Here is a 144,179-nt window from a genome sequence, read left to right as displayed (position 1 = left end):
GTCTGGTTAGTTTTGGGTTCTAATCTCGATGGAGGCAGATAGCCTAGTAGTAAAGCAATTTTAAGAAATTCTCGCGCACCCAGTACGTTTTATTGCTACCTTTATTCTGTACCGGCGTCCTGTGGATGTAAATATGAAAATATTGTAGAATTTCATACTTGTTACTGCCTACTTTTTCCGCTTTTGTGAATAATTGGATTGACTTACGTGTGACACTGAATGATTTTTAACTGAATTTCGTTATGAATCGTCACGCATTGCTAAATTTGCACACTTTCATGGTAGGTCAGCAACGGTAATCCAGAGTGACTGGTCTGAACGCTGACACAGACCGTTTCGCGGTGGAACGCGCATAATATTTTGCAAATTCTTAACGATCTGGGGTACTTTGTCTTTCTAAAACAGTTATGTTATCTCGATAAGCTGAAATTCATTTTTATTAGTACAGTTCATACTAATTAGCGTTTCCTCATTCATTTATATCTTATATTTAGGTTTTGTGTTGAACACACTAATCAGCATTAATATAGTCTTACACATGACTGAAAACAGTCTGACAAAGTTCGGATAGTTTTCCAATTTCACACCTGTGCATAGAATGTTGATAGCACTTCGTCGCCTCGCCTGTTATGCTTTGTAGCAGACTTTAAAGATGTGTGATCAGCATAACGAAAGGCGAGGGGTCTCGCTCGTTTTGTCCACGACTGTATATCACATCTACCGATTTTCGTCTCTTCGGATAATTTCTTCGTGGTGCGTCGTTTTCTTTTGTTAGAGTGTGTTAGTGTGGAAATATGGATTAAGTACGTTGACAGAGAGGATTCGTTTCGTAATTTCATATATATACACCTACTTTGACTGGATTGTGTTCTTTGTTTTTTTGAATTGTGTTAGTTTTAAACTGAACATCAGCAACGCAGATTTTGAATGAATTTGGTCTGATGTTAATTACTTTCCAAGTACATCAGTTTTCAAAATTTCATAAACAATTATGAAAGCAGAGATATATAAATATTAAGGGAATAAAATCCTTTTAAACACTTGAGGCACAGGTAAAACACTGTGCAGGTTTATTTCATGATGTCAGTTCCCAAAGTATAGTATTACTAACATATCCCAAATTTACAGCGCTTGGTATTGCTGCTGACATGTTTTTAGCCGGCCGGAGTGGCCGTGCGGTTCTAGTCGCTGCAGTTTGGAGCCGAGCGACCGCTACGGTCGCAGGTTCGAATCCTGCCTCGGGCATGGATGTGTGTGATATCCTTAGGTTAGTTAGGTTTAATTAGTTCTATGTTCTAGGTGACTGATGACCTCAGAAGTTATGTCGCATAGTGCTCAGAGCCATTTGAACCATTTGACATGTTTTTAACTTTCCAAGTAATTAATGTGAGCGTGAAATTTGTCGTAACAAACTTTAAAAGATGGAGAAAGGTCCTAGCTGTTCTATTTCACACATCGCCAAAAGTTTCGTACAGCCAAAGGCTGGAGAAAACTTTTGAATACTGTTCAAGTAACACCAGGTAAGTACAGTTTTAAATTTTTATAAGTTACATCTGAAAATTACAATAGGAATTTACATAATCAGAATACCACTGGCATCAACATTTGTGTTAAAATTCACTGTTTGTACAAAAGATGTAGTGTATGCTTCTGACTTGGCATTAAATTGCAAATAGAGTCTGTGGAGATGGGAGGCAAAACTTCTAAGTTCGATTTTTGTCATTGATTATCTGTAAAATATTCATGGCTTTACTCACAGTTTTTTATTCCTTCATTTTTATTACATATTTTTTATTTGCTCAAGAGGCAGGTCTTACATCCTAGTTGCCAGTGTTTTAATCTCATTCTGCATTTTCTCAAGAATCATATCACAGCGCATGGTAATAGTAATCTTTAACTATCCCAAGTAAAACTCAACTTAAAAAATCATTTCTCTCTTTTTATCGGAATAATCAATTTTCTTGCTAACGAAGTTTATAAATCATTAGTTAACATATTATTTGTGAAGTGTATTTAATACTTCAAACTATGGCTAAACAAACGAAAAAACAAACATATATACACTCATTCTCATAAATTAAGGATAATGCTGATACATAGTGAAACAACGCTCTGGTGGGCGGTTTGCGGGTTTAAATCACCTCGGGGTATGACCATGCGGTGCATTTGACCTGCAGTCGTCGCACGGTGGCGCTCTTAGCAGTCCACATACGCACAGGTGTGTTGCTGCATGTCAGAGTACGGTGCAGCGAGTTAATGTGCAGACGTTTTCAGACCTGATAATGGTGACTGTGTGTTGAAAATGGCTCAAAGAACCCGTATTGATGACGTTATGTGGGATAGAATACTAGGGCGACTGGAGGCTGGTCAAACACAGCAGGTAGTAGCACAGGCCCTCCGTGTGCCACAAAGTGTGATCTCAAGATTATGGCAACGTTTCCAGCAGACAGGAAACGTATCCAGGCGCTACAGTACGGGACGTCCACACTGTACAACATCACAAGAAGACCGATATCTCACCATCAGTGCCCGGAGATGGCGAACGGAGTACTGCAGGTAGCCTTTCTCGGGACCTTACCGCAGCCACTGGAATAGTTGTCTCCAGGCACACAGTCAACAGATGACTGAACAGACATGGTTTATTCGCCCAGAGACCTGCAATGTGCACTCCACTGACACCTGGTCACAGGAGAGCCCGTAAAGCCTGGTGTCAAGAACACAGTACATGGTTATTGGAACAGTGGTCCCAGGTTATGTTCACGGACGAGTCCAGGTATAGTCTGAATAGTGATTCTCGCCGGGTTTTCATCTGGCGTGAACCAGGAACCAGATACCATTCCCTTAATGTCCTTGAAAGAGACCTGTATGGAGGACGTGGTTTGATGGTGTGGGGTGGGATTATGACTGGTGCACATACACCCTGCATGTCTTTGACAGAGGAACTGTAACAGGTCAGGTGTATCGGGATGTCATTTTGCACCAGTATGTCCAACTTTTTCAGGGGTGCTGTGGGTCACACCTTCCTCCTGATGGATGATAACGCATGGCCCCACCGAGCTGCCATCGTGGAGGAGTACTTTGAAACAGAAGATACCAGGCGAATGGAGTGGCCTGCTTGTTCTCCAGACCTAACCCCATCGATCTCGTCTGGGATGCTCTCGGTCGACATATCGCTGCACGTGTTCAAACTTCTACGACACTTCAGGAGCTCGGACAGGCACTGGTGCAAGAATGGGAGGCTATATCCCAGCAGCTCCTCAACCACCTGATCCAGAGTATGCCAACCCATTGTTCGGCCTTTGTACGTGTGCATGGTGATCATATCGCATATTGATGTCGGAGTACATGCGCAGGAAACAGTGGCACTTTGTAGCACATGTGTTTCGGGACCGTTTTCTCAACTTATCACCAATACCGTGGACTTACAGATCTGTGTCGTGTGTGTTCCCTATGTGCCTATGCTATTAGCACCAGTTTTGTGTAATGCCATGTTGTGCGGCACCACATTCTGCAATTATCCTTAATTTATGAGCATGAATGTATATACACATACTTACTTACTCCTTGGCGCTACATCCCATGTAGGGCTTTGGCCTGTCTGATGATCGCAGCCAATCCTGACGATTTTCTGCTCGTTTCCTCCATCTCCTGACTCCAATCTTTCTCATATCATTTTCCACATCCTCCAGCCATCGTTTCCAGGGTCTCTCTTTACTGCTTTTGCCACCTGGATTTCCTTTGTAAACCTTACACACACACACACACATATATATATATATATATATATATTTGTAAACCTTACACACACACACACACACACACACACACACACACACATATATATATATATATATATATATATATATATATATATATATATATATATATATGAGTGTGTGTGAATAACAATAGTCAACATTCCAGTTACTAAACTAAATATGTACATACTTTAACAGGTAAGCTTTTCTCATTGCATCCTAATATTTCCTTATGCGGAAGTGGTGAACTATCGCTTTATCATGGTCATCATGGTGAGGTGGTTTGTGTGCCTCAAATGATACATTGGAACCTATGCTCCTGGTAGGGCCACTCATGCCAGAATGGTCTGATGGTGAAAGACCAGGTGAAGAGTAGCGCCCCCCAGAGGGCTACCTTCTTGGGAGTACGTGCGTAGCAACCACATGGGCCCTGTGCTAAGTCTGACATTCTTCCACTTACGTTTGTCAGACTTCTTCTATCTTCTTTCGTGTCGGCCTCCCTTGGCCAACTGTTGATCTTTTGACCCCAGCAGTATTAGGTTGTGAGGACCAAAAGTGTCATTCATTTTCATTGTCTAGTCTTATCTCTTTTGGCTTATTGAAGCCAACTCTCTTAGGGGAGTACACCCTGAGATCAAATCCTTGTCCTCCAGGTTGGGAGTTGGGTCAATGGGCCAGCACTCAATAAAATCTCTCTAAGGCTCGAGAATCTAAAGTGAAACCTCAGAACTTGGAGAGAGAAACAGTATGTTTACTGTTGGCGAAGAAGCAGACACTGAGAGTTGGTACATGGAATGTTCAGAGCATAACAAATAACACTAAAATAGAGAATGAACAGTATAAACTGAATCTGGACATAATCGTTTTGTATGAAACTAAAATTAAGGGATAAGGAAATAAGAAATTTGAAAATTTTATCCACGTTTGGTCCTGAGTTGATAGACTTAAATGGGCAAAAACATGGTTTCCGTTCTAATTAACAAAACTTTGAGCACTCACATCCAGGACTACACATTTTTACGTGAGAGAAATTTTACTGTCACCATTAGGTAATATGGAATTGAAGATGTTATAATACGAGTATATGCATCGAATGATGATGTGCCACAGCAAACCAAAGATCATTTCTACCAGGAATTAGACCACATGCTCAGCCAAGTTAAAAGGCCACCAAGCCATAATAATAGTAGGAGATTTTAATGCAAGAGGAGGCTCGCAGGTAAATGATGCAGTGGTAGGAAGGTACAGAGAAAGCGTTGTTAATATTTTTGAAGAAAATCTAACAGAATACTGTAATCAGTATAACTTACGAATTTTGAAGACACATTTTTCATATAAATGTATTCAGATATATACATAGGAAAGATCCTCATTACAGTGTAAATCGTTAAATGATTACATCATTACTAAACAAAGATTTAAAATAATAGTTCAAGAATATAGAGCCATGCAGAGAGCCAATTATGGATGTGATCACCACTTACTTTTATCAAAGCTGACATATCCATTTGGAAGCAAACCATCAAAAACTGGACAAGTGACTATCCAGAGTGATGAAGAAATACTGGAACAGCAAGATTTCTCCTAAAGTAGTTCAGCATAAATAATTTTTTTCAGTTAAGTCTAAAGTGTGAACTAAAAATGGTACCAGAAGATGACAATGTTGACAGCCAATCTGAGAATATCAAACAAGCAATTAGGAAAATTTCTCTAGACACCAGGGATTGAGGTTAAGCGTGTAGACGAACAGCATCCTGCATTGATGTCAGGCGACCTTAAGAAGCTATTTGAGAAAAGAAAAAATTACACAAAAAATGATTACCAACTAAATCACCTCAAAATAGATAAAATTACAAGACAAGAAATCAGGACTTAAGAAAGAGAATTAAATCAGAAAAGAAGGAAGTGTGGGAACAGAAACGCATCGAAATTGAGAGTTTAATAGGTGAATCACAAACGACAGAAGTATGCAGAACAACCACTGGCATGAAGAAAACGCTAGTAAACAAAGCAGTAGACAATTTAATTCCTTTAAGCGAATAGAAAAAACATTATGCAGACCTTCTAACTGAAGACAGACTCCAGTACACTATAGACGAAGAAGGTAGGATTGGACGAACAGTTGAAATACGACCATCACTATATAGGAATGCGATGTAATAAAATAAACGTGATTTTGTTATTCAATGGAAAAGCTGGAATTTGAGATTTCGTTTACTGTTTTATCAGTCACAATTAGCGTAAGAATTATGGATTGACCATTGTCATAAGATATTGCACTATGAAATGTGAATAGCTTTTACTTGCAGTTTCGCGTGGCTTGAGGCAGTCACAGCTAGCGTGCTGTTGATTAAGAAATTGCATTATCGTCTTTCTAATTACTTCATGATCGTAGGTACGATCATACCGGGTTGTGAAGTTATTGTTATGACAAAATAATTTCCTAAAGGACCAGAAAGTTCTTAAGGGCGCAAAAACAATTGTAACATCACACGAAAAGGGAATTCAGTATTAAAGCTGAGGCAAGAACGTCTTTTTTTAATGTAACACGCGCATTAGACTGCTGATCTTGGTGTCTGTAATCTTAGCAAAATGCATAATTAGAATGAAAATAATACTGAGGAGATGATAGGAATGAGCACTGATAAATGATTCAATATTTCCAGAACAAATATTTATTATAACTAAAACATGTATCGTACCTTATGCTTAGCACAACAATGACGGTAGATTTTTATATCCGTTTCATGTCCACTGAGCGCTCTTTTATACACTCCTGGAAATTGAAATAAGAACACCGTGAATTCATTGTCCCAGGAAGGGGAAACTTTATTGACACATTCCTGGGCTCAGATACATCACATGATCACACTGACAGAACCACAGGCACATAGACACAGGCAACAGAGCATGCACAATGTCGGCACTAGTACAGTGTACATCCACCTTTCGCAGCAATGCAGGCTGCTATTCTCCCATGGAGACGATCGTAGAGATGCTGGATGTAGTCCTGTGGAACGGCTTGCCATGCCATTTCCACCTGGCGCCTCAGTTGGACCAGCGTTCGTGCTGGACGTGCAGACCGCGTGAGACGACGCTTCATCCAGTCCCAAACATGCTCAATGGGGGACAGATCCGGAGATCTTGCTGGCCAGGGTAGTTGACTTACACCTTCTAGAGCACGTTGGGTGGCACGGATACATGCGGACGTGCATTGTCCTGTTGGAACAGCAAGTTCCCTTGCCGGTCTAGGAATGGTAGAACGATGGGTTCGATCACGGTTTGGATGTACCGTGCGCTATTCAGTGTCCCCTCGACGATCACCAGTGGTGTACGGCCAGTGTAGGAGATCGCTCCCCACACCATGATGCCGGGTGTTGGCCCTGTGTGCCTCGGTCGTATGCAGTCCTGATTGTGGCGCTCACCTGCACGGCGCCAAACACGCATACGACCATCATTGGCACCAAGGCAGAAGCGACTCTCATCGCTGAAGACGACACGTCTCCATTCGTCCCTCCATTCACGCCTGTCGCGACACCACTGGAGGCGGGCTGCACGATGTTGGGGCGTGAGCGGAAGACGGCCTAACGGTGTGCGGGACCGTAGCCCAGCTTCATGGAGACGGTTGCGAATGGTCCTCGCCGATACCCCAGGAGCAACAGTGTCCCTAATTTGCTGGGAAGTGGCGGTGCGGTCCCCTACGGCACTGCGTGGGATCCTACGGTCTTGGCGTGCATCCGTGCGTCGCTGCGGTCCGGTCCCAGGTCGACGGGCACGTGCACCTTCCGCCGACCACTGGCGACAACACTGATGTACTGTGGAGACCTCACGCCCCACGTGTTGAGCAGTTCAGCGGTACGTCCACCCAGCCTCCCGCATGCCCACTATACGCCCTCGCTCAAAGTCCGTCAACTGCACATACGGTTCACGTCCACGCTGTCGCGGCATGCTACCAGTGTTAAAGACTGCGATGGAGCTCCGTATGCCACGGCAAACTGGCTGACACTGTCGGCGGCGGTGCACAAATGCTGCGCAGCTAGCGCCATTGGACGGCCAACACCGCGGTTCCTGGTGTGTCCGATGTGCCGTGCGTGTGATCATTGCTTGTACAGCCCTCTCGCAGTGTCCGGAGCAAGTATGGTGGGTCTGACACACCGGTGTCAATGTGTTCTTTTTTCCATTTCCAGGAGTGTGGTTCATCTTGCCATGATAAATTGTGTCAGTTTCGGAGTCATCATTTTCCCTACTCCAAAGAGGGTCAACACCATCTTGTTCATTCTCGGACGTGCAGAGAATATCATTCACATCTATTTCAGAATCACTGTCATGGTCTGAATCTGATACGTGATCTTCCTCAGGAACATACGAATCGTCTGAATGATAATCATCATCGCTTTCTTCAAACACTTCTAAAGCCATATGCACCATTCTTTTGCTTCTTTGTGACGCACAGGGTATCCCTCCACTAGTAGCCATCTACAAGTAATGAGATATTTGAAAAGTAAAGAGTATAACAGAAAAAAAACTTACTGGGTTAGAGTAATATCCGTATGTCAGACGGAGTAGAAATCTTACCTCTACAGTAATATCCGCCTGTGAGACGATGTGAATGACGTTTGTGTGCGAGTAAAACAATACTATCGAATGAAGCATAGCTGAAATATCAGATCCAAGTAACAATGCACGTCTGTCAACAATACATTGAGAGCTTTTATACCCGTCTAAGAGATGGATATTACCAACTGAGGGTTAAGCTGGCTAGCCACAGACGTAAACATTGGGGCAGCTGTTTTGCCGTGCGGAACGTTGCTTTTCGTATAACATATCAACAGAATCAAGCACAGTCAGAAAATATTCTGCATCATTGTCTGGAATTTGCAGTAACTTCTCTTTAATGTTAAATGGCGATCTGGCTTTCAGTGCGCGGAGTATATCGCGCGTACTTACAGGTTCTTCAAGAAAGTGCCCCATATTCAAATATTTCTCAAAACATCGGTGCAAATTGCCTTTTTTTGCATTGAAAGGCCCTGGATCCACAATCTGTTGCCTATGACGTTGTTGTACCGACCGCGACCAAAATTTGGCCAAGGAAGCTCTTTCAAATTGCTCGTATGCCGCGCTACACTATATGCCCAGACAGCTGCGTCAACCTGAATGTAACCTACAACGTAAGAAATTCTTTTTCGGTCACTCCATGGTCTTGGGAACGCATTTCTAAGAGCTTTCAGAAAAATTACAGGATGTACAGTACGTTTTTCTGGGATAAAGCAGCGCGGGGTAGCCGCGCGGTCTCAGGTGCCACGTCACGGCCCGCGCGGCTCCCCTCGTCGAAGGTTCGAGTCCTCCCTCGGGCATGGGCGTGTGTGTTGTCCTTAGCGTAAATTAAAGTTAGATTAAGTAGTGTGCAAGCTTAGGGACCGATGACCTCAGTAGTTTGGTACCATCCGACCTTAGCACAAATTTCCAATTTTTCTGGGATGAAAGATTGAAATTGCCGATGTTTAATCAGACTTCCTTCTTCATTGTCATTGTAATATCGATTGCTTTCACTGTAGTTAGTGTAGTGATCGGCTGGTGAATGGAAAGGAATGCACTGTCCATAAATGTCACGATTACTAGGTGTACTGGCGTGTACTGTTATTGCTGTGAGGTGTGTGTTGTGTACGGAGGATACGTGTCATTCATGTATCTGTTTTCATTACCAAAGCGAGCATTTTGATTATTAGCATTACTACACTCCGGTTGTATGTCATCTCTTAGTTGTTCGTCTTGTACTGTGATGGATTGAGCTGCCTAAGCTACGACATGTTTATTACACTACTGGCCATTAAAATTGCTACAGACACGAAATGTAACCGACAGGAAGAAGATGCTGTGATATGCAAATGATTAGCTTTTCAGAGCATTCACACAAGGTTGGCGCCGGTGGCGACACCTACAACGTGCTGACATGAAAGTTTCCAACCGATTTCTCATACACAAACAGCAGTGGGCCGCCGTTGCCTGGTGAAACGTTGTTGTGATACCTAGTGTAAGGAGGAGAAATGCGTACCATCACGTTTCCGACTTTGATAAAGGTCGGACTGTAACCTATCGCGATTGCGATTTATCGTATCGCGACATTGCTGCTCGCGTTGGTCGAGATCCAATGACTGTTAGCAGAATATGGAATCGGTGGGTTCAGGAGGGTAATACGGAACGCCGTGCTGAATCCCAACGGCCTCGTATCACTAGCAGTCGAGATGACAGGCATCTTATCCGCAGGGCTGTAACGGATTTTGCAGCCACGTGTCGATCTCTGAGTCAACAGATGGGGACGTTTGCAAACAACAACCATCTGCACGAACAGTTCGACGACGTTTGCAGCAGCATGGACTATCAGCTCGGAGACCATGGCTGCGGTTTCCCTTGACGCTGCATCACAGACAGGAGCGCCTGCGATGGTGAACTCAACGACGAACCTGGGTGCACGAATGGCGAAACGTCATGTTTTCGGATGAATCCAGGTTCTGTTTACAGCATCATGATGGTCGCATCCGTGTTTGGCGACATCGCGGTGAACGCACATTGGAAGCGTGTATTCGTCATCGCCATACTGGTGTATCACCCGGCGTGATGGTATGGGGTGCCATTGGTTACACGTCTCGGTCACCTCTTGTTCACATTGACGGCACTTTGAACAGTGGACGTTACATTTCAGATGTGTTACGATCCGTGGCTCTACCCTTCATTCGATCCCTGCGAAACCCTACATTTCAGCAGGATTATGCACGACCGCATGTTGCAGGTCCTGTACGGGCCTTTCTGTATACAGAAAATGTTCGACTGCTGCCCTGGCCAGCACATTCTCCAGATCTCTCACCAATTGAAAACGTCTGGCCAATGGTGGCCGAGCAACTGGCTCGTCACAATATGCCAGTCACTATTCTTGATGAACTGTGATATCGTGTTGAAGCTGCTTGGGGAGCTGTACCTGTACACGGCATCCAAGCTCTGTTTGACTCAATGCCCAGGCGTATCAAGGCCGTTATTACGGACAGAGGTGGTTGTTCTGGGTACTGAATTCTCAGGATCTATGCACCCAAATTGCGTGAAAATGTAATGATATGTCAGTTCTCGTACAATATTTTTGTGTAATGAATACCCGTTTATCATCTGCATTCTTCTTGGTGTAGCAATTGTAATGGCCAGTAGTGTATTTTTGACAAATTCGGCTACGGCGTCGTGCACAACCATCGGTAATTTTTCCTCTATACATTGGTCAAAATATTTATTTTTCTGATCAAACCAGTCATGAAATTCTTTATTTAAGTTAGCAAAATGGTTGTGAGTGTGTAATTGCAGTTTACATGTAAGTTGTTTACCCATGATGTTAACTTTGCCTTCAATTACAGTAATCAGTCTTTTTATTGAGTCATGAACTGACGGATAAGATTCGACTTGAGTGGCAACAGCTTCGCAATTTGCGTTTAAATGTTTGACTTCAGTTTGAATAGCTCTATTCGGAAAATTTTGAGTCAAGTTCGGGCACTTGGCCGCTCAGTCTCGTGTTAATCTCGTTTATTCTTTCACACAAAGTGTCATTACAAGTTTTTAGTGCTCTTAATTCAGCCTTAAATCTCATCATGTCGCGTTTCTAAAATTGTCATGTGTTCGTCAATGTCTTTTTTTCAGTCATTTGCTTGATAATAGCGTCAGACATACTGGCAATATTTGTCAACCGAAACTGCTCTGCCCTCGCCATGTCGTTTGATAGGACGTCATGGACAAGAATGGGCTTTCATCTGGATGTAGTTACTTCACTAGAGGTCGGCATATTTACGAAATTTCCTCACTAGGCGTGTTAACAGCTGATTTTTCGTTACGATTGGAGACAACTCTAAGTCATTGTCACTATTTTGTTCAATGTCCAAGTCCGATTCGGTTTGCATCTGTTTTCTGTTGTGTTCCATTTTTGCTAATTGTTTACGTTTTACCACCATGGTATATGTAATGTACGATTGCAATAAAAAATTTTAAACACGTTTGAGAATTTGAATTTGTTATGACACCAATGTCAGCTTAACGAGGCAAGAATTCCAATAATGGTGAAATAATTAACATTAATGGCTGCTTGCCATTTTACAGTGCTCATGAAACAATTCGGCCATTTTGTGGAATGGTATGACTGTATTGTTGTAATAAACTGTGTGATAAAAATAATTTCGAATACAGGATCTTGCGCAAAAATGGCTGCTACGGTTACGGAAAATTTTGACAAAGCTAGGAATCAAGCTACAATTACTGAAAGCCATTGGACTAGCATTCTACTGTAAAAATTTGATGTCTTACCTTGGATCCAAGTATGAAGTGTAGATTCTAGGTTTCATCAACACTTTCAATAGTTAGTCTTTTTGTTTCGTCTTTACAAATATTCAATGGCAGTGGCTCGTCAGATATGATCCCATTATCCATGCAACAAAGAAAAACAATGTAGCAAATACGATAAAAGACCATGCCACGAAGTCGCCAGTTTTGTTTATCGACTTTTCCGGTCTGGTTTGAGAATGTCATAAAACAGATAAAGAATAATAGATAATGATAGTAGTATGTGATCAGAGTATAAATTATTTAACGGTGCATAATACAAACTTTGGGAGCTTGACAATAGCTTTTTGCGTAAGGTCCGTTCATTGTAAGTTTGACCGTGAGTGACTCTTCTGAAAATATTTCTTCATCGGACTTCATAGATCGAATAATTCCAAAGTTTTGGCTCGTGCTGGACTATCCATAAAGTTTGTAACACGGAACCTTCAGCCATACCAAGACGCCGTTTAACTGGAACAATAGCTTGCAACATAAATGAAACACAAGATTAAATAATATCACTGTATTCACAAAATATTATACTAAATTAAATTACATATACACTTACATTGCTGTGTGTAACTGTGAGTACGCCTACTGAGATTGCGTCTCAATAAAACAGAGTAATGGCGGTGTATCAGTTAATTATATCCAGTGATGGCAGATAGGCACCCGACTTGGGCCGCTCCAACAATAAAAAAGCTGCTGGCAAGACAACTGAACTGCGTAATTATTCTAATGTTTCAGCGGTTGTACGCTACAATTGATACAACCGCTTATACTAATTAATACCTTAAGTAATTTTTTATTTATATCCTCAGCTTATATCTACGTTTTTGCAATATATCAATGCCCATCCTGCAAATGTGACTTTAAACATCCATGAAGAAAAATTAGAGACCGAATACAAGCTCGAATTGGAGAAGTATCAGGAGGGAAATCGACCATTTCCTTTCAAAGGAATCATCCTGACGTATGAGTTAGGTGATTTAGGGAAATAACAGGAATATGAATCTAGATGGCGCATTGGGATTTGAATTACCATCACAAATACAAACCCCGTGTCTTACCACAGCGACAACCCATTCGATAAGAAAAACTGAAAGAGAAAATGGACAGTGGGAAAGGAATGAATGGCGTATGTGCTTGGTAGAATTTTCAACTACTTCGGACCAGGTTCTTGCTTCACAGTGTGCTCTGTTTCTGACATCTTAGTTGTTAAGTCGCTCACAGTGGTTGCGTTTGGTGTTTACCTCCGTCCACGTCTTTACCCTGACTTCAAGTTCTGTGCTCCACTGTAAACGGATTCTTTCGTCGAGTTCCGTTTCCTCGTCTGGTGTTCACCTCCCCAGCTTTGTATTCAAGCCACTGTCGGCTGGTATTGAACGTCCCCTTAGAAAAATTAATGAATTACTGTGCTGACAAACCTCTTACGTTATGAGCAAAACTGAACGTACTCAGACATTTCTCTCTTTTCTTATTCTGATCATCACTAAACTGACACACAATATTTTTAGCGCAACGCAATCTGACTTTCAATAATCCCTACAAAAGAATGGCCCTGACTAACAATAACCTATACCTTTCACGAATCACTTACCTCACAAAAATCTTCGTTACTCGAACTATTGCAATACAGCGAGCGCCAATACTGCCAACTAAATAAAAGATTCTAACTACTGAAGTCACTAACTACTGATAGGCATAGTTAGCAAATGAAAGATTTTGATAGAGAACAAACAATGTATTTACCTTAATAGTGTTCAAAAGTCATTATATATATATATCAGTTCATGACATACACTCTTACTAATTTACTGTCTCTAATGGACACACGTCCAGATCATCCGCTCTCAAAACTCCGCCATCTCTCTCCCCACATCCACCACTGCTGGCGGCTCACCTCCAACTGCGCAACGCTGCGCGCTGTTCACATCTAACTGCCCAACACTACAATAACAATATTACAACAATGCAGACCAGCCACAGACTTCACACAGCACAGTCAGTGATTTTCATATAGAGCGCTACGTGGCGTTACCAACATAAAAACCTAAACAGCCTGCTTACAGTATATTTATATTTGTGCCAACAGTGATAGTTCGTGGCGTTGTCACGCCCTCTATAGATACAAAAACTATTTCGTAAATTAAGAAGGAAAAGATGTAAAAACAAATATTAATCTTATGGCACATATGTCGTTAAGACTGGCATTCTTCCCCTAGGAGCGCTGGTGTGTCTTCAACTTTCAGATGGCAACAACTTTCACAGCAGTGAGTGTCTCGACTGTATACACTATCTAATCAAAAGTATCTGGACACCTATTAATGGACGTTAATATGAGATGTGTCCCTCATTCACCATATGAAAGCTGAATCTCTGCTAGAGGACACTGTGTATTCTAATGTGTACCTCCGATACAGTCATAACGGGTTGCTGACGCAACTCAATAGATCTGAAGATGAAGCCACAGGGTCAAAACGTGTCATGCTGTAAAAATAATAATAATAATAATATTGTGCAACTGAGATGGAAAAATAAGCGATATATCAAAATAAGTTTCAGTAAAAATTTGCCTCAGGAAAGGAATCTTGAGAAGAGACACACTGTGGACACTTTAGTCATATGTTAAATATAACATTTATTTCTAATGATCTACATGGAGGGTAATCTGTAAGTACCTCCAGGGTTGCAGAAGATGACTGCACATAAACTACATCATATACAGGAAACAGACACATATTACTGCATAGAGCATTTCTCCAAGTTATTGGCGCACACTGAGGTGCTCAATATACGCATCGTTTATGACAGTGAAAAAGTCAGTATGTTTCCAGAATGAGATTTTCACTCTGCAGCGGAGTGTGCGCTGATATGAAACTTCCGGGCAGATTAAAACTGTGTACCCGACCGAGACTCGAACTCGGGACCTTTGCCTTTCGCGTGCAAGTGCTCTACCAACTGAGCTACCGAAGCACGACTCATGGCCTGTACTCACAGCTTTACTTCTGCCAGTATCTCGTCTCCCACCTTCCAAACTTTTCAGAAGCTCTCCTGCTTCGGTAACTCTGTTGGTAGAGCACGTGCCCACGAAAGGCAAAGGTCCCCAGTTCGAGTCTCGGTCGGGCACACAGTTTTAATCTGCCAGGAAGTTTCATATCAGCGAACACTCCGCTGCAGAGTGAAAATCTCATTCTGGAAACATCCCCCAGGCTGTGGCTAAGCCATGTCTCCGCAATATCCTTTCTTTCAGGAGTGCTAGTTCTGCAAGGTTCGCAGGAGAGCTTCTGTGAAGTTTGGAAGGTGGGAGACGAGATACTGGCAGAAGTAAAGCTGTGAGTACCGTGCGTGAGCCGTGCTTCGGTAGCTCAGTTGGTAGAGCACTTGCCCGCGAAAGGCAAAGGTCCCGAGTTCGAGTCTCGGTCGGGCACACAGTTTTAATCTGCCAGGAAGTTTCAAGTCAGTATGTGTTTGCAATTCACTGAAATCGCTGATGCTGCTGCCTGGGAAGTCACAACAACAGCAGCTGAATTTGAAAATCTGTTCTTGAGAGCTTCTCAGCTGGTGTGAACTGTGGCATCATATGTCGATACCACCCCACTGGCGTTCTACAATTGATAATACAGAGGGGTCCAAAAAAGTGTATCCACTGTTTAACAGTCCATAACTTGTAATCTAATCAACGGAGTTGTCTGATTTTTGGTGAAAGTGTAGCTTAAAGTACAACTTAAAGATATCACTGCGGGTGTTCGAAATGGTCACCATTAACATACACACACAAACGATGCCGCCGAACTGCAGCACTAACTACTGACTGCAACGTGTTCAGTTGGATATTTGCACATGAATGTACGATGGATTCTCGAAGTTACATCCAATGTGAGTAGCTTTTGTCAATAAACGACTTCCTTTAGTGTTCCCCACAGGTAAAGGTCCAGAGGAGTTAGGTCTGGGGAACGTGGTGGATATTCCACAGCACCTCTACGACCTATCCATCTTCCTGGTAGATTTTCGTCGAGACACTCCCTAACACGATTTTGGTAGTGGGCTGGGGCACCTTCTTGTTGAAAGTGAACTCTTCCATCTCCATACAAGTCTCGGATGGGATGTCTGAAGCTTCTGAAGATACACCTCACCGGTAACTGTGCCGTCAAAGAAAAATGGCCCAGTCAAGTCCCGATAAGACAACCCACACCACACATTTACTCCTGGCAAATTCACGGCTTTGTCTACTAGGACGTTCGGATTTTCGGCGGCCCAGTAGATGCAATTGTGGCGATTTACTGTACCATTGAGTTTGAACTGTGCCTCATCAGACCACACAATCATCTCTGCAAACTCCTCATCGTTGCGCACCATGTTAGTAAACCACTCACAGTACTCCATTCTGCGATCTGGGTCGTCCTCGTTCATTGCGCGTAGCAATCGAGGGATGTAGCACTTCCAGTTTGCTGTCTTCCAAATTCGCCGAACACTTTAGCGACTCACTCCAGCTTCACGGGCACACTGTCTCACAGACGTCTGTGGTGAGCGAGTGAATTGTTGTAACACACGACGGGAGTTAGCTGGACTTGTTACTGTTGCAGGTCGTCCAGATCGTTGTTTGTGTACATCTTTAACACAGCCTTCGGCTTCAAATTTGTCTCGAATGCGACGATTCGTTAAACGTGTCGATGGCTCTGTTTGATACTCATTTCGCCATTGCCATTGAACCTCATTAATGTTTTCGTACTTAAGATACCACTTCAAAACTGACTTCCTTTCATCGAATGTAAGCCTTGCGCCAGCCATGTTTACTCGAGTAACCAGATGCAACTAAGAACAAAACACTGACTATCTGGCGACTGTCATCTGACAAAACAACGCAATACAACGCTTGTGTGGCGATTGCCGGAACTACAAACTATTACACTACCAAAGAAGAGACAACGCCGTCAGTTAGTTTTCCAGTTATGCACTTTTAAACAGTGGATACATTTGTTTGGACTCCTCTATAGAATCGCACGTTTCCGTTAGCCATCAACAGCGGTTGTGCAGGATCTGGCGGACGCAGTGGTGCGCACCCGCTGAGCCGCATTTCCAGCAGCTCTGCACTGCGATGTTTCTTACTGTATTATTTTTGATGATATGAAACGTCCCCTTTGTACAATTATACAAGACTGTGCTTAAGCTGACATACAATATTTTTAGCGCAACGCAATCTGACTTTCAAAAATCCCTACAAAAGAATGGCCCTGACTAACATTAAACTATACCTTTCAGAAATCACTTACCTCACAAAAATCTTCATTACTCGAACTACTGCAATACAGCGAGCGCCACTACTGCCAGCTAAATAAAAGATTCAAACTACGGAAGGCACTAACTACTAATAGGGATAGTTCGCAAATGAAAGATATTAATAGAGAACAAACAATGTATTTACCTTAATAGTCATAATATATGTAGCAGTTCATGACAAATTACAAAACTCCGCCATCTCTCTCCCCACATCCACCACTGCTGGCGGCTCACCTCCAACTGCCCAACGCTACGCGCTGTTCACATCCAGCTGCCGCTGCCCAACACTACAATGGCAGACAACAATGCAAACCAGCCACAGACTGCACACAGCACAGCCAGTGATTCTCACACAGATCGCTATGTAACGTTGCCAATAAGAAAACATATACAGCCTACTTACAATGAGTCTGACCGAACGGTTTGAGGCGCCATGACACGGATTGCGCGGCCGCTCTGCCGGAGGTTCGAGTCCGCCCTCGGGCATGGGTGCGTGTGTGTTGTTCTTAGCATTAAGTTAGTTTAAGTAGTGTGCAAGTCTAGGGACCGGTGGCCTCAGCAGTTTGTTCCCTTAGGAATTCACACAGATTTGAACTTTTTTTTTTTTGTAATGAGTCTTCGTTCGTTTGGAGAAACACAAGTTAAGTAAATCTTCTGTTTGCTGTGTTAACCTGCTCACTAACCATTTCTGCTCCTGTCCAGCTTTCCTTTGACAACAGTAGCCACAGCACTCTGTAGTCCTCCTCTCCTTACTATCGTGTATGAAGTTGTACACAACACGAACTATTTTGATGCAACAATATGGAGTGGATGATTAGTCTACATGTTCTGAAATGACTGCCCCATAGTGCTGCTATCTGCAACTACATCATTGCCTGTATTACGAATCGAAATGTGGGGAGATGCGCTGCCTACTGGAAAGAGTCATTTTTCTTTGTGTCTTGTGGTTTTCACGCAGTCGTCGTCTGACCCCCGAGGTACTTATGAACACCACTGTATATAAGGAAAATCATCTGAACGCTGTTTGAGATCATGGTATGCCTCGTGTAAGAAGGAAAAGTGGCAACTAGCGCAAGTCTTCTCTGTCAGAGAAAAGCTCATGGCCTACGGACACTTAGCTTATTAAAATTTAGCTTATTGTTCTTTGATTTGCTGTCTATATTGGTCAGGGTCTCGCGACTCTTATGCGACTATGGCATGAATCTGTTTAGTAAGGCCGTACTCAACACTATACAGGATCCCAATGACCCCACACGAATGGCTCCTGAGAATTCCGACATATTATTCGTTCGACCATGCAGCATCAGAAACTGGCTGTGGTCGGAACAAGCAACTAAGCTGAAGGAAGCCTAGTCTGTGTTGACAACTTCCAGCCGACAAGCACTACCCGGCCACGATAGTATTGCACTTGGCCTCCAGTGGCCATTACTAGAAACAAGCAGAGACGTTACAGTAAACAAGTTACAGTGGTGACAAAGGAAAGCGCATAGAATTGTGAATGATTTCAAGACAGTTGTGCATATACTGTGAAGTGGTTCAGCATCTTCCCAGGAAATATCACGATAAAAACTCACAGTAAACTGACTGAAGCATCCTCACTCCTATATTCAATAATATTGTGATCGACTAATAGAAGAAAAAGTGTACCACATTCACTCGGTGACGTTCGCCAGGAAGCTCTGTCGGCCATGTCCGGGAGAAGAATAGTGTTTCCAAATTTACAACCCTTTTCTGGTTGGTTCCCTGCTGAAATTCTTCGTTCATTTTGCGACAAATGTGCTGCGTTGAGACAATGCCACTCCATGAAATCTTTATAGTATGCTCATTTTACGAGTGAGTTAGTTTCATTCCTTTGACTAGCTGAGTACTGGACATTGCCCTGATACGTATTTATTTCAATTGTATCTGTCCATTTCCTGCTTCCCCCTCTCTATTACAATCTCCTGTGCCCCCTTCTCTGCTCATCTCCTTCTCCCCTTTTCTCTATGCACCCCCCTCCCCAACTATCTGGCCATCTCCGCCTGCCCCTATCTCTCTCTCCATCTGCTGCTCCCCCTTTCTCTGCCTACCTCCTTCTCCCTCTGATTCTCTCCAACACTTCCTCTTCCTTTTCTCAAACTCCTCCCCCTCTCTCTGTCCATCTTCTCCTTCCCTCATACATCTTTAACTGCGCGCCATACACAAAAATGATAAAGTTCAAAAATCAAACAGCAAATAGCTTTTTCAAAGAGTAAATATTTTACCCTAACTCTCGTAAAAGTCTTAAAATCGGTAATTATCTTGTACTACACACTATCTATAGTAGCCTATGTTCTACATCAGGGTACAATCTGTCTCCTTTCGAAATTCCATCGAAATCGGTTCAGCAGTTTAATAATAATAAATTTAAATGTCATGCATGATATGGCAGTTTTCCATACATCTCAGTGTTTATGACGTCATTCATCCTGAAGCACATTTCGCACATAGATATAATTTTGCAGCTACATTCAGGGGGAAAAGTTTCGTAAAGGTTTGAAATTATGTGTTAGGTGTGTTGCAAGTCTGTAAGTGCTCTCATTCTGAAATACTGGTTGAATAAAATCTAGGTATTGGCGCGATTTGGCCTACACTCCTTTTTCACCCCACCCCTTTTTCATAGGTAGGTTGGTCTTGCCCTCACAGCGATTCTTTCCAGACAATAAGTAACAAGTGTACCATGTGCCGGCCGGAGTGGCCGAGCTGTTCTAGGCGCATTAGTCTGGAACCGTGCGACGTCTACGGTCGCAGGTTCGAATCCTGCATCGGGTATGGATGTGTGTGATGTCCTTAGGTTAGTTAGGTTTAAGTAGTTCTAAGTTCTAGGGGGCTGATGACCTCAGATATTAAGTCCCATAGTGCTCAGAGCCATTTGAACCATTTGTATCATGTCTGGTTGAAATAGGACCATTGTTTGCGGAGGAGATGTGGAACATACATACATACATTAGACACATTTTTATAATATGTATGCATATCTCTTTATTTTCGTGATCCGACTTTTGATTAAATATAGCCCCTAACTAGGCTGAAGTTAGTCAGAGAAAACCCCATAAAAATGTCTAGTAGTTTTAGAGATCAGAGTGTTCAGACAGACAGACAGATAAGAAAGTTTTAGTAAAACTTTAAATCACGATATCTTTTTTTCGTGATCCGATTTTGATGAACTAAAGCCTATACGGTGTCCCAAACTATGTTCAAGTTACCTGCGAAAACGCCCTGAAAATTCGCCAAGTAGTCTTGGAGATTAGTTTATTCAAGGACTAACAGGCAGACACGGCGGCTTTACGGATTTATTATAAGTATAGAAGATATCTGGCTGTTGGGACATGAAAAGACTTTGGTGTATTCCACATCCATCGAGTATCCCAAAAATGGTTCAAATGGCTCTGAGCACTATGGGACTTAACATCTGAGGTCATAATCCCCTAGAACTTAGAACTACTTAAACCTAACCAAGCTAAGGCCATCGCACACATCCATGCCTGAGGCAGGATTCGAACCTCCGACCGTAGCAGTTGCGCGGTTCCGGACTGAAGCGCCTAGAACCGCTCGGCCACCGCGGCCGGCGGGTGTCCCCTGGATGTGACCAAATCCGAGGGCAGCCGGGTTTGTTCGCATAATTTTGTGTATCCTTGAGAAGGAGACCTGGAATATGTCTAAGACTGAGTGTGTGTGTGAATTCTTAAGGGACCAAACTGCTGAGGTCATCAGTCCCTAAGCCTACACACTACTTAATCTCACTTAAACTAACTTACGCTAAGGACAACACACACATCCATGCCCGAGGGAGGACTCGGACCTCCGACGGGGGCAGCCGCCCGGACCGTGGCAAGACGCCCCAGACCGCGCGGCTACCCCCCGCGGCAAGACTGAGTGGTAACAACACGTTGTAACGTCAACGGACTTCATGGCTATAACAGGAAAAAAACGGTCGATATATCAACAAGTATTTGATTCTGGTCATATCTATCTTTTCTTTCTCGTTTTGACAAGTACTGTAACCTGAATAAATATGGAACACTTTTTCCCTTGTAATTTGAACACATAACCTTCTCTTTAAAAAAGTGTTGCCATACTCTAGTGAACATTTGATTCGTACACCACCTTACAAATCATGTCCACTTGAACTTTAATTCAAATACTTCATTACGCATACAGTATACAGGGTGGATCATCTAACATTTGCACCGCAAATTTTGCTGAAATGGAAAGTGCTATTGATGTGTGGTTTTCACAAAATGGACTGGTAGTCACGGACTTGTATTGTTAGCCAATGAACAATCAATAACACTTAGAAAGTTATTTTTTGTGCAAACATATACTTTTTTAAATGAAACAATGCCTATTGACGTTAACGAACTGAAAACAGGGTAAATGACAATGTCAGTCATGTTTGTTGCAGGAATCTAGTGTAAGTAGTTGATGAGCTACCGTATTTTGAAAACCTATCACATCGACACTAGTACAATACCTGTGCTGGCACACACTAAAGAACAACACAAATGCATGCACTAGTTATGTGGATTCTGACCAGTAACGAGACAACTGACCATTATAGGTTGTGTTCAAAATGACCACCAGCAGAGGTAATACATGCTCCCAGTTTGGTATGGAACGATTGCCGCACATGTGCTAGCAATTCTGCCGAGATGTCCTAGCAGGCTGCAGTAATACGTCGTTGCAAAACATCAGTTGTAGTTGATATGTCCTTGTAGACAGCGTCTTTCAGCTTTTCCCACAGAAAAAGTCTGCAGGTGTCAAACCCGGGGAATGGTCTGGCCGAGGTACAGATCCCCTACATCCAATACAACGATTTGGAAACAATTCATGAAGACATGCTGTAGTACTTAGTGCTCTGTGGGCTGGACAGCTATCGCGTTGATACAACAGTTTCCTCCTAGTCTGCAGAGAAATGTCTTCTAAGATCTGTCCGAGTAGGCTGCGACATTTGTGCGCGTTCAGTGCCCATCTATAAAAATAAGCCTTTGAACTGATGGTTCACTATCCCACACCACACGTTTACGCTCCTGGGATGGTGACCTTCCAACTGTCGAAGCCAATGGCGCTTGTCAGCAGACCAATAGTGGTTTACCTGGCCATGATTGGTAAATGTTCCTTCATCAATAAACAAGATACGTGGTGCATCTGGAGTATCTTGTTTTAAAGCCCACGTACAGAGGGTAATACGAGTCTCATAGCCCTTTCCATGCAGCTCTTGATAGAGAGGCATGTGATAGGGCTGGAACTTATGTCGATGGAGAATGCGAAGGACACTTGCCTGACCCCTGTCACTTCCTCATGCGATTGTGCAGGAGATAACATGCGGATCAGCTGAAACAGCAGCAAGAACGTTAATTTCCCCTTCTTCTGTCGTCACTTCATTCCTTCTGTTGCCGGCCGGAGTGGCCGAGCGGTTCTAGGCGCTACAGTCTGGAACCGCGCGACTGCTACGGTCGCAGGTTCGAATCCTGCCTCGGGCATGGATGTGTGTGATGTCCTTAGGTTAGTTAGGTTTAAGTAGTTCTAAGTTCTAGGGGACTGATGACCTCAGAAGTTGAGTCCCATAGTGCTCAGAGCCATTTGAACCATTTGAACCATTCCTTCTGTTACACTGTGTTGGTGTTACATTACCTCTTTCATGTAACTGGTTGAAGAACTTGATAAATTGCCGAGATAGTTGAGATCTATTGGGATAGCTTACTGCATACAACGTACAAGAACGAACTGTATTTTTCCTACACAGTGTGCGATTTGCAAGGGGGGGGGGGGGGAGGGATGGGGGGAATTTCCCCCCCTCTGCATCAGACCATCCCCTTCTCTTGTTTTAGTTTATGCATCCCAACCTGGGATGTTTAGTTCCCACGCACTGTACTAAAACTTTACATATAATTTAAATTTTTGGAGCCGAACACTGAAAGTTTTTAATATGTCTTACTATTAATACTATTAATATGTTTCAGTTTTCTATCATCAGAATAAGTACAGCTTTTCACAAATGTGCCTCTACTTTTTGAATTCCCCTTGTATACCTGTATGTAGATGATTTTGTAAATAAGCTTTATCTATAATGTACTTTTAAAGATATAACAAGGGATGGCTTTTCTGATAGTGCATACGCGTGAATAGTGAGTTTCGGCATTAACATCTATTTATAAATAGCTGTTTAACCATGCGTAACGCCACAGTCCAAGCTAGTAACATATATAATTCTACTAACCCCCCAAAGACATACCCTCCCCTCCCCCCCCCCCCCCCCCCCTCCTGGTAAAAGCACAAATCACACCCTGTTCCTACACTCTCCATATTCTGTGAGCATGTGGGGCTTTTCTGCATTGGTAAGTCCCATCGTCCGCTTACGACCTACTACTTGGCCTGCCGCACACTAACTGCCTAGAAAGTCGCAATGTACTCAGACAGGCACACAGTAAGCGAACATAGCAACACTGTACCTAACAGCTATGCAGGTTGAATAGCACAAGCAAGTGTCAGTGTGACAATTTTCAAAATACGATGCCTCGTAAAGGACTCGCACTAGAATCATGCAACAAAAACCACTGACTTTCTAATCCACACCACGCTTAGTCTGTTTAGGTCAACTGGCCTTGTTCCATTTACAAAATGTGTGTTGCACAAAAGATATTTTTCTGAGTATTTTTACAATCTGTTTATTGGCCAACAGTACGAGCCTCTGAGTACCAATCCATTGTGTGGAAATCGCACATCAATAGCACATTCCATTTTCGCAATATCTGCGGTGGAAGTTTAGATGATTCGCCCTGTATATCTGATATAATGTGTGTCAAGAGACAAAAAAGTGAGTCAATAACTTTTCCTAGAAGCGTTTCTATCTCGCCATAAAGGCAAGATGATGGTAATGATATGTTACTCCCAAAGAACTGCATGTCATTGTCATAATGTAACGACAAATCAGATTTCCTGCTACGCTTGAGTAACGTTAAGTTATCGGTATTATGTGCTTTATATTGGAATATTTCATTACATGATATTCAATACTACATGTAGTAGAGATATATTCCATGGAGCTTCAACTGCATGTCATAGTTGAGCTATCGCAGAGGCAAGAGAGGAGTGGCGTATTAGTTTCTCGGCAGCCCCTCACCAGATATATTCGTGGGCTGTGAGATTACATAACGTGCAGAGCAGAGCAAGATTTGAATACCCTCTTTACTGGTTTTACTGCCCGAGGCACTGCTCCTCCTGCGGCGGGCATTTCCACATGCCATATTTCAGCAGGACAACACCCAACTGAATGTGGTGATGAATGTGCAAGCCTTCTTCGAGGAACGTTGAATGCCACTGCTTCCCTGGCCTGCCCATTCGCCTGACGTGTCACCCGTCGAACATGTCTGGGATATGATCGGACAGCAGGTTGTTCGTTCAGGTCCTCCTGCAGCCATTGTCGATGCTTTGTGGATGCGCCTGCAAAGCGTGTGATAAAGTACTACCCAGCAGCATATTCAAGTGCTCTTTGAATACATTCCATACCAACTTCCCGCAACCTCCACGCGGTTGAAATCGGAAAGAGGTTACTGGCATAATGTCGCCACCAAACCGGGATTGGTATCGAGAGTTGCACTGAGTCATTTGCTGCTGATATTATAACACATATAACAGACATGTGTATGTCGTACAGCCGGAGTCAACTGGACACTGAGTGGCATTCTGTAGTGAACAGCTGTGAGCCTCGCTACCGACAGATTGTCACTAACGTGTCCATGGACGACCTGGTCAAAGGTCACGGGAAGTAGCGGTTCTCGAGACCATTACCACTCTAACTCCTTAATTCATAGTGTGGGAAGCTAATGGATATGACTGATTTGGTAACTGTTCCATGAAAACTGAATACTCGCCAGTATATGGCAGGTATGTTAAACTCTGTTGTCATACCATACACGACCAGGGTATGGCACGCATTACTGTTTGTAATAAGTGAAACGCTCAGAAGCAATGGTCCGCTGCAACACGTCACGTTAAGAGAACGTGTAGCACAGTGGAACCATAAAAAGTGATTTAAATGGCAGACAGGTGGCGCTCACGTCATTGGCACGTCATGGGCACGTCATGGGCACGTCATTGTTACGCAATTCTCAGACGCAGTGCAGAGCCGTCATACAAAGTGAAAACGTGTAACCAAGTGCTACTATGCCTTGCCGACATCACCGGGTCGAATATAGTCATGTGAGTGCGTTCAAACGATGTAGAGTGATTGATCTCTGGGAGGCGGATCTGTTGTTCCGTGACGTTATGGCTCGTACAGAGCACGCTGCTTCTACAGTGAGACGTATGTGGACCTAGTGGAGAGAAGAGAGCTGTTCACAGCGCCGGCAGGGTACTGGACGACATAGTGTGAACACAGCACGACATGACCGCCATCTTGTCCGCTTGGTCATTACGGACAAAACAGCTTCGCCCATAGAGTTGTCGCGACGTTGGAGCACTGCAACGGGTGTGGACATGTTTGTGTGGACGGTTCGACGCTGCCTTCTGTGGGCTGTACTGAGAGCACGGATTCCATTGCGTCAGTTTCCATCGACCAGAACCCACCAACGCTGCAGATTGCACGTGAACGCCAACACTAGTGTGCTGAGTGGCAAAATGTAGTGTTTTCGGACGAATCCCACTTCAACTTGTTTTACAGTGACGGCTGCTTACGCCTTCAACGCCACTATGATGAACGCAGTCGAGCAGACTATAGTGTTGGTCAGTGTAGCAGACAAACGCCAAGTACAATGATTTGGAGTGCCATTGCTTATAACACGCCATCTCGAATCCTACAGCTTGAGAGCAATCTGAAGAGCTGCCGCTACATCAGGGAGGTTTTACTACTCGAGGCACTGCCGCTCCTGCAGGCATTAACACATGCGATATTTCAGCAGGACAACACCTATCCGCATGTGGCGTGGAATGTGCAAGTCTTCTTCGAAGAACGTTGGATGCCACTGCTTCCCTGGCCTGTCCATTCGCCTGACATGTCACCCATCGAACATGTCTGGGATATGGTCGGTTAGCAGGTTGTTCGTTCAGGTCCTCCTGCAGCCACTGTTGATGCTTTGTGGATGAGCCTGCAAACCGTGTGATGGAGTACTCCCCAGCAGCATATTCAAGCACTCTTTGAATACATACCATACCAAGATTTCTAGCGGTTTTGATTGCAGCACGTGGTGATGCTACACCGTACTGAATTTCCAGTCACATCTCTCTGCCTCTGGGTTTCACTTTTTCCAAACAGTAGTGTAGCATAATCCAGTAAGATAATGTGAGACCCCTCTGTTCATATCACAGATGCTTTTCGAATGTACGGACCCTCGACTGGTCTAAATGATCCCCTGATTTGTTACCCATAGAGCATATCCATTATGTTATAGGAAGACGTTTACTTTCATACTATCCTTCAGCCAGCAGCCTTATGCCCTGACACAGTGTCTGTTAGTTAGAAATTTCTCAATGACATTCAGAAGCTGTTTACTTCCAGAACGAATACTGGACCTTATTCGTGTCCTTGGGAGTTTCAACTCATACTGGTGTTGATGACGGACATGAGGTCCTAATGGAATGATAGTTCAGTAATTTAATTCTGCTACGTGAAGAATATCTCCAAAATGTTTGATATATGACGGATGCTTCATGATCTACCACTTCTGTCTGTGTATAACAATGAAGCTCCGGAATGTTAAATTTTAATTTCATTTTAGATCCCGAAGATCAGATCCCACTGACGAAATACGTTCCTCACAAGCAACAGGATCTATTCAAAACAATATTAATAATATGAAGTATGTCCCTATGTTAACTAAGCAAAGTGTGTAAAGGAGCATCAAATCGGATGACTGTCAAATTGACATAGTTCGTGAGCGACAATAGTTCTCCAAATGTCATAAACTCGTAGCGCATGTTCATACTCAATACAAAACGTTTGAGCGACGAAATTACATACCAGAAAACAGTATGACAATGTTAATCCTATTTGCTATGGGTACCACACACTTATACATAATTCAAGGTCGAAAAATTGTTGTAAGCAGTCTCACTTGTAGATTGACTATATTTTACCAGTATACTATCAATTTTACATTTCAAACACATGAGTTATGTCATGTGACCATTCCATTTCGTCTCTCACAAACATGTTGCAGCCAGTTTTTTGCTTGAGTTGAGTGATTCGTTGTGGCTCATAGACGTTGTAGTTATAGGTATTCTGAGTTTTACATTTCTGGATATTTAAAGTTAGTTTCCAGTCTTTGAATTCAATAATTGACGAATGTTAATCATACTGGCCGGTACTTTTGTGGATCACTTTTTGTACTCTATGCTTTCTTCCAACAACTCGGCACTGTCTTTTGTTCAAGAAGTCTACGCTATATTATGGTTAAAAGAGAGGCTAAGTCAACTGCAAATTCTGCATAGAATAAGAGATATTCCATCCAGCAGCGAAGAAAATACATACTGCACCCCGTGGCAGCGAACTGAATCCACGAGACAACAACAAACTACGGGGTTATTACAAATGATTGAAGCGATTTCACAGCTCTACAATAACTTTATTATTTGAGATATTTTCACAATGCTTTGCACACACATACAAAAACTCAAAAAGTTTTTTTAGGCATTCACAAATGTTCGATATGTGCCCCTTTAGTGATTCGGCAGACATCAAGCCGATAATCAAGTTCCTCCCACACTCGGCGCAGCATGTCCCCATCAATGAGTTCGAAAGCATCGTTGATGCGAGCTCGCAGTTCTGGCACGTTTCTTGGTAGAGGAGGTTTAAGCACTGAATCTTTCACATAACCCCACAGAAAGAAATCACATGGGGTTAAGTCGGGAGAGCGTGGAGGCCATGACATGAATTTCTGATCATGATCTCCACCACGACCGATCCATCGGTTTTCCAATCTCCTGTTTAAGAAATGCCGAACATCATGATGGAAGTGCGGTGGAGCACCATCCTGTTGAAAGATGAAGTCGGCGCTGTCGGTCTCCAGTTGTGGCATGAGCCAATTTTCCAGCATGTCCAGATACACGTGTGCTGTAACGTTTTTTTCGCAGAAGTAAAAGGGGCCGTAAACTTTAAACCGTGAGATTGCACAAAACACGTTAACTTTTGGTGAATTGCGAATTTGCTGCACGAATGCGTGAGGATTCTTTACCGCCCAGATTCGCACTATGTGTCTGTTCACTTCACCATTAAGAAAAAATGTTGCTTCATCACTGAAAACAAGTTTCGCACTGAACGCATCCTCTTCCATGAGCTGTTGCAACCACGCCGAAAATTCAAAGCGTTTGACTTTGTCATCGGGTGTCAGGGCTTGTAGCAATTGTAAACGGTAAGGCTTCTGCTTTAGCCTTTTCCGTAAGATTTTCCAAAGCGTCGGCGGTGGTACGTTTAGCTCCCTGCTTGCTTTATTCGTCGACTTCCGCGGGCTACGCGTGAAACTTGCCCGCACGCGTTCAACCGTTTCTTCGCTCACTGCAGGCCGACCCGTTGATTTCCCCTTACAGAGGCATCCAGAAGCTTTAAACTGCGCATACCATCGCCGAATTGAGTTAGCAGTTGGTGGATCTTTGTTGAACTTCGTCCCGAAGTGTCGTTGCACTGTTATGACTGACTGCATTTCAAGCACGACATACGCTTTCTTGGCTCCTGTCGCCATTTTGTCTCACTGCGCTCTCGAGCGCTCTGGGGGAAGAAACTTGAAGTGCGGCTTCAGCCGAACAAAACTTTATGAGTTTTTCTACGTATCTGTAGTGTGTCGTGACCATATGTCAATGAATGGAGCTACAGTGAACTTATGAAATCGCTTCAATCATTTGTAATAGTCCTGTACTTGTCAGAGAATGAGAGCATGCTGTTGTACATATAACATTACTTTATGTACGGAAGTATTTAAAACCTCACAAGCGGTGAAGTGACATCAAGATACACGAAATACCACGAAGCCCCAAAATAGCAATATGATGCGCCCAATTTTCATTTCATGCTGGGAATAGGTGATTATTGATGTGAAATTGTATTGACATTGAAATTCTTAAGAGTGTTAGCCACAATGCTCAAGATTCGGTGTGAGCATTATAATGCTGGGAATAGGTGATTATTGATGTGAAATTGTATTGACATTGAAATTCTTAAGAGTGTTAGCCACAATGCTCAAGATTCGGTGTGAGCATTATAATCACAATACATACACACACAAAAAAATTGAGAATTGCGTGGGTGTAACTGGTTATAACTCAACACAAACTTGGGCCATTTGAGGCATGCACTGGGCTCCAGAATGTTTGTGACTTGCACTGAAGAACACTGGTAGGAGCACACTACAGAAAGTAAGTTATACACGTCGTCCGACGCCAGGACCATTGTGCAACAAGAGTGGCGCATGGTCAGAAGAGAGCTTTCCTGCAGACACAGTTGTGTTGCGGTTCGGACAAAACACAGTGTGGAAGTTAAATGCGCCGCGACTGGAAATGTACTGTCACCCAAGTTGAAATGCGCGAGACAGTACGATTCTTGTAGGCAAAACGTCTAAATTGCTTACCGTTAGATCGTGAAGTTTTGGTTGTATGTGGGTCAAATGCAATGGCTTGCCATAATAATGTGTAACGTAGCTTCCGAAATGCATTCTCAACTCCCTGTGGCGGTGTATCCTGAGGTGTCAAAACGCTTGCTTAATGGTTTAAATGGGTAAATATTGCACTCCTGGTTCTGGAGGAAGCACAAACTCCTTACGGCGACTATGTTTTTTTGAGTAATATAAAAAGTTTCTGATTCATGACAAATAACACTAAAAATTATTTTTGACAAAGAAACTATTTTTCATTTTTTAAACTTCGTGCTATTTTATAGCTATGACATTTCTGGTGATGCCTGCAGTCTGTTTGTAACTCAATACAGCTACATACATGTCTGGAGGGACTCAAAAACGTTATTACATAAATAGACCATGCAATGTGCAAGCTGTCTCACATGGATTTTTTTTAACATCTCATCGTTTTTCTGCTGGACTATGTCCATGTGACGTCATAGTGTCAGCTATGTTTTATTGTGGCAGCCATATTGAGTCATAGATTATACCAATTATGTTATAGCTACCTTGTAAGAATATCTGGCAGCCGTCTTGGCTGATATGGCGATAAAAGTTCGAAAAAACACTGAATAACAGCCCAAGTGACCTGTATGGGGAGGGAGAGGGGGGAGAAGGAGGGGGAAGGGGAGGAAGGATATATACTAAACAAGTCTCGGAAGACCCTAACGGTACTGACCAAGCGCATTGTCATCCTCAGCCTATAGGCGTCACTGGATGCGGATATGTAAGGGTGTGAGGTCAGCACATGGCTCTCCCAGCCGTCGTCAGTTTTCGTGAAACGAGCCGCCACTTCTCAGTCAAGTAGCTCTTAAATTGGCCTCGTAAGAGCTGAGTGTACTCCGCTTGCCAACAGCACTCGGCAGACCGAATGGTCACCCATCCAAGTCCTAGCCTACCCCGACAGAGCTTCTTTTTGGTGATGACGGGAGCCTGCGTTACCACTGTGACAAGGCCATTGGCATGGGCAGGAATAAAAAATGGCTCTGAGCACTATGGGACTTAACATCTGAGGTCATCAGTCCCCTAGAACTTAGAACTACGTAAACCCAACTAACCTAAGCATATTAAACATCCACGCCCGAGGCAGGATTCGAACCTGCGACCGTAGCTGTCGCGCGGTACCAGACTGAAGCGCCTAGAACCGCTCGGCCACACCAGCCGGCGCAGGAATAAAAGATAAAAGGCCAGTACGAAAATGGTAGGTGTCTTACCCAACCCAGTATAACAGAGGAATATGCAAAGAGAAACAATAGTGAAAACGAATGCTCCAAAAGTAGCTGCAATACGTTAGTATACTTTTTAAAATATTTTACACGTCAGGCGTGTTTCTGCTTGTTGCCATTATCAAGTGACATCTAGTTGGAAAAGACGGCCATATTGCATCTACAGCATAATCAGGTCTTGGTTAGTGTATTACTTTTTATAATTACAAAAAGCAAAAATAAGTTTTTGTCGGATCTTTTGACAGTTCAATTTTGAAAGTTAGCGTATAGCATCGTAGTAAAGAACTGTCCAAACTGAATTGTCAAAATATCTGACAAAAAACCTACTTTTACGTTCCATAACTACAATAAGTAATATACTTACCAAGCCATGCCACGAAAGATTTACTACAGATGCAATATGGTCGTCACTTCCAACTAGACGTCATTTGATAATGGCAATAAGCCGAAGCAGACCTGTCATTTAAAATATTTGATAAAATATATTACTTTATTGCAGCTAGGTTTGGAGCATTCTTTTTCATTGTGTCTTATAGTGACGAATACTTTGCTGTGGGCCCAACGGAACGTAAAACAAAATAATATTCTACTCACGACATACAAGCATTGCTTTTTTAAATACTTAGTTAATTGCTTCTCGTGTTTCCATAATAAGGTCACTGAATGGACAAAGTGCAATTCAGGAGAAAAATTTTACATGTTCGAAAGCCGCTACAGTATTGTTTTGGTTATTTTGAATTAATTTGTTGCGATTTGGTTTTTTTTTTTTTTTTTTTTTGTTTAGTATTCGTTACATTCCAGAGAATCGTTGATACAGTGGAATAACATTTCCATGAGTGTGTCTTTTACAGTACAGGGACGAAGAAACTCTAACAAATTATTAAAAGTTTGACAGTCTGCTCAGTGAGAGTTTATGCAGTCATTAATTTCTGTGGATAATATTTCTTTTAGATTTTCATGAACACATTTATCTCACAGTTTCAATCATTCGCTGAACCAGCATGTTGTTTTCTTGTTATTTATACACGGCATTGAAGTTAATGTAAGAAATGACTTGTCTGTGCTGGTAGTCATTTCCACTTGTCTCAAAATACTTGGTGATGCAACCACTACAAAATGGAAGAGCTGCCTCAAATGTGAGGTTAAGTTCGATAAAATTTGTTTCTACGTCTGCACGCTTGTTTGACAAACCAAAGAAAACAAACAGCGAGCTCGACAAACAAGTCTGATCGTTTACAGTGAAAGCAACTTGTAAGCAATTCAAAATCAACACAGGAAATGAAATTAAATACACATAAAAATACGTCTTATTTTTCAACAATTAAATGACAATACTCGACTACATCGCAGTCAGGCGAAGTTGTTCCTTTGGTGTTCGCACACTCGCACAGCACGTACTTCTGACAGGCAAGTCTGAGATTTGCATTGGATGAATTTCGCCACACCGTTAGTTGAAGCATAGAAGATAGATAGTCACGAAACGGGAATTCTTATCCACTGAAAATTAGTAACTGTACAACATACACATTCTTTGCTGTCATTACCGAGCTGTATAAGCGGTGGAAATAAGAGTGTCGTAGTCCTGTTTTGTAAGATTACAAATAGATAACTCATTCCAATATTATTTTTGCTTATAATGTTCTAAATTGCTGCATACTTGCTAATCTCATGAACTGGTAGGTCGATAACCTTAATAAAAATATAAAATCCATTTTGCTGTGATTCAAAAAGCCGTAATAATCATGCTGGTAAAAACTGGACCTGATATACGAGCTTTTCCATTCCTCGCAACTGGTGCACCCAGTCTCATCTTCAGACTTCCGGGAGTTGCCGAACTTGAGTGCACATTTCAGTTAATTTATTTCCTTAAAAAGAGTGCTCATAGTGATTTTAATCGTTACACTTCACTTTCTTCCTCGATGAAGCACGTGTTCGATTATCTGACGTAGCGCGCCTTAGGAGACAACATCTGATTTCATAAACCTGATCAGAACAACCGCTATCAAACTCTGTGTGATGATATCTCGCGATAAAGCCAAGTTATTTCGATAAGAAAATGATGTGATATTTATTACTGGCGCAATACGTATCACTGTAGTAATGTGATAATAAACAAAGCGAAACATACACAAGATACCGATGTACCATACAGAAGAATGACTTGCATAAACTGAAGTATTTAATTGCTGGCATGATAAAAGCAGATGATATACATGAAATATGTACGCAAATTATCATTCTACTTGTTGAAGATAAAATGAAATAATGCATACTGGAAGTGAATCACATTCGATACAACAAATTAGTGCGCCTTGTCATAGAGTGAAGGTTAGCACTAAGCGAATGTTTACTTGTTGTACAGTACAATAGGAAGAATACTTGATTAATTTTTTGGGGATTTCAGGGCATACAGGGTGAGGAATTTTGTACACAGGGCTGCCAACTCTGCTAACTATGGCAGCAACAGTGGCTCTAATGTTGGCGGGTATCAAATCAAACTTAGCTTGAATGGCAGATACAGGTACGTCACGCCACCACAGTTCATCAGTTGCAGTGGTTGGCGAGTGGTGGCCTGCAGGTGTTCCGCAGATCAGTGTTTTCAGTGGATATCTGGAGAATGCTCTCGCCACGGCCGCAGTCGAACACCCTCTGTATGGAGGTAGCTAAAAAAACGTGATGTAATATCTCTTTTCTTTCTGTCTATGACGTGGCTATGTCAATGAGCATATTTGACCTTTACTTTGCTCCTCCGAACTGGATACGAATCAAATCAGAAATTTTGAAACAAATAAAGCTATTGGCAATGATTGGGATACAATCTATGATTACATAGGACACGCATCATGATATAGTTCATACTTGGGTATCTTTTTTTCACGTTCCTCTTTTCGAAGAAGAAGACCAAGAACAAAGACAATTAGTCATAGTACATCATACATACAGACAAGATGCATCTGTTTACTCGTCCACCTTTAACAGGAATATAACGACCAGCGGCTTCGGACGTTATGTTGGGTGGCATCTGTGGGCAGGTTGCGGTAAGGATACTGATGGACCATCACCCTTCAGCGTAAGTAAGCAGTTTCCAGAATGAGATTTTCACTCTACAGTGGAGTGTGCGCTGATATGAAACTTCCTGGCAGATTAAAACTGTGTGCCGGACCGAGACTCGAACTCGGGACCTTTGCCTTTCGCGGGCAAGTGCTCTACCAATTGAGCTACCCAAGCACGACTCACGCCCCGTCCTCTCAGCTTTGCATCTGCCAGTATATCATCTCATACTTTCCCAGTTTCGAACTGAAGAACAACAACCAAAAAAGTCGTCGCTTGGTGAGCGGATGCCTGTCTGACACCTGATGGGGGCGGTAGTAAAACAACGTTAAGAACCAAATATTTACTATCCAACAACGCACAGATAATGTGACGACGTTCCAGGCCACCCGTGGCAGCAGGGCAGTAGCAAGCAGCTAGGTATGTGCTGGAGTCAACACAGGGCCATGTTGTTGCTGGAGATGCAGCCAGCGCCGCAGAGGTGGCGGCTCGACCGGCACACGTCAGCTACCATGCCCAGCAGCAGCTAGAGAGCATAGAGCTCGCCGTGGTGTGCAGATTCACGCTGTGGCCTTTGGACAGGAGAGGCAGCCAGCAGCAACAGAGGATGGAGGAAGTCAGTCAGCAGCAGCAGAATGTGCCCACAGGAGCAAAGGAGGGAGGAAGAGAGGCTGCACGTCCAGGTTTGTGCTGGAGGCCGCCAAGCGGCCTGCTGGTCAAAGGTGCCCAAGTCCCCCCCTCCCCTCTCCCCTCATCATCCAAGCCCAGGGTGTGACTTGGAGCTACCTGGAAGCTTGTGAACTGCTAGAACGGCTAAACGGCGAGGAGGCATAGGCCCCCACTCGTTGCAGCTCGCTGGCAGACTGTGCATACCTCTACTGAAATGAGTAATATTTTCACAGGCCTGGCCTGTGCTTGTTATGCTAACATACTAGTTCCTTACTTACATTCTTAACAGAGCTACGGCCTGGGTATGGAGAAATCAAGCCATCTGAGCTGTGGACACCCCATCTTTCTGCTGTGTCTGTAGTTTCGAGCCTCGAGCTGCCTGGCCTGGCTACTAGTGGACTCTCCTAGTTGAAATTCTGCCCATCTGTTACTGCTTGATCTGCTCATCTCGGCTTCTTGCAATGACAGGAAGTGTGTCTGAATTCTATATCGCGGTGTCATTCCACCTCACAACCAGAGTGATCGTCTGGTCTGCCATTTCCTTTCACACCAGGACCACTTCGGCTGTCATCTGCGGCAGCCTTGTAGCACAGCGGTACGTCGGCTATATTCTACGCCCCGTCAATGACAGGTTCAGTTGGACCAGGGGACCACAGCCCACACCATTATAGAGCCACTACCAGCTTCCAGAGTGCCTTGTTGACAACTTGGCTCCATGGTTTCATGGGGTCTGCGCCACACTCGAACCCTACCATCAGCTCTTACAATCTGAAATCGGGACTCATCTGATCAAGCCACGGTTTTCCAGTCGTCTAGGGTCCAACTGATATGGTCATGCGCCCAGGAGAGGCGCTGCAGATGATGTCGTGCTCTTAGCAAAGGCACTCGCGTCGGCTGTCTGCTTCCATAGCCCATAAACGTCATATTTCGCAGTACCGTCCTAATGCATACATTCGTCACATGCCCCACATTGATTTCTGCCGTTATTTCACGCAGTGTTGCCTGTCTGTCAGCACTGAAAAAAATTTGTAAATTTGTGGTAAAATCTTATGGGACCAAACTGCTGAGGTCATCGTTCCCTAAGCCTACACACTACTTAATCTAACTTAAACCGACTGATACTATGGACGACACACACACCCATGGCCGAGGGAGGACTCGAACCTCCGACGGGGGCAGCCACCCGGACCGTGGCAAGACGCCCTAGACCGCTCGGCTACTGTCGGCACTGACAACTCTATGCAAATGCTGCTGCTCTCTGTCGTTAAGCGACGGCCGTTGGCCACTACCATTGTCCGAATTGAGAGGTAATGCCTGAAATTTGCTATTCTTGGCTCACTCTTGACACTGCGGATCTCTGAATGTTGAATTCCCCAACGATTTTAGAAATCGAATGTGCCATGCGTCTAGCTCCACCTACCATTCCGCGTTCAGAGTCTGTTAATTCTGTCGTACAGCCATAATCACGTCGGGCACCTTTTCGTATGAATCGCCTGAGTAAAAACGTCAGTTTCGCCGATGCACTGCCATTTTATCCCATGTGTACGCAATACTACCGCCATCTGTAAATGCGTATACCGCTATCCCATGACTTATGTCACCTCAGTGTACACTGGACGACGGTTATGGGCATGTCGAGATCAGGATGCTGATGGACCACCATATGGGTGAGTAATGGCTTGGTGAGTGGATGCCTGTCTTATACCCAAAGCGCATTAGTAAAACAGCATTAAAGAACCAAATTTTCATTGTCCAACATTGCAGTGAGGTGCAGCAGGGTAGTAGAAGTGGACACCCAGCTAGGATGGCGCTAATGTCAACATGTGGCCCCTACTGTTGCGGCAATGTGGCAGAGGTGGCTGAGGCCACTGAGGTGGTGGTTCCTCCACTGCATGGCAGCTACTCTGCCCAGTGGCAGCTGGACAGCAATGCGCAGGGCACGCCATGGCAAGGTGATTCATGCTGTGGCCTCTGGACAGGAAAGGCAGACAGCAGCAGCGGAGTCTGCCCACATGTGCAGAGGCGGGCAGCTGGGAGACTCTTCGCCCTTGCAGTGGCGAAACAGCTGTTGCACATCCAGGCTCTTCTGGGGCCGTCATGTGGCCCACTAGTCGAAGGTGCCTAAGTTCTCCCCCTCGGATTCAGCATAGATGGCGGTGCTGCGGCCAACAGCGTCCAAGTCTGCAGGGTGTGACTTGCAGCAATATGGAAGCTTGTAGACAGATGGGTTTACAGTGGACCAACATAGGTCTCTATTCGTTGTAGGTCGCCAGCAGACTGTGCATACTTCTACTAAAAATGAGCAATGTTGATGTGGGCCTGGCCTGTGCTTGTTATGCTGCCATACTGGTTTCTTCACCTCAACTCATAACAGAGCTGCGGCCTGGAGAAATACGGCCACCCGAGTCCTGTATTCTATGTCTTCCTGCTGTGTCCTTAATTTGGCGCCTCTGGGTGCCCAAATTGATTACTGCGTATAGTTACCCGCTCTGTGATGTGTCGGTAATAATGCGATATCAGTAGTCTCTCCTTGTTGATATTCTACACAGCTGTTATGGCTTGACATGCTTTCCTCAGCTTTTTGGGTAGCTAGGGAAGGCATCTGAATTTCACTTGACTGCACCACGTATGTTATTTTGAAGTGCAACAGTACTTTAATGAATGGAAACAATAACCCGCCATTAAGAGCAAATATTTATAGGAAATTATTAATATCCAATTGCATACATGTGAGGAGAGATAAATAATAAACCAAAGGTAATAACTGAAATCTGTTGAGTGACACCCATACATTATTAATCCATATCCAGATTTTTTTTCCCAAGCTCCTATCCTCGACGATGTAAATTTGTTTATAATATTCCTCGTTCCAAGCCAGAGAAAAGGTTTCATCGTGGTCATGAGAGAATGAAGATAAGTTTAAATGAAGGAATTAAAAGAACCAAATAATAACATGCGAAGAAAGAAAGAAGGTATGTTATATATTGACAACGTGAGTTAAAGGAGATGTAAATGTTTCTTAGACTGCAAATTAATGTTAGTCGCTTGAACTATACAATGAAATCTTTTTTTAGTTCGCTAACATAAGACCATAATTTTTGATGCACGGGACAAAAATGTGGACGATAAAGAAGACAAGCAGAATGAAAAATTCAGACGGAAAGAAAATGAAAATTAATTGCAACTTCCGATGCATACTAAAGGTAAGATCATTACAAAAAAATATTTTTCTTGAAATTTACAGCAGTAAATTATGCACTGAGGTTTAGCTCTAGAAATTTTGCTTTAGTGATGTTAGCAAATAGCAGAAATAATTAAATGCAGAATTTTATTAATGTAGATATCATGATTATTACAAGTTGTTTCTTCATCCCAGTAGAAAAAAACGGTGCAAATGGCTCTGAGCACTATGGGACTTAACATCAGTCCCCTAGAACTTAGAACTACTTAAACCTAACTAACCTAAGGACATCACACACATCCATGCCCGAGGCAGGATTCGAACCTGTGACCGTAGCAGTCGCGCGGTTCCGGACTGAAACGCCTAGAACCGCTCGGCCACCGCGGCCGGCTCATCCCAGTGGAATGTGCAGCATATATGTTCCACTGTTCAAACTAGTGGTTCCAGATTCTTTCTTTTCCCTTTTTGTGCAGTTTGATCTGCCAGTGTTGTACGCACTTATTAATTAACATGAAGTTCCCCTTCATTGATTTTGCATCGTGATTAATACAGGTATTAGGGGTTATCTCTCTTTCTAATGTGAACCTTATCCTGATGTTAAAATGAATGTACATGGTCGAACTGAACTTACAGGTCGGAAACTGGCGGCGTGCACGCGCGGTTGGAGTTGTGAGGCGCTTCTTGCAAGGGTTGTGAAGTTCGTCGCCCAGCGAGCCTCGACATTAAAGTTGAGTGCTCACTTAGCCTACTACCAAGACTCAACTGCTCTTTGCTCTTCGTTTGATCCTGTTTGTCGCTTTCTGGGAGATTTCCTCGAGCAACAACGTGTGCGCACTGAAGTCGGCTAGAATTGCAGTCATCTTCCTGTGTGATGTTTAACTTAATTTAATTCATTCCTTCATTAATGAAGCGTACCAGCAGTATCTTCTGCCTTGTGGCCGTTGACGTTCCGGTGACCTGCCGTGGTTGTTGATGTAGTTTTTAGCATTGTATTTTCCTTGTCATGTTGATGCTGTCCAGCACGGCGTGTAGTTCGACAGCTGAGGTGGTGTTGGTAGTTTTGGGCATTTATTCTGACTTGGCTGGATTTGGCACCAGTATCCAGAACGTTGTGCTATTGACATCTTGTTGTCGTTTTGCTGGTCGGGTGGAGCAGAATGGATCTTGTTGGTTGGTTCATAGGTTGGCTTGCGGTTGGGTTGCCTTCCGACTAAGAGGTTGTCCGTCTGGTTGCCTGTCTCACCTAAACGTGCATTAGTGTTACCTTCCCACGCCGATCCTTGGAACCTTCTGAGCGCCGCTCCTTGTGTTTTACATAGTGGTTTCCTTTTTAGTCTTAAGTACTCTGTGTGGCCTTCAGCCGAGTTTTAGCTTATTAAAATTGCAAGGCCTTTCTTCTAAGGCCTTAATCCATAGTAAAAAATGTTTCTTGTTTGGTATTTGGCCTTCAGCCGAGTTTCAGCATTTCATAATTAAAACTGAAAATTCCTTATGCTTAGGCCTTAAGCTGTAAATTGGTTTCAAGTTGGTACGTGGCTGTCAGCCGAGTTTTCAGCCTTTTCAAATGTAACCTCCACACCGAAATTTTTAAAAGAAAATATTATTTATGAATGCTAATGATCATTGAGCTAAGTGTAAGCTCCTCAGAGAAATTTTGAAACAGTAATCTCCCTAGCAATCAAATGTACTGACAAAGGCAATAAAATGTGAAATTCGCAATCTGACTCAGGTGTAAGCTCCCACAAAAATATAATAAAAGATAATTCAGTGCTGATGAAATATCAGTGATAATGATAACTCAATTAAACCGAAATATCGGTCTTTGGCCCTGTGCAAAAAATCAGAATTAATTTCTTACCTCATTGAAACTGCATGTCAAATTTCTGCCCTTATTGTTGGCCATGGCTTGGAGGAAATGCATTGCAAATAATATATATATATATATATATATATATATTTTTAATTTAACTGAAACTTTACTTTAAAGGAAATGGAAGGAAATCGCTGGTTCAATTAGAAGGTTCTTTTGTAAAAATTGCTTTGAAATCAAAATTATTATTGGGGCGATTATTGCATAAATTAGTTACAGTTGATTTACATTATTAGCTGAGCATTGCTGATTCATTACCTTGTTCAAAAATAATATACCTCGTCCTGAATCTTGACCAGAATGCCATGTCGACGCCCGCCGACTCCTCACACACAACTGCACTGGGCTGCTACTACCGACATACTGCACTGCTCACAGACTGCCCACTGACAGACTGCTCGCAACTGTACTGCACGACTACTACCGACCGACTACTGAAGGAGAACTGAACTGAGTTACTGCTACCGACAGAGTGCTGCTCGCAACGACTACTCGAGTACTACTACCGACAGAGTGCTGCTCGCAACTCTCGCGCTGTCAAGCGCAGACTAACCACGATAAAAGGCTCTCTGGTCAAAGATTTTATCATGCCTCACCATCGCTGCTACGTTACATACGTGTTTCATAACCCTCCACTGGGGGGGGCAAAAAATTTGGCAGCGATGGTGAGTCATTTGGACTTGCCATCGCAAGAAATTTTTACAATTTACAGAATATTCAAATGTAGTACATAAATTAAATGTGGTGCACACACACCAAGTACAAAATATATCAGACAAAGACAAAATGTGAGTACAAAACATAGTAGCAAATCAGAAAAATGTATATACAAATTATGTGGCAGATAACAAGTGCATACGCACTGAAAAAATTCTTTAGCATTTTCAGAACAAATAAACAGAATGGCAGAAAATCATGTTGACAAGTGACATGAGTGTACTCGCACTGCAGTTGAGAACATATCAGCAAATGACGAAATGTATATACAATGAGTAACAAATGACATAAGTGCATACGCACTGAAGTAATGAACATATCAGGAAATCATAAAAGGTATACAGAATGAGTACAAATCATATTGAAAAATGAGAAAAGTGCACAGGCACTGAAGTTCAGTAGAAGACATATTAACACATAACATAAGTGCACATGCACTGTAGTTCAGAACATATCATCAAAATAAAACTGTATATACAATATAAAAGACAAGAGTGCACATATACTGTACTTCAGAACAAATCGAAAAAATGTCTTTAGCATTTTCACAACAAATAAACATAATGGCAAAAAATCATGTCGACAAGTGACATAAGTGCACTCGCACTGGAGTTCAGCAAATCGAAAAAAAAATGTATAACCCATGAACATAAATGATGTTAGCAAAAAAATGATCTTCACTATGTGACAAGAATTAGGATAGGAAAGGGAAGGATTGCATCATGGTTGTAGCACTTTAGATTGCACACAGCTGTTCTGAAAGTCCATATCTTTCCACAGAAGTACAACACCAAGTGACACAATTTGAAGTTCTTTTCCCATCAGAATTTATCAGCGTAGCCAAGACACTGAACTGTCGTAGTAATGTTCCATGTTTTCATTTTGGCAGTGCACTAGGTACACCAAACAGTGCGACCATAATAACGTCTTCATCGCTCACGGTGGTGGACAGCATGTCGTGTCAACACCACGCTCTTACAAGGCACACCAACGTAGAATTAGTGCAAAAACCAAATATAGTGCTCCATGATCATGAGGATGGACAGGACAAATCGACATTCCAGTAATTCAGGGTAGTTAGCTCATAAGGTGAAGGACATTAAGTCACATAATATTGAGAATTACAGTAGTAGTTTGCGGCATTCATAGCCCAGTTATTGAACATTTCTGTACCAAGTATGTAGTATTACAGAATAATGTTCATAAAATTAAATTATTGGCATCATGGGTAATCGTATTACAATAAACACTGGCAGTCCTTGGCCAGTTACAAAGCATATTTAGTATGACAGAATAATGTTCATCAGACGTCTTCATTGAAAAGGAGAGTCAATTATTGGCCTAGCATTAACATAATACATTGAGTGATACAAATTATTGGCACTCATTGGCCATTTACCAAAACATGAAAAGTCAACATTAAAAACAAGAGCTAATTAATGGCATAATTGATAACGTAATTCATTTAGTAACTTAATTATTGGCACTCAGTGGCCAGTAATAGAACATGAAAAATCATCATTGAAAACAGGAGCTAATTAATGGCATAATTAATAACATAATTCATTAAGTGACACTAATTATTGGCACTCAGTGGCCAGTTATTATAACATGATAAGTCATAATTGAAAACAGGAGCTAATTGATGACATAATTAATATATAATTCATTAAGTGACACTAATTATTGGCACTCAGTGGCCATCAAGTATCGAATAGTATAAAACATTGTTCCTCATTCAGTATTATTCAGATCATTAAGAAGTCATTATTAAAAATCAGTTAATTACAATCATAGCATTAATAATCACGGGCATTATAAGTAGTCTCATTACAATAAACAGTGGCAGTTATTAGCCAGTTACAAAGCATTATTTTATATATTTTTTTTTGTCTCATTAAGAAGTCATTACTCAAGTGACATACTATCCAGAGCTAATCAGTATTATTCAGAATTATCATAAACTAGTGACATTATGTGGAACTGGTAATACATTTTTTTTTTGTCAGCAATGCATTGCGTTGGGATCGATAATTAATTGCTGAGGCATAACACTATTTGCTTTTGACCTATTGCTGCAAATGAGGATAGGTAATGTCATTCGTCATGAGTCAGCTGTAGCAAGGTTATGTAACAAGGCAGTACATGTGATCACATTTATAAATGATAGACACAAATGGTAAAAGAATAAAATGCAAGTACTAGAACAGGTATAATAAGTAACAGGTTTAGTAAGTATCATGAAAAGCTTCTCCTGGAAAAAATACTAATGGATTATTGACCTGAAAGAAGAAACACATACTATGCTGAAAAGTAGTGAACTTCGAATTAACAGGTAGTGAAATGTGTATAAAAATGTGTTCCATAGCTGTCCTTTCCAAAACTTTCCGTCATCCTACTATGCAATATAACACCTGCTGTCAAAGCAAACTGCAACAAATACTTAAATAACTACATAGCATAAATACATAACTTCAACATTATCCTCATCTGTAAAAAAAAAAAAAACTTCATTATCAATCACTTCATTATCCATATTATCATAACTTCATTATTATCATCACCTATAAAGAAAAACTTCATTATTCATAACAGCATATCCTTCATCATTATTCATCATTATCATTATTATCTGCGAAAAAAATCACTTCATTACTCATTACACAACTATTCCTTATCTCTAGCATATTATTTCATCACTAAAACTAAGATGTGTAGTTCTGTCTGACAGCTTGCATCAATCACCTTGTATTCTGAAAGAAAAAATTAGTTAAGACTGCTATTCTACGATGAGTATAGTATAATCTTGTTAATGCTTGTTAATCCTGACCCATTTACTCTTCCTCATAAAGTTATTACATTTTCTTTCGTTTATTCCGTAGGTGAAATTCCCATTTCTGTTGAATTTATTTCTTACACGCATCATTTCTTTCTGAAATTGATGAACAAAGATTAATGTCTTGCATTTAAATCATATACCCACTAAATAATGACTGGTTTATGGTGACATAATTAACCATACAGCATAACATGGCAGAAAACGTAATATGTCAAAGACATTGACAGTGTCCAGATGCAAAAAATGTACACAGAATAATACAATGCAGCAGCAAAAAAAAAAAAAAATGTAAAACAGTCACGATGTTGAGATATCATAGGGCAAAAAAAATGTCAAAGTCAACTGGTGTGTGTTATATCTTAACTATTTCACAGTGCATACAAACAAAACTGGAATACAATCATATACACAAAAAAAATGGAAAATGTGCACGGTCTAATGTGTAACGACAAGAAAAGCGACCTGCTAACCTTACCTTGCCGGGCACTTACCAAGAAAAAAAAAGTACGATAATCATCAGTAATTAGTCATGTGAATATAATTGCACAAATGGTCATAAAAAATTAGTAAATGGCATCATAGTGTGTTGAATCATAAAGTGTCTTCATTCAATAAAGGGTTTAATGTTTGACCAATGGTGGTTGCCTTTCGATTTTCTGGTTCTCAAAGTTTCGACGTGTACAACATTGGGATGAGGGATGCTGCGAATCCGATATGGACCTGCGTATAGAAGTTCAAATTTACTGCACTTACCTTTTAATTTGCTGGATAAATAGTGTGTACGCACTAATATCTTCTGTCCAACGTGAAAGTCGCGGCGTGTACAAACCTGTTTTTGCTGTCTCCTCCGGCGCTCTGCGGCACGTTTGATGTTGTTCAGCGCAATGTCAATTATTTCGTGGTGTCTTAGTCGACGACATTTAGGGAAGTTTACTAATTCTTTAATTTTGTTTGGTGGTTCAACGTTTTTCAGTATAACAGACGGAGATAGCATAGTGGATTCATTTGGAATGGAATTAATTACATCTTGGAATGAGAGTATGTGTATGTACGGACTAACTGCCGGTTCAATAATTCCTTGGTCAAGCATATCCTACAACTCTTTTTTAACTTGTTCTCTGTGAATGTATGGAATGGGATAATGCTTTGCTTTAAATGTGTCGTGCTGTTTCACTTGAAATTCATACATAAAACCGGACATAGTACCAGGAATATTGTCAAAAACTGGAGCTTGCTGTAAAAGAATTTTGTGTAAGTGCGTTCGTTCGTCGTCTGTAGTTGCACTGCTCTCTTTAACCTTATCAGAAATCATTTGCATTACGTCGTAGTCAACTTCGTCTGGAGTATTATAGTTGCGTACGTACGTATCTGTGAACGATGTGGGATTACAGTCTATGCCATGTGACACGGAAATGACCTCTGTGCGATTAATTGTTTGCTCTTCCGCAGATAAAGAGTGCTGAAATTCTAAAGCAAGTTGTACATTTTCATCCTTTAACATTAAATAAGAATTCTGAAAATCAACCACTGCATCGTGTTGTAAGAGAAAATTAGTACCTAAAATTACGTCTGTTGTCAATAAAGGAACAATCCAAAAATTAGAGTGGGAAGTATGACCTCCAATACAGAATGATAGATGCGTCTGTAATTTAACGTCTACTCCTTTACTCGGTACTGCTCCTTTCACTTTCATTTTGCCTAATGGTAATGTAGGATACGTATTCTCTTTGTTGCACTCGTTAAAAGTTTCTTCATTTATTACCGATATAGGTGATCCGGAATCAATTACTGCTGAAAATTTCGATGAACCAATTTTAATTTCGATGACAGGATGTGAAATAGTTTTCTGAACAAATGGTCTTTTCTGCAAAAGAGTGTCTCTGATGTCGTCAAAAGTAATTACATTTTCGTGAACAACATTTTGCGTGTCTAAAGTAGTGCTTGTATTATTGGAAGATGCGATCTGTACAGTATCTAGTCAGATTCTATCGTACGTGCTGTTATTTACGGGAGAATGTTGTGGCATATCCACTATATGAACTGCTCTGGTATTTCTTATTGACGTGTTACGCTATAGATGACACCTATTGCCTGGTTCATTCATGATAATATGCTGTTGCTGATCATTTTGTTGCTGGTAGGACCGACTGTTATTAAACGTATGTTGGTAATTATGCTCATCATTTTTTTACGTCTGTCATGATAGTAATTTCTATACGGCGCATGGCGATACGAGTTGAAATAGTGTGTTGTCTGTACGTAGTTATTTCTTTGCTGCCATGCGTTACTATTTGTTGGAGCTGGGACTGTACGTGCACGCGGCGAAACATTAAAGTTCGGTTGACCTTGTAGACTGCATTGTTGGTTAGGTATGCTAAGCGGTTGACTTTCATGCTATTGTAGTGAAAAACATCTAGTGTTACTAAAATGTGGTTTGCTATTGCTGATAATTTTACACATACTGATGATTACGATTTTATCTGTAATTAAAATTACGCTGGTTCTGGAGTGCCTAAAGAATGTTGTCACCTTCAGTAAAAATTTGTCACATCGGGTTTTCTTTAGTCATGTTTCTTAATTATAGGTAGAGCAATAGTTAGAGAGCTGTTTTGATAGATATAAAGGATAGTAGAAGAGAAGGCAGCAGTGCAGAAAACTAAAGATGAAACAGCACTACTACAGCTCGGGGCCCTATGCTCGCTACGGCACATATTCATTAAAGCGTAATGAATCCCCTGAGGTCATTTACGCGCTGCAAATACATTTCCGCTTTGTGTTATAGGCAATGGCGGTACAAATTCAGAAATAAATTGCTGTCTGCATTCTAATTGTTGTTTCTTCATTACAGGCAATGCTGTTGAAAGTACAAAAATAAATTGACGTATACAGTTCAAATCGTGTACCTGTGTTCTGTCATTATTAAATTCCTTAGATTTTATTACAGATAATATTTTCTCGTAACCAACGTCCTCGTCACTGAATTTAAGAACACGTTCGGGTTTGTGTGAGAATCTGTTTTGCCGGCCGAAGTGGCCGTGCGGTTAAAGGCGCTGCAGTCTGGAACCGCAAGACCGCTACGGTCGCAGGTTCGAATCCTGCCTCGGGCATGGATGTTTGTGATGTCCTTAGGTTTAACTAGTTCTAAGTTCTAGGGGACTAATGACCTTAGCAGTTGAGTCCCATAGTGCTCAGAGCCATTTTTTTGAGAATCTGTTTGTTTGTGTCATTTCGGATTTCAAGTTGCGTAGCTTTTCAGATCTTAAGTCTCGTGGCTTTTCGGATTTTAAGTCGCGTAGTTGCTGTAAATTGCTCAAATTATACGCACTGCGTAAGTCTGACAAATGTTCACTAAGTGGCGTCTGCTGTGATGTGTTATTAACTGAAATATTTTTTATCTCTGTTGCCTCTTGCTGTAAGCTTGACAATTTTCTACGCAACGTGTTATTAGATGAATCTATCTCATTAATTGTTTGCTGTAAATTTTGGAATTCCGGTGTTTGGTTAAATGAAACCGGTGCAGTATCGTCTGATTTATTATCATTATTACTTTCAATAGCATCAATACGACTGGCTAATTCATCATATTTTTCAGTCAGTATTTTTGCCTGATCATCGGTTTTAGAATCGGACGCATTAATCTGTTTTTGCAACTTACGTGTAGTTTCGCTCAGTTTTTTAACATCAGCTTTGATGACATCGCAATCCAGTGTTAGTTCTAATTGTTCGAATCTGTCTGTCACTGTTTGAATATTTACTGTGTGTGTATCTGTTTATGATTTAAGATCAGAAATTTCATCACGTAATTCCGCGTTCAACTGTTCTATGGTATTAATTTTGTCGGACACTGTAGTAATATTATTGTCTACATACGTCTTTGCCTTCGCAAACATTTTACGTTTGTCTTCTTGTCTTTGAGCAGTGATTGTTTCCATGACTTGACGTTTGACTTTGTTTTGATCCTGAATAAATTTGCGGAAACGCGTATCACTGTTTTGTATGTGGTGGCTAAATCGCTCGTCAATTTGAGTGTTCTGCTGCTCGAATTTCGCGTCTATCTTTTCATCCATTGTGCGCGAAAGTTCTGCTGTCATTGTTTTAAACTCGTCGCGTAGTTGTGTAGCCTTTTCAGAGCATTGTTTAGCGACTCTGCTAATTTCGTCTATGAGTGTTTCTGTTGCAGCTGTTTGCATTTCCCTTAATTCCTGAGCAACAGACCTAATTTCTTCGCTACTTTTTTTTTGAACAAGCCTCAATTTCCACGCGCAACTGTTCCTTAGTGTCATGACACTGCGCGGCAACGGCTCTAATTTGTTCACTAAGCTGTCTGGAATTGTTGTCTAATTTTTCATTCTGTTGTCTGACCTGTTCACTAAGTTGTTTGAGATTTTCGTCATTATTGTCAAGTTTTTCATTTAAGTGTTTGTTATCTTCCCTAAGTTGTCTAAAATCTTCACTTTGTTTTTCATTCTGTTGTTTGACCTGTTCACTAAGTTTGTCTTGTTTTTCGTTCTGTTCGTTCCTAAACTGTAGCATTATTGCCATAAATTGATCCAAAGTAACATTACCTACTCCATTATCTGTGCTGTTTGATTGTGTACCTGGAATTGTCGCGCTTTGTGTGACCATTTGGTCATTCTGCAATTTACAAAAAGGATTATCAGTCGGACGTACACTGTCACTCACTATTTCGGAATTAAATAAATCCATCGTACTTTGTGTATCCTGATCATTTTCATTAGACAAATTTGTCTGTACGTTACTTGAATTTTCCAAATCGGGTGTGTTATGCTGGGCAGCGCTCATTACAATAGGGCGCCCTGCATCATCGATTGTCGTCAAATCAACAGAAGACACAATCGAGTTCGTTTGTTCATCATTAAGGTCTACATCATTATTAATGGTTGGAACGCACTGATTGTCAGTGAACGCAGGATTGTCACAATTACTACCGGTCACGTTGTTTAAGTCGGTAATTTCATTCATAATACCTCGCGATACACTATTCATAGTCTTTCGCGGCATTTTTGCTAAAGTCACAATTATTCACAAAAGAAATAAGCACAATGCAAAAACAACACACAAATACAACAGAGCAAAGAATTGCCGTTGACCTGTAGAAAGCAAGTCACAAGATTAATGGCTCTGAGCACTATGGGACTCAACTGCTGAGGTCATTAGTCCCCTAGAACTTAGAACTAGTTAAACCTAACTAACCTAAGGACATCACAAACATCCATGCCCGAGGCAGGATTCGAACCTGCGACCGTAGCGGTCTTGCGGTTCCAGACTGCAGCGCCTTTAACCGCACAGCCACTTCGGCCGGCTCACAAGATTAGTAAAAGCGTTGCGCAAAATCCTAATTATATCTATGCAAATAAGAGCAGATATCTGACTGTTGTTCAAAAGATTCTCAACGAAATACGATCCTGGCAGGGTCGCCAAGTGTAACCTCCCCACCGAAATTTTTAAAAGAAAATATTATTTATGAATGCTAATGATCATTGAGCTAAGTGTAAGCTCCTCAGAGAAATTTTGAAACAGTAATCTCCCTAGCAATCAAATGTACTGACAAAGGCAATAAAATGTGAAATTCGCAATCTGACTCAGGTGTAAGCTCCCACAAAAATATAATAAAAGCTAATTCAGTGCTAATGAAATCTCAGTGATAATGATAACTCAATTAAACCGAAATATCGGTCTTTGGCCCTGTGCAAAAAATCAGAATTAATTTCTTACCTCATTGAAACTGCATGCCAAATTTCTGCCCTTATTGTTGGCCACGGCTTGGAGGAAATGCATTGCAAATAATATATATATATATTTTTTTTTAATTTAACTGAAACTTTACTTTAAAGGAAATGGAAGGAAATCGCTGGTTCAATTAGAAGGTTCTTTTGTAAAAATTGCTTTGAAATCAAAATTATTATTGGGGCGATTATTGCATAAATTAGTTACAGTTGATTTACATTATTAGCTGAGCATTGCTGATTCATTACCTTGTTCAAAAATAATATACCTCGTCCTGAATCTTGACCAGAATGCCATGTCGACGCCCGCCGACTCCTCACACACAACTGCACTCGGCTGCTACTACCGACATACTGCACTGCTCACAGACTGCCCACTGACAGACTGCTCGCAACTGTACTGCACGACTACTACCGACCGACTACTGAAGGAGAACTGAACTGAGTTACTGCTACCGACAGAGTGCTGCTCGCAACGACTACTCGAGTACTACTACCGACAGAGTGCTGCTCGCAACTCTCGCGCGGTCAAGCGCAGACTAACCACGATAAAAGGCTCTCTGGTCAAAGATTTTATCATGCCTCACCATCGCTGCTACGTTACATACGTGTTTCACAAATCAAAAGTTAAATAAATTTTGTCTAGGCCTTAAGTTGTAAGAAGTATTGTCTAGTTTTTAAGTGGCCTTCGGCCGACTTTTCCAGCTTAAATTGAAAATTGGAAATTTCGTTGTCAGGGCTTTAAGCCGTGAGATTGTTTGGGTTTCATATGTGGCCTTCAGCTGAGAGTTATGTGAAGCATTTTAGGATAAAGCCTTTAGCCTATTTTAGTTGAAATTTAGAAGCTCTTCCCTTTAGGCCTTAAGCTGTAAAATTGTATTCTGCATGGTGTGTGGCCGAGTTTTAATCTCTCTTAAATTAAAAATTTAAAATCCTGGTCAAGCCCTTAAGTCATAAGATTGTTATTCTTTAGCGGGACCTATCAGTTACAGAATAAACGAAATTTATCAAACCTTCAAAAAGCAGACACTGTACGAGTACTAGACAGAAAAAACACTTTGAGTACAGAACTACTCTGGCGAGAAAAAATCGCGACACCAAAAACTAATTAATGCAGTGTAATGAAAGTTCTGGAATACATTTGTATAGGTAATATATGTTGGTGGTTAACCTTACAAGACCATAGATTAACGTAACTACGAAGTAAGTCATTGCAAATGTGAATTGATGGTACATTAACCGCCGGTGTAATGGGAGAATGTTGAATGCAAGCATGCAAACTCGCATGCATTGTGCTCTATAGGTACCAGATGTCATTTTGTGGGAGGAGTTCCATGCCTGCTGCACTTGGTCGGTCAATTCGTGGACGGTTAAAGGTGTGTGTGGATGTCGCTGGAGTTGTCGTGCGACGACGTACCTTATGTTCTCGATGCGAGTCAACCTGGTAATCGAGCAGGCCAAAGCAACATGCCTTCATTCTGTACAGCATGTTGGTTTACAATAGTAGTATGTGAGCAAGCGTTATCCTGTTGGAAAACACCTCCTGGAATGGCAGCACAACAGGTCGTCTCACCAGAAGGACGTACAGTTTTGCGGTCACGGTGTGTGGGATAGCCTCGAGAGTGCTCCTGCTGTCATACGAAATCGCATCCCAGATCATAACTCCAGGTGTAGGTCCGGTGTGTCTAGAATGCAGACAGGTTGGCTGCAGGCCATATAAACAACACATGGCTACCACTGGCACCGGGGCAGCACCAGCTTCCATCAGAAAACACAACAGACCTCCAGCCAGCCTTCCAATGAGCTCTTGCTTGACACCGCTTAAGTTGCAAATGGCAGTAGTTCGGGTCAGTGGAATACACGCTAGAGGGCGTCTGGTTCGGAACTCTCATTGAAGTAATCAACTTGCAACAGTTCATTGAGTCACTGTAGTGCCAATTGCTGCTCAGATTGCTGCTGTAGATGCAGAGCCATACACTGAACGTGATGGCCTTCTCTCTCAGTAGTGCCTCGTGGCCGCCAGGACCAAGGTGTTCTTGCAACGGTACATTCTCGCAACCACCAGTGCAAGCAATCAAGTATAATGACTACATTCCTGCCAAGTCTTTCCGCAATATCGCAGAAGGAACCTCCAACTTCTCGTAGCTCTATTACACGACTACGTTCAAACTCAGTGAGGTGCTGATAATGGCATCCTTGTCGCCTTAGAAGCATTCGACTAATATCAACTCGCCACATCCAATCTCGGAGGTAACTAATGTTCATGACCGTTAAAGCGTGTATTTAAAGCAAACCTGATTTGCTTCCCCATAGTGCAGCAACTAGCGCCACTCTTGTGCCACTGACCAGAAATCTGAATAAACATCATCTTTCAGATTTAGTTTAGGCCACATGACTCCTTTTTGGTGTTGCAATTTTTTCAGTCAGTGTATTTAGTAATCAGATACTGTTCTTGTAGTTATAGAAACTGTGAAATTGTACCTGCCGTACACTGTTTTCACTTTTTTCAGAAATAAAATTAAGAAAATAAAACGCTCAAATTGAACGGCATACAGCAGCAATTACACCACGATAACTGCGACAGAGTGCTCGTGTTTCGAAATACTGCCACCAGAGAGAGTGTTGGTAGGAATGTGGCGCAACAAAGTACAACCAAGCTGAACTTTTTGTGGCGTGACAGAAGTTGAGTCTCCTAAGTTGCACCACTAAAAACTGAGAGTTCACACATGCAACTGCAGTACGCCACTAGCTGTGACGACACTTTTGTTGCATGTGTGAACCCAGCTTAAGTGTGCTTTCATTCTTGCAGCATAAACGAGGTTTAAAAGCCTAACGTTCGCGCTGCTTACAACTAGCAAGTTCTGTGACTGCTCAGATCAAACCCTGTCAAAGGGAAAATCACCGTTTGATGATGAGGGTTCTATACTATCATCAGTGACGACAGTGCTTCCATCCATATTGTTAGAAGTTTAGGGCTAACTTCTCGGCCATTTGTCACATACAAAGCGAAACAGGTCCAGATATGGGCACAAGGAGACAGCCACCATCAGATGACTGCTTGGTACCTGATAAGGGTTATCTATGATCCATGGCAGCAATGGAACACACTGGAAAGCTTCGTAACACGTTTTTGACAGTAGGACGCCATCCTACTATTCAACCACCAATGCAATTTGTGGCATCCAGTTATACAAAGCCATCCAACAGTTTCCAACGGAGATCCAGTTGTTAGTGGACAGTAGTCAAAGTTTTCACAAAAATTCTGCAACAGCTACACTCCTTTGCCATACTGGCTGTAGAAAGCTACATGTGAGCGTATCAAAGACAATGATATGTAAGGAAATTGAAACTGCTCATTGCAGTCAAAAACTAGTTTGCTGTTTTCCTTCCAAGCAAAAAAGCGTAACCAATTACGTAATAATAATGTAAAAACTAAGCATTGTGAATAAAGTGTCTTGCCGGTAAGTAGTGCCAACTGCTGGAAAGCTCGCGAACTACCGAGTAAGCCGAAAAGTAATTCCTCCGATTTTTTAATTCTGTTCTCAACATCGGTTGAGGTATTATGTGTCATACACATTTCTCGGTCGACTTTCACTCTTCGCTGTAGCAAGTGCCAACCCTCTGCCGCTAGAGGGCTCCCATTTATAGTGTGTAACAAGGTGGTAAGTAACGAAACTACGTCAGGGCTTGAGAAACAGCGTGTTGTAATCGAGTTCCGAATTCTAAGAGTGTGACCACACATAAAACACCATCTACTGCAGAATGACAATGGCAGGCCACACGCAAGTGCTGCGACATTTGCAACAATCCGACGCCTTGGGTTCACCAATATCGACCGTCCTCCATGTAGTCCCATCCTTGCCCCATCCGAGTTTCATCTGTTTCTAAAACTTAAAGAACACCCATGAGGGCTCCACTTTGATAGTGCCAGCAGAGGTGGGGTTGTGCTTCCGACAAAAAGGTCAAATATTCTACAGTGACGCTATTAACAAACTGGTCACTAGTTGGGAGAAATGTGTTTATCATTGGGGTGACTATGTTGAGAAATAAATATATAGACATGAAGAGTAAAGATGCAGAATGTTAATAAAGTTTCTTTTATTTAAAAAGCTTTGAGAATTTTCACACGAAAAATTCATAGGCATTACTTTTCAGCACGCCCTCGTAATATCTGCTGGTTCAGACTGAATCAGTTGAGATTGGCTCTTAGGGCAGTCTTAACAAACAACACACTGACTCAGATTACTCATCGTGCCTGGTGCAGTAATACTTCCACACTACTAATACTAAACTCCTGTAATCCAAGTGGAGCAAATACAACATACCCAACAAGCTCTGCCAGCACATATCCATATATCCATTCATTTCAGTGCATTAATTCATTTCAAAAAAGGAAAAGCTTGAACTGTTATGTTAAGTTTTAACAGTCTGTTATTCTCCTTACTATATAGGGTATTCCATGAGGAATAATAAATATCGTAGGGTATGGCAGAACATTAATATACTACTGGTCATTAAAATTGCGACACCAAGAAGATGATAAATGGGTATTCATTGGACAAATATATTATACTAAAACTGACGTGATTACATTTTCAGCAATTTGGGTGCATAGAACCTGAGAAATCAGTACCCAGAACAACCACCTCTGGCCGTAATAACGGCCTTGATACGCCTGGGCATTGAGTCAAACAGAGCTTGCATGTCGTGTACAGGTACAGCTGCCCATGCGGCTTCAACACGATACCACAGTTCATCAAGAATTGTGACTGGCGTATTGTGACGAGCCAGTTTCTCGGCCACCATTGACCAGACGTTTTCAATTGGTGAGAGATCTCCAGAATGTGCTGGCCAGGGCAGAAGTCGAACATTTTCTGTATCCAGAAAGGCCCGTACAGGACCTGCAACATGCGGTTGTGCATTCTCCTGCCGAAATGTAGGGTTTCGCAGGGATCGAATGAAGGGTAGAGCCACGGGTCGTAACAGATCTGAAATGCAATGTCCACTGTTTAATGTGCCGTCAATGCCAACAAGAGGTGACCGAGACGTGTAACCAATAGCACCCCATACCATCAGGCCGGGAGATACGCCAGTATGGCAATGACGAATACACGCTTCCAATGTGCGTTCACCGCGATGTCGCCAAACACGCATGTGACCATCATGATGCTGTAAACAGAACCTGGATTCATCCGAAAAAATGACGTTTTGCCATTCGTGCACCCAGGTTCGTCGTTGAATACACCATCGCAGGTGCTCCTGTCTGTAATGTAGTGTCAAGGGTAACCACAGCCATGATCTCCGAGCTGATAGTCCATGCTGCTGCAAACGTCGTCGAACTGTTCGTGCAGATGGTTGTTGTCTTGCAAACATCCCCATCTGTTGACTCAGGGATCGAGACGTGGCTGCACGATCCGTTACAGCCATGAGGCTAAGATGCCTTTCATCTCGACTGCTAGTGATACGAGGCCGTTGGAATCCAGCACGGCGTTCCGTAATACCCTCCTGAACCCACCGATCCCATATTCTGCTAACAGTCATTGGATCTCGACCAACGCGAGCAGCAATGTCGCGATACGATAAACCGCAATCGCGATAGGTACTATTCGACCTTTATCCAAGTCGGAAACGTGATGGTACGCATGTCTCCTCCTTACACGAGGCATCACAACAACGATTCACCAGGCAACGCCGGTCAACTGCTGTTTGTGTATGAGAAGTCGGTTGGAAACATGCCTCATGTCAGGTCGTTGTAGGTGTCGCCACCGGCGCCAACCTTGTGTGAATACTCTGAAAAGCTAATCATTTGCATATCACAGCATCTTCTTCCTGTCGGTTAAATTTCACGACCTTAGCACGTCATCTTCGTGGTGTAGCAATTTTAATGGCCAGTAGTGTAATTTAGGATTAAAGGAGACCACTCACCGAAAAACAGGAAGTATTGAGTCGTCAATAGCTATACACAAAAAGAAAGGAAACTTGCTAGCTATCTGTGTTAACCTTTTTGGAACCAGAGTAAAATACACACAGACAACACATGTGTGGGCACCCACACACACAATACACACACACACACACACACACACACACACACACACACACACAGATGTACACACATTCCTATGCCACTACATGATGCCCGCTATCAGGGCAGTGCTAGTGCTGCATTTTGTCATGTGGTCTAGGCTTATAGCAGAGGTTAGTGTCAGACGGCGTGTATGGAAGAAAAGAGAGGCAGGATGGAATGACAGTGATTGGGGTGGGTGAATAGCGGCTCGGAGAGAGGCCACCGGTTTACGCGAGTAGGAATACAAGAGGGAGGGATGGAGGGTACATGGGCTAGATGGGCTAGACATGTGATGCATGGCTCTCGGAACCAGTAGGGAGTGGTGCATGCTGAAGGTGATGAGAGGACTTGAACCGGGGGGGGGGGGGGGGGGATGACGACAGGATGGAGGAACAGAAAACTGAGCGTATAGAGACAGTGAGTTACCAGAAACTGAGACCAGGGTAATTAACGGAGTGAAGGATGTGTTCTGATGATAACTCCCTTCTGCATACTTCAGAGAAGATTGTGGTGGAGGGAAGGATCCAGATGGCCTGTGTTATGGAGCAGCCACTGAAACTGAGCATATTGTTCTCAGCTACATGTTGTGCCACTGGGTGACCAGCCTTTTTCTTGACAACAGTTAGGCAGTGCCCATTCATCCTGGTGAACAGCTAGTTGGTAGTCACATTGACATAAAAAGCTGTGCAGTGTTTGCAGCAGAGGTCACCACTGAAAGGATACCTTGGAGCTCATAAGATGACTGAAACTGTGGGTGTTCTTAAAGTATATGACTTGGGTGCTTTCGCAGGTTGCCAAGCCTCTGGTGGGTTGAGATAACCCCATGGCAGGACTCGAGTAGGAACTGCTGGGTGGATGCATTGGATAGGTCTTGCATATTGTTCTAACACAGAGATGTGAGCCCTGTCGCAAGAGGCTGGGAATGAGAGCAGCACAGACATAAGGTTGGGTGGGCGACAGAGTACAGTTTAGGATGGGTGAGAAGTCCCTCGTTTCAGGACATGGAGAGAGATAGTAGAGATAGGAGATGGCAGTATAGACTAATTTATGTAGAACATTCCACATAATTTCTGCCTAATTTTTATTGATTACACAGATAAAGCTGGTTGTAGAGATAAATTTTCATTTTGTACATTGATTTTCTAGTTGCTGTGGGTTTAATCAATTGATTCATTCTATTGTTTTACTACATCGTCTTACAGGGGCCGCATATCCAGCATTTCTTGAAAACAGGTTTCCAGCATTATTGGAAAAGGTTCCTTCGGCTACAAGTACGGGTAGTTTCTTCCAGCATGACAGGGCACCTGTGTGTTCTATTTATCAGTTGACACATCATCAAAACTTGACATTCTGCGAGGATGGAGAGGCAGAAATTGTCTTGTTACTTGGCTATTAAGGTGTTTTGCTTCTGCGGTTGTTGAAAGTCGAAGTCTACAAAGAAGAAGTAAATATGAAGGAAGAATTGAGCGTTCAGATAATGAAAAGTGCTGTTACCATAGAATACCGCAAAGACGACTTCAGAAGAGCTACATGGAGTGTTGTCATGAGAATTCGATAGTGCATTCAAGTTGGAGGTGGAAATTATGAAAATCAAGATTGAACTTAATCCTTTATGTTTACTTAACAACTTCTATGAGTACATGTTTAGTTTACATTGTACCTCTATAGCCAATAAAAATTGGACAGATGTTACATTCAAAATTTTATTCTAATCAGTGTACGCTACTACCTCCCAAAACACCCTACATATCTTAGTGTTAACTATTATCTGTACAAACCAAACCTTTCATCATGTAGAAGAATGGACATACCCAGGAACAGTTACATAATGAAGATAGAGTGCTAGACATACCTTTGAGACCTATAGAAATCGACATTTCCTTACATGTGACATCAAAACAATTACCTTATTTACAATGTTACACGTGGCAGTTACGGGAAAGCTGAAAGATTCGTTTATAATTTGGAGTGTGGGCAGTATCCTGAGTCAACAGTCCAAGGGTTTAAGTAATGATGATGGTGGTGGTGATGGTTACATGGTGAGTTGAATGCACGGCAGCTGGGTTTTAGCACCTGTATTAAAATTTTAAATTTCATGAGGTGAACGTGGATTAACCTTCAGCCTGTCCACCCTCTATGGTGCAGAGAGTGTACATTAGGTCTTTAAGCCTGGGATGTCCATTTTCAGAAGTTTTGTGCATTTGTACCATCTAATAGTGTTAAAACCCATTCAATGCACCACTTGTCTCACTCCACACTCCCCATCCTCTGGAGTAAGTAAACTTTTTCTTGAAAATAATAATAATTCGTAAAAAATTTTGTCACAAATTTGTATGAACAAAAATTCAGAAAATCTACGAAATTTTGAACCTTAAGCACAGGCACTAAATAGGTTAAACGCAATAAATCAGTGATGTGAGGTAAAAACGATAATTAGGTATGTGCAATAAAATTTGAATTTATGGATAAAAAACCACATTCACATTTTTAAACTTTGATAAAAAGCGAGAAAAAGATAACTGACTATAAAAAACAACTGGCGTAAAAGACCACAACTTCACAGTATCATTTCAACTTTTTGATCTCGAATGAAATGTTTTTCGAACGCCAATCTTACCAATAGAAAACGAAATCACAACTTCCAAACACAATAAAAATGAGATCAATTCAGTCTTCATGTGAAATTTGACATTCTCTTTTTTCATTTATTTGAACATGGAGGACATAATCTTGTCATATTTGAATGTTCGCTGCAAAAAACTTGCAAGTCTTTCTCATCTTCTTTGGTGGAGACAAATTTTGTTCCCCACCCACTTCCTCCTCATTTCCTTCTTCCAGAATATCTCCTGGTGTGTTTGTGTCTGTACCAACCACAAAACTGATGAGGGCTTTCACGTTGTATCTGCTGTTTTCTTCATGTCTCCTTAGTAAATGTGGAGTCATAAGTTCTATTGCGAGCTTTTCTAAAAAGTTGAACTTTTTTGACAGATGGTTCCGATGGAAGCAGAGAAACAATAAATGGGTGTTTGCTCCAGCAATTCCGCAAATACGAAAAGATAGGGCCATAGGCCATCTCAAAGTTTTTCTCTTCCAAGAAAATACAGAACACTTTCTGTATAGTGTGTCTACCCTTCCCCCTTTTGTTTTGTTGTAGTATGTAATAACTTCTAGTTTACCAGTTGAACCGTCTATAGCTTTGTCATCAAACACGGTCGAGATCAGTAGCGCGTTTTTGTCTTGGAGGCAAATGACAACAGTGTCATATCCTGTGCAAAGCCAAATTGTGTATCATTCGGATGTCTCCTGCTGGAAGCTTGGAAATCTGGAGGTATTTCCCTTTCGTTTGTTTTCTGGGTTCCAAGGAAAGTTAGGCCTCGATCTGTGAGCTCCCTGCACAACTCATCAGAAGAGAACCAACTGTCAGCAGTTACGTTACTCCCTGTGTTTTATAGTTGTTGGCTAGTTGTAGGACTGATTGTGCTAGGAATGACACTTGTTTTTCTTATGTATTAAGTCCAATACCATCGGATCCTTGACCTGTATATAGATAAGCATTATAAAAATATGAATTTCTCACATCAGTGAGACACTGTATTTGAGGCCATACTTCGCAAACTTTTTTAGCATATACTGCTTGAATTTACATCTCCCTCGAAACGACACTAACATTTCGTCAAAGCAAACAGGTCTGCTTAGGCTCATAGGGGCTTGGCAATTTCTTATGAACCTTTCAAGAAGGAACGAAATGGGAGCAGCTGTCACCCTTGTTTCATTATCAGACCTCAAGGCCGCACTTAAAACTGTTTGGCCAATATGAAAGCGCGGAAAATTGGTCTATCTAAAATCTCAGTAGAAAAAAGAGACTTTATTGTTCTTTAGATGACAGAGCACTGAAAGACTTAAGTCGAAACAAGGCCCCAGGAGTAGACAACATTCCATTAGAACTACTGACAGCCTTGGGAGAGCCATCTGGTGAGCAAGATGTGTGAGACAGGCGAAATACCCTCAGACCTCAAGAAGAATACAATAATTCCAGTCCCAAAGAAAGCAGGTGTTGACAGGTGTGAAAATTACTGAACTATCAGTTTAATAAGTCACGGCAGCAAAATACTAACACGAATTCTTTATAGATAAATGGAAAAACTGGTAGAAGCTGACCTCAGGGAAGATCAGTTTGTATTTTGTAGAAATGTTGGAACATGTGAGGCAATACTGACCCTACCACTTATCTTAGAAGATGGATTAAGAAAAGGCAAACCTACGTTTCTATCATTTGTAGACTTAGAGAAAGCTTTTGATAATGTTGACTGGAATACTCTCTTTCAAATTCTGAGAGTGGCAGGGGTAAAATACAAAGAGCGAAAGGTTATTTACAATTTTTACAGAAACTAGATGTCAGTTATAAGAGTCGAGGGGCAGGAAAGGGAAGCCTTGGTTGGGAACGGAGTGAGACAGGGTTGTAGCTTATCCCTATTGTTATTCAATCTATATATGGAGCAAGCAGTAAAGGAAACAAAAGAAAAATTCGGAGTAGGAATTAAAATCCATGGAGAAGAAATAAAAACTTTGAGGTTTGCCGATGACACTGTAATTCTTTTGGAGACAGCAAATGACCTGGAAGAGCAGTTGAATGGAATGGACATTGTCTTGAAAGGAGGATATAAGATGAACATCAACAAAAGCAAAACAAGGATAATGGAATGTAGTCGAATGAAATCAGGTGATACTGAGGGATTTAGATTAGAAAATGAGACACTTAAAGTAGTAAATGAGTTTTGCTATTTGAGAAGCAAAATAACTGATGATGGTCGAAGCAGAGAGGATATAAAATGTAGAATGGCAGAGGCGAAAGAAGCATTTCTGAAGAAGAGAGATTTGTTAACATCGACTATAGATTTAAATGTAAGGAAATCTTTTCTGACAGTATTTGTATGGAATGTAGCCGTGTATGGAAGTGAAACATGGACGATAAATAGTTTAGACAAGAAGAGAATAGAAGCTTTCGAAATGTGGTGCTACAGAAGAAGGCTGAAGATTAGATGGGTAGATCATATAACTAATGAGGAGGTATTGAATAGAATTGGGGAGAAGAGGAGTTTGTGGCACAACTTGACAGGAAGAAGGGACCGGTTGGTAGGACATGTTCTGAGGCATCAAGGGATCACAAATTTAGCGTTGGACGGCAGTGTGGAGTGTAAAAATCGTAGAGGGAGACCAAGAGATGAATACACTAAGCAGATTGAAAAGGATGTGGTTTGCAGTAGGTACTTGGAGCTGAAGAAGCTTGCACAGGATAGAGTATCATGGAGAGCTGCATGAAACCAGTCTCTGGACTGAAGGCCACAACAACAACAGATGCTTTGTAAATCGAATCAAAGAAGTGAAATATAGCCATTTATTTCATCAAAATTCGTATCTCGGTACTTCACCTTGTAGATTCGTTCATCACAGTTCTATTATCTATTATTTCATGAGCAGAATCCAGTTTCCTGTTAGTCCATAACACTATTTCATCAGTATACACTTTATCAATTTACAAGTCCGAAAGTTGTTTGGCTGTTGGTTTATCCCCTAGTGCAAAGACAGGGCCTTTCACGTCTGGAATAGCAGCCACAATATTACCTCTTACTGTTCGTACTTTGTTACTACGACATTCCAAGTGCCATTCAAGACCGTCTGCAACTAAGTAAGTTACAAGATGCGCAAGGAAACGTTTCATCCAGCCGCTTTTGCGATTTCTTCTTCAGCATAGTCTTGTTGCGGGCGTGTCAATGTCAGCATCATATTTGTCCTCTGATGGTGGCTAATAATCAACATCATCTTCCACATCATCGTTGAAATTAGCAAGTAAATTGTCTTCTTCTACTTCCCTACTAGCACCATCTCCTTCATCTGATGCCGATGCATAATTTCCCTGACCAGTGTATGAATCATCTGCAAACAAAATTCTGTCCAACATTTCTTAGAAATTCAGATTGTCAGTGTGTAATCTGGTACAAGGTTTTTGTGCCATTTTTGTTGTATGTAAGGGAAAAAATAGAATGTGGACAATTTTTGACAACTTTGAGTAATGGAACATTGCCTGTGCACACCACACAGACACACGAACACACACAAACTCACACACACACATACACACACAACAGATACACACACACACACACACACACATACAGACACACACACACACACACACACACACACACACACACACACACACACACACACGCACACAAATGCGCGCACACACACACACACACACACACACACACACACACACACACACACACACTTGATATGTGGATACATACACAGATTTTTCCCAATTTTGCAGACTTGCAGTCAACTTTGAAAGGCAAAACACACTACTTGACGGTACATGGCGTCTTTTGGACCAGGAAAAAAAAAAGAAAATTCGACGTGCACTTCAGTCTCTTTGATTTGGAGTACCGAGAGATATAGGAATTCGTTAACTACAGAATTATAGACAGATGCACAACAAACATGAGACTTACCTCACCTCCCTCTGCAACTGCCTTGAGGCTGCTGAGAAGGGTAGAAGTGGAGGGGGGAGAAGTGGGGGGGGGGGGAGTTGTCCCGGTCCAAAAGACCAGTGTACGGGCTGAAGGTTAATGAATTGAGGTGCATTTCACATAGACTTCAGTTTTTCGAAAAAGTACCTAAGTACTCCAGTACTAGGTTATACAAGCATTGCCAAGAGACTTAAAAAACCTTAAAACAGAGATGTTCCCTGCAACCATAAAAAGGTTTCCAATAGGCAAAGAATTCTATTGTGTGGCTGAGTACATGAGCAGACAGTGAGGAGAGGTTCATACTGTGGGTGATAAATCTTATGTTCCACATTCGGAGAAGCTAGCGTTAGGAATTAGTGCTAGAAAGTAAGCACTCATATACAATATAAGATAATATTATGTCACAAAATTGCAATTTTTTAACTCTGGTACTTTCAATCATTATGTATTGTAATTTACTGTGAATTACTTAACATTATGTATATGCTGTGCAAGTTACTATACGTATTTAATGTATAAGCTTTTACATGTATGTATTGTCTAGATTGTAAGCACATGGCGTGTTGTATATTACAAGTACACAACACTATGAAGGGTGATTTATGGGACCAATAAAAATCACAATCATGATCATGGCTGGGTCAGTCACTATTAATAATATGTGGGCAATATTCATTTAGACAGTTGGTCCAGTTTGTTTGTGGGATCCATTATATTCTGGTGAAATGTACAAAATTTGTCATTTCCTAATCACTTAGACCTGATGATGCTGTTATGTTTTAAATTGCAATTAAAGGTTGCAGGTTAGTCCTGGAATGGAGGCTGGATATGAAAAATGTTGCAAAATTGTGCGTTTCCTGAGTTCTATGCTTCTTCTGCTTGGCTCTGATGCTACTGATGACAGTGGTTGCACATCAAGTGGTGAATTGGTGAAGATTTTGGAGGAACCAAGATTCATGAAAGGTTTTAGATTACTGAACTACTGTGACAGGTCAACATCTGATGCAGTTCCTGAAAATGCTGCTGATGAAGGCATGTGGTCAGTTATTGTAGGTTTGATGGTTGCTTTTCGAGATTCCATAATCACTTTTGCTGCAGTTAAAGTTTGTGGTAATAATTCCGTAGGTTCTTCCACTACCTGCACAAGTATGGTTGCACCTTCTCTATCTACCATTGTTGGCTAGGAAACAGGGCTGTTGTTTACTTTATTTGTTCATTAATCCTTCTGGACATAATTTCCATAAATGTAGTCAGGATATACAAAATTTCAATTACATTTTTTACATATAACATAACGAAAACACATCTAATTTAGTTAAATTTTCATTCATAGATGAATACCAAACACTAAAGCAAGATTTCATTAACATGAGGTGAATGAGATAAAAATATGAATAGTAACAATTCGATGTCCACGCGAAATTCACATACTCATCTCCATATTTTCAAAATTTTACACTTTCACCATTTCACTGCTGCGATTAAAAACCACTATTCTTTATTATCTTACACTCTGACAGCCTCACTCTACATCACCATGTGTGTCCAGGGAAATCAGAAGAATAAAAAAAGATCAAGCAGCAGCTGGATCACTCTTATCTGACGAGAAAATACGTAATTGTATATACATATATGCTTCCTGGGATACAAACATTTTATGATGTCCTTGTTTTGAAGGAGATCCTCTCTATGAAACAGTAGCTTCTAGATATTCTCATAGGCTATATAGAGGTAAAGAGGCTAAATAATCTCTTAATTTATTTCTGAAATCTGATGTCTTTTCAATGCTTTTTCTTGTGTGTGACGATTTATTGTACAAAATGCGCTCAACAGCTAAACCATCTTTTTTGGTTAACATAGGAGGCTTCCAATATGGATAATAATTGTCCCTATTCCTCATATTGTAGTCGTGTATGTCTGTATTTAACGGTGCACTACTATTTTCTTTCAAGTGCATAATTGTAGCAAATATATTTAGTAAAGGGACAGTAATGATATTAAGTTCTCCGTTCATTTCTGCACGATTGTCTTGGGGTCTGACTTGCAGTGCATCTAAGAATCTTCTTTTGAAGCTTCACTAACCTATGAATATGCATATATGTTGTATTTCTCCAGATCATAATGCAATATGATAGAGGCAGGTAGACACTGATAGAACAGCTTTTTATTATTTTGGGACATGTTACATCTTTACCCCTGTTATTTGTGTGCAGACCATGTTTTGTAAAACAGAGCTGTCAACTGCTGTGAAAGTTGCATTGGGAAATGATTTCCAATTTTTTGTTTCGAAATGTTCTTCCACTTCTCAGAAATTCAGCGTACAAAATTGATCCAGAATATCAGTTATGAAGTTTCCTCTGGCTATAAACAAACTTTATCATTATTAGCTCTTCAGTCCCAATACTACACTCCGGCCTTTTTGTGTAACAGATGACGTCTAATAACATTACTTTCATCGTTAAGTATTGGGCTAAATGTGCCTTTATTTACATATATGTTATGAGAGGTATTGTGGCTGCGTTCCTTTCGTAGAAATACTTTGAGTAAAGCACCTGGATGAGACTTGAATTTCGTCAAGCTCGAGTTGGTGTTTTATACTATAATCAACTTATAACTTGTGTCCTGTAAATAAATGCTGTTTCAAATCATTAGCAGGTTGAGGATCTCCCGAAAAGGTACAATTTACTGATATTAAATGTAAAATAATGAGTTACTGACGTTTAAAGGTTTCAGTAGGCGCGTGACACAGCACAAACTTACAGGATGCATATTACCACTGTGCTGTAGTCGGTAACGACAGCAGTGATAGCTCAGGAGGTGGACTTGCAGATCTGGCAATTTTGGTTCGCGTCTTGCCATCTGCAACAATTTTATAATACATCTTCACGTTCCTGGCAGCTTCTGTGGCTTGTTATTGTCAGCAGTTGTGAAATGAAGTATGAAACACGGGAATGTGACAGAATATTCAAAACATATTGATTATCTGGTAAAAAGAAACTACCACTCATCGTTAGAACAAAAAAAATAGTTAAAAAAAGATTGACACATCTGAGAAAGAATTGAAAGGTGACTTATGCAGTTCTCACACATGCAACTAGTGTTGCGCCACAGCATGTGTCTTTCAGTAGTGGCACGTTGACCTGCCACTCGCACAGGACGTCACAAATTCTATATAATTGCACAGCTTCCAATTGAAATCATATGGGCGGGTATGGATGTTATAGAGCAGGCTTGGCATTAGAGCTGTGACAAGAATTAAATACAAGGAAGACGAAGCCCAAATGTTGGATCCAAAAATAGATTTCGCACAGGGATAAATCAGGGGCCACAACCACATTTATAAAAGAAATAACACTTGAAGAAAAAAATGCTGTCTACAGTGGCAAAGTAACGAACAGCTGGCATGTAAGTACCATCTGCAGACACATCACTCTTCCAAGATTTTAGAATCTTATTGCTTTCGTTGACACAGGCATTTTGAATAAGTAATTTTCAGTTTAACAGCTACCACATCACACTCGGGACCTGTTGGCGGCATATAATTCACAATTTATACAATGCTTGGACTCGCAAATCAGAAGTTTATACGACTCGCTTTTTTGGTTCCACATATTAGGTTTATTTATTTATTCATCCAAAAAACTTTTAAGATTGTAGGACACGTCATTGCTTGGCAGGTATTGCCCACACACACGCACACTGCTGCAGAAAATGAAACATAGTTTGCTGTTCTTGTAGTTCCAGAAGCTGCGAACATGTGCCTGCCAATGACTGTTTTCACTCTTTTCAGTAAAAAATGTATACATACTCAAATCGAATGGAATGCGACAGCAATTACTCCACAATAACTGTGACACAATGTTTGTGTTTCGAAACATCACCAGGGAGCTGTGGTGGTTGGGAGTGGCGCAACAAAGTTGAACTTTCTGTAGCATGGCAGAAGTTGCGACTCTTCAATTGCGCAAAGTTCACATATGCAGCTTTATACCAACTGCAGAATCCCATTATCTATGGAGACACTTCTGTTGCGTTTGTGAACCCATCTTTAGTCTCACTGTCAGCTGCTATAACGTATAAAAAAAAATTACAAGCTGATTATCTTAGGAGACTTTTTTCCAACCAAGAATGTCTTCAAATTAAGCACATATGCAGACGAAATATATTCTGGCACTAGTGCAGGCATATTTCCGTTGGTGTTTTTTCCTAGTTGCTTCAGTTACTTTTAATAGCAAAGGAAGAAGTTTACTTTCCTGGCAGTGAATCGTAATTATGTGCGCAAATCAGAACACATTTCAGACAACAACCACATTTCTTTAGTAGTAGGCGAGCTTCTCCTTAAGTACTTTTTGTAACACATACCACAAAGTAAATAGCTTGTATGGAACTGACAGGCTGTCACTTTCAAAGAAAGAAAATACGGCAATAGTTGTAATTTTTCGAACAAATTAGAACACACTTCACACATCCAGCATACTTATTTAGCGCTGTGGTAGCTTCTTAAATACTTTGCTTACTACATGGTGCTACGTAAATGAGTACCGTTTAAAGTGGGCAGGTAGTCAGTTTCAAAGAAGAAAAGACAGAAATAATTTCCAAATTTGCAATGAATGAAAAGTACTGCTTCCCTTCATCTGCTAGAATGGCTGCCGCAATCGCGGTGATACCTTGACAACAGAGACGTCTATGGCACTGAGCACTATGGGACTCAACTGCTGTGGTCGTAAGTCCCCTAGAGCTTAGAACTACTTAAACCTAACTAACCTAAGGACATCACACACATCCATGCTCGAGGCAGGATTCGAACCTGCGACTGTAGTGGTCGTGCGGTTCCAGACTGTAGCGCCTTTAACCGCTCGCCCACTCCGGCCGGCCGGAGAGACGTCTATGGATTTAACTTTTTTTTGTTTTTTATTTTCCCTCCAAGTCACGGATTCCTACTACCTAGAAGAAATTTAGATATGATGATGATCTCTGTAGTAGTTCGAAACCAGTCATTTACAGTTAAAAGGTAACACCTTATACGCAACGGCGACTGTGTTCAGTAAGTAATTACACCTATAGGTGTCTTCGAGAAAGCCAAATTATAACTTTGAAAGGAGCGCAGCCACAGCACTTCTCGTGATGTGCATACAAATAAAGCACGTTTAGGCTAAGCGAACTGTGATGTGATGTAACGTCCAGTGTAAATATCCCCTGACGTTGACGTTAACATGACGTACCGTGACGTGACTTGAAGTATGCAACGGCCTTTTGGCTCTTGGGTCTGCCGTAGAGGTGGCAAAAAATAACGTAACTAATAGAAATAACCGGTTACTGAGAAGTAACGGTTACTGCGATAACCGTTCCTCTGATACAGGCAGTTATTTCAGTAACTGTCTACTGTCAACAGAGTCTCGCGCCATCTGTTGACCGAAGATCGTACTACGCTTTCCCGTCAACTCATCGGAGATCTCGCTACGAAAGAAGGAGAGGGATAGACCATTTGGAAGCCGTTCTATAGGCCATGGGAATAACTGTGAGACTGCGCGCCATCTGTTGATAAGAACTGTGTACTATTTCGTTTTTTTTCTTTTTGTTCTTCATTTTGTGTTTTGGGATCATGGTGCGTTTTTTTTTACTAGCTTGTCCTCACCCTAAAACGCCCAACTTCCCGCAGTTGTACCGTTGGTTTGACTGTATTTTTGGTGGGAGATGTTATTGTATTATTTATATGTATCTTCGTGTTTGTTGCCATGTGTATGTAGTGACGTCATAGACACACTTAAAAGAGCCATTTCCGGCATATTGATGACGTCCTGGGCCAAAGCAGTCGGGTGGAATCAGACACTTCTGTATCAAAAAGTCTTTCAAACACACTGTAAACCGTGCCTTAGCTGAAACCAAATTTTTAGTGGTTGCTGACTTGCTGGCAGTTTATTGAAAATGCATGTTCCTGAATATTGGACCCCTTTTGGACCAAGGTACGTTCTTTTAGGTCTTTATGTAGAGTGCTGTTCCTATTTCTAGTACTGATATTATGTATTGAGCTATTGGTTGAAAATACTTGTAACAAATTTCATTAAGGAATAAATATACTATGAAGCAGTGGTTAGAATACAAAGTTCCTTGAACAGGTTCCTACATGATGTTCTTGAATTTATACCACAAACGATTTTTATTACACGCTTTTACACGCGAAAAACTGTTGCTACGTTTGATGAATTGCCACAGAATATGCTCCCTTATGAAATAATAGAGTGTTAATATGTAAGCTTTTCTATATTTATGTCTCCTACATCTTACATCATTCTCACTGTTAAGTACAGACTTGTTTAGGCGCTTCATCAATTCTGTGGTATGCCCTTCCCAACTGAATTTATTATCGAGTTGTAGTCCCAGAAATTTAACACTGTCACCCTTTTCAATCTGCATGTCTTCATATGTTATAAATATGCTGTAGCTGGAGAAATCGAGCAGTTTCGAAATCTCACATACACCTTGGATTAGCGTACTCACACTTTCCCCAATAGGACTATCTTTTACAGGACAGGAGTAAACGAATCTGTCACATTACGTATATTTTTTGTTGTATTACAAGGCTGTACACTTATTCTATTAAGTGAGCAGCACAAGAAATTAAGCTTCGAATTTAACCTACAGTATTCAGTTTACATATTACTTCACACTTAATAACGCACGTTATTAACATTATACTTGAACAGTGCTGTGGCGAAGTTCCGCGTACTTTCTGTTGCGGCTGCGAAGATAATATTTCTAATAGGACCGATAAGCTACAAACATGTCGGTACCGGTTTGAATTACCGCGATCGACTGTTTAACACCTGCGTGTGCTTGTAGGCTGAATAAGAGAAGTAGGCTAGTCTCAGCTTGATGGAATAATTTATTTATGCAGTCCTGCGGTCGGAACAGACAATATTACACTGCAACCGCTAACTCGTGCGAATGCGTGAGAAAAGTTCAGTACGGTAAATTATACCGTATCAAACACACTTTGGATTCACGCTTCCGCCACGGAGTAGAACGTACAGCTCAACTCAACAATCAAAGAATAAAACAGAACAAATGTTGCTTGTGTATAACGTCTCTGGCTTCCAGCGGGAAAGTTTCGCAGCACTGTACTTCCAAACACCCGCTCATGTCACAGCACTGGACGATGACAGAAGACGCCACATCACCCCCATGGTGGAAGTGGAGCGTCATTCCAAATAGCGTGCTGGAAAACTGACATGTCGTCCGTATCTTGAGGTGCGTGGTGGTGGGTCAACTGTGGCCCCCGGCTGCGTCTGTGTCGGCGACGACGTTGAGGGAGTGATTGCTGAGTGAGGTGGAAGTCGCGGTGGATCAGGCGTCGTTGCTTCCGGAAAGACGTACGCCGGTTTCAAGCGGTCAATGGAAACTGTTGTTGGTTTCCCATTGATCAAGATGTCCAAGGTCTTGCTTCCTCTGGTTACGACACGGTGTGGGCCGGAATATGGTGGTTGGAGTGAGGGCTTAATACCTTCCATTCGTGACATGACGTTTGTGCAGGAGTATAGGTCACGATAGACAAACGTGGCAGGAGTCCAGTGTCGGGGAGATTGCTGCGGACAGAGGCAAGCCACATGTTGTCGCAGTTGGCGGAGAAATTCCGGCTGGTCACCCGTAGGGTTCGGCAGAGCGTCGGTAGCCACGAATTCTCCCGGCAGGCGTAATGCTTCGCCATAAACCAATTCGGCTGAAGAAGCAGCCAGGTCTGGCTTGAATGTGCTTCTGAGTCCAAGTAATACCACAGGCAGTGCTTTGGTCCATCCGGTGTCATGACACATTAGGGCAGCTTTTAGGGTAAGGTGCTCTATTAAACCATTGCTGGCAGGGTGATAGCTCGTCGTCCGGTGGTGAAGTGTGCCACAAAATTTTGTCAACTCTCGAAACAAATCGGACTCGAATTGACGTCCCCTGTCTGTCGTAATGTGCAGCGGGCAACCAAAGCGTGACACCCAGTGTTTGATGAAGGTGAATGCGATAGTTCCTGCCGTAACATTGTCCACTGGTGCAGTTTCTGGCCATCGAGTGTACCGATCAGTCACTGTAAGTATGTAACGGTGACCATCGGATGTTGACAGTGGGCCAACAATGTCAAGGTGGACATGCGTGAATCGTGCTGTCGTAATTGGAAAGCTTCCTACCGGTGAGTGGACGTGGCGATTTATCTTGCTACGCTGGCATTTCAAGCAGCATCTCACCCATTCACGGCAGTCCGTTTGCATTCCAGGCTACACGTAACGCGTTGTAACTAAGCGCGTTGTAGCTCGTATTCTTGGGTGACATAAATTGTGCAGCGAATGGAAAGCGTTCTTCGGAAATTCCAGAGGTAGGAAGGCTCTCGGCTTCAGTGTGGACATGTCACAATATAGCTTTACGTCGCTTCCAGGAATGGCTACCAGCTGCAGGTCCAGCGCTGATTCATCATTTGACAGAATCGCTTGTAGTTCTGCATCAGCTTGCTGTGCCGCAGCGAGGTTGGCGTAATCAATCGTATTGGCGATGCTGCTGACTCTGGTAAAAAAATGGTTCAAATGGCTCTGAGCACTATGGGACTTAACATCTGTGGTCATTAATCCACTAGAACTTAAAACTACTTACACCTAACTAACCTAAGGACATCACTCACATCCATGCCCGAGGCAGGATTCGAACCTGCAACCGTAGCAGTCGCGCGGTTCTGGACAGAGCGCCTAGAACCGTGACTCTGGACAAACAATCGGCCACTACATTGTCGATCCCAGACACATGACGTATATCAGAGGTAAACTGAGAAATAAACATGAACTGGTTGTGTTATCTGGGGGAACAGTTCATGTTGTCCTGACGGAATGCATATGTTAGTGGCTTGTGATCCATAAAGATAACAAAGTCACGTGCTTCTACTTGCGGTCTGAAGTACCTGACAGATTCGTAAATGGCCAGAAGCTCTGTGTCGTATGTGCTCCAAAGTCTTTGTGAGGTTGTCAACTTGCGTGAAAAAAATGCGAGTGGCTGCCACGTGTCACTACATTGTTGTTGCAACCCAGCGCTGACTGCGGTCTGGCTAGCGTCGACTACCAGTGCTAACTTGGCAGTAGGATCTGGATGTGCCACCAGGGCTGCGTTGGCGATGCTTTTCTTGGCCGCTTCAAATGCGACAGTCATTTCGTGAGTCCAGGTTATGGGCGCGGTACCCTTGGCTTTCGGACCAGTTAGCGCTGCGACTGAAGGTTCCTGTAGCTCAGCAGAGTGTGGCAAAGACGGCGGTAAAAATTTAACATCCCGAGGAAACGCCGTAGTTCCTTGGCTGTAGTGGGTCTCGGAATGCGCGAAATGGCTTCCACCTTCTCATGTAGTGGTAGCGATCCTGCAGCAGAAATTCTATGTCCGAGAAAGTCTACTTCAGGGTGACCAAAGACACATTTTGAGGTATTGAGCGCGATTCCATAGTGTTCCAATCGCTTGAACACTTCGATTAGATGGTGTCGATGTTCCTCAGGTGACGACGAAAAAATCAAAATGTCATCGAGGTATGCAAACGCAAAAGGTAAATCCTGTAGCACAGAATCCATGAAGCGTTGCCACGTCTGTGCGGCATTCCTCAGTCCAAAAGTCATGAGCATGCTCTAGAATAAACCAAAAGGAGTGATGATGGCTGTCTTTGGAATGTCACGTTCGGCTACAGGTACCTGCGCGTAGGCCTTTGCACAGTCTAACACAGTGAACACTACTGAACCACTCAATGCGTAATTGTAATCGCGCAACAAGGGTACGGGATAACGATCGGGTATTGTCCGGGCGTTCAGGGATCTATATTCGCCGCACGGTCTCCATGCATCCTCCTTCTTTGGCACTAGTGGTAATGGTGAGGACCAAGGGCTGTTGGAAGGCCGGATTACGCCTTCGCGCATCATACAGTCTAATTCTGCCTTTGCTATTTTGAAGCGATCTGGGGCTAAACGTCGCGGCCTGCAAGAGGTAGGGGGTCTATCAGTAATCTCAATATAATGGACGGTATCATAACTTACCGCCTTAGGTGCTCCAGGAGGTCGTATCACTCTCCAGCCAATCAGAGCGTACTATTAAATGTTGTTGTTGTTGTGGTCTTCAGTCCTGAGACTGGTTTGATGCAGCTCTCCATGCTACCCTATCCTGTGCAAGTTTCTTCATCTCCCAGTACCTACTGCAACCTACATCCTTCTGAATCTGCTTAGTGTATTCATCTCTTGGTCTCCCTCTACGATTTTTACCCTCCACGCTGCCCTCCAATGCTAAATTTGTGATCCCTTGATGCCTCAGAACATGTCCTACCAACCGGTCCCTTCTTCTCATCAAGTTGTGCCACAAACTCCTCTTCTCCCCAATTCTATTCAATACCTCCTCATTAGTTATGTGATCTACCCATCTAATCTTCAGCCTTCTTCTGTAGCATTTCGAAAGCTTCTATTCTCTTCCTGTCCAAACTATTTATTGTCCATCTTTCACTTCCATACATGGCTACACTCCATACAAATACTTTCAGAAATGACTTCCTGACACTTAAATCTACACTCGATGTTAACAAATTTCTCTTCTTCAGAAACGCTTTCCTTGCCATTGCCAGTCTACATTTTATATCTTCTCTACTTCGACCATCATCAGTTATTTTGCTCCCCAAATAGCAAAACTCCTTTACTACTTTAAGTGTCTCATTCCCTAATGTAATTCCCTCAGCATCACCCGACCTAATTCGACTACATTCCATTATCCTCGTTTTGCTTTTGTTGATGTTCATCTTATATCCTCCTTTCAAGACACTATCCATTCCGTTCAACTGCTCTTCCAAGTGCTTTGCCGTCTCTGACAGAATTACAATGTCATCGACGAACCTCAAAGTTTTTATTTCTTCTCCATGGATTTTAATACCTACTCCGAATTTTTCTTTTGTTTCCTTTACTGCTTGCTCAATATACAGATTGAATAACATCGGGGAGAGGCTACAACCCTGTCTCACTCCCTTCTCAACCACTGCTTCCCTTTCATGCCCCTCGACTCTTATAACTGCCTTCTGGTTTCTGTGCAAATTATAAATAGCCTTTCGCTCCTTGTATTTTATCCCTGCCATCTTTAGAATTTGAAAGAGAGTATTCCAGTCAACATTGTCAAAAGCTTTCTCTAAGTTAATGCTAGAAACGTAGGTTTGCCTTTCCTTAATCTTTCTTCTAAGATAAGTCGTATGGTCAGTATTGCCTCACGTGTTCCTAAATTTCTACGGAATCCAAACTGATCTTCCCCGAGGTCAGCTTCTACCAGTTTTTCCATTCGTCTGTAAAGAATTCGCGTTAGTATTTTGCAGCTGTGACTTATTAAACTGATAGTTCGGTAATTTTCACATCTGTCAACTCCTGCTTTCTTTGGGATTGGAATTATTATATTCTTCTTGAAGTCTGAGGGTACTTCACCTGTCTCATACATCTTGCTCAGCAGATGGTAGAGTTTTGTCAGGACTGGCTCTCCCAAGGTCGTCAGTAGTTCTAATGGAATGTTGTCTACTCCCGGGGCCTTGTTTTGGCTCAGGTCTTTCAGTGCTTTGTCAAACTCTGCACGCAGTATCGTATCTCCCATTTCATCTTCATCAAAGTGGATAGGCCTTGAAAAACTGAACACAGATCAATCGAGAAAACAGGAAGAAGTTGTGTGGAACTACGAAAAAATAAGCAAAATATACAAACTGAGTGGTCCATGGGCAACATATCCAACATCAAGGATACTGTGAGTTCAGGAGCACCGTGGTCCCGTCGCTAGCATGAGCAGCTGCGGAACGAGAGGTCCTTGGTTCAAGTCTTCCTTCGAGTGAAAAGTTTACATTCTTTATTTTCAGACAATTATTATCTGTCCGTCCGGCCAGCCGATGCGAGGTAACTCCGCCGTAGTATGTATCCACAAGAAAACCTAAATCGAGCAAGGTAGAATAATCTTTTTACCCATTCGCCAAGTGTACAATTTAGGTGGGTCGACAACATATTCCTGTCATGTGAGGCACATGCCGTCACCAGTGTCGTATAGAATATATCAGGCGTGTTTTCCTGTGGAGGAATCGGTTGACCTATGACCCTACGATCAAATGTTTTCGGTTCCCATTGGACAGGCACGTCCTTTCGTCTACTAATCGCCCGGTTATGCGGTGCGGTCGCAAAACACAGACACTACACTTGTTACAGTGAACAGAGACGTCAATGAACTTACGGACAGATCATAGCTTTGCGAAAGTAAATAAACTTTTCTCCCGAGGGAAGACTTGAACCAAGGACCTCTCGTTCCACAGCTGCTCACGCTAACCACGTGACCACGGCGCTCCTGAGCTCACATTATCCTTGATGTTGCTTATCTTGCGCATGGACTACTCAGTTTGTATATTTTGCTTATTTTTTCATAGTTCCATGTAACTTGTTCCTGTTTTCTCTATTGATTTGTTTTCAGTTTTTCAAGGCCTATCCACTGTGCCAACTTATAACTAAATCAGAGGGGGGTGCGATGGGGAGGTTTCCTTGTAAGTACTTCCAGTTCGAACGTCGGTCACCTACAAACAGGCGCCTGGATGTCGGACAGCAACCGGAGGAGGCGCTCACTTCCGATCGCCGCTGCCGTTTAGGTAGGCGCAGGACGTCGTACACTTACGTGCTTGCTCGCCAAACTTGCGATGGTAACTGTCGTAGTCGAGGCTGTCGATGGTCGGCTGCGTGAGCGACGACGGATTCGATGTCGGCTCCTGTTGTCCGTGTCGCGGTAGTGTAACAGCTCGCTGATTTGCCGTGATAATAAGTCCACTTTGTTGACGAGAACATCATAATCCGCGCGCGAGACAGTTGTCGGCGCGCGCCGCGGTGGCGGAGCTAACTATTGACGGCGTCGTTGCCTCTTGGATTTTACCGGCTAAATCGGCCACTGCATCTAAAGACGCGTCAGTCTGTGACACCACGACTGCCTTCACTGGTGGTGGTAACCGGCTGCTCCAGATCGTGCGCAGTAAGCTGTCCGGGACTGTACCTGCGTCTGCTTTACTCCGCAGATGACGTAAATACTGTGAAGGTTTCTTATCGCCGATGTCCTCTTGGGTAAGCAATTGCCGGATTCGTTCTTCTTGCGAAGCGGACACGCGCCGAATTAGTTCTTCTTTCAATCGGTCGTAGCTGTTCGTTCCCGGCGGGTTAATTATGATGTCTTGAACCTCAGCGGCGTACTGGTGATCTAGTTGACTGACCACCAGCGCGAATTTCGTGGCGTCGACCGTGATACCCGCGTAGGAAAAATTTGCTTCGACTTGCGCAAACCACAGGGATGGATTGTGCGGCCAGAAGGGTGGTAGTCGCACCGCTAGAAGCGCCACAGAATTATTTGTCGGCTCTGGTGGATTCGCCATCTCAATTTCTTGCAAGGACTTCTCGTAAATTCAGCGTGCACGCAGGAGATCACGTTGCGGTCACCACCTTGTCGGTACCGGTTTCAATTACCGCGATCGACGGTTTAACATCTGCGTGTCTTGTAGGCTGAATAAGAGACGTAGGCTAATCTCAGCTTGGAATAATTTATTTACGCAATCCTGCGGTCGGAACAGACAATATTACACTGCAACCGATAACTCGTGCGAATGCGTGAGAAAAGTTCAGTACGGTAAATTATTCCGTGTCTAACACACTTGGATTCACACTTTCGCCACAGAGTAGAACTTGGAACTCAACACAACAATCAAAGAATAAAACACAGAACAAATGTTGCTTGTGTATAGCGTCTCTGGCGTCCAGCGGGAAAGTTTCGCAGCACTGTACTTCCAAACACTCGCGCATGTCACGGCACTGGACGATGACAGAAGACGCCACAAACATATAATATGAAACACTAATAATCGTTCTAACATCAACTAAAATGTACCCTGAGTTAATTAGCTAAGGTTATGACACGATTCATACGACATTCATGCCATTTCACACTACTCGCAGTTATACTGATAACTAAACTGATGGATTCCAACTGTAGCCGGCCGTTGTGGCCGTACGGTTCTAGGCGCTACAGTGTGGAACTGCGTGGCCGCTAAGGTCGCAGGTTCGAATCCGGCCTCGGGCATGGATGTGTGTGCTGTCCTTAGGTTTGTTAGGTTTAAGTAGTTCTTAGTTCTAGGGGACTGATGACCACAGATTTTAAGTCCCATAGTGCTCAGAGCCATTTGAACCATTTTTGATTCCAACTATGTCGTTATTTAACTGTAGCCCCGTCGGAGTATTCGGTATTCGCTTGCGAAAAATAACTTGACAGCTATTAATAACCGTTAAAAATAACGGTTATCAAAGAATAACTGGAACTGTGATAATGGTTACTCCAGAATAACGTCCTCTAGTCTGCCCTGCCACCAGATCACGCTTTGTCTGACCTACAGTATTGCTTCGAAACAAATATTCTATATCGTGACTATTCTATATGGTGACTATTGGCCACAGTTGCCAAATAGGAGTTACCGGCGGGAAAGCATGAAGAGTCACAGGTTAAAGATATATCTGTTCGTGCAGATCTGTTTTGATGGCATATCTATGATGCGTAATATCTTTGCAGTGTCATGTAGGTACAGAGTGAAATTAAAAAAGTGTAGGCAGCCTTTGTCCATAAACCAAAAAAATGTCGCAGACAAATTCAGGAGATGACAGTTTCGATTTCTTGTTTAAAATAGTTTTGATCGGTGATTGTGGTACGGGAAAGACATGTGTAGTTCAGAGATTCAAATCTGGAACTTTTATAGAAAGACATGGAAGTACTATAGGTGTAGATTTTTCAATGAAAACTGTGATTGTGGACGGAAAAAAAGTGAAGGTGAGTGTGAGACACCTGCAGGACGAGTGGTGTATCGATTAAACAGTGATCATTATTAGTATATAACCAGTATTAGAACTAATGAAGTTCTTGCCTTTGAATATCGCTATGATTGATAATAATTCATGAAAGACATCCATTCAAGTGTTATATTACGGTTGAAAGCATACGACATTGTAACTTCTAACGTCACAAGTCGGCTGAAAGAAAACGTCTCAAGGGATCTCAAACTCCTGTCATAGGGAAGTATGTGTTGCTTGTTATAGGCCTACATTAAATTTTCAATTATTGATTATTGATTGTTGCTTGTGCTGTATATTTGTTTCCAACTGTGTTAGACAGGAATAAGTAAAGCGTGATGATATTCATCAATTTTTTTTTAATGTTTTCCTTGTATGCTATCTTTATGAATTTAACAAGTTTTGGTTGCCAAACGTCATGTATTATTATCACAGCATACTTAGTAGATTTAGTACCTCATTATTACAACTATACACTGATTAACTTAATGTAGATGCAAGCTAGTCAGATCTCTCCGTTCTCATGGCTTTTCCTGATATATTACACACTATGAGCTTCCATGCAATCATAGAGATTGGTTGCTGAGACTTTTTAGCTCACTTTAAGTGGTGATTTTGCAGCAGCCGGCCTGTGTGGCTGAGCAGGTTCGAATCCTGCCTCTGACATGGGTGTGTGTGATGTCCTTATGTTAGTTAGGTTTAAGTAGTTCTAAGTTCTAGGGGACTGATGACCTCAGCTGTTAAGTCCTGTGGTGCTCAGAGCCAGTAGAGCCATTTGATTTTCCAGTCTTAATACCTCTGCCATCAGGATGTCTTTAAAAACAGGCCCAGATTATTAATGCCCAACAGATAACTCGCTGCAAGTAATATCCTGTAGCTGTGGCCCTACAGCCCTATAATCTTGTAATGAGGGAGGACAACATGAAAGTTGTTTAATGGGATCTAGTGAGGAACATGAGACATGGGTATATTCATCTGTGTGTGACTAATGTTATGTAGATGACATCTAGCTGTCTTGTATTTCAGGTGTAGATGTCGGTTGCAAGTTCTGTTTATAATATATCTTTTATTTGTTTTGAGTGATGATGGCCAAGATTGTGTTGTCTGCTAGAATTGTGCATGCATATATTCAAAATAAGCAAAGGGATTTTTCCCTACTGACTTTCGCCAGTAACTGTGTCCTGACAATGTTTTTATATATAAATTGCTCATTTCAGAGCTACATTTATTATATTAATCAGAATTCCAATTTTTCCACAAGTATGATAGTTTCAAGTTTTGAGTATGGTTTAAAGGTGTTAGTAATGGTGATGCTGACCCAAAATTCCCTATTCCCTTGAAGGTCCCATTAGTTTAGATTTTCCCCCACGTATTTTCATGTTAGTGATGTCAACCATTGACCTTTTGTGAAACCTTGTACTTCCACTATGTTAATGACATCATAGTTCTGTTGGAACCGTATCTTGTAGCTAAATAATTCCATTTCACGACACAGGCCCTTTCGTTCTTATATTCACTCAGTGCGCTTGATGTCAGTGTGTAATTAGTATCTAATACTTATCTCTTAGGAACCAGTTTCAAATGTGTCTTGTTTATGCTACTGTGTGTTCTGCAATTTTGAATTGAATCAAGTAACTTTACTAATTTGTTGTAACTATACTTCTTTATTGTATTATTTGTAACTAACCTCTGCTTTATTTTTCCTTAATTCTAATTTGATGCTTAGTAATGTGTTTGTTCCATTCAACTTTTCTATTGCTCTTTACAGTCAGCTTCAAGGGTTAGTTTCTGTAGGTGTACACCTTTACTGACATGCAAAAATGTCAAAAGAATAAGTAAGCTAATGTTTATTTGACCTAAAAGATTAATAGTAGTTACAAGAAGCTGCGATGGTGAAAGGACTCTTACTGAAAAAGAGTGGAGTAGTGGTTAGTATTCCATACTCACAGTTGGGAGAAAAAAGGTTTAAATCCTTATCTGACCATCTTCACTACATGGTTTTTCCTCTGGGCATGAGGCAGCCTGCTATGAGTCAGATGGGTTTCCTGTGTTGTTGTGTGGCAGCAAGTAGTAGTGCATCATCGGTCATACTGCCGGGATAGGTGGGGTGGGTTTGTAATAACAAATTTCTTAAGTGAGTACATGTATTGCGAAGGTACTGTGAACATCCCTATTTCCTTAAATAAATGTCTGCAAGGTGATCTTGGGTGGTGCAATGAATACTTTTCCTCTTAATGATGAATTGCCCCAAAATATAAGGGCATATGAAAGCAGCGAATGAAAATAGGCATAATACACTAATTTACTGATATGTTTATCACCAAAATTTACTATAAACTTAATAGCATAAGTAGCTGACCCTAACTGTTTCATCAGATCAATGTATTTCTTCCAATTCAACTTCTAATCAAAGCACACACCGAGAAATTTTGAACATTCTGCCTTAGTTACATACTTCCGTTCATAGTCTATATTTATCAATAGTGTTATGCCATTTACTGTTCAGCATTGTATGTACTGTGTTTTCTCAAACTTTAGTGAGAGTCTGTTTGCAGAGAAACACTTAATAATTTTCTGAAAGACATTATCTACAATTTCCATAGATAATTTTTGTTTATTGAGTGTGTTTACTATACTTGTATCATCAGCTAAAAGAACTAGCTTTTCATCTTCATGAATATAGAGTGGCAGGTCATTAATATATACGAAGAACAATAAGGGACCCAAGACTGAACACTGTGGGACACCATTCTTGATATTTCTCCAGTTAATTATAAAATATTGACTGTTCATACAGTACTAAAAAGTATTAGTTGATGACTGCATCATTCACCATCTATCACTAATGGCCACTTCGTTCACAAGATCCAACATGGATAAAATAACATTCTTCAAAGAGATGAAATTTTAAAAGTACAGTATCTTTTTTTATCTGTGAAATGATTTTGATGAAAGAAAGCCTGTCTCTTGCCCCAGCTAGGCTCAAATTACCTGTGAGAACCACATAAAAATTCCTTAGTAGTTTTTGGAGATTATCATATTCAAATAGGCAGACATGATGGTTTTAGTTTTATTATTAGTGCAGTCTAGCTGTTTTCTGTGGCTGCACTCACATATCAGTAATTTTTTGAAGATGAGTGATGGTGGGTAAATAAGCTACTGTATGTGCAATAACATCAAGATCCCTGTCTGTCTGTTCAGGTTAAGCATAGCTTGTGATGTGCATCCCATTCCCAACACCCCCGCCCGCAAGCTGTCTCAAATCACAAGCACAGTGCATCGCCATGTGCAGTGTTGTTGTTGAGCAGTGCATACTTGCCATGGGCAAGAGTGTGCATCTATGAATCGTGCTATTGAAGTAGCTATACAGCATGTACATTAAGCAAAAAATAGTGTAGAAGTATTGAAGATTGTATGAGCATTGTATGCATTACTTTCAATCATATCACATAGCACATATAACCCTAGGAAAGCATTTTCACAACAATGATAAAGACCGAAAGTCAAAGAGTAAATAGCTTTTTCAGAGAGTAAATATTTTCCCTTAATTCACATAATGTTTTCCAAATCAATAAGTAACTTGTATTACACACTTTCGAAATTAGCCTGTGTTCTTTGTCAGGGTTCAAGCTATGTCCATACCATATTTCATCGAAATCTGTTCAGCAGGTTAGTCATGAAAATATAATAGACAGAGCGACTTTCGCATTCACAATATTAGTTTTGATAAACTTCCAGCTTTCACCAACTGCGACATGGTCGCGTATACAAACAGTGATCCAATACTGTCAAATGTTTTTTATTTCAGTCTTTGATCACAATATGAATCCTTTAGACAATGACCGGTTTCAGTCTGTAATGACCATCCTCAGATCTTTTTTACACCATGTCCTAAAGTGATTAGGCCATAATGTCATTATGGTCTAATCACTTTAGGACATGGTGTAAAAAAGATCTGAGGATGGTCATTACGGACTGAAACCGGTCATTGTCTAAAGGATTCATATTGCGATCAAAGACTGAAATAAAAAACATTAAACTTCCAGCTAAAATGCATTTTTTTCCATCATACAATTTTGATGCACTAAAGCCTATATGGTGTCCCAAGCTATGCAAAGTTAATTATATAAAAGACATTAACATGTTCAGACCGACAGGTACGAGTTTTATCTAAAACTTTAAATCACAATATCTATTTTGATAAACTGAAGTCTACATGGTGCGCTGAGCTATGCTCAAGTTACCTGCGAAAACCCTATGAAAATTCGTCCCAGTAGTTTTGGGGAAGTATGTTCAAACAGCTACAACAGTTTTACAGATTTATTATTACTACAGATAGCTTATAGAGACGCGATGATAGGCCATATTATTTTTCTGTCCAGGAAATGTTCTCAAGTATTTGGGTTACCTTTAAAACAAAATTATATCTAGAGCTGTTCTACTTAAGCCCAGCTTCTTGCAAGATATGAATGACTGAGATTTCCCTTGCTGTATTATTTTGTTGCTACTGTGGTGATATCGACTAGGTAGTTTTTGTAGTGTGGGATATAGTAATCTGTCTGCTCCACAAATCTCAGAAAAATTTCTGGAACACTATTAATTCATATTGGAAGTTACTGATGATATTGATTTAGGTCACACACTCTACTGACAACAGTATGTTGTTTGGAAGTGTCCCTAAATGGCAGCTGTAGATATGCATCTGCTAAATCTATCTTCATAACAGACTGCACCTGTAAGATTAGTTAGCAGCCTTACAGGCCAAGAAATTGGGTAACAGTGGTCTTAAAAGTTCCCACATGTACAAATTTTGCAGTGCTGCCTGATGACAGTGTGGTAGCCCATTGCCTGGACTTGATTGTTACTAATGTGCTGAGTTCATCTCTACATTTCTTAACATGAAAGGAATCTACTGTGGGCAGTTGTTTGTTTTTTATCTATCTTCAGTGTAATGTGAGTGTTTTTTTTTTTGTGGTGGTGGTGGGGGGGGGGGGGGGGGCAATCTAGGCTACCTGGAAAAAGGTTCAAATATGAATGTCATAATGGTTCCAAGTCATGAAATGGTATGAACCTGGGTACCAGTATTACTGACAAGGAGAGGTCCCCATTGGTGGGATCGACTTTTCGAAACAAACTATACAGTGATGTAGGTCAAAGTTCAAGGAATCACTCCCTGCCGCCATTCACTCTGGTGGGCCCTCGTTTAAGAATTCTGCTTAATGCTTTGTATGTTTACCAATAGTAACAATTGTCAGACGGGTTGCGTAGCATAATGGTTAAGGTACCTACCTCATATGGAAAAGGTTGTCAGTTTGAATATTGTCAGCTGCATTGATTAATTTTTTTCAAGTCTTTATTGAAATAATGATCATTATTTTTATTCAGGTAATTGGCTTACATGCAATTTTTTTTTTAAATTTTTACTCCTTTGTCACATCACATCATCTTAATCAATGCTTTAACATCATCAGTTGCTCTTATTTTTTTCTTCCTGTCATTTTCTTGGAATCTTTGTGCAGGCGAATTTAATTATTTTTGTTTATATATCATAATATTTAAAGCAAAAATGCCAATCTGTCAGTAAAAAAAAATTAAAAAAAGCCAACAACATAATCTATTTATGTTGATTGTGCAATGGTGTCAAGAATGTATTTTTCATTACAAGATGTGCGTGTTTTTGGATGACAATTGTCATTGAAAGCAGGTATTATAAGTAAAATGAAATTCAAGCAACATGGGAAATTTTTTTAAAAAAATTTAATCATATGGCTAGGGCCCCCCTCAGGCAGACCGTTCACTGGGTGCCGATCTTTCAATGTGACGCCACTTCAGCGACCTGCAGTCGATTAGAATGATGATGATGATGACAGCACAACATCCAGTCCCTGGGCGGAGAAAATTCACCGACCCAGCCAGGAATCAAACCCGGGCCCAGGGGATTGACAATCCGTCACGCTGACCATTCAGCTACCGGGGGCTGACAAAATGAGAAATACAAGTAATGAATGCAGCAACATGGACAAAAATGTAAGATCATAAAATGGAAGTAATTAAATTGAAATTAACACATAACAATAATCAAAATTAAATGAACAAGGATTCCAACTGGAAAAAAATTGATAGAAAGAGAAATTAGAACAAATGGTGTATTTCATATGGTGACTAATACGATCTGACAGAGGAATAGGAAAACACACACTTAAGCTAATTAATTGAATAAAAGGAATGGCCTCAGTAATTTCGATAAAGATTAAAAAATAAAAAATTTTGAAGCACCTGACAAGATTAAAACCCACAACCTTGTATACGTGCAGTCATTACCTTAACCACTAAGCTATGCAACCAGTCTGTAGAATGTTACTCTTATTTGAAGCTACAGATCATCACATGAAATTCAGATTTTATCCCATCCATTACTCGCAAGCAAGGACCCACCGGGATGAGTGGGGTTGACTTGCGACTGGAGCCTTTCGAATTAGCCGTGTGAACAGCTGACTCATGGAGGTTGGTGTCCCTCCAGTGCAGATCAGGTGCCAATAATAGCTTGCCCATTATGCCACACAAATTTTCAGCTTTCCTAAGTATTTGAACTACCGTCTCCTCTTTCCAAACACGGAATTCCATCTCTGGTAACAGTGGCCCAGATCGGTGATAACAGCCGCAATCTTCATCCGGTCCATCCTCTCTGAATTCCAGTTGTTTCCTCCACCACCTGCCCTCCGGGTCCACTCATGTTCACCTCCATGGTGCATCCCTTGGCCACAGCTTTGTGTTGACCTATCACAAGCTCCAAAAGACTCACTTCACCCCGAGGCCCTCTGTCACCAATATTTCTATACTTCTCCATGCTTTGTGCATCTCGGGGCTCAGAAATGGGCTCTACTGATGGCTTGATGATTGCTGGTCACGTAGGTTTTGCTTACACTCATGCGAGACACGCTGAAGTGAAGTGTGCCCCTTGCTGGATGGCTGTAGGTTTTCATTTTAAAGTTGGTAGCCATCTCTCATACACTTGAGCATATTCTTTCCTGCTCCGGTGAGTCCTTTCTCATCTGCAGAGACTCCTTGAGGAGTTCGCGAGCTCTCGATCACTGTTTCCCTTGCCATCCCTTGGTTATGGCTTTCCAAGATTCCCTGTATGCCCTTGAACAATATGGACACTCAGTGACCTTTGTCAGGATCCTGGGCCATGTTGGGCTCCTGGAGAATGAACTCGCTGATAGCCTGAAAACTGGCTACCAGAAAGCCAACTCTTGAGATTGGTATTCTGGAAACAGACCTCCAATTTGTATTATGCTGTCAAGTTTTAGGGATCTGGCTCATTCTGACTTCACCAAACTAACTATGGGTGATAAAGGAGACTTTGAAGCTGTGGAGGTCCTCCATGCAGACCTCTCGCAAGGACTCTACTGTCCCTTGCCAGGTCCACATTGGCTATACTGAGCTGGCTTATAGATGTTTCCTCCATCATGAGGACCCACTCCATTGTTGTTGTGGTTCCCGTCTGACAGTGGTCCACATTTTCTGAATTGCTCCAACCTAGCCACCCTGTGGCAGACTCTTAATCTCCCTGACTTGGTGCTACACCTGGTGTTCAGAGACGATGCCTCAGCGACTGACTTAGTTTTACATTTTATTTGTGAAGGACGCTTTTACTACTCTCTTTAAGGGAGAGCCACTGAACCTTATCAGCCCATTGAGGGGTTGGCAGAACACTCTGTTGCCACCTCCTCCCAGATCGGGCTGTGGATGTCTAGGCTCAGTGGTCCACCCTACCCTCGTCCTACCCACTCTTTTTTCTTCCTCCCTGCCCCTTCCACCATCACATGGTCTGTTTGACGTGTTGGCGTTATGTCTGTCTGTGTTTCTCTTGCCGTGTCCGTGTTGCTTGTCTTTCATGGACAATTTCTGAGTGGGGTACCTCTATTAAGTGGTGGATTACGTCCCCTCATTGCACTTTGTTTGGGAGCTTCTGGCTGCTCCATAGATGGGGCACCTCACCTGCCTGTCTTTCTTTCTTCTTTTTTGTACCTTATCTAGCCTTTGTTTACCTTTGGTAGACCTTGGGATGTTCTTCCCCTGCCCAATAGCTGAGTGGTCAGCATGACGGATTGCCGTCCTACGGGCCCGGTTTCGATTCCCAGCTGGGTTGGGGATTTTCTCCGCTCAGGGACTGGGTGTTGTGTTGTCTTCATCATCATTTCATCCCCATCCAGCGCACAGGTCACCCAGTGTGGCGTCGAATGTAATAAGACTTGCACCAAGGTGGCCAGACCGGGCACTGATGCCAAACACTGATTTCCATTTTTTCTCCTGGTTTTGTGTGTTAGGCCATCACTGATGTACAGTCATGTAGATCTGTTAGTCTGAGGAAAAAGGGACTGATGACCCAGTAGTTTGGTCCGTTTAATCATCCAACCAACCACCAGGATGAATGGCTGCAGCTTGTGATTCGTTGGACATTAACCTGTATCACTGTATAGGTTGTTTCAAAAGTCGATCCCACTGGTTGGGACGTCTCCTTGTGAGTCACCTAGGGGGAGGTGGGCGGATCCTTACGGTACCAAAAGCCCACGAAGGAAATATATTCTGGTTGCAGCCTTCAGTACTGTAGCATAGTGCTGATATTTATCAACAAAGTGGGAGGCCCCAAAGTCCACCTGAAAAATCATTTGGGATCCTACCACCACTTAATGCTGGTTTGGGAATAGATTGGGGGGGGGGGGGGTATGTAAAAGTATAGTGTTTTAACAACACTTTTTATGTTTTCAACTATACTTACTTCCATTGCTTTAGAGCCTGTGTTGGTGAAACTGTTTCCACTGTTCCCCTGTGCAAACAAATTTTACTTGAAAATGTAGACTTACAGGAAGCTCTGCTACGTGGTCTGTAATTGTAGTTGTGGAACATGATCGAACTCAATTTTTTCAATGTGACAGCCCTTCAAATGGCTGTAGAGCATTCTGAACTGTCAATGTCTCCCACTTTGTATACAATTACAGTTGCTGCTCTTGTATTGTTGTTGGTTCAGGAATCCATTGTAGTTCCAGGTCAGGCTGAAGAATGATTTCCTCTAACATAGGGGTTGGGAGTTTTGGTGCTTCCCTGGGGATGGTTTCATTAATCATAACATCTGCATGTGTAGTTTTGCAGTTGATTTTGCTGCATTTGTACCAAAATCGTTATGCCATGTGAATGTGCACCCACTATTTATTGGACCACTCTAGATACTTAGTAGCTTGAAAAATATTGAGAATCTCCACTGAAGTGCTAAATGCTAAGGACAGTGTAGAGCTTTTGCAGTAATGCAAACAATTCTGACCCTGCCCATGACAGGAACAAGATGCATTGCTGTTGGTCTTATTGTACCTTGTGAGGCTGAAAATGTTGGGACAGGCATGACCCCATAAGAGTTGCATTGATCCTTGCCAGAGCGTACACTTAAGCTTTGCAGACAGAAACTTTTATTGCAGTTGCAAATAACAGTAAGTGGTTTTTGCCATCAGTTACACAGGCGATGCAGTATGTATACGCTATATTGTAGGCAGCATTGGCAGTTGCGCTGTGAATTTTCTGTTGCCTGTATCAAGTAACTGTGTATAGTATTGGCATCCGTTTAGTGAAACTTGGCAACAACAAGTCATCTGAAAATGGCTCTGGCGTAAGCAATTAATTTTTCTCTATAAGATGGTTCCATATCGACAGTGTTATTTAAAATTTCAGTTTATGGAATTTTTCTCTGTTTATTAGACTTAAAATTTCTGACTCTGTAAGAATAAGCCATGTTGAGAAAATTTTGAACTTTACTTCCAAAATAAGTTTGTATTACTCCATGACAGATATTATTCAGATAGTGAAGGGTGACGAAAATTTAATAGTCATGGGTGACTGGAATTCGGTAGTAGGAAAAGGGAGAGGAGGAAATGTAGTAGGTGAATATGGATTGGGGCTAAGAAATGAAAGAGGAAGCCGCCTGGTAGAATTTTGCACAGAGCATAAGTTAATCATAGCTAACACATGGTTCAAGAATCATGATAGAAGGTTGTACACATGTAAGAATCCTGGAGATACTAAAAGGTATCAGATAGATTATATAATGGTAAGACAGAGATTTAGGAACTAGGTTTTAAATTGTAAGACATTTCCAGGAGCAGATGTGGACTCTGAACACAATCTATTGGTTATGATCTGTAGATTAAAACTGAAGAAACTGCAAAAAGGTGGGAATTTAAGGAGATGGGACCTGGATAAACTGACTAAACCAGAGGTTGTACAGAGTTTCAGGGAGAGCATAAAGGAACAATTGACAGCAGTGGGGGAAAGAAGTACAGTAGAAGAAGAATGGGTAGCTCTGAGGGATGAAGTAGTGAAGGCAGCAGAGGATCAAGTAGGTAAAAAGAAGAGAGCTAGTAGAAATCCTTGGGTAACAAGAGATATATTGAATTTAATTGATGAAAGGAGAAAATATAAAAATACAGTAAATGAAGCAGGCAAAAAGGAATACAAACATCTGAAAAATGAGATCGACAGGAAGTGCAAAATTGCTAAGCAGGGATGGCTAGAGGACAAATGTAAGGATGTAGAAGCGAGTATCACTAGGGGTAACATAGATACTGCCTACAGAAAAATTAGAGAGACCTTTGGAGATAAGAGAACCACTTGCATGAACATCAAGAGCTCAGATGGAAACCCAGTTCTAAGCAAAGAAGGGAAAGCAGAAAGGTGGAAGGAGTATATAGAGGGTCTATACAAGGGCGATGTACTTGAGGACAATATTAGGGAAATGGAAGAGGATGTAGATGAAGATGAAATGGGAGATACGATACTGCGTGAAGAGTTTGACAGAGCACTGAAAGACATGAGTTGAAACAAGGCGCCCCGAGTAGACAACATTCTGTTAGAACTACTGACGGCCTTGGGAGAGCCATTCCTGACAAAACTCTACCATCTGGTGAGCAAGATGTATGAAACAGGCGAAATACCCTCAGACTTCAAGAGGAGTATAATAATTCCAATCCCAAAGAAAGCAGGTGTTGACAGATGTGAAAAATACCGAACTATCAGTTTAATAAGTCACAGCTGCAAAATACTAATGTGAATTCTTTACAGACGAATGGAAAAATTAGTAGAAGCCGACCTCAGGGAAGATCAGTTTGGATTCTGTATAAATGTTGGAACACGTGAGGCAATACTGACCCTACGACTTATCTTAGAAGCTAGATTTAGGAAAGGCAAACCTACGTTTCTAGCATTTGTAGACTTAGAGAAAGCTTTTGACAATGTTGACTGGAATACTCTCTTTCAAATTCTGAAGGTGGCAGGGGTAAAATACACGGAGCGAAAGGCTATTTACAATTTGTACAGAAAGCAGATGGCAGTTATAAGAGTCGAGGGGCATGAAAGGGAAGCAGTGGTTGGGAAGGGAATGAGACAGGGTTGTAGCCTCTCCCCAATGTTATTCAATCTGTGTATTGAGCAAGCAGTAAAGAAAACAAAAGAAAAATTCGGAGTGGGTATTAAAATCCATGGAGAAGAAATAAAAACTTTGAGGTTCGTCGATAACATTGTAATTCTGTCAGAGAGAGCAAAGGACTTGGAAGAGCAGCTGAACTGAATGGACAGTGTCTTGAAAGGAGGATATAAGATGAACATCAACAAAAGCAAAACGAGGATAATGGAATGTAGTTGAATTAAGTTGGGCGATGCTGAGGGAATTAGATTAGGAAATGTGACACTTAAAGTAGTAAAGGAGTTTTGCTATTTTGGGAGCAAAATAACTGATGATGGTCGAAGTAGAGACGATATAAAATGTAGACTGGCAATGGCAAGGAAAGCGTTTCTGAAGAAGAGAAATTTGTTAACATCGAGTATAGATTTAAGTGTCAGGAAGTCATTTCTGAAAGTATTCATATGGAGTGTAGCCATGTATAGAAGTGAAACATGGATGATAAATAGTTGGACAGGAAGAGAATAGAAGCTTTCGAAATTTGGTGCTACAGAAGAATGCTGAAGATTAGATGGGTAGATCACATAACTAATGAGGAGATATTGAATAGAACTGGGGAGAAGAGGAGTTTGTGGCACAATTTGACGAGAAGAAGGGACCGGTTGGTAGGACATGTTCTGAGGCATCAAGGGATCACAAATTTAGCATTGGAGGGCAGCGTGGAGGGTAAAAATCGTAGAGGGAGACCAAGAGATGAATATGCTATGCAGATTCAGAAGGGTGTAGGTTGCAGTAGGTACTGTGAGATGAAGAAACTTGCACAGGATAGGATAGCACGGAGAGAGCTGCATCAAACCAGTCTCAGGACTGAAGACCACAACAACAGCAACAACAGCATGAAGATATTGTAGCAATGTTTCTGTAACGATAGAAACTTTCCACCAAGTGCACAATAATAGGGAACATGTAAAGGCCATTTTTAGCTGAAGAATAACTACCCTTTCATCCCTGCACCTATATGCAGACAAGGAAAGATATTTCCATTTTTCAGTTCTCTCTTTCTCTTGGTTTTGGTGAAGGATCACTTTTCAAGTCTAATATCCTTACTTCTGTCCCGGTGCCTTTTAAATAGAGCTCTGTTAATTTTAATTTTTCTACATTCATATTTTATGTTCAGGCATATTCAGACAATGGAATTTTTCGCAGGCTATGTAAATATTTGCATTTTTACAGCTCCAGATCTGGGACACAGCAGGTCAGGAAAGATTTAGGACAATAACACAGAGTTATTATCGCTCAGCAAATGGTGTTATAATTGGTAAGAATTCATGTAATTTATTTAAAGAATTTTCTTATAATTTTGTGTTTTAAAAACAAAATGGGTAAGTAAGTGAATATACATTGTTGTGAATTTGCTTTCTGTGTCTTGCTACCAGTTTCAACATGTTAATGTAATAAAGTTTGGAAAGTTACCTTATGAGTATTGTCCATATCTGTGTTCGTTCCAAATATAATGTTCTGCATGTATGGTTCATGTTTTTATTTAGCTGTTTATTCCATTTTGTGTATTTTAGTTTATGATATAACCAAGCGATCATCATTTCTTAGCCTGCAAAGGTGGATAGAAGAAGTTCGAAGATACACGGCTTCAAATGTGATGTTGGTACTGGTTGGTAAGTACTGCTCAAGTATTGATAAATAAACAGCTGATCATTTTGTTCTCTTTTTGTGTGTTATTAAATTTGATATCAGGTGGAGTAATTGAAAAATAGGTACAAAACAATTTAGCTCTTCACGATTGCCTAGTCATTTTATCAAAATTATATTGAAACTGAGTGACTTCACTGATCAATTTAATTGTCCTGGTTGCCACAAGTTCTGGAAATCAAAGAATATCAGGGAATTTCAATTCGTGAAATCTTCTCGGGTGATCAGCCGAGTAAAGGCGTCGTCTTCTCGCAACGTTTCGAAGGGTTTCGTACCCATCATCTTCAAGCGAAGTGTCGAGATGCTGTGTTGCGCGGTCCTATAAAGGCTCCTGGACCAGTGACTGATTCCGGGCGCCGACCAATCAGGTACCTGCGGAATCGGCCGCCGCGCCAGTGGTGGAGGGTTCGCAGCGCGGACCGGGCGTCGAGTCCCTGCCGGTTCCTAATACGTCTGTGGCCGCTACCGTCTTCGTGCCGGAGCGTTCTCTTCTAATTTTAGTTATTGCGGGATTCCAAGCTGTACTAAGTTGGAAACCAGTGTCTCGATTGATCAGGTTGCTGTTCAACCGAATTTCTACAGCCTCTTTGAAAACTGAATCCCAAAATCCTTTAGCGTCACACAGCTTCTTCGTACCCTCAAAGAGGAAGGTGTGTCCTTCGTTAATGCTATGTTCCGCTACCGCCGATTTTTCTGTCTGACCAAGGCGTACATTTCTAATGTGTTCCGAGCGCCTCTGCGTGATGCAGCGCTGCGTTTGTCCGATGTATTTCGTACCACATTCACATTCAATACTGTATACGCCCGGAGTCTGCAGTCCTAGGTGGTCTTTGACTGAGCCAAGTATGTCCTTAATTTTACTTGGGGCATGAAAAATTGTCTTGATGTTGTGTTTCTCCAGAATGCGGGCAATCTTGGCTGTTGGCGGTCCCGCGTATGGTAGAAATGCCAGGCATCTGGTCTCATCTTCTTCTTCTGGTGTGTCTACCTTCCTGCTCTTGTGTAGGGCGCGCGAGATTTGCGTCTCATTATAACCGTTGCTGCGGAAGGTCTTCCTTAGGTGTTGTAACTCTGCAGGTAGGCTGTCATCATCACAGATAGACTTGGCCCTTCCACAGCAACGGTTATAATGAGACGCAAATCTCGCGCGCCCTACACAAGAGCAGGAAGGTAGACACACCAGAAGAAGAAGATGAGACCAGATGCCTGGCATTTCTACCATACGCGGGACCGCCAACAGCCAAGATTGCCCGCATTCTGGAGAAACACAACATCAAGACAATTTTTCATGCCCCAAGTAAAATTAAGGACATACTTGGCTCAGTCAAAGACCACCTAGGACTGCAGACTCCGGGCGTATACAGTATTGAATGTGAATGTGGTACGAAATACATCGGACAAACGCAGCGCTGCATCACGCAGAGGCGCTCGGAACACATTAGAAATGTACGCCTTGGTCAGACAGAAAAATCGGCGGTAGCGGAACATAGCATTAACGAAGGACACACCTTCCTCTTTGAGGGTACGAAGAAGCTGTGTGACGCTAAAGGATTTTGGGATTCAGTTTTCAAAGAGGCTGTAGAAATTCGGTTGAACAGCAACCTGATCAATCGAGACACTGGTTTCCAACTTAGTACAGCTTGGAATCCCGCAATAACTAAAATTAGAAGAGAACGCTCCGGCACGAAGACGGTAGCGGCCACAGACGTATTAGGAACCGGCAGGGACTCGACGCCCGGTCCGCGCCGCGAACCCTCCACCACTGGCGCGGCGGCCGATGCCGCAGGTACCTGATTGGTCGGCGCCCGGAATCAGTCATTGGTCCAGGAGCCTTTATAGGACCGCGCAACACAGCATCTCGACACTTCGCTTGAAGATGATGGGTACGAAACCCTTCGAAACGTTGCGAGAAGACGACGCCTTTACTCGGCTGATCACCCGAGAAGATTTCACGAATGGAATACGCCGAGAAAGTCTCAAATCACATTTAGGGAATTTCAAATGTATCAGGGGAATAAAAAGAAATTTGAAAAAAAAAAAAAAAACACTGGAAAAATCTCATTTTTGTCTCAGTGGATGAAATAGTTTGTTTACTGAGAGTCATGCATCATCGCTGGCTTTGCACCGCTTCCCTACTCCCTCATTATTACTCCTTCTCCCCTTCATACCACTCCCCTCAGCCTACAGTCAGTGCTGCCACCACTTATGCCACTAGCCTTGCAGCTGCCGGTAAGAGACAGGGAGGCTTGAGTAGTAGTTTTTTTTTTATCTGATTCTCAGAGATTGTTGATGCAGTGGCTGGAGATGGTGGTCATGTGTGTGCTGTCTCTGAGTGATAGCGTAAATGTGTGTGTGCTCTCATTTTCTGACAGAGGCTATGGCCAAAAATTTAGTTGTGAGTGTGTTGTTGTCTTTTCTATATGCTTGTCTGCAGCTCAGAGATCATCTTTATGGTGAGTTGCTACCTATCCTGATTAGTACTGATTCTCAGAGTATTTGTGCAACTTCTCTGTTTGCATATTGATCATGGCAGCCTCATTTCATCAAAATGATGTCTGTGACAAATGAAAGCTGGCCACACGAATGGACTTCCATGTTGGGCCAAAAGCACAGGCCATTTCTACAGGTATCTCTTAACAGATTGGGCATGCCCATAGTTTCCCACTGATGTGCAAGCCCTGCCCATTATAACTAGTCTCACCGATCTACCCGAAGGCTGGGTCTGTTTGCATGCGGCATAATGCGGTGGTTTTCATGGTCTGTCCATGGATCTGGGACTGCAGTGCTCCTTGGCAGGCCAGAGACCACAGGTGATGGATTTCAGGAATTGCATCTGTCTCACCACAAGTGCATTGTACAGTGTGGCGTTTTATAGACATTTCATTTATTCTTGTACGTTTTGGCACCTCGAAAGTAGGTTATTTATTAGAAAGTGTGGGCGATAAGAAGAAGAAAATTGTGGCAGTCGCTGATAGTTTGCACGGTATGTACTCACATATTTCTTGAAAGAAAAATCCCACAGAACCTGTAAAATAATAGACATAACACAGTGGGGAATAACAATAATGAACATAGTAAGACCAACTTTTTATTGGCAGTCATTTATAGTGTTGGCTTACACAACATTCCTTTCAAAATGTCTACATTTTTCTGAGGTTATTTCTGAAATCAGTGAAAGTATTTTAAATCTGTCTTATGACTCCAAGGCTGTAGAAGCATGTGTAACTAGGAGAAAGATAGAAGTCGTGTGTCGAAAAATTAGAGAGACCTTGGGAGAAATAAGAAGCAGCTGTATAAATATCAAGAGCCCATGTGACAAGCCTTTACTAGTCAAAGAAGAGTAAGTTGAAAGGTGGAGTGAATGTATAGAGATTGTATAAGGGAAACAAACTTCAGGCCAGTGTGATAGAAAGGGCAGAAGTAGGTGAAGATGAAAAATATGATACTACAAGAATTATTTGATGGACACTGAAAGTCTTAAGTGGAAACATTCCCTCTGTAGTGGACAACAATCTCAATTATTGAGATCCTTGGGAGAGCCAACTCTGACAAAATTATTCCACTTAATGTGCAAGCTTAACATGCAAAGTACCCTCAGACTTCTAGAAGAATACAATAATTTCAATTAAAAAGAAGGAAAGTGTTGACAGGTGTGAATATTACTTGACAAGAGTTTAATAAGCCCTGGTTGCAGGATACTGAGTCGTCGAATTATGTACAGAAAAATGGAAAAACTAGTAGCGGCCAACCTTGGGGAGGATCAGTTTGGTTTCTGCAGAAAAGGAGGAACATGTGAGGCAGTAATGACCCTTCGATTTACCTTACAAGATTGTTGAAGAAGAGCGAATTTACTTTTGTAGTATTTGTAGATGCCGGCTGGTGTGGCCGAGCTGTTCTAGGCGCTTTAGTCTGGAACCGCGCGACCGCAACGGTCGCAGGTTCGAATCCTGCCTTGGGCATGGATGTGTGTGATGTCCTTAGGTTAGTTAGGTTTAAGTAGTTCTAAGTTCTAGGGGACTGATAACCTCAGATGTTAAGTCCCATAGTGCTCAGAGCCATTTTTGAAGTATTTGTAGATTTAAATAAAGCTTTTGATATTGTTGATTGTAAGACACTATTTGAAATTTGGAAGGTAGCAGCGCTAAAATATGGGAAGCAAAAGGTTATTTGCAACTTGTACAGGAACCAGACTGCAGGTACAAGCTAAAAGTTCAGGGAGAAGAAATATAAACTTTGAGGTTTGCTGATGACGTTGTAATTGTGCCAAAGAACAACTGAACATAATAGACAGTGTCTTGAAAAAGGTTATAAAATGAGCCCCAACAAAAGTAAAACAATTGTAATGGAATGTTGTCAGTTAAATGAGGCAATACTGAGAGAACTAGATTATAAAATGATACACTGAAAGTAATAGATGAGTTTTCCCATTATGGGAACAAAATAACTGATGATGATGGGAGGTAAGAGGGTATAGTATGCATACCGGTACTTGCAATAGCAAGGAAAGAATGTCTGAAAAAGAGGAATTTATTAATATCTAATATAAATTTGAGTGTTAAGAAGTATTTCTTTAAGGTGGGTGCCTGGAGTGTAACATTTTACGGAAGTGGAATGCAGATGATAAATAGTTCAGACGAGGTGAGAAAACAAATTTTTGAAATGTTTTCCTACAGAAGAATAAAGACTGGATGGGTAGATTCAGTGACTAATGAGAAGAGGCTGACTCAGATTGTACAGAAACTAAAAGTATGGCGTTAAAGTATATTTTTGCCCATCACACAGGCAGGTATTTTTGCTTTGTAATAACAATATTACGAAAGGGGTAGATTGTTACCATATAGTGGAGACTCTGAGTCGGATAGAGGTGCAGCAAAAAGACTGCTACACATTTTAGCTTTCAGCAAAAATTCTTCCTCTGAAATAGAAAATACGCACACATTCACACAAGCACAATTCACACACAGATCACCGTTTCTGGCTGCAGCGACCATACTGAGTCATAACTGTGCAAAATGGGGGCAACAACCTGGTGGTGGAGGTAAGGTGGTGTGAGGTGGGGATAGCAGGGTAGGGTGGGAGAATTTGTAATGCAGCTTGTGGGAGTGTGCAGGGACATCATGGGGATAGGGTAGGGCTACTAGATGCAGTTGGGAGGTTTAAGGGGAAGGAGGAAAAGGAGAGATACTGAAGGGGGAAAGGACTAGCAGGTGCATTGGTGGAGTTGAAGACCGTGTTGTGTTAGAGTGGGAGCAGAGAGGGAGGTAGGTAAGTGGAAGAGAGGGACCAGTGAAGATTGATGCCAGGGGATTTACCAGGACATACGATGTACTGCAAGGGGAGTTCCCAATTGCGCATTTCAGGAAAGCTGGTGTTGGTAGGGAGGATGCAAATGGCGCAGGCTTTGAAGCAATTGTTGAAGTGGAGCAGATTGTGTCGGGCAGCATATTCAGCAACTGGGTGGTCCAGCTGTCTCTTGGCCACAGTTTGTCAGTAGCCATTCATGCGCACAGACAGCTTGTTAGTCACCATGCCCATGTAGAAAGCAGCACCACTCGCCTATCTTTGGCAGATTCGTGCTTGGCTACCACATGACCCCAGCCTTTGCAGCATTTTTTCCCTTCTGTGTTGCGTATCTATCCTCTTGCTATTCTTTTTCCCCTCACTTGGGGAACATGTCTGGAATGTAATTGGGAATGCTATGCATTGTCTGTCGCTGACATACAAACAGTCTCACCTTTGTTTTTCGCTCCCTTTTTCTTTCCTTGTTTCCCTTCTCCTCTCATTCCCCTGCTTCAGCGTTTGAGGTTCCTCTTTTCCTTCTTCCTCCCTGTGCGTTCCTGAAGGCGAGCCTACACATCTGACGGGTAACAGGTGACTAAGCAATGCATAATTCCCAGCCCCGGGTCGTTAGGTAGGGTCCACACGTACCCCCTGTTACAGGCCAGGCCCAGGGAGTGGTGATTGCCTGAGCTGCAGCATTCCCAAATTGCCGATTGGTCCCTCTGTCAGATGTGTGGAAGGTGTGACCTGAGGTGTGAACAGTCATCTAAGGCGGGTGCCCCCTTGTGAAGGGAGCCCCCAGTTGGAAGGAGCACACTATCGGAGACGCTGGCAATCATGGGGATTTTCTCACAATGAGTTAATCATCTTCCCAATCGACATCTACGTAACGTAAATGTAGTAAGGTTAATGATTCAAAGCCCCTTCCCACTGCACCACGGTTCCTCGTGGTCTCACATACTGAAGACGGTCAGTCCTTCACCACGGTAAATCCATTTATTATTCAGAAAGGTGTTGATGCAGTTGCTGGTCCTGTGAAATCCTCCTCTCATTTATGGAATGGCACTTTGCTTTTGGAGACTCTCTGCACTGCTTCTCAACAACTGCTTGCTGCCTCGCTTCTCCACAGCTACAGTGTTCGTGTTGAGGCCCATAGAACTTTGGATTCTTCCTGTGATGTAATTTACACCAGTCTGCTCGGCGGTCTAACCAAGGCTAAGATCTAATCTTACCTCTCTGATCAGCATGTCACCGCCATCCGTTGTGCAATGGAAAAGGTAGATTCCTCCTTAGTGCCTTCCTGCACTCTTTTCCTCGCATTTGATAGTGTTGCTGCTGTCCAAGATCAAAGCAGGCTATGAAATTATCACAGTTCGGCCATACATTCCGAATACGATGCGCTACTACCAGTCCCATCGTTTCAACCATTCTAGGAAAAGTAATATAGCAACACTATTTATACTTAGAAAATTAATTCATAAAAGGTCACTACAATGCATAAATACTCAAGAAAGCTAGTAATTTAAATGTTCTGGCCTTTTTGAAGTTTCTGCTAGGCTGCTGGGATGGCGCACTCGTTCTCTTCACAAGATACTCCTGCACGTTCAGTTAGCATGCAACATACAAAGGACCATACTGTAGTTACTCTATAAAACTAGACATATATACACACAATGAAACATTAATTACTAAATTACTAACATATTTATATTGCAGGTTCACTATGAGTGTTGTATCAGGATCGTGTCCTGTCTAACGGTAGACATCTATAAAGACTCCCTTTCTTATTAGGCTAATTACTGTTTAGCTCTGCAGCGCCTTTATACTGAAATGTTTCCCCACACCACCTAGTATTGTCTTTCTATGTGTGTGAGTATCTGTATGTTCACTGTTGTGGGTAAATACATACAGCGTACACAGGGCAGTGTACACGCTTCCGCTGTTGTAGAAATCTGCTCCAGATTCTGCAGATACCGTGTTGAGCTGATAGTGGTAACCAAAGTACGGAGAAATACAGGGTGATTCAAAAAGAATACCACAACTTTAAAAATGTGTATTTAATGAAAGAAACATAATATAACCTTCTGTTATACATCATTACAAAGAGTATTTAAAAAGGTTTTTTTTCACTCAAAAACAAGTTCAGAGATGTTCAATATGGCCCCCTCCAGACACACGAGCAATATCAACCCGATACTCCAACTCGTTCCACACTCTCTGTAGCATATCAGGCGTAACAGTTTGGATAGCTGCTGTTATTTCTCGTTTCAAATCATCAATGGTGGCTGGGAGAGGTGGCCGAAACACCATATCCTTAACATACCCCCATAAGAAAAAATCGCAGGGGGTAAGATCAGGGCTTCTTGGAGGCCAGTGATGAAGTGCTCTGTCACGGGCTGCCTGGCGGCCGATCCATCGCCTCGGGTAGTTGACGTTCAGGTAGTTACGGACAGATAAGTGCCAATGTGGTGGCGCTCCATCCTGCTGAAATATGAATTGTTGTGCTTCTTGTTCGAGCTGAGGGAACAGCCAATTCTCTAACATCTCCAGGCTGTCCAGAACTTTTCCCTTTGCACAAACACCCATTCTCTGTAAACTGTTTATACCAACGTTTAATACACCACCTATCAGGAGGTTTAACACCATACTTCGTTCGAAATGCACGCTGAACAACTGTCGTCGATTCACTTCTGCCGTACTCAATAACACAAAAAGCTTTCTGTTGAGCGGTCGCCATCTTAGCATCAACTGATGCTGACGCCTAGTCAACAGCGCCTCAAGCGAACAAATGTACAACTAAATGAAACTTTATAGCTCCCTTAATTCGCCGACAGATAGTGCTTAGCTCCGCCTTTTGTCGTTGCAGAGTTTTAAATTCCTAAAGTTGTGGTATTCTTTTTGAATCACCCTGTATTCTTCGGGGCTCTGTTGCATAGCAATCAGATTGCTTTCAGTTCTGAGGAATGTCCAGTTACTATTGTGGATTTGAATGATCCATGAAGTGACTTCTTTTCCGAAGAAAACATCAAACTATTTCACTAGAACTGAACGCTCCCGTCGGAACTGTTCTCAGCTGGTGTTTATTGGTAAATCACAATAGCAGTATATCGCTGGGTGTATAATAAGACGTACCTTCTTGAAATGAACAATATTTTATTGTTCTATTAACTGATTTCCTTCCATATGAACTTATATTTTACAATTTGAATCAAAACTCGCAATGGCGTCGATTTTTTACATCACAAGAATGGCTCTCCTCTCCTAAAATTACTCTTAACAAGAACAAAAAAACTCTATATCCTAAGAATAATTATGTGAGCGCTGACCGCCACAGAGTAATAAACAATATCTTTGTCTCTCCCTCGCACTGTCACAGCAAGTTACGCTGCATGATACAGCATACCTTCTCCTCTCATTCCCCTGCTTCAGCGTTTGAGGTTCCTCTTTTCCTTCTTCCTCCCTGTGCGTTCCTGAAGGCGAGCCTACACATCTGACGGGTAACAGGTGACTAAGCAATGCATAATTCCCAGCCCCGGGTCGTTAGGTAGGGTCCACACGTACCCCCTGTTACAGGCCAGGCCCAGGGAGTGGTGATTGCCTGAGCTGCAGCATTCCCAAATTGCCGATTGGTCCCTCTGTCAGATGTGTGGAAGGTGTGACCTGAGGTGTGAACAGTCATCTAAGGCGGGTGCCCCCTTGTGAAGGGAGCCCCCAGTTGGAAGAAGCACACTATCGGAGACGCTGGCAATCATGGGGATTTTCTCACAATGAGTTAATCATCTTCCCAATCGACATCTACGTAACGTAAATGTAGTAAGGTTAATGATTCAAAGCCCCTTCCCACTGCACCACGGTTCCTCGTGGTCTCACGTACTGAAGACGGTCAGTCCTTCACCACGGTAAATCCATTTATTATTCAGAAAGGTGTTGATGCAGTTGCTGGTCCTGTGAAATCCTCCTCTCATTTATGGAATGGCACTTTGCTTTTGGAGACTCTCTGCACTGCTTCTCAACAACTGCTTGCTGCCTCGCTTCTCCACAGCTACAGTGTTCGTGTTGAGGCCCATAGAACTTTGGATTCTTCCTGTGATGTAATTTACACCAGTCTGCTCGGCGGTCTAACCAAGGCTAAGATCTAATCTTACCTCTCTGATCAGCATGTCACCGCTATCCGTTGTGCAATGGAAAAGGTAGATTCCTCCTTAGTGTCTTCCCGCACTCTTTTCCTCGCGTTTGATAGTGTTGCTGCTGTCCAAGATCAAAGCAGGCTATGAAATTATCACAGTCCGGCCATACATTCCGAATACGATGCGCTGCTACCAGTGTCATCGTTTCAACCACAGTGGAACGGCTTGTCGACACACAGCCAAATGTGTAACCTGTGATACAGATGCACATGAGAGCGATTGTCCGCCTCCTCCTCCCCGCTGTATCAACTGCAGTGGTGGCCGTGCCGCCTTCTCTCGGGGTTATCCCATGTATTTTGATGAGCGGGCTGTCCAAAAGATTCGGGCAAAGGAAAAAGTGCCTTACCCAGTAGCTCGCAAGTTACTGGCTAGTCACAAACCCTCTGTTCTGGCACCTATAGCTCTGATCTTGTTACCTCTCGCTCTATGAAGGACATGGCCACGCAGACGTGCGACCTCAAATTCAGCTCTGAGGTTATGAAATCGCCCAGTGTCAAGGTAGCATCGCCATCCTCCCATCCTGCTGTGCAACAAACGTTATAGAGCTGCACTTTACTGGCTGAAGAGGGACAGGTTCGATAAAGTCATCAAAATTACGGGAACCAAAATTATGAACAAATCACAAATGAAACAATGGCTGATTCAAAAATGGGCCATATCTGGTACATTTAAACCGTATGGGACTAACTAACTATGAAGTATGCGGAGAAACTGGGACACCAGAACATGTCACACTGCTGTGCAACATGCTAGCAGAAGTGAGACCTATACAGAACAACAATTACATCGCCAGAATAATACTTAATCCCGATGACTGGAACACAATAAATAGCATAGCTGATATTGTGTTGAATACTGTGCACAAAGAATACAAGTGCCAAAAGCCATATGGAAGGTGGCGTAGACAAGCACAAACAACACAACAAAACACATGGGAGGACACAAACATGACCACAGATTCCGAAAATGAGGAAGGAACACTACGTTACCATGATTCAGAAGGTATCAACATGTAAGGGACCAAAACCCACAATGCATGACACAGCATGCCACAACACAGTCACCAACAACACAACAATCATAAAACAAACAAACACTGGCACCACATACTAAGACTGTAGTAATAAGGTAATGTCGCTTGGGAGGAGAAGGCTCAAAGAACTTTTATTCCGAGGCTCCTCCTCCCCAATGACATTTTGCATAGTGTTTAATGTATACTACACACAAGCAGTAATGTATTGCTCGTTTTACTGTGTGCAGACAGAAGTATATTCTCTTCTCTATTCAAAGCTACAATCAATGAATTTTATATATATTATAAATGTATTAAGTTATTTAAGGAATAATGCATTCAAGTAGCAATGAACTATATTCTATTTCTACTAACAAGTTAGAAACATAAGTGTATTTCTCATGTAAAGCTAAAATTCGTGTATTTTATGTATGAAGTGCTCAATCAGCATTTAATCTGTATACATTAGCACAAACCATTTCAAATGAGAATACCTCGAGGTTGTATCGAGACCTTGTCATCTGAAATAGGTAGAAATAGGCCATTATTAACCTACATGTTACTCAGACTGTATTACACATCCAAATACAGTGTATCACTTCCCTCTAAATACTACAAATTATTTTCACCACTCTCATTGTGTTACATTTTCTTTTTTTATTTTTCTTTGACATTTGCATTATATAAATTATATCCTCATCAACTAGGTAGTAACAAATTATATGAACCATTTTAACAGTTGTTAAGCATTCAATTCGCTGTAACCTCAGAGAAATCTTTATGTATTATGTTCTCTATATTATCAAAAAAAAAAAAAAAAAAAAAGCATTAACAACTGTATACCAATAAGATTGTAACAATGAGAAGTCTTTGCTGTTAGATTCAGAAGCATCTGACCCACCTTACATTTCAAAGTGGTGGGTTACTCTGTACTGTTAATGAAATGTGCAACAAACCGTCAACCACCAGCTGCACAACCAGTAGGCAGGAAAGGACAGGAGGAGTACTCCTGTGAAGACTTCCTCCATCTCTCCAGCCAAACAACACCCGAGTCTTCCTGTAACCGGAAAGGCTCGAAGAAGTCCACCAAATGCAAACAGTCTTCTCCCTTGCCAACTCGAAGATTCTGTTTGACCGTGTCACCATGTGGTACCTTAGCCCGGCCGGCCTGTCTCTGTCTCACCAGTGCGCACCACCAACTGTTTTTCAGCGTTGGACTCCACGAACTGACCGCACAAGCAAGTTGATGCTGCTGTGGACCCCCATGGAGCAGGACCCTCCTGCTTCTGTGCCCTGTAGTAGTGACTCTACACCGGCTGTCACTTAGCGGCCGCCGAGTTGGCACCCCTACATCTCTTCCTCCTCATGACTGTACTTCAATGGAACATTCACGGTGTTCGGTCCCACACAGAGGATTTACAGCTGCTTTTAGCATTGCAGTATCCCCTTGTACTCTGCCTTCAGGAAATGAAATTGCGCCCTCATGACTGTTTTGAGCTTTCACGTTATTTACCGATTCATTTTGATCTTCCCTTTGAGGTCGCCATTCCGTCTCATGAGGGTGTCATGCTGCTCATAAGGGATGACCTTCATAGTCAACCCATCTCCCTGACTACCGGTCTTCAAACTGTTGCAGTTCGCCTTTTCCTTCCCTGCCTGACTTTTTCCCTCTTTACCATTTATGCACCTCCTTCATTTGATGTCACCAGGGCAGCCTTCTTTCACCTTATTGGGCAGCGACCTCCCTCGTTTTTGCTACTCGGTGACTTAAATGCGCATCATCCCGTTTGGGGTTCTCCCAGGACCTGTCAGAGAGCTGCCCTCTTGGCTGACCTTCTTAACCAACTTAACCTCTTCTGCCTTAACATGGAGCAACTAATTTCCTTTCCAGCTCCTCACACACCTATTCCCATTTGGACCTGTCCTTTTGCACTGCCCAGTTCGCCCATTGTCTTGAATGGTCCGTTCTTTCTGACACCTATTGAGCGACCATTTCCCATGTGCTCTCCGTTTGCTGACTCCTACCCCATCTGCGTGCAACCCCAAATGGCAGCTTACTATGGCTGACTGGCAGCTTTACTCCTCCCTGGCAACCTTCGAAGAAAAAGATTTCCCCGGTTATGATGACCAGGTGCACTATCTCACCAACATTATCCTTACTGCTGCAGTATGTTCCATTCCTCACAGTTCCTCTTCACCACATCCTATCCCAGCCCTCCAATGGCTCTCTGGGACCAAGATCCATTCACCAATTTCCGGCCTCGCAGGAGCAAATGATATTATCGTGGACCCTGTTGCTATCTTCAACACCTTGGGCCACCATTTTGCAGAAGTTTCGAGCTCTTCCCACTATCAGCCTGCCTTCCTCCATTGGAAACTAGTGGATGAGGCTTGGGCGATACCCTTCTCTTCTCTTCTCTGAATTGAGAGTGCTACAATGCCGCCTTTACTATGAGGGAGCTCGATCATGCTATCAGTTCATCCCGATCCTCCGCCCCAGGGCTGGACCCATCCACATTCAGATGTTGTAGTACCTTTCTCTTGTAGGCAACCACTTTCTGCGTAACAAGTACAACCGCATCTGGGGAGAGGGCACATTTCCCAGACACTGGTGTGAAGCCACCATGATATCCATACCTAAGCCCGATAAGGACAAGAACCTTCTAACTACTGCCCCACCTCTCTTACGAGTTGCGCGTGCAAGGCGATGGAACATATGATTCATACCCAGCTGGTATTGTGGCCCAAGTCTCGCGGTTTTTTGACGAATGCAGTGTGGTTTTCAAGCAAGGTGTTCTGCAGTTTACCATCTCGTTACTTTGTCCACACACGTCATGAATGGTTTTCATCTGACTACGGCCATGTTTTTCGATTTGGAGAGAGCCTATGACACCTGCTGGAGAACTGGTGTCCTGTGTACTCTTTATATGTGGGGCTTCCGTGGCCACCTTCCCTGTTTCCTTCAGGCATTTTTATGAGATTGAGTTTTCGAGGTGCATGTGGGTTCTGCCTTGACGGACACCTTTATCCAAGAAAATGGTGTGCCTCAGGATAACATCCTGAGTGTCGTCCTCTTTACTATCGCCATTAACCCTGTCATGGCCTGTCTCCCACCGGGCATCTCTGGCTCGCTTTTTGTTGACGATTTGGCCATCTATTGCAGTTCTCAATGGACCTGTCTCACTGACAAGGGAACCTCCCCATTGCACTCCCCTCAGATTTAGTTATAAGTTGGCACACTGGATAGGCCTTGAAAAACTAAACACGGATCAATCGAGAAAACAGGAAGAAGTTGTGTGGAACTATGAAAAAAATAAGCAAAATATACAAACTGAGTAGTCCATGTGCAAGATAGGCAACATCAAGGACAGTGTGAGCTCAGGAGCACCGAGGTCTTGTGGTTAGCATGAGCAGCTGCGGAACGGGAGGTCCTTGGTTCAAGTCTTCCTTCGAGTGAAAAGTTTAATTTTTTATTTTCAGACAATTATTATCTGTCTGTCTGTCAGTCCGATGCGAGGTAAAAACATATGTTTTGACAGAGCACAGGGAAAACTGTTCGACTGTGAAACTGTTGCAGTCATTTGTTGCAGTGTATGTGACAAACTCTTATGTTTTCATCACATTTTTTGGGAGTGATTATCACATCCACAAGAAAACTTAAATTGGGCAAGGTAGAAGAATCTTTTTACCCATTCGCCAAGTGTACAAGTTATGTGGGTCGACAACATATTCCTGTCATGTGACGCACATGCTGTCACCAGTGTCGTATAGAATATATCAGACGTGTTTTCCTGTGGAGGAATCAGTTGACCTATGACCTTACGATCAAATGTTTTCGGTTCCCATTGGAGAGGCACATCCTTTCGTCTACTAATCGCACAGTTTTGCGGTGCGGTCGCAAAACACAGACACTAAACTTACTACAGTGAACAGAGAAGTCAATGAACGAACGGACAGATCATAGCTTTGCGAAAATAAAGAATGTAAACTTTTCACTCGAGGGAAGACTTGAACCAAGGACCTCTCGTTCCACAGCTGCTCACGCTAACCACGGGACCACAGCGCTCCTGAGCTCACACTATCCTTGATGTTGCCTATCTTGCGCATGGACTACTCAGTTTGTATATTTTGCTTATTTTTTTCATAGTTCCACACAACTTCTTCCTGTTTTCTCGATTGATCTGTGTTCAGTTTTTCGAGGCCTAGCCACTGTGGCAACTTATAACTAAATCTGATGGGGGTTCGATGGGGAGGTTCCCTTGTGAGCAGCATCTTCAGCGGTGTCTTGATTGTCTTTACTCCTGGAGCATCAACAATGGCTTTCACTTTTCCACTGACAAAACCATCTGTATGAATTTCTGGCAATGCAAGTAGTTTCTCCCACCATCTTTACATCTTGGGCCTGTTGCCCTTACGTTCGTCAAAGCTACGAAATTCTTGGGGCTCATGCTCGCTGTACGCGGTTCCTGAATGACCTACATGTCGTCAGTGGTACTTCCTGGTGGGATGTCAATCGAACCACCCTCCTCCATTTGTACTCATGCCTTGTTCATTCGAAATTCGACTATTGGGGCTTTGTTTATGTGTCTGCCCATCCCTCTTTCGTCATCTCAACACTATCCACCATCGTGGCATCCGTTTGGCCATGCGTGCCTTTTACATCAGTCCGGTTGAGTGTCTGTATGCTGAAGCTGCTTGAACTACCCATGTCCTACTGCAGTGACTTTCTCCTCAGCAGATATGCATGCCGGTTGTCTGCCATTTGTGGCCACCCATCCTATGCCTCCTCCTTTGATGATTCCTGTGATAGTCAGTATGGGGCTCGTCCTTCTTCTCTGTTACCTCCTGGAATCTGCTTTCTGCACTTGCTACGGCAGCTTAACTTCACACTACCTGCACCTTTCCTGGTGTGTGCAAACACTTTATCACCTTGGCTTCATGAAGCAGCCAATGTTAACCTTGGCCTTCAGTCACTTCCTAAGGACACGACTCCAGCCTCAGTCTATCACCTTCAGCTTCAGGACCTTCGCATGGAACTTCGCGATAATACCTTTGTATACACTGATGGCTCTCGGACTGACCGTGGAGTCGGGTGTGCCTTCGCCATGGGCACCCGTGTCTTTTCATAACGGCTTCTGGCACACTCATCAGTATTTACAGCCAAGCTCTTCACTTTGTATCAGGCCATGAAGTACATCCAGTGACACAGCCTTTTCAATTGTGTCCTCTGCTCAGACTCACTCAGCGTCCTTCAAAGTCTATGTGCGCTATACACCACCCATCCCTTACTGCAGCGGGTCCAGGAAAACTGTCAACTTCTCACTCTTGGTGGAGCCAGTGTGATGATTCTGTGGGTTCCTGGTCATGTCGGTCTGCCAGGAAACGAGGCTGCTGACACTGCTGCCAAAGCTGCAGACCTCGTACCTCCACCCGAGTACATATAGTCCCTCTGATGACCTCTGTGTTGCCGTCTGTCAGGAGGTGGTGTCCCTTTGGCATTGCCAATGGTTCTCCCTTCACAGGAATAAGCTCTGGCTTATTAAGCCTCTACCAGTGGCTTGGACAACCTCCTCTCGGCCCTCCCGGCTCGAGGAGGTTATTTTAACTCAGCTGTGTATTAGGCACTGCCTTTTTAGCCATCGTCATTTGCTAAGTGGCACTACCCGACCGCTTTATACACATAACCACTCAAGTTTAACTGTCTGCCACTTCCTGATGGAGTGTCCATTTTTTAACCTTTTATGTTCCCATTTGGGACCGAGCGAGGTGCCACAGTGGTTAGCACACTGGACTCGCATTCGGGAGGACGACGGTTCAATCCCGTCTCCAGCCATCCTGATTTAGGTTTTCCGTGATTTCCCTAAATCGTTTCAGGCAAATGCCGGGATGGTTCCTTTGAAAGGGCACGGCCGATTTCCTTCCCAATCCTTCCCTAACCCGAGCTTGCGCTCCGTCTCTAATGACCTCGTTGTCGACGGGACGTTAAACACTAACCACCACCACCACCTCCCATTTGGGTTTGCTGTCTGAGTTATCGGCTGCTTTAGCAAATGCTGCGCGGGCTGTATGGTGTCTTTTAGCCCTTTTCCACATGCCTGTTTTTACCTGTCTTCTATTCTGTCAATTGGGACTGACATATAGTCTTTTTTTTTAATTTCTCTCTGTCTGTGTGTACCATAGTTTTGACTTGGGCGCATATGAACCCAATTGTTTTTGCGCCCTAAAGCAAAACAAAACAAAAACCACACCAGTGGTTGCAGCTTAGTTTATAGATCACATGACTGCTTTCACAGGCAGCTGCGCCTTTGATGGTATAGAAGATGCCAGTGACTTGACTGGAGGGGAGATATATGGTACAGGTTTTGCATCTCGGTCTATGATCCATGGGGCAAGCAGTTGAGGGCAGGGGTTTGAGTTAGGATGGGCAAAGATATTGTGTAGGTTCGGTGGGCAGCAGAATCCCACTGTGGGAGGGGTGTGAAGGATTGTGAGTAGAAAACTTCTCATTTCAGGCCGCAACTGGAGGTAATTGAAACCCTGTTAGAAAATGTGATTCAGTTGCTCCAATCGTAGCTGGCACTAAGTCACAAGGGGAGTTCCCATTTGTGGCTAGTCGTGGGTGTGTGGGAGGTGGTAGGTGACTGGAGAGACAAGACATGAGAGATCTGTTTCTGTGTAAGGTTGGGTGGGTAATTATTGTCTGTGAAGGCCTCTAAGAGACTTTTGGTGTATTTGGAGAGGGACTGCTCACAACTGTAGATGTGACGATGGCACGTGGTTAGGCTGTATGAAAGGGCCTTCTTCGTATGGAATTGATGGCAGGTGTCAAAGTGAAGGCAGTGTTGGCAGTTGGTAAGTTTAATATGGTTGGGGTACTGATGTAGCCATCCTTGGGTTGGAGGTCCAAATCGAGGAAGGTGGCTAATTGGGTTGAGGAAGATCAGGTGAAGTGAATGGGGGAGAAGACGTTGAGGTTCTGAAGGAATGTGGGCAAGGTGTCCTGACCCTTGGTCCGGATCACAAAGATATCATCAGTGAATCTGAACAAGGTGAGGGGCTGGGATACTGGGTAGTTAGGAAAGATTCCTCTAGATGGCTCAAGGATAGTTAGGACAGGGTGGTGCCATGTGGGTTGCCATTGCTGTATTGCAGATTTGCTTGTAGGTGATGGAGAAGTAATTGTGGGTGAGGATGTAGTTGATCCAGCTGACCAGGAAGGAGGTTGTAGGTTTGAAGTCAGACAGTCGTTGCGAAGGGTAGTGTTCAGTAGTGGCATTGTGCCATTCTTCAAGGATGCATGTGCTAGTTTTGATGATTGAAAATGGGACAGTAGTCTGAAAATGTTGTCAGTACACTATCTGCACAACCCCAAATAAATTAAACAAATAATTTGATTGAAACTGGAGCTGTAATGCTCAGAAAACAATGTGCAAAATACCATATTTGGTAGTTATATATATATTTCATCAGCATCTTAACAAACTGGAAACACAGCATATAATATTCGCTCCTTTCTGAGTAGTTATGGCACTGTTGGTTGCATTATGGCTAGTATGTCGTTACTCATGGTGTTCAAAACAAAGGCGGCTACACTCCTGTTGAGCATTCTGGTATCGGTGGCCAAAATGACAAAAATGTTGGGTTATTTGGCATCACAGAAGTCCCAGAAGGCAATTTCCCTCAGTGGGGGCATCAGTGCTAGGAACTATTCTTCAAATATCCATAATGCAGAATTCTTCAGAAGTCAATTTTCTGCATCTAGATAGTGGTCACAGGTGTTAAGTAAGATAGGCCTTGTCTCCAGTTTTTACTATTGTTGTTGTTATCTCTATTTTGCTATTTATCATTTGTGAGTGGTACATCATTTATGTGTGTTTCTTTTGCTTTTTACTTTTAAATGTATTTTCTCTAATCTCAAGCATTTGATATGGATACATGTAGTCGATTTATCTCAGTATTTACACACTTTTTATGAGAGCTGTTGATAATGTATACAAGGTATTTGCTACATTAATTTATCATCATTTTGTGTATGTTTTGTATGTCAACAGGAAACAAGTGTGATATGGAAAGCTTGAGGGAGGTAGAATTTGCTGAAGCAGAGGCCATGTGTGAATATATTCCTGAAATACTCTTTGTCTTGGAGGCATCTGCAAAAGATAATACAAATATTGATGATGCATTTATGTGTCTCGCTACAGAACTGAAGGTTAGTAATAGATTACATGTTGTTTTTGCAAACTTTTTGGGTGTTTTAATTACATGAGTAAGTATCCAATACATAGCTGCAAAAGTGTTTCGTCAGGACTAAATTAAATTCAAGTGATAATTGGTAGATCAGGGTTTTTTTTAAAAAAGAAAAAAACCTCTGACAAATTGTAATATAACACGATGGGCCCAACAGGTTTTAACAACAATGCAGAAGCTATATTGTTGTGCCATTATTACAAATGAGGAAATTATCCTGAACAAGTAAGCAGTGATCAAATACCATATTCAGTTTGGCAGTAATATCAGTGTGTAAGTCCTTGCTATAGAACATTGAATACTGTTAACAGTGTGGCCCTCACAACAGGCTATACCTTTAACGTTCCAACCAATTCTTTTCAAGAGCCATTCTTGATTCTCCTCCAAGTGCCTCCATCTCTCTGCTCTGTCTCTGAGCATGCTGATAAGTTGGCCATAATGAGTCCCACATGCAAATTGTACAGCTGCTTGTTTGCCAGTCAGTTAACAACTGTTACAAGAAATTTAATTAATCATCACAGCTTGTGTGTTCTTCCCTGTCCCTGTCTTGCCAGGTGTTTACATTGGTGAATGAGTTGTGTACCAGTTGTGTACTTCCAGCTTCTGGTGATGTAGAGATTCTAAGATAGTGAAACCTCCTGCCAGTGTCTCTGGGCGTCAGCCTATGCCAGTTTGTGTAAAGAACACAAGCAAATGCAAAATCGAAACTTTTATTATTTCTAATGCTTATCCCTCATATTTCCTGAACAATGAAACATCAGCAGAAGTCTTTTTCTCAGTTGCTATAGCTAAATTACATATTCATATTATCAAAAGGATAGTTAGTACTCATCATATCACGGAGATGCTGAGTCGCAGACAGGCACAACAAAAAGACTGTCACACAATAAGCTTTTGGCCAACAAGGCCTTTGTCAGAAATAGATGACAGACACGCACACACTACCACAGCCTCTGGCAACTGAAGTCACACTATGAGCAGCAACAGCAGTGCCTGATGGTAGAGGCAAATGGGTGGGAGAAAGGAGGCTTGGGCGGGCAGGGGGAGGGATAGCAGGGCAAGGGTGGGGGACAGTGACATGCTTCTGGGGAGCATGCAGGGATGAGATGAAGAGAGGGTAGGGCAGCTAACTGCAGTCAGGAGGTTAGAGGATGGGGGCGAAATTGGGAGCGGGATTGCGGAAAAGGAGAGAAGTAGAAAGACTGGGTGCATTGGTGGAAAAAATGGCTGTGTAGTGCTGGAATGGGAACAGGGAATGGGCTGGACGGGTGAGGACGATGATTAATGAAGGTTGATGCCAGGAGGGTTACAGGAAGATACGATATATTGCAGGGAGAGTTCTCACCTGTGCAATTCAGAAAAGCTGGTATTGGTCGGAAGGATCCATATGGCACAGGCTGTGAAGCAGTCATTGAAACAAAGAATGTCGTGTTTGGTGGCATGTTCGCCATCCCCCTGTAGGTCCGGGGGCTAGAAGAGGCCCGAGGTATTCCTGCCTGTCGTAAGAGGTGACTAAAAGGAGTTTCACACGTTTTGGCCTTTATATGATGGTCTCCTGTAGGATTTGACCTCCATTCTTCAATATTTTCCCGAAGAGCGAGCTAATTGGGGAAGGGTGCCTTACATGGTGCATTGTGTCCATCATGCATTGAGATCTGTAGCCCACTTTCTCGTCGTTGCATTGCAGTCCTGCCCATTCTCCTTCTCTTAGGCAAGGACACCTTCCTGGGTGCGTTTTCCACCACGCACTATGCAATGTCACTTTCTGTGTTGACGATGACCATGGACTACTTTGCACCTGATATCCAGCACGGTAGCCAGTCTGTTGTGGTGGGGCCGCCATGTACCCTGTTGGTTGTAGCTATGTATGCCAGTGGGTAGATGCCCATCCCCCTGGGGCATTTGGGCTCGTGGCAATGACCATCCTGCCAGGTGGCCTTTGCTGCGACTGGGTGGCACCCATGGGGAGGCCCTCTGGTCAGAGTGGGTGGCATCATGGCAGATGACTTGCGATGAAGCATAGTTCATCATCTCTTGTTGGTGGTGAAACATCTAAGCATTCACGAGCTTAATTCAGCACATTGAAGTATGACCCCAAATTGTTCCCCTCCCTGGCCACACCATGGGAGGAATGTCAAACTAAGGATGTCAGTGGATCTTATTCATCCCAGTACCCTGTATTTTAGAGAGCTGATAGGGAATCTTTCATGATGATGAAGCCTCAGTTTTTTGTTGAGCATTTAGAGGACAAGCTTGGGGAGCTGGAGGGCTTGTCCAGAATGAGATCTGGGTCAGTCTTGATCAAAACAGCATTCTCTGCTCAGTCCCCACGCGTTACTCACTTGTGAAAGTTGGGGAATGTTTCTGTAACCTTCACGCCCCATAAGAGCTTAAATATGGTCCAGGGTATCATATTTCACAGGGACCTTCTTTTGCAGCCTGATGATGAGCTGCATGTCAATTTAGAGTGGCGAGGTGTACATTTTGTCCAGCATGTCCACCAGGGTCCGAGCGATAATCAGGTTGCCACCGTTGTCTTCATCTTGGCCTTTGAGGGCGATACATTTCCCGATGTAATGTAAAGCCCTATATCCCTCCCCCAATGCGGTGCTTAAGTGCTGTGGAAGTTTGGCCGTATGTCTTCCCGCAGTACTTCCAGCATCACATTGAGATTGCGGATGCCCATCACATCCCAATATTCCATGTGCCCCACCTCCCATCTGTGTTCACTGCAGAGAGCACCATTTGCCTTGCTCACCAGACTGCAGGATTCTCCAGAAAGAAAAGAAACTCATGGAGTACAAGACCCTGGAACGACTGACCTACACTGAGGCTTAGAGAAAATTTGAACGCCTACATCCTGTGCGTATGACATCGTCGTACGCCGCCGCTACAACAGTTCTGGCACCATCAGCTCTGCCAACCCCAGCCACCTCTCAACGCTAGAAGACTACACCTGCCCCATGGATGAGGGGGAGGGGGAGGGGGGGGGGGGCATTTCCTTTCCTGTTACTCCTGTACTACCTACTTAGGGAGCACCCCACCCCTCCCCCCCAAACCAATGGGGACATCTGTCCCCACTTCTAAGCTGGAGAAGGGTAAGTCGTCTTCAGCTTCTCTCGCTAGGAAGGGGTCCCTTGGGTCACTCCCGTCCCAGGTTTCTGCTAGTGGGAAGGATGACACCCGCCAGTGGCTGAAGAGCCCAAAAGCAGCTGGTCGTAGGGCTTCAGGCTCATCCTCAGTCCTGGAGACCGAGCCAATGAAGACCTCCCAGCCAGGGAAACCCAAGGAACAGCGAGAGAAATCCAAAAAGAAAACCCCTAAGATCAAGGAAATTGCAGTGGCAACCACACCACCACTACCTACAAGCTCTGCATCTCAGGATGGGGTGGAGATTTTGGCGTCTGCTGAGGACCTAGATCTCGCCAGGCAATAAATCGGTGGCAGCAGGTTACTCTGAGGCATAAACTACCTCATTGAATATTCCATACGATCTCATGATGATGTCATTCTCCAGTGGAATTGCAGCGGTTTTTTCCACTGCCTGGCTGAGCTACGGCAGCTGTTAAGCTTCACACCTGCTATCTGCATTGCCCTCCAGGAAACCTGGTTCCTGACAATGCGGATCCCTGCCCTTGCGGATCCCTGCCCTCCGTGGCTATAACGGATATTACAGGAACCGTAGCGACTATAATCGAGTGTCAGGTGGAGTTTGCGTTTATGTCCTAAACTCCGTCTGTAGTGAACCTGTGCCCCTTCAAACCCCTCTTGAAACTGTGGCTGTCAGAGTAAGGATGACACAGGAAATAAGTATCTGCAATGTATATTTTCCTCCAGATGGTGCAGTACCCCCTGAAAGTATTAGCTGCACTGATTGATCAACTCCCTAAACCTTTCCCACTTTTAGGAGATGTTAATGCCCATAACCCCTTGTGGGGTGGCACTGTGCTTACTGGCCGAGGCACAGATGTCGAAACTTCACTGTCTCAGTTCGACCTCTGTCTCTTAAATACTGGGACGCCACACATTTCAGAGTGGCTCATGGTAGTTACTCGGCCATTGATTTATCAATTTGCAGCCCAGGACTTCTCCCATCTATCCATTGGAGAGCACATGACGACCTGTGTGGTAGTGACCACTTCCCCATCTTCCTATCACTGCCCCAGCATCAGGCCCATGGATGCATGCCCAGATGGGATTTAAACAAGGCGGACTGGGAAACTTTCACCTCTGCTGTTACTGTTGAATCTCCCCCACACAGTAACGTTGATGTAATGGTTGAGAATGTGACTACAACAATTGTTTCTGCGGCAGAAAATGCGATCCCACTTTAGCATGCCCGAGGCCTAAGGCAGTCCCTTGGTGGCTGCCGGAAGTCGCTGAAGCAATTAAGGAGCGCCGGCAAGCTCTACAGTGGCATAAGCAGCACTCTTCCCTGGAGCACCTCATAGCCTGTAAACGGTTCTGTGCCCGCATTTGCCATCTTATCAAACGACAGAAGCACGAGTGTTGGGAGAGATAGTGCTTGACCATTGGGTGCCATATGTCACCTTCCCAAGTCTGGGCAAAGATCAAACTCTTAGGGTACCAGATCGCAACAGGTGTTCCTAGTGTTACTATAAATGGCGTGTTATCTACCGACGCAAACGCGATTGCCGAGCACTTTGCTCGAGCCTCTGCAGCGGAGAATTACCCCCCCCCCCCCCCCCCCCAGCCTTTCGCACTCTCAAACGGCGGCTGGAAGGGTATGTCCTCTCATTCACTACACACCACTGCGAATCCTATAACGCCCCATTTAGAGTGGGAGCTCCTCAGTGCCCTTGCACATTGCCCCGACACAGCTCCTGGGTCTGATAGGATCCACAGCCAGATGATTAGACATCTCTCATCTGACTACAAGTGACATCTCCTCATTGTTTTCAACCGGATCTGGTGCGATGCCATCTTTCCATCACAATGGTGGGAGAGCACCATCATTCTAGTGCTCAAACCCGGTAAAAACCTGCTTGATGTGGATAGCTATCAGCCCATCAGACTCACCAACATTCTTTGTAAGCTGCTGAAATGTATGGTATGTCGGCGGTTGTGCCCCTCGAGTCTGCCATCTGAACAGCCTTTTGCAAATGGCAGCACCTGGTTGCCGTCTTTTTTTACTTATGTAAAGCGTACGACACGACCTGGCGACATCGTATCCTTGCCGCATTGTATGAGTGGGGTCTCCGAGACCTGCTCCCGATTTTTATCCTAAACTTCCTGCCACTCGGTAATTTTTGTGTCCAAGTTGGTGCCTTCGATATTTCCATCCATATCCAGCAGAATGGAGTCCCGCAGGGCTCTGTATTGAGTGTGTCTGTATTTTTAGTGGTCATTAACGGTCTAGCAGCAGCTGTAGGGCCCTCCGTCTCACCTTCTCTGTATGCAGACGACTTCTGCATCTCGTACTGCTGCTCCAGTACTGGTGTTGCTGAGCGTCGCCTGCAAGGAGCCATGCACAAGGCGCAGTCATGAGCTCTAGCCCATGTCTTCCAGTTTTCAGCCCCAAAGTCATGTGTCGTGCACTTCTGTCGGCACTGTACCATTCATCCGGACCCAGAATGTTACCTTAATGACAATCCACTCACTGTAGTGGAGACATATCGATTCTTAGAACTGGTTTTCGGTGCTGGACTGACTTGGCTTCCTCATCTTTGTCAGCCTAAGCAGAAGTGCTGGTAACATCTCAATCACCTCCGTTGCCTGAGCAATGCCAATTGGCGTGCAGATCACTCTACACTGCTGCGGCTCTACAGATCCCTTGTCCAACCCCGAATTGACTGAGGAGTGTGGTTTATGGTTCGGCAGTGCCCTCAGCATTGCATTTACTCGACCCGGTGCACCACTGGGGGGTTAGACTAACGACAGTAGCTTTTAGGACATGTCCAGTGACCAGCATACTGGTGGAGGCTGTGGTCCCTCCATTGCAGATCAGACGTGCACAACTGCTCACCAGTTATGCAGCACACATTCATAGTTATCCTGAGCATCCGAATTACAGTCTCCTTTTCCCACCCACAGAAGTCCATCTCCTGCATCGGCGGCCCAAGTCGGGGCTAACGATTGCAGTTCGCGTGCGGGCCCTTCTCTCCGAACTGGAGTCCTTCCCTTTACCACCTCTACTTGTGGTCTGTTCATGTATGCCTCCATGGTATACGCCTCAGCTGCAGCTTCGTCTGGGCCTTTCACGTGGCCCTAAGGACTCCGTTAACCCCACGGCTCTCCGCTGCTCTCGATTCTTGACGTGTTCTGGGGCTCTGAAGGGGTTTACACCGATGGGTCGATGGCTGATGGTCACATTGGCTTTGCCTACGTTCACGGCAGCCATATTGAACAGCATTCCTTATTCGATGGCTGCAGTGTATTCACTTCAGAGCTGGTGACCATTTCTCAAGCACTTAAATATCTCTGTTCATGCCCTTGGGAGACTTTTCTTTTAGGTACTGACTCCTTGAGCAGCCTGAAAACTATCGACGAGTGCTACCCTGGTCATCCTTTGGTAGTGTCAGTCCAGCAGTCCATCTATGCCTTGGAACGGTCCAGTCATTCATTGGTGTTTCTCTGGACCCCTGGTCACGTTGGAATCCCAGGAAATGAACTTACTGACAGGTTGGCCAAACAGGCTACACGGAAACTCCTTCTGGAGATGGGGATCCCCGCAATTGACCTGCGTTCGTTATTACGCCACAAGGTTTTTCAGCTTTAGGAGACGGAATGGCAAAATCTCAGTACACACAACAAACTGTGAGCCATTAAGGGGACCACGAATGTGTGGAAGTCCTCAATGAGGGCCTCTCGCAGGGACTCCATGGTTCTCTGCCGGCTCTGCACTGGTCATGCCTGGGGGACCCACAGCTACCTCCTGCGCCGTGAAGACCCACCTCAACATCGGTGCGGCGCCCGGTTGACAGTGGCCCGAGGGTGGGTTTTGTCATTCGATCTGAGTTTCAGCTCATGTTCTTTGTCCCACTGTGTCCTCCACCCTAGTGCTTTTAGGGTGGAGGTTTTAATGTTTTGTAGGGTGGCTGGCTTTTCCTTTTTATTTTCGTGGTCGGCCAGCCACTACTATCTGCTTCCTTGTTTTACTCTCTTGTAACTGTTTCTTGCATCTCTCTGTTGTTTTCATGTCCTCTTTTGTTTCTTTTAGTGTTCATAGCCTTTCCTTCGTTCTTGTCTTTCCTTTCTTTCCGTTTTGGGTTATGTGTCTCGTCGGTTTTATTCTCACACTTGTGGCATTGTTTTATTAGGAACAAGGAACCGATGACCTTGTAGTTTCGTCCCTTTCCCCCTCTTTTGAACCAACCAACCATCCAACCATGTTCGGCAACAGGGTGGTCCACTTGGTTTCTTGGCCACAGTTTGTCGGTAGCCATTAATGCAGACAGACAGCTTGTTGATTGTCATGCCCAAATAGAATGTAGAACAGTGGTTGCAGCTTAGCTAGTAAATCACGTGGTTAGTTTCACAGGTAGCCCTGCCTTTGATGGATAGGTGATGTTTGTGACCAGACTGGAGTAGGTTGTGCTGGTTGGAGGATAATGGGACAGGTCTTGCATCTAGGCCTATTACAGGGCTATGAGCCATGAGGTAGGGGGTTGGGAGTAGTGTCTGTGTAGCATTCAATAGTGGTAAGGCCATGGGCATTACGGATGTTATGTAAAGGGAGATGGCATCAATAGTGACGAGCTTGGCACCAAATGGTAAAGGGACAGGAACTGTTGGGTGTTGGTGGAGAAAATGGTTGGTATCTTTTATATAGGAGGCCAGGTTCTGGGTAATAGGCAGAGATTCTCTTAATGGAGGCACAGTAACCAGCCACAATGGGGTGTCCTGGGTGGTAGGGTTTATGGACTTTAGGAAGCATGTCAAAGGTAGGAGTGTGGGGAATGGTAGGGGTGAAGAGAGAGATGGACTTGGGGGAGAGGCTCTGGGATGGTCCTAAGGGTTTGAGGAGAGATTGGCAGGGTGTATACGACCCGGGACAACCGGGAGATCCGGGAAAAACACGGGAATTTTTTCTTCCGGGAGAAAACTGGGAAAAACCCGGGAATTGTTTAGAATTCCAGGAATTTTTCATTGTTTTAATTTTCAGTTAAATTTTTGTGATTTTGACTGCTAAGAACCAATACTCTAACAAAGGATATTACTGTATCCCGCTAGAGCAGAATAATACTGTAGTAACAAAACATGAACGAGAGGAAAAAAAACGAAAATAAAACTTAAGTTGCAAAGGAAATGCGCAGTATACAACAACAAAACAATGCTCCTACAAGCGTCTGTGAACAGCAGTGCGTCAAAGGCTTCAGGAAGGCTATGCAATGCTTTATAACAACAAATTGCCTCCGAAGAGCGTGACGTGACAACTGTTTAAATTAGATTCGTTTGAGCAGTTGCGGGCGGGCTCTTGCGCATACGCAGGTGAGTCGCCTATGAGTAGTACCTTCTCCCGCTTCTGGTTACAGAAGTGTGGCTGGGCGCCACTACTTAATTTTGCCCGGTTCGGAAATAAAGTAAAACTGGGGCTGATGCACAGAGCAGTCTGAGTTGTGGTGGGGAGGTGGGTCGTCTCCACGTGATCTGTGTTTACATTCAGTAATTTTGTTGTTTCCTCTTCGTTTATTGTTCTCACGTTAAATGATAACAAAACGGATTTTTGTGGCCGGGAGCTATCAAATGAATTAAAATACGTGCGCGTAATTACGGAAGACTAAAATATGTTGTTAGTTTCAGATTTTATTCCCACCTTTCTGACAGTCAAACATTAATTGCCTTACAGAACAGTGAAGCTATTTTTGCCGGTTGGCTAAAGATATTAGGTTTTTGCTAATCTTTTCTGCCGAGGCAGTCAATTTATTTGATGCGAAGTGTTTAATAATTTCACACTACTGGCTAGTTTCTACCGTTCGCTGCATTTCAAGTGCACGTATGGCATTATGCCATAATAAAGTACTGGTACTCCAAGAAAATGTACATACAAATGTGCATTTTAAGCCGAATTATGCCTTTTTGTATGGTTGACGAAATTCCGACGCTCTTGAAGTATTCTCTTTTGTATTTTTTCTTTTATGACATAATGTAAGATCTTTTAACGTTTTACACGTACGAACATATGGGCTTCCTGCGTCATCGTAGCTGCGCAGGCGCGGTGACGCCTGTTATCTGGCACTCCCTTGCAACTCCTGAAACGAACCTACTTCTAACAGGTCGCGGGAAAATATTGCGAATGGTGGTTTGAAAAGCGTTACATTCAAAGCAGGTTTCCTTTTGCGCAAGATAAACTATGTGCGAGATGTACGATGAATTAATCACAAAGCGTTTGACTCTCGTTTAAAAATCAACTGTTTGAGGATGACCATTTAGAAGAATGAGAGCCCAGAACATACATTTACGTCTTTATTAAAAATTTTACTGGGACGTTTGTGTGATATATCTTAAAGTGTAACACGCGCAAAAAAGATCAACATTATATGTGGAAGCTTAGCTTCTCTTCCAGCTTATTAATCTTTAAAGACCAATATTATATGTGAATTCTATGTATATAAATTTAAACCTTTAACGTTTATAATTTGTGTGTTCGTGCTACTGGAGAGTGATCTTGCTACTGGCTGACTACATCACCTGTCCTATGCTGTCATCAGCTCGCGAGATCACGTGACATGAGCTATGACTGGCTTACAAAAGTGCATCGCAATCTTGATTTCAATGCTTCGGAAAGTGACATACGGTGTTTGGTGGAATTCAAATACCTTCGTAATACGAAAATATGCAGCGTACATGTTGCTGCACTTCAAAGGTCTTTCAAAACGTGTTTTTTCCCCCCTGAGTTTCGTTTTCTAAAGCGCCCGGAAATTTTACGTCAGTATATAAAACCATAAACATTCAAAGGATTGATGAGTTTTTCAGTGCCGAGGAAGAATATACTGTCACTTAACATGGAAAAAGTGTATTTTCACCTGGGAGAAAGTGTGTTTTTAACCGGGAAATCCTGGATTTTTTTTTTTCCTTGTTCATGTGTACACCCTGACTGGAGATCCTGCTGGATTTCTGGAATGGGGTCACTGTGGCAAGGTTTGTAGGTTGGTGTATCTGGCACATGGCAGAGTCCTTACAGTTCAAAGCAACAGTGGTGGAGCCTTTGTCAGCAGGTAGGATTATAAGGTCGGGATCAGTTTTGAGATGGTGGACTGCAGTTCTTTCTGCAGATGAAAGGTCAGTTTGCATGTTGAGGGATTTGGGGAATGATGGTGAGGCAAGGTTCAAGATTAATAAATTCTGGAAAGTTAACAGGGGGTGATTTGGGGGCAATGGGGCTGGATCACAGTTGGATGGAGGAGTGAATGGAGTCGGGCGTGGTTGAATATTGGACTTCGGTTGAGTCTCATTAGTAGGTTTTCCACTGTAGTGACCGGGAGAAGGAAAGAAGGTCTTGAACAAGTCCTGCGTGATTGAGTTTGGGAGTGGGGCAAAAGGTGAGGCGTTTGGAAGGGACTAAAGAAGGTCTTCAACAAGTCCTGCGTGACTGAGTTTGGGAGTGGGGCAAAAGGTGAGGCGTTTGGAAGGGACTGATATTTCTACGGCTTTTGGAGGAAAGGCTCATGACTTTGTTTCAGGTCTGTTTAGGGTCTGGATTCTGTATGGTGGTGGGAGAGTGTTTTGGAGAGAGGGGTGAATGTAGTAGATCTGCGAGACAAGGTTTGTCAGCTAGATGTTGACCTCCATCTCGATGATGACTACATCAGTACCTCTGTTCATACAAACCTACTAACCACCAGCAATATCTCCACTCTGACAGCTGCCACCTGTTCCATACCCGTAATCACCTGTGGTCATCGCATCTGCAGTGATGAGCAGTCCCTATTGAAATATACTGAAGATCTCACTGAAGCTTTCACAGGTCGTAATTATCCTCCCAACCTTGTACGAAAGCATATCTCCCATGCCTTATCTTTCCAGTCACTCACCACCTCCCAAACACCCACCATGTGGCCACAGAGGAGCATTCCTCTCATAACCCAGTACCACCCATGGCTGGAGCAACTGAATTACTTTCTCCACCAGGGTTTTTGACTACCTCTCATCGTGCCCTGAGATGGGTAATGTCCTGCCCACTATCCTTCCCACCTGTCCCACAATGGTATCCTGCTGTCTACACAACATACTCGTCCATCCCTACACAACTCCTGCTCCCAACCCCCTACCTCATGGCTCATATCCCTGTAATAGACCTAGATGCAAGACCTATCCCATTATCCTCCAACCAGCACGACCTACTCCAGTCTGGTCACAAACATCACCTATCCCATCAAAGGCAGGGCTACCTGTGAAACCAACCATGTGATCTACAAGCTAAGCTGCAACCAATGTACTGCATTCTATTTGGGCATGACAACCAACAAGCTGTTGCCGCATTAATGACCGCCGACAAAATGTGACCAAGAAACAAGCAGACCACCTTGTTGCCGAACTTGCCACCAAACATGACATTCTTCATTTCAATGACTGCTTCACAACCTGTGTCATATGGATCCTTCCCACTGACACCAGCTTTTCTGAATTGCACAGGTGAGAACTCTCTCTGCAATATATCCTACATTCCTGTAACCCACCTGGCCTCAATATTCATTAGTCATTGTCCTCACCCATCTAGCCCTTTCCCTGTTCCCATTTTATTTCTCTCCTTTTCCGCTACCCTCACCCCCACCCCATTTCTCCTTTTCCGCTACCCTCAACCCCCACTCCATCCTCCTTACCCCCAGCCAATTGCCTCTCCCATCATGCACTGCTGCTGCTCACAGTGTGGCTTCAGCTATCGGAGGCTGTGGTCACACATGTGTAAGTTACATTTGTGTGTGTGTGTGTGTGTGTGTGTGTGTGTGTGTGTGTTTTTACAAAGACCTTGTTGACCAAAAGCTTATTGTGTGACGTGTGTGTCATCTCTTTTTGACAAAGGCCTTGTCGGCTGAGAGCTTATTGTGTGACAGTCTTTTTGTTGTGTCTTCCTGCGACTGAGCATCTCCGCTATAGGATGAGTAGCAACTATCCTTTTCATAATATTGTTACATTCTAGCCTGGATTTTCCGATGTTTAAAGTACATTTTTAGTGGAATGTTATGTTATAGTCTTTCAGACATATATGTGCTAAACGTATCATTCACACTTTAAAAGTATAAATACAATTTATTTGCAAGAAATCCTTGTATCAGCAATAGATGTGGGCAGTATGTGGACAGCTAGTAGTGAAACAGGTTACACAGTGTCACCAAAATAGTTAACAGTAGGCTCCTGCCTTACAAAGATCAAAATGTAAAATGAGTTTGGTCACCATTGCACATCATATAGACATAGGTTGCAACTACAGTAAGGTCATTGAGTCTTTACTTCAGGTACATCATATTCCATGGATTCCCTGGGAAGAATTCTGTAGGGTATAGAAATAAGTCAAGAATGTGTATTTTATTTATGTGCAATTCAAATGAAATAATTTTGTGAGGGAATATAATTTACAGTGTTATATTAATTACACAGCAAACTTCCTGATTATTCAGTTACCGATTATCTTAGCGTAGTTATGTGAATTTTGGGAAAAATACCAATGAAGGATGAAGCGTTGTTATAATTAGAAAAAAACTTTCATTTACAGTACAAATTACTGATTGTGAAGATGTAGGTGATAAAAACTTCTGCAAGTGCTTAAAACAGCAATGGCTCAAAAATTGGATTTAAGTAGTAAAGCAATGTAGATATAATAAACAAATTGTGTTTGGTAGAAGAAGAAGAAGAAGAAGAAGAAGAAGAAGAAGGTGACAACAATGAGATCACGGGACCCATTGCCAAAGACACTGAGGTACTGAAATGTATTGATCTGATATTAAAGTACACAGGACAGAATTTGTTTGGCTATAAGACTACCAGGTGTATGAAAAGCAAACTCTTGACAGTTATTTCTCAAAAGTGAACTGAAAGCAAACACTATGAAATTTAGTTTGCATTAAGTGTAATTTTTCGAATAAGTCAGAGTTTCTGTTGAGTAACTGTAAATTGTGCTGGTAGTTTTGTAGCTTTCAAATGTTAAGTGTTGCGTGCTTTGTAATTACAGTAAATAGCAGCTTATGGGGAAAACATGTTGATTATATGAGGTGCGATCAAAAGACATGGTGAATAATTTTATTAGCAACAAAGTAAGAAGCTTACAGGGAGTTTGATTTAATCTCCTTCAAAGTAGCACTGGTCTTCAATAATAATGCTCTCATCACAATGTGGAATCTATCACTGGAAGCATTTTTGGAAATCTTCTATTGGAAAGCATCCAGTTGCCCTGCCATGGCCCTCTCAATGTCAGGAATGGTGTCAAAACATTTTCCTTTAAGAACAGTTCTAATTGTTGGGAAGAGGCAGGAATCCGATGGTGCTAAACTGGTGGGTAAGGCGGATGTGAGCAGACAAGAACACTTTCTTCAGCCAAAAACTCGTGAATCAGAAAAAAGAGCTGACACACCGCATTGTTGTGATAAGCTAGCCATTAGTCCATTTTTCAGAAATTTTTCTTCATATGTTGTTTTGCATATGTTGCAGTACACCCTTGTAAAACTCTTCATTTACAGTTATTCCCCATGGAATAAACTGTAATAGTGCTACACCCTCAATAAAAAAAAGAGAGAGAGAGAGAGAGAGAGAGAAAATGAACATGACTTTGATATTTGGTTTTAACTAACGATATTTGGTTTTAACTAACGTGCCTTTTTAGGCCGAGGAGACTCACCGATTTCTGGTAACTTAGAATTTTTTTGTCTGGGTGGTACCCATAGACCCAAATTTCATCTCCAGTTACAGTTCTGGACATGTAGTCCATATCTGAATTAAGACAATCGTACAAATCCATACAAACTGAAACATGATTTTTCATCAGTTTGTCACTCAGAAGTCTGAGAAGAAATTTTGCATTTGTCTCATTTGCAAAAAAAAATGAGTTAAAATGCTTTACACAGACCTGTACGAAGTGATAAGTTTTTCAGTAAGCTCTTGAATAGTTATTTGCATTTCTGAACAAACAATTTTTGCTAGTTTTTGCTCATTTTCTTCTGTTTCTGAGATTAATGGATGTCACAAACATTGCTCATCTCCTACCAGTTCATTTTCGCTTTTAAATCTCTCTTACCACCTCTTAACAGTCTTCAAAGTTACATCATTACCACCATACACCAGTTTCAAAATTTCTTAGTTTCTATGCAGTTTTTTTGTAACTTTAAACAGAACTCAATGTTCATGTGTTGTTTGAAACAGAATAAAGACAACCTCACTCTTATCTCTAGATATTGATTGAAAAGTCAAAACATGTCCCAACTTGACGCCGCTTGGTTTTGTTTATTACACTATCAGACAAATTACTTCAAATAGTTGTAGTGTCAGCAGCTGCTGCTAAAAAAAATTCTTTCACTGTATTTTTCTATCACACCTTGTACGTGTTTTTTGGTTAGCCGTCCAGTTTTGCATCCGCATTGTGCCACATAATCGGACCTTGCTGTATTATAATCTAATACAATAACTACAAGAGTTTCTGTGAAGGTGCTCTTCAATGGTGTAGAAGGAGTTTCCACTAGAATGTTCTTTAATTCCGTGTTACATCTCACGACAGTATCATCAACTTATTTTAATTCCATGACAGATTGTTGAGCACTTTTGTAGCCCTGTATCTGAGTCCTTGCTGTATTAATAATAAATCTTTAAAGTCTGTGTAGAGGTTGTTTTTGGTTCCAGTGTTATAGGCACAACTTTGGATGATTTTTTAAAGAAAAGACCAGAATTGGTAATATGAATGACATGAATGAATATATTTATTTAACTGTATAGATAAAAAATCTTACTCACCAAGTGGCAGCAGAACACACACAAGACTGTTGTGATTGGCAAGCTTTCAGAGCCAGTGGCTCCTCCTTCAGGCTGAAGGGTTGAAGGGGAAGGAAGAAGGGTGATGGAAAAGGACTGCAAAGGTCTAAGAAAAGGGGTAGATTTTGGGAAAGTCACCCAGAACCACGGGTCAGGGGAGACTTAAGTATGGGATGAGAAGGAAAGTCTTTCGTTATCATCCCGTATGGTAAGTCTCCCCTTACCCACAGTTCTGGGTGACTTTCCCAAAATCTACCCCTTTTCCTAGACCTCTCCAGTCCTTTTCCTTCACCCTTCCCCTTCAACCCTTCTGCCTGAAGAAGGAGCCACTGGCTCAGAAAGCTTGCCAATCACAACAGTCTTTTTTGTGTGTGTTCTGCTGCCCCTTATGAGTAGATTTTTGTCTCTACCCAGTTAAATCATTTTATCAATAATTAATGAATAGTGAAAGAGTTGTTAAAATACTACAGTTCTGAAGAGTGCTTGGCAGGATATTCTGTATTTAACTTCAGATGTAATTCATGTAAAACGCTTCTGTATTCTGAAAACATTATCTTTACAAGTTGAGCTCCTAAAAAAATCTAGCATGACTCATTAATACAGACCAGAAAAATTCATATTTTGTGCTAAGTGTGAAATAGATGCAAATTTTGCCTCAAAATGCAAAAATACAAAATTACTTAATAGACACTATTTCATAGCTAATTGTATCCAGATGAATGTTTTACCACAGACAGTCTGAAATTGCTTTGTTTTCTGCATATAATGTAAACAACTTTCTGTTACTGGTGTTGTACATCATCTGACAAAGCCCATTTTGGAAAGATAATGTGAATAAAAACATTTTTGCAAAATAAAAGGTCCATAATCACAATGACGATGTATCAGTGCGCTCAATGTTATGGTACCAAGCTAACAGTGGGCAGTTGAGTGGTCTATTTAAGATAATGACCGTGTAATGCAACATAGTACTCAGCTGTGGGACCTAGCATATTATAACGAAAAACGCGTATGTTTGTTTGTTAGCCAAAGTTCAAAAGTTGGTATGCGGACACTTAACATGGCAAATTGGATGGAGGATGTTTTGAACTGTGGTTACATGGAATACCGCTAGAGGTCAGGCCTGAATTAAGTCAACCTCAACAAGGAATTGCGTGGTAACCATTCCCAAATGTTTTGTGTTGTGCGTTGCTTATTATTTTATTTTCTTATTTTTAAATGAGTGAAGTGACTACCCTAGCCTAACACGGTTTTAGATTGCGACCTATACAACGTCAGAAGAGATAGGCAACCCTTGTGGTGATGTGTGAGTTCTGCTTTCACAAAACACAAGGTGTAGGCTGCTGCCTTGTGATAGGGAGGCAGGGGTCATTCCTCTGCACAGCTTGTCTAGTGGTCCAAATTCTAGTTTGTTTACTCTTGTGGCCATATGTCGCTATCGCCTATAGTGCTCACACTCAGCTCTATAACTATTGGGAAACAAAGGCTGTCTCATTTTTGACTGTGCGAAAATTTTTCCACTTATGTTACAATAGTTACTTTTGTTTCTACTTCCATACAAAGTGCCTTGTCAGTTCTGTGTGTAGTGTTGTCAAGCTTGGGTTGCACAGTTATGAATGCACATAAAAGGTCAAAAGTCTGCAGCTTTTATAAGCACCACATTGGGCTGGAAAACATGAATAATGTCCAGAAACACCTTCAGTTGGAGATGCATTCAGTTCACTAGCAGGAAAATGCTACTGCCTTTCAGCAGAAAAATCATTTTTTGAAAGCTTGAATACAGTCAAAGAAAAGAGAGGTCATTTTGGAAGAAACAGGTGTTGAAGTTTTTGCAAAAAATAAAAATTTCAGTTAAAAAGTTCTCAGTGCGCTCTTTTTTTAAACAGCCAGTTTGTTTTCATTCATGTAGCATGACAACTTTTTAACTTTGTGCGTCTGATCATTTACAGACAAAAGCAACATGTGAATTTCAACGAAATACGTGAATTTTGCAAAAAAATAGATTCTAATTTTGCCAAGAATAGATGCTACAGTTTGTGTTTTTCACTGACTAATGAATGCAAAAGCACAAAATAAACTGATTTTGTCATTTTTGAACCACATGTAGCTGTAATCATGCAAACTGCAGTTGAAACTAAACTAAAGCACTTAATTAATTCTCGGATGTGGGATTTCCAATTAAGATTGTGATCCACCCATAATCACCAAACCTGAACACTGGATACTTTTCATATTCCATTGTGTGAACAGATGATTTCCACACTGTTCAAAGCTCTGTAAAAGTACTGAATTGTATGTACATGATGGTGTCAAAATTTACTGGTAATCTTGTATAGCTATATTGTGCTAGCTGAATACACAGTGTCAGGACTGCAGTTTGGCACACAAACTTCAGTGAAGGCTTGTATTAGGTGGAGTGGGTGAGGGGGAAAAAAGTGGCAGGGAGTGGGAGTGGGAGTGAGTATTTTATATGGGCAGGAGCACCAGACAACTGTCAACCTAAGCGAACAATCACCCCCAGATGGCTAGGAGCAGAGTTGATTACACAGTGGCAGAACACACTGCTGAGCACAACATGCTCAATTTCAATGGCTACTTCACAACCCGTGACTATCAGGGTTCCCCCCTCCCCTCCAACCAGCTTTTCTTAACCATGTAGGTGGGAGCTATGCATGTAACACATCCACACCTGTTGATGTTTCCAAATATTTGATTTGATGCCTATTTGTATTTAACTTATTGAATACGTGTAGCATCTACAAAAGGACAAAATTAGCATTTCTGTCACTTATTTAACTGTGTAAAAAGAAACAGTGTACACACATAATAGAACCTCCTGGTAAACTATGTGTGATTGATTTGAATCTCAAGTGCCTATATCTAACAGTGGAAAATCAAGGATGTAATGTAACAATATTGTGAAAAGGAAAGTTGTTACCACATAGCGGAGATGCTGAGTCGCAGGTAGGCATAACAAAAGGACTATCACAAATATAGCTTTTGGCCAATAAAGCCTTTACCAAAATTACACAACATATACACACTCACGCAAATGCAACTCTCACACACATGACTGCAGTCTCAGGCAACTGAGGCCTCAGTTGCTTGAGACTGCAGTCGTGTATGTGTGTGTGTGGGGGGGGGGGGGGGGGGTCTTAATTTTGGCAAAGGCCTTACTGGCCGAAAGCTATATTTGTGACAGCTGTTTGTTGTGCCTATCTGCAACTCAGCATCTCTGTTATATGGTAAGTAGCAACTCTCCTTTTCACAATATTGTTAAATGCCTATATCTGTGTGATGGACATTGGACTACTTTGTCATGGAGGTAAGTTAAACACCATGAACCCTCTGTATCTCTCATTCTATATTATTTTAATGGGGGTAGCATGATGCAAAAAGCAGTACATAAGTCATATAGTATTACTATATAACCTTTCAAGATAAATATAGCCTGTTCAATCAATCATTCCATTTCAAATCCATGTTTACAAGTGGAGAATATTTTCCCAGCTTATAAATTTTTTAAAAAATGTAAAATGTCAGCAACAGTGACATCTTTTGGCAATTCATTACTATTGTTGTATCTCCCTTTTGTGAAATGGTATGATAATAGTGTAATCAGTGACCTTTCGTAAGAAGTCTTATCTTAATTTTTCAGAATATTCTGATGCAGCTTTGACCCTGTGTTTAGAAGCATTTAATCTACTCACACTGGCTCATTTTTAGTGCAATTGTTTCCATTATGGCCTATGACTATGTCACAGAGTAAATGATATTATTAGTTCTTTATTTGTGTGGCCCTATTATCCGTAATTGAAGATATTTTAAATCTGCTTTCAACTACAAGAAAAAGCGCAGTCCTTAAATTCCTTTTTCGTTTACTACCTTGTAGCTTTCCACTTCTTTTCAAATAATGTCTTGCAGTATGATACCAAATATCTACAGTTTGCTGTCTTAGTGTGTGTATATAAAACAGCTGTCAGTGGCAGTGCTGCCGGTTTCCATAATTCTCATTGCAAATTGTTCCAGGGGAGTTGGAGTGTACGAAATGGCAAGGGACTTAACTAGAGCATTAGACTAAGCCTGCTGTAAAAATATTTTAAATCGAAATTTCCACCTAGTATTACCAAAGCCTGTATAGATTTTTTTTAAAGCATCAACTCAAAATTACCAGCTGGACCTGTATATATTGTAACTATTAATGTTAACTTTTCATGGATTTCTACATTTGTAGCTGAGGCATATGCTGCTCACAGCAAAAATCTAAAGATGGCAATGTTTTATATTTGTATCTCATTTTACTGTAAGCACCAACTCCTCCTCCTCGCAGTATCTGATGCTATTTTAGTCAAGTGACAATCAGAAATAAATAGAAAAGCTGCACGATTTGTAGACTGTAATTCATCTACTAGAATATAAAATTAATGATTGAATATAATAGAGGGAAACATTCCACGTGGGAAAAATATATCTAAAAACACAGATGATGTGACTTACCGAACGAAAGTGCTGGCAGGTCGATAGACACACAAACAAACACAAACATACACACGAAATTCAAGCTTTCGCAACAAATTGTTGCCTCATCAGGAAATCCCTCTTTCCTGATGAGGCAACAGTTTGTTGTGAAAGCTTGAATTTCGTGTGTATGTTTGTGTTTGTTTGTGTGCCTATCGACCTGCCAGCACTTTCGTTCGGTAAGTCACATCATCTGTGTTTTTAGAATATAAAATTAGTTTGTTGTCAACCTTCTAATATATTGATTCCATGTCCAGTTTTTATCTTCCCATTAAAGGATCAAAATTATCAGCTTTATTGGCTTTTAATACTGATAGCCTGAAATCTGAATTTACCCTAAAAAATGGTGCTCTCCCAACAGGCTGCAGGGATATTCCTATGATAGCAGTATCTCCCTCAGAGGTAATAACTATTAGTGTTTCTCAGACATACTATGACAGCATGGATTTTGTTCTTTATAGAAACCTCTTTTGTCCCAGTAAAATGTGATGCTCTTTATTATGAGTATTTGTAAAGGTCAAAATGATTTTAAAAAATTATGCTGCCTCTAAAAAACCAGATTGTTTATAGGGATAGATGCTTTTTGGCCCAATTTTGGTAGCAGATGGAAAGCCCCATATCACACTTCTCAAGAAATTTTTGCAAACACATTATTGTAGCTTGGTGTATATATGAACAAAATTATTCTGGGCAAACATTTGATGGTATTCCAGTGTAGGCGTAGTCCATGTACTCAAGGAAAACTTTTGCCTGATGCAAGAAGATCTTGTAGCACTGATTGCAATTTCTGTAAAAGCTTCAGGCCAGCTTGCTACAAGCGTCTCCTTATAATGGTCAGTCAGAACAGTGCTAAGGAGGAATCTCAGTAGTAGTACTGCCTGCAGTTTCTGCCAGACTCTTTATGGGACAATCAGCATAACATCTGCACAGGTAGCATTGTCTTCAGATCATATTTGATATCATTATCAGTAGCAACTTAGGCATTTTGTAGTCTATGTACACTGCTGTTTTTGTAGTACTGCCAGCTGTGACCCCTTATAAATGTGTGATGCATGCTGTAAATTGAAGCATAATACTCTACAGCAATGATTGAGCACTTGTAGGGTAGTCTGTGAGCAGCTCACCTTGAGAACCCAGAAAATGATAGCCAAGGCTTTTCCTACGACTGGAAAAGATTTCGATTTCGTTGGAGCACTTCCACATTTGGTCATCTGCTGTTAAGATTAGTCCTTTGTCTCTGGCATGTAATGGTGAATCAATATCTGATGAACGGCAGCAAAATTTTGGAGTTGTATTTAAATAATTTTAAACATTCTGCTGGGAACTGGCAGTTGCCAAGAAGGTAGCTAGGAAGAGGAGGTACTCAGGCAGTTTTACTTTGCATACATGCAATAGATACGACCAACTGTCAGAGTTGAGTGGAGAGGAGCCTCATGTAGCCGTAGATGTAGGTAACTTGCAGCAGTCCTCAGCAATTAGGACGCCTAGGTTAGTTGCAAAGTCTAGCAGAAAGAAGGTTCTGCTGCTAGGTAGTTCCCACGGTAGAGGTGTGGGCCAGCAGTTGCAGGAAGTGTTGGGGGGTGAGTGCCAGGTCACCAGCATTGTGAAGCCTAGTGCAGGGTTGGCTCAGGTGACTGAAAGCATAGGGGAGTTATGTAAGAATTTTACGAAAGAGGATCAGGTAGTGATAGTGGGTGGAGCAGGGAACAGTCTCGATAGGGACGGGGAATATGATGTCAGTGGTGACTTGGTTAAGATAGCTACTCAAACTGGTGGTACTAATGTGCAACTGTTTCAGCGTCATGATCGGCCTCACCTTAGTGTGGCTGTTAGGCGCGTTAATGTGGGGCTGGGGAGGGCACTGATGGCGGAGGGCATGGATCACATCTCAGTGGTGCCAGTTGGGTCTATCAGTAGATGGAGTTTCACTAGGCATGGCCTGCACCTCAATAGGTATGGGAAGGGGAGGCTGGCTAAGCTTATAGGTGACAGTGTAGTGGGTGGTGGTGGTGGTAGTGGTATCACTCATTGAAAAATTCCTATAGTAGTTGGTGTTAGAGCTGCACCTTTTTTAGACTGAAGTCAGCTGATAGGTATACCTGCTCAAAGGAAGTGCCCCTAACTAAGGGCTCACCTCCAGAGGATGTAATGTTTCCAAGTAGAGAAGGAATTAGCATATTTCATCAAAATATAAGAGGTATTAGAAATAAAGTTAGTGAACTGCTTATAGATGCTAACTCTGAAATTATTGGTATATCAGAGCACCACTTAAATAACTTGATAATTCAGAGGCTTCCTTTACCAGGCTACAGATTAGCTGGCTGTTTCTCAAGGAGTTCCTTGCGGGGTGGGGGAGTGGCTCTGTACGTAAAAAACAGTATTTCATCTGAGATCATAGACGTATCACAACACTGCACTGAACAGATATTTGAAAGTTGTGCAGCATTAGTTGAATTTAGTGAAACTAAACTTCTAATAGCTGTTGTTTATAGGTCCCCTAACTCCAACTTCAGAGCATTTTTGCTTAAGCTAGAGAGGGTTCTTGATTCACTTTGTAGGAAGCACCAGAAAGTAGTTCTGTGCGGTGACTTCAATATTAATTTTGTACATGATTGTGCAAGAAAAAAGATGTTGGTAGATCTCCTAAATTCATATCATCTGATGCAAACTGCGTTTTTTCCAACTAGGGTGCAGGGGAACAGTAGCACAGTCATAGACAATATTTTTATTCATTCTTCATTACTAGATGGGCATTCTGTTAGTAAAAGGGTGAATGGCCTTTCAGACCATGATGCACAAATTTTAACACTAAAAGGTTTTTGTACTCTAACCAATGTCATATTTAATTACAAACTACGAAGGAAAGTTAATCCAACAGCAATAGAAAGTATTTCAAAACTTGTCAAGGAACAAGAGTGGCAAGATGTTTATAGTGCCGATAATATAGATGATAAATACAATGCTTTCCATAACACATTTCTCATGCTCTTTGAGAGTTGCTTTCCATTAGAACATTCTAAACGGGGTACTGGCAGTAATGGACAGCTCGGTTGGCTGACTAGTGGGATAAGGATATAATGTAGAACAAAACGGGAATTATATCAAAATGTTAGAAGTAGTCACAATCAAGCTACAGTAGCCCATTACAAACAGTATTGTAAGGTGCTTAAAAATGTTATTAGCAAGGCAAAAAGTATGTGGTATGCAAATAGAATAGCTAATTCACAGGATAAAATAAAAGCCATATGGTCAGTTGTGAAGGAAGTGTCTGGTCAGCAGCACAAGGTTGACAATATAAAGTCAGTTTGCAGTAATAATATTTCTGTTACTGATAAATCAGATATATGTACAGTATTTAACAACCATTTTCTGAGCATTACTGGTGAATTAAATAAAAATTTAGTATCTACAGGAAATCATATAAATTTCTTAGCAAATGCCTTTCCGAGATTAAAGTACTGTGCTGCACATGTTAGCCCTGTATTTAGCCATATTTGTAATTTTTCCTTTAGGAATGGTCAGTTTCCTGAGCGATTAAAGTACTCAGTAGTAAAGCCGCTTTATAAAAAGGGAGAAAGGGATAATGTAGATAATTTTAGACCTGTTTCTATGCCATCAGTGTTTGCAAAAGTTATCGAAAAGGCTGTGTATGTAAGGTTAATTGATCATTTTATATCACACGATTTGCTATCAAATGTACAGTTCGGTTTTAGAAGTCGTTTGATAACTGAAAATGCTATATTCTCTTTTCTCTGTGAGGTACTGGATGGGCTAAACAAAAAGTTTTGAACGCTTGGCGTATTTTTTGATTTAACAAAGGCATTTGACTGCGTTGATCACACAATATTGCTCCAGAAGTTGGACCATTACAGAATAAGGGGAGTAGCTCACAATTGGTTCACCTCTTACTTTAGCAACAGGCAGCAAAAGGTCATTATTCACAATGTGATGTGGGATCTGAGTGGGGTACTGTCAAGTGGGGGGTGCCCCAGGGATCAGTGTTGGGGCCGCTTCTGTTCCTTATTTATATAAATGATATGCCCTCTAGTATTATGGGTAACTCTAAAGTATTTCTGTTTGCTAATGACACTAGCTTGGTAGTAAAGGATGTTGTGTGCAACATTGACTCGGTTTCAAGTAGAGCAGTACATGACCTCAGTTCATTGCTTGTAGAAAATAAACTAACGTTAAATCAGTGTAAGACTCAGTTTTTACAGTTCCTAACACACAATTCAACAAAACCTGACGTTTTAGTCTCACAGAACGGGCATACGATTAGTGAAACTGAACAGTTCAAATTCCTAGGTGTTCAGATAGATAGTAAGCTGTCGTGGAAAGCCCACGTTCAGGATCTTGTTCAAAGACTTAATACTGCCATTTTCACTGTTCGAACGGTATCAAAAGTGAGTGATATTTCGACACATAAATTAGTCTACTTTGCTTATTTTCACTCACTTATGTCGTATGGTATTATGTTTTGGGGTAACTCTTCCCATTCTAGAAGGATATTTTTGGCTCAGAAATGGGCGGTTCGGGCAATAAGTGGTGTGAGCTCACGAACCTCTTGTCGGCCTCTTTTCACAAGTCTGGGTATTTTGACATTGGCCTCTCAATATGTATATTCCTTATTGTCGTTTCTTGTTACCAATATTAGTTTATTACCAACAATAAGCAGCTTTCACTCGGTTAATACTCGGCAGAAATCAAACCTCCATTTGGATCGGACTTCTTTAACTCTTGTGCAAAAAGGTGTGCAGTATACTGCTGCATCCATTTTCAATAAGCTGCCACTCGAATTCAAAAATCTTAGCAGTAATCCACGCGCTTTCAAATTGAAACTGAAGAGTTTCCTCATGGGCCACTCCTTCTATTCTGTCGAGGAGTTCCTTGAAAAATTAAGATGATTCTCATTGTATTGCTGATAGCGTTTTCTTAAACTTATGGACTGATTTTCTTTCAGGTTAATGAATATTTATTTTTATGTTGTAAGTTCATGTACTGACACGTTCCATGACCTTGGAGATTTGCTCCTCAATTTGGTCCTACGGAACTTGACATTTAAATAAATAAATAAACAAACAAAATTAGACTGCATTTTTTGTCTCTGGTTAACAAATGCAGCACCTATTAGTCATTTATTTACCGTATGGCAAGACATACAAAGATTACAAAACTACTACACGTCAACATTTAAGCACAGCTCTCCAGCATAAAATAACACAAATAACAGCTATAGATGGATATCAATGTCTTTTATGTATTTTATAATATCACTCGTCGCAGTGAGGAAGTCTTTTAAAGGACCTTTGTAGGCATGTCAGGACATGTCGATACAACATGAGCAATTATTTGTCGTTCAGCACCAAAGTCACATGATGGTGATGAAGATTTGCCCCACTTGTAGAGTGTGTCTGTGAATTGTCCATGGCCCGTTCAGATGCGGTTCGAGGTAATCCAAATTGCCTGAAGCTGGTCGAATCCAGGGGTTTCTTCTGGATACAAGGCAGCTTCAAACATTGTGGGGAACAGTTTTATTGGCAGCCGCATTCCCATTCATCAATGGGATTGAATTCAGGTTCCATGAGCATTCTGGCTGTGGTGAGAGTGGTATTTCTCGATCGTAGTCTTTTTCACCCCCAGTGAATACGCTGTTTATTATTGGAAGGTCAGTGTTATTAACAGTCTTCTCGTATTCATGCAGTAGCGCACTCTTCAGTTTGATATAAGGAGGTGCAATGTGGCTCAAGATGGGCAGCCAGTATGTGGAAGAAGACTGTATTGGTCCATTAACAATGCACATGGCCTCATTCAGTTGTACATATGTCTTTTTTACATGTGGACCATTAAGCCAGACAGGTGCACAGTACTCTGCTGCTGAGTATACCAAACTGAGTGTTGATACCCAGAGAGTGTCTGCTGAAAATCCCCAATGAGAGCTGCAGAGTTATGGAGAATGTTTTTTTCTAGTTTTAAGCTTAGCAGATGTTTGTGTCAAGTGCTCCTTGAAAGAGAGGGCCCTATCTAATGTAATGTGATTCCAAGGTATTTTGGTTGCATATTATGATGAAGTTTGTCTCCTTCTAAATAGATATCAAAGGCTCTGTGTTCCAATCTATTGGACATGTGAAAGCATGAAACTTCTGTTTTATTTGAGATTGGTTGTAACCTCCATATGTGGAATTAGTGGCTGAAGATGTATAGATCAGAAGTTAGAATTTCGTCAGTTCTTTCAAAGGTTTTCTATTGGGTAGCTGTTGTCCAGTCGTCTGCATAGCCAAACTTTCTGGACTGTGTGGAGGGATAACAGAGATTAAGCAAGAGAGGAACAAGGACAGATCCCTGTGGTAAACCATTATTCAATACTTTTAGGCAGCTAGTGTCTTTTTCTGTAGTTACACTAAATGTAACTGGGGGACAATGACTGCATCTGTGACAAACCATAAGTCAGACATGTCCTCTGGGGGGTGCTACAGAAGTCACGTCAAGGCAAATATCTAAAGCCAAGAAGTTGAGGTAGCCAGATAGTCTCAAAGATCTCCTGGCTAAAATGAATTTGTCACAAGACATGGACTCACACCTATTAGCCAAAAGCATTATCATACTCACTACTTCACGTAAAATCTGATGAGCACAGGCCATCTGCATATGTCATCGTACCAGTCTCGCCAGTTGTATGGGTTTTTGCAACTATCCTTTTCACAATATTGTTACATTCCATCATGGATTTTCCATAGTTTGATTTCAGCATATTCAGTGGATGCATGGACATACTTCACAAATGTTGAAAATTTCCTTCAGTGTCAAACCTAATTCTTTTAAAACTTGTGAAGTTAAACTTTTGAAATTGAAGCACTTTACCACGGTTCATGACTCGGTAATTTATTTATTTTTCTCTCCATGAAAACTTTGCCTCTATCACTAAAAGAGCAAGTAAATCTATTTCTCTAGACTTTATAATGTGCTCTTTCCAAAGATAATAGTGACATGATGTGTCTGTATTGTATTTGTTATATTTCAACCAGCAATTTGCAACATTAATCAACATATATTGTTTCACTATAGTAATGATGGATAATATTGGAACCATTGTACCAGTCAGCATTGCCTTTCTTGAATATGAGGGATCATTTTCAGCTCAGGTTTGAGGTCCTCATGAGCTACTAAAGATTAGTGTGCGGTATCCAGTGCTGAACTCGAGTGACTGTTCACTATGAAAGTAAAATTCACATTCTTTTCTGGGAGAGTAGAGAATAAGCTATACAAGCAATGTGTTATGCAGAAAGTCATCCTAAAAGTACAATGATGAAACACAGATAAGAAAGACAATGGTGGGAAAGTATTGCGGACTGTGGGGACTGTTTGCATCCAGCTCCATTCAGTGAATAGGGGTGAAGAGAGTTTTTCTGATGTAACTTATTTCAGAAACAAGAAGTGTAAGAATACACAACAAAAGTGAAAAGCACATTGGAGAGATAAAAAAGGTGTTACGTATGCAAGCTTTCAGAGCCAGTAACTTCTTCGTCTGGCAGAAGAGTTCAAGGGGAAGGAAGAGGGGTGAATGAAAAGGACAGGTGAGGTTTAGGAAAAGGGATAGAGTTCAGAAAAGCCACCCAGAACTCCAGTTAAGGAAGACTTACCAAACAGGATGGGTGTTCTCCTGCCACTGCTTGGCAAGTAGATTTTTTCTCTACCCATTTACATTATATTTTCAAAAAGTGGATATTTTTGTTGATACATTACATATGTGAAGTGTTTTTCTGTGGCCTGTGAAGAGGGTTTACATTTTTCAGTTAAGTTACTAGTGGAAGTGGCATTCAAAGATTAGCACATGGAGCCCAAATAAAACTTGCCAGTTTTGTTGTTGAGTGCAATTTACCATTCACAGTGATAGAATGTTTGCAAGGTGTGCTTTGACACATTTCCTGATTGTTGTTGTTGTGGTCTTCAGTCCTGAGACTGGTTTGATGCAGCTCTCCATGCTACTCTATCCTGTGCAAGCTTCTTCATCTCCCAGTACCTACTGCAACCTACATCCTTCTGAATCTGCTTAGTGTATTGATCTCTTGGTCTCCCTCTACGATTTTTACCCTCCACGCTGCCCTCCAATGCTAAATTTGTGATCCCTTGATGCCTCAAAACATGTCCTATTAACCGATCCCTTCGTCTAGTCAAGTTGTGCCACAAACTTCTCTTCTCCCCAATCCTATTCAATACCTCCTCATTAGTTACGTGATCTACCCACCTTATCTTCAGCATTCTTCTGTAGCACCACATTTCGAAAGCTTCTATTCTCTTCTTATCAAAACTATTTATCATCCATGTTTCACTTCCATACATGGCTACACTCCATACGAATACTTTCAGAAACGACTTCCTGACACTTAAATCTGTACTCGATGTTAACAAATTTCTCTTCTTCAGAAACGATTTCCTTGCCATTGCCAGTCTACAGTTTATATCCTCTCTTCTTCGACCATCATCAGTTATTTTACTCCCTAAATAGCAAAACTCCTTTACTACTTTAAGTGTCTCATTTCCAAATCTAATCCCCTCAGCATCACTCGATTTAATTTGACTACATTCCATTATCCTCGTTTTGCTTTTGTTGATGTTCATCTTATATCCTCCTTTCAAGACACTGTCCATTCCGTTCAACTGCTCTTCCAAGTCCTTTGCTGTCTCTGACAGAATTACAATGTCATCGGCGAACCTCAAAGTTTTTACTTCTTCTCCATGAATTTTAATACCTACTCCGAATTTTTCTTTTGTTTCCTTTACTGCTTGCTCAATATACAGATTGAATAACATCGGGGAGAGGCTACAACCCTGTCTCACTCCCTTCCCAACCACTGCTTCCCTTTGATGTCCCTCGACTCTTATAACTGCCTTCTGGTTTCTGTACAAATTGTAAATAGCCTTTCGCTCCCTGTATTTTACCCCTGCCACCTTCAGAATTTGAAAGAGAGTATTCCAGTTAACGTTGTCAAAAGCTTTCTCTAAGTCTACAAATGCTAGAAACGTAGGTTTGCCTTTTCTTAATCTTTCTTCTAAGATAAGTCGTAAGGTTAGTATTGCCTCACGTGTTCCAACATTTCTACGGAATCCAAACTGATCTTCCCCGAGTTCCGCTTCTACCAGTTTTTCCATTCGTCTGTAAAGAATTCGCGTTAGTATTTTGCAGCTGTGACTTATTAAACTGATAGTTCGGTAATTTTCACATCTGTCAACACCTGCTTTCTTTGGGATTGGAATTATTATATTCTTCTTGAAGTCTGTGGGTATTTCGCCTGTCTCATATATCTGGCTCACCAGATGGTAGAGTTTTGTCATGACTGGCTCTCCCAAGGCCATCAGTAGTTCTGATGGAATGTTGTCTACTCCGGGGGCCTTGTTTCGACTCAGGTCTTTCAGTGCTCTGTCAAACTCTTCACGCAGTATCTTATCTCCCATTTCATCTTCATATACATCCTCTTCCATTTCCATAATATTGTATTCAAGTACATCGCCCTTGTATAAACCCTCTATATACTCCTTCCATCTTTCTGCCTTCCCATCTTTGCTTAGAACTGGGTTGCCATCTGAGCTCTTGATATTCATACAAGTGGTTCTCTTCTCTCCAAAGGTCTCTTTAATTTTCCTGTAGGCAGTATCTATCTTACCCCTAGTGAGACAAGCCTCTACATCCTTACATTTGTCCTCTAGCCATCCCTGCTTAGCCATTTTGCACTTCCTGTTGATCTCATTTTTGAGACGTTTGTATTCCTTTTTGCCTGCTTCATTTACTGCATTTTTATATATTCTCCTTTCATCAATTAAATTCAATATTTCTTCTGTTACCCAAGGATTTCTATTAGCCCTAGTCTTTTTACCTACTTGATCCTCTGCTGCCTTCACTACTTCATCCCTCAGAGCTACCCATTCTTCTTCTACTGCATTTCTTTGCCCCATTCCTGTCAATTGTTCCCTTATGCTCTCCCTGAAACTCTCTACAACCTCTGGTTCTTTCAGTTTATCCAGGTCCCATCTCCTTAAATTCCCGCCTTTTTGCAGTTTCTTCAGTTTCAATCTGCAGTTCATAACCAATAGATTGTGGTCAGAATCCACATCTGCCCCTGGAAATGTCTTACAATTTAAAACCTGGTTCCTAAATCTCTGTCTTACCATTATATAATCTATCTGATACCTTTTAGTATCTCCAGGATTCTTCCAGGTATACAACCTTCTTTCATGATTCTTGAACCAAGTGTTAGCTATGATTAAGTTATGCTCTGTGCAAAATTCTACAAGGCGGCTTCCTCTTTCATTTCTTCCCCCCAATCCATATTCACCTACTATGTTTCCTTCTCTCCCTTTTCCTACTGACGAATTCCAGTCACCCATGACTATTAAATTTTCGTCTCCCTTCACTACCTGAATAATTTCTTTTATCTCGTCATACATTTCATCAATTTCTTCATCATCTGCAGAGCTAGTTGGCATATAAACTTGTACTACTGTAGTAGGCATGGGCTTTGTGTCTATCTTGGCCACAATAATGCGTTCACTATGCTGTTTGTAGTAGCTAACCCGCACTCCTATTTTTTTATTCATTATTAAACCAATTCCTGCATTACCCCTATTTGATTTTGTATTTATAACCCTGTAATCACCTGACCAAAAGTCTTGTTCCTCCTGCCACCGAACTTCACTAATTCCCACTATATCTAACTTTAACCTATCCATTTCCCTTTTTAAATTTTCTAATCTACCTGCCCGATTAAGGGATCTGACATTCCACACTCCGATCCGTAGACTGCCAGTTTTCTTTCTCCTGATAACGACGTCCTCTTGAGTAGTCCCCGCCCGGAGATCGGAATGGGGGACTATTTTACCTCCGGAATATTTTACCCAAGAGGACGCCATCATCATTTAATCATACAGTAAAGCTGCATGTCCTCGGGAAAAATTACGGCTGTAGTTTCCCCTTGCTTTCAGCCATTCGCAGTACCAGCACAGCAAGGCCGTTTTGGTTAATGTTACAAGGCCAGATCAGTCAATCATCCAGACTGTTGCCCCTGCAACTACTGAAAAGGCTGCTGCCCCTCTTCAGGAACCACATGTTTGTCTGGCCTCTCAACAGATGCCCCTCCGTTGTGGTTGCACCTACGGTACGGCCATCTGTATCGCTGAGGCACGCAAGCCTCCCCACCAACGGCAAGGTCCATGGTTCATGATTAATGTATCCTAAAACAAATCCAAATGAAGCAGACTGTATGTCGAGCCATGATTAAAATGTTGTTACAAAAATCACGGCGATGAGTTGACAGTCAAACTTTGTGTATTAAAATTTGTAATCTAGATGAACCTGCTGTCATAGGATGCACAAAGTCTTCCTACATTATGGTTAGATATTTTGATAAAGACTAAAATAGAATAATGGCCAAGGTTTGTTGAACAGTACTTTCCAACATGGGCAGAATAAGATAGTCAAGGAAGGTGGAATGAGTGGAATTTTGGTACTATTTACCACCTACATTTCACTTGCTTACAAGGATAAACTCTAGATAGGCTCTTACAGATAATACTTCCTAACAATTAAATCTCGAATATGTCTTTTTCATAAAACAGTATTAATTAGGATAGAGTGCGACCCACCATATAGAAGTGAAGAAAGACTTTATCCAGTAGCTTAGTCTACTTTTAAATGTGCCTGTCTGCCAGTTAATGCCTTGTCTATGAGGTGAGTAGAAACCTATCATAATTCATATTAGCATTGTTACATCACAGATTTTCCATTGTTTGATTTCTTTTTCAGAAAAGCTTTTATTGCTATTGCAAGTCTGCATTTTGTATACTCTGTACTTCCACCACTGTCAGTTATTTTGTTTTCCAAATAGCAAAATTCATCTGTGTTCAGTGTATTATTTCCTAATAAAAATACCTCAGCATTGCCTGATTTGACTACACTACGTTACCCTTGTTTCACTTTTGTTTATGTTCATATTACATCATCATTTCAAGACACTAGACATTCCTTTCAACTACTCCTCCAAGTCCTTCGCAGTCTATGTCAGAATTATAATGTTGTTGGCAAACCTCAGAGTTTTTATTTCTTCATGAACTGCAACACCATTTCCAAATTTCACTTTGGTTTCTTTTACTGCATGTTCAATCTACAGATTGAATATTATCTGCAATAGGCTACATTTCATTCCCACTTCCTTTCCAACTAATGCTCCCATTTAACATCCTTCAGATCTTGTATCTGTCTACAACTAAGCATCTCCACTATAATGTGATTAGCAATTTTTCTTCTCATAATATTGTTACATTCCATCCTGGATTTTCCACTGTATCTTTTACCTGGTTTCTACACAAACTGTCAATAGCACTTCATTCCATCCCTGCTGCCTTTAGAAATTCAAAGAGCATATTTGTCAAAAGCTGTATATCTAGGTTTGCCTTTTTCAGTGTGTCCTCTATCTAGAAAACATGACATCTTATTTTAAAGAGGAAAAAAGTACACTTGCAAGGTATAAACCCAAGAAATCAATCCTGTGTGAAAATTTGGGTCAAAATTCTGATAATATGATGATCTGAAAGAATAGCTTTTAAATATTCGTGCACTGGGTGTCATCTGATGTCAGATACACTGTTGCTTTGAACATTTTTATGTTGTAGTTCTAAATGCATACTATGAAAATTATGGCCTCATTCTTTGCACAGGTTGGATTTTGGTGGTGCAAGTGTGCTTTTTTTTTTTTTTTCCTCCATAATAAATGAGGTCAAGTTGGTGCTGTTTACTTTTAAGATAAGTCATTAGATCACTGCCTGCGTGTTGCTACATTTCTCCGAAAACCAAGCTGCTCTTTAAAGAGGTCATCTTCGAACCATCTTTCCATTATTCCATAAATAATTTGTGTTGTTATTTCAGAACATTAACTGTTCACACTATTCACATTTGTCAGCACCTGCCTTCTTTGGAATTGGGATTAATATATTCTTCATGAAACTGGAGGGTATTTCTCATGTGTTGTATTACTTACACATCAGGTGGAATAGTTTTGTCATGGCTGACTCTCCCAAATATTTCTATAGTTCTGAGGGAATGCCATCTATTCCAGGGCTCTTGTTTTCACTTAGGTTTTTCAGTGTACTGTCAAATCGTCCTAACGGCCTCGTATCTCCCATCTCATCTTCATCTGCTTCATGTTTCCTTTCTATAATATTGTATTCATTTTTCTTTCCTGTGAATTGTTCTTTTGCATATTTCGTCTACTGTCAGCTTTCTCTTCTTTCCCTACTGGCATGTCATCAGATATGTAATGTTCATGTAGATGTTTCTCTCTCCTGCAAATGTATCTTTAATTTTTGCATTTGTGGCATCTGTTTCTTCCAGTCATACGTGCTTTTAAAGGTTTGCTTTTCTCCTCTAGCCATTCCTGTTTTGGTATTTGACACCACTTGTCAATGTGAATTTTGATATATATGTATTCCCATTTGCCTGCTTCATTTGCAGCATTCTTATATTTTCACCACCATCACCTTCTTATTCTTGTTTGCATTCTTCACTTCATAGAGTATGCTTTACAGCTCTTTCTGTCTTCACTGTTCATTCATAATTAATTACTTATTCAACAAATATGTCTTTTTCATTTGTTAGTATGTTACTTCAATTTTATACTATTTTGCTCAGTTTTTCATTTATACAGTGTGTATAAGTTGTTCTCTTGTAATATTGTTTTGTACTTGATCTGAGGGTATATCTTTTAATATTCCTTAAAAATTTCATTTCTTTTGTCTTTCTTAGTTAACATCCAAGATAAGTAGTACCCAAGGATTTCTATTGGGCCTTGTCTTTGTGTCTATTTAATCCTCTGCTGCTTTCACTATATCACTTCTTGAATCTACTTATTTGTCTTCTTTTGTATTTATTTTCCTGTTTCAGCCAATAATTGCCTAATGCTTCCAATAAAACTCTCAGTAACCTGTGCCCTGGTTCAATTTGCTTAATTTCCTAAGTTCCTGCAATTTATTAATTTTTAATGTGCAGTTCATAACCTATTAATTATCAGAGCTTACACCTGCTCTTGAAAATGTTTGGGAGTTCAAAATCTGGCACAAAATCTGTGTTTTACTTTTACATAATTTTATCTGAAATCTTTCTACATCTTCAGGTCTTTTTGATATGTACAGTCTTCTTTCTTAATTCTTAAACCTTGTGTTAGCAATGATTAAATTGTTCTTTGTGGTTTATACTCTATATAAAATTAAAATGTCACACTGTTTTGTGTTATTGTTGCACTAATAATACAATGTAGTGTTGTTTATTTCAGCGAAGACATGATGCAAATACGTATACTGAAAGTGTGGAGAGGGAAACAATTAGATTAGGAGAAGGAAAAACAGTATCTCGCTGCAGCAGTTGCAGCTACAGAATTTGATCCTGCATTACAGTGTGTTCACCTCATCATTAATATTGTTCCAAAAATTAATTCAGTTTATGTACACTCACTGTCTCACATAAGTTTAATTTTGTAAGACATTAAAAGGCTCATTATTGACAAAAGTGCCACGGAAGTTGTACAAATTTATTTATGGATGCCATTTTGCAATATTTTAATTGTATATAAACTGTGTGTGTGTGTGTGTGTGTGTGTGTGTGTGTGTGTGTGTGTGCGCGTGTGAAAGATGAAATATAATAATATTTATGTCACAAATACTGTACACTATTTTAAGAGAATTTAATTGTATCACAATTCACAATGCTATAGATCTGAATGCTGTTTATGTGTGAAAAATGGCATTTTGTATCATATTTTTCAAATGAAATGAATTTTCTACATTGTATAAAGTGTTTTTGTTTTGATCTGGTATGAAAATTTTTATGACAGTATCATTAAAAAGTGATGTTACACTGTTGTGATTTTATTATAGTAGGTGTCATAACTTGAAACTCATCTTTTTATGTGGAAAACACAAAATGTATTTTGAAAATGTTTATTGTTTTTTTTAAAATGCATTGTTTTTCTTGTTTCTTTAAAATGCTTTGTTTTTCTTGTTTATGTTTAGCTCAGTAACATCCACCAGATCTTATATTTTTGTAAAGCAGTATTATGATAAACATAACCAGTATTTTATATAGTTGACATTGTTGTAAAAAATTATTAAAAGTTTAATATTCAGAGAAACAATAATCAGTGTTTAACTCCGAAACTGTTTTCTATGCTTGTCTTCTTCTTATTTTCATTTTGGACATCTGAGGACATCATTAATTTGGGTCAACTTTTGTTTCTTTTTGTCTTTTTCCTTGTCCAGTATTCTTTTATTGTCATACTTTGGAACCTACTTCACTCTTCTGTCTGTGATTTTGCCCTGGGGTGTAATGCTGTGCTGGAAACCTGTGAAAGCCTGCCTTTTTATTACCCTGTTGTAAATCTCTGATTCCTGTTCCTTCCAGAGCCTTTTGTATTATACTTGTATTAATACATATTTAAAAAATCTGTTGCCACTTTGGAGGTCCTAGGGAACCGGCCATTTATGCCATTATTTAAAGTTACTGGTATGTATGTAACTGGTGAATCTCCAAGAATAATACTAAAAAAAGGGCCTAGCTTCAAGATTTATTTTTCGTATTTACTTTACATCTTTACTAGATTACAAATTTCAGAATAATGATACGGAAATATAATTTTCCTCCCAAAGAAAAGTGTGAGTTAAGTTATTGAGAAATTTCTTGCTCTTGAGCTGAGAGATTTCTTGCTCTTGAGCTTCCAGAATTTCTTGCTCACTCAACAAACAAGATATATTTGTAGCAGAATTACAGCCAAATGCAAAATCTAAATAGTGCACAAACAAAATTGTTAGTGTGGTCATATTGGCTCAGCCATTCAAGACAGCAGCTAATGTTTCTTTCAAAAAAATTCTGTAAATTGGCAACAGAAGGCAGTACCACTCAAGGGGCAGGTCATAAGACATACATATATTTTTTTCATAGAAATGAGTCCAGTCTTCGAGCTACAGATGTTAGGCACAGTCTTTTTAACAAGAAGTTGCAGTACGAGCTACAATACCTGTAACATCACAGGCTTGGAGAGTCTTTTTAAGCACCACGTCATTCCA

General features: G+C 41.9%; 2 protein-coding genes across 2 annotated transcripts; one reads left to right on the top strand and one right to left on the bottom strand.

Annotated features, from left to right (window-relative positions):
- Positions 1–74,730: 74,730 nt before the first annotated feature.
- Positions 74,731–75,306, bottom strand: LOC126484732 (uncharacterized). The gene has a single exon (XM_050108327.1). The coding sequence runs from the start codon at positions 75,304–75,306 to the stop codon at positions 74,731–74,733; it is 576 nt and encodes a 191-aa protein (XP_049964284.1).
- A 1,170-nt stretch (positions 75,307–76,476) lies between these two features.
- LOC126484085 (ras-related protein Rab-43) lies at positions 76,477–143,254 on the top strand. The gene is made up of 5 exons (XM_050107458.1): positions 76,477–76,745; positions 89,445–89,529; positions 89,786–89,884; positions 108,449–108,606; positions 142,394–143,254. The coding sequence occupies exons 1-5, from the start codon at positions 76,554–76,556 to the stop codon at positions 142,499–142,501; spliced, it is 642 nt and encodes a 213-aa protein (XP_049963415.1). The 5' UTR covers positions 76,477–76,553; the 3' UTR covers positions 142,502–143,254.
- Positions 143,255–144,179: the final 925 nt, after the last annotated feature.

This window comes from Schistocerca serialis, chromosome 6 (assembly GCF_023864345.2).
Source record: "Schistocerca serialis cubense isolate TAMUIC-IGC-003099 chromosome 6, iqSchSeri2.2, whole genome shotgun sequence".
Classification (NCBI taxonomy): Eukaryota; Metazoa; Arthropoda; class Insecta; order Orthoptera; family Acrididae; genus Schistocerca; species Schistocerca serialis.
This window is presented reverse-complemented; position numbering and strand designations above follow the sequence as displayed.

What these genes read in the sequence shown, in the direction of transcription:
- LOC126484732 (XM_050108327.1), bottom strand. Translation starts at nt 75,306, where the DNA reads ATGGCGAATCCACCAGAGCCGACAAATAATTCTGTGGCGCTTCTAGCG.
- LOC126484085 (XM_050107458.1), top strand. Translation starts at nt 76,554, where the DNA reads ATGTCGCAGACAAATTCAGGAGATGACAGTTTCGATTTCTTGTTTAAA. An exon ending in TGGACGGAAAAAAAGTGAAG is followed by an intron (nt 76,746 to 89,444) that starts GTGAGTGTGAGA and finishes GCATTTTTACAG; the next exon opens with CTCCAGATCTGGGACACAGC. An exon ending in AGCAAATGGTGTTATAATTG is followed by an intron (nt 89,530 to 89,785) that starts GTAAGAATTCAT and finishes TGTGTATTTTAG; the next exon opens with TTTATGATATAACCAAGCGA.